Source organism: Schistocerca americana, chromosome X (genome assembly GCF_021461395.2).
Source record: "Schistocerca americana isolate TAMUIC-IGC-003095 chromosome X, iqSchAmer2.1, whole genome shotgun sequence".
In the NCBI taxonomy this organism is placed as follows: Eukaryota; Metazoa; Arthropoda; class Insecta; order Orthoptera; family Acrididae; genus Schistocerca; species Schistocerca americana.
Genome location: NC_060130.1, coordinates 859256074 through 859400252, shown reverse-complemented (window position 1 = coordinate 859400252; position 144179 = coordinate 859256074).

The window sequence follows — 144179 nt, the reverse complement described above, 5'->3', positions numbered from 1 at the left end:
TACCACACGGCAGTCACTGAGGGAATTCGAGCACTTATGTGAACATGGAAGCAATTGACATTGAATCATTACATAGATGAACCCACTGATCCAAGGATAAGATGAGTTTCGCATGACTATATCGAGGATTTACGAAACCCAGCACCGGGCAGAAAAACCAACGTCATTCCCGAAAATAATTCATTTGCTGTATGGAAATTCAAAACATCAAAATTTACAGTTATATAACCTTTGCTTTTGGGTATAAAAGAAAAATACTCTGATCTCTAATGCCAGTTCATCACTGTTGCTCACACCGTCATCACAGATGATGTTCCAAATGAAGAAGTTAATGTTACCTAATGCTAAATCTAATAAGAGTAAAGCAGTATACAGAAGTATTGATTCGAAAAGTAAGTGATGATAATGAGTGTATACTGTAACTTCTGAATACTGAGGGTTTTGCCTTTACTTTTAACTCACCCATTAAATCACGGCCAAAGGAGAAGGATGACTGCAAGACGATGGTATTTTCAAGAAATCGTCCTAGATATTGTGGAAGAAAGTATTTCTGAATGCCTTTCAGTGCTGAAATTGAAAGTCCGATGAGAAGGATGAGTGTATTAACGATTATTTCTTGTTCGAGTGGCTTAAATCTAAAAATATGTTTAAGCTGCTTTTTCAGATTTATAAGATCGTTACAGAAAAGTGTCGTACTTTGAATACGATTGCCTATTATTTGTTTCCTAAATAAGTGATGCCATTGTTATGTGGATTTCACACTGCTGTCACATGCTACCTCGTTTCAAAGTGATGCACTTATTTTTGAGTATGGGTATTGTTATAAGCACTATGATTTGAATGCATGACGTCAGATTGATAGACATCCTCCTAGTAAAGTACGCGGTGAAAAGAAACAAAAAATTATTTCCCAATGTCCATGTACGTTTTTCTTCAGAGATTCTTTCCACAAGGTCATAGTTATTGTAATTTGCCAATACAGAGGAAGATAGTAATGAGAATATTACTGTATGTATTTCTTCAGTAATCCTACTCACAGAGTTACAAGGACTGCATATCTCTATAAACTCTTAAATCACAATAAATGTCGTCATGAGGTGGGAAAATGCAGCAGTTTCTACATCTACATCTACATCCATACTCCACATGCCACCTGACGGTGTGTGGCGGAGGGTACCCTGGGTACCTCTATCGGTTTTCCCTTCTATTCCAGTCTCGTATTGTTCGTGGAAAGAAGGATTGTCGGTATGCTTCTGTGTGGGCTCTAATCTCTCTGATTTTATCCTCATGGTCTCTGCGCGAGATATACGTACGAGGGAGCAATATACTGCTTGACTCTTCGGTGAAGGTATGTTCTCGAAACTTTAACAAAAGCCCGTACCGAGCTACTGAGCGTCTCTCCTGCAGAGTCTTCCACTGGAGTTTACCTATCATCTCTGTAACGCTTTCGCGATTACTAAATGATCCAGTAACGAAGCGCACTGCTCTCCGTTGGATCTTCTCTATCTCTTCTATCAATCCTATCTGATACGGATCCTACACTGCTGAGCAGTAATCAACCAGTGGGCGAACAAGCGTACTGTAAACTACTATTTGTTTTCGGATTGCATTTCCTTAGGAGTCTTCCAATGAATTTTGTGAGAAATATTATGTTTTATTACATATATTTCCAAACATTGTCAATTGTAGCCGTAAAAACTATATTCATACCTGTTTTACTACATCAAACCCACTGCTATACATCCCAAACAAACGCGCCGTACATACCTTAAATTTAACAATTTATTACACCCAAAGCTATAGAAACTGTGATATGTCTTGGTATTACATCCATAAATTCCGCTTGTACAGGATTTAAAACTTTTGGGTGTGATAGCAGCAGATTTTGTTACTGCATTAATGTATGGATTTATACATTAGTCTCACTCATTCACAGCAACACTCACGCAGAATGCTTACAAAGTTATTCAGTAGTGGCTTGACATATGGCCACCAGCAACTCATCCTGTCATTTGCAGTCCATAATGTGCAATACAGTCCACATAAGTTCATAACATTACAGTAACGTAAATAAATGCAAGAGTCTCCAGATGTTACCTAGGGTGTTGCATCCCCATACATTTTGATGATGGACAACTTAATGCCAAAGAAGGGAATTCTGCAGGAAGAAGAGATCCATTATACCCCATCATTTTCTGAGCATGGATGTATTCCACCTTACCAAATAGCTCATCCCAGTCAATCAGAGAAAACTGCACTCTAGCACCATCTTCAACATTCTCAATTTATATCACCAAATGGTAGCTACTATCTGCTTTTATATGTACCTACATTTACACATTTCGATCCATTGGAAGGCAAAATATGTGTTGAAAGGGTCCTGTAGCCATCTTTCATTAGTCCGGTAGCCCATTTTCACTAGCATTTCTCTTTCTTTTCCTTGTTTCTCATTCCTCATAACACTCGTAGTGGTGTGATTGAATGCATGTCGTTGTGTGTCACGTTGCTAGACGATGGCGTAGTCTGCTGCAGAAAGTCTGCGATAGTCATACAGATTCAGCAGCAGTCGTACAGAATAGCAACCCTCGTAGTGGTCAAGTAGGCAAAGAGGTTTGCGCTACTTGTGAGAAATCTATCTGCGTTAGGTTGATGGTGGAATCGCATCTTTTGGTTTTCCGGGCCACGCGGAGCGTGGAAGAGGCTGGAGAAGAAAAAGAGAGACAGTCTGCCGCCGGTACGGGAAGCGTCCACAGCTGTGCTCCAGTCGAAGAAGGGTGAGTTAGACTGACCGCGTGGCGCGTTGTTACTTGGCGAGGGGAGAGCTGTTAGCGTTTGGTCTCGCTTTTCAACTCCGAAAGATTGCTTTGCCTTGCCGCAGCAAGGAATGCAAAACTTCGGCAGCTTTTTCTTTTAGTAAATTTCTATAGCAGACTTGGATCCACCGGAGGGGTCCACACAAAGGTGTCGATAAGAAGTGAGCACTCGCTTCTGTATGAATGTCTGTTTGCCTTCAGCTGTGCCTGTATAAGCTTTCATTTTCCTAAATATTAATAGCTATGCCTTCTCGTAAATTTTCCTTGCCTTATGTATCTTTCGTCCGTGGGAAGCCGACCACGTGTTGAACATTAAAGTTTGTTGGGCTACCGCCATCACTAACTGTCCGGTCTCATGTTTGTTTTAAAGAATGTTAACTGTTCTTGATTGTGTGATGTGATGTGATATTGTTGCAACTTGGCCACGATACCTAGAAATTGCGTCTCCACAAACCACGTGGGCACGCGGGTGTACTACGAAACGTGTACCGTTTCATTAGTTATTGCGATCAGTTATCAGGCAACAGCAGTTGTATGAATGGTTCACACCAATGATTTTAGGTGTAGATTATAACGGAGTATGTATCGATGCTTTTCTTTAATGTTTTAGGAATTAATGTTATCAGGAATTGTGTACATCCCTCACATCCATATCTTAGGAATAAATGATGTTATACACAATTTTCTCTTGCATTCCGAGGTTACGTTTTTGCACCTAATCCACTCACCTCGTAGCTTTCCTGTTAGCACATCCAACGCGTTTCCTTACGCACAGGTCCAGTGATTAGTTTCCCCTTTTATTTTAAAGCAAATGCTTTAGATTAAGTCTTATTTTCAGGTGTGTTGCTGGGAGCTGATCTTCTGCACAGTGTTCATGCATGTGCTATTTTATTTTAAATGGTTGATTATCGCGGACAGTGCACGGGAAATACTATTAATTACATCGCATCCCCTATGAGCGATATCATGACGTACGTATCTTTATGAGTTTTTGGTCTGTGATCAAATTAATTTATTTTCCGACTCGGCCAAACCTTTGAGTAGTTGTATGGTTAGAGTCGGTGGCGATCCTTATCTTCTCACGTTAATTTCACAATCAATAAGCATTTCCATTCCCACTCTTAACGTAATAACCCGTAGAAACAGGTTAGTTACAATGTAACCACAAACAGTAGTAAACTACTGTAGAATCATGTAGCTGTGGGTCAGTGAGTGTTGGTGGTGGCTGTGGTGCAGACAATGAAAACATGAACAGTTGTGTGTCCTGCTCCAAAATATCAGGTGTTGATTTGTGCTCGATGAGTGGTGGCAGTGCAGATAACGGAAACTTGAATAACTGCATGTACTGATTTGAGATAAAAGGCAGCATTGATTTGCGCTGCAGTTCTATGGAAAAAGACTGGTAATCATGCAGGTTGCACTCTTTTCCCCACCACTTTTGCCCCACTATTCGGCCTTTAACCGTGGGGGATGTGAGGAGGAGGTGTAACCTTTCACCTTGAACTTGGGGAGATCTGGCAACAATGCAGATTGTGCTGGCATTACTCAGACCATTACTAAGATAGCGTGAAGACGATGTCTGGCATCTTTAAAAAAAGGTATCCGTAATGCAGCTGTCTCTAATTAAGTGTACATGAAGAAATCAGCTTCTAAGAGATGCAAGTGGAGAGATACTAACCAATCGAAAGCTTGATGATCAAAGATAAGACGAAAAGCACCATGTTGCATTTCTGAGTTAGAGTCGGCAAAATCTGCTGTAGAAAACATTTAATTCCACGAGCACACATTGAAATTACCACGTCCCTAGACTTCTACACAAAATATCTTAACCACTTTTAGGATGGACTGATGTTCCACACACATACTTATAGATCTTACCTCTAATAGTGCATATAAGACTGACCAAGCCAAATATGGCCACATTCCTTGTATAACTGTAAATCTGACGTTGGAATATATTGTACGTATTATTACTAACGCGGTAAAGGACCTATCCCTACCAGCCTTACAAGACTGAGGAAGGCAAATACGGCTACAGTCTTTATCTAGCAGTCAATATGGCTTTGGAAAGCTCACAATAATGAATTTATTGTACATACCACTAATAAAGCCATACATCTATGAGACCAGTCTCATTATGACTGACAGGTACACTTTGCATATTCTCCCTTGGCCATCATACAGAGACTAAATTAAATCTTGTAGCTATTATCAGTGCTGTACACTGAACAGGCTTATAACGTCACCAGCTTTTATGTGGTGCCTTTGTAGGTTTTTCGGTTATTTGCTTAACATTATGATTATTCAATTAAAATAGACGCTCATATTTATTAACATTTTTATGCAGCGACAGCAACTGATATTGTTTATATCAGAATATACAGCCTACAGTTGCAGGTTAACTTTATCGTTTACCTAGGTTTCAACGTTAGTACTAACGTCTTCTTCAGAAACTGCAACAAGTTAATATTATAATGCGCTAGTAAATTATATTAGATATAGTCATCCTACAGGATGCAACGTGTAGTACGTACATAAAATATTATTTAAATGTTTTCCTAAAACAGGCCATGTCCTAAGTCAACTTTATAAAACTTGATGCATAACCATAAGGTTTTGTCACTTCTATTAAACAAGCTGTAGCAAATTCACTTTAAGCCCGTTGTATGGGCCTCGTCGTGTGACTAGAGACTGCGGACCGTGAGGGCTTCGCGGTCTGCCTCACAGAGGGCGGCGCGCATGCGCGAGACGTATAGAATCAAACTCTTATTACGCACGCGTCAGATAACCTTTTTGCTATGAATTAATTTTATATTATACTATTGTAAGTTAATTATAGTATCCAGCACGACTACGTTTTACATTCTACTATAGAGCCTTATAAACTGACCAACAAATCTCGTATGAACATCTGTAGTAAAGGATCTATTATTACAGAAATTGTGACGTCACATGCATTATGAATTATTGTAAACCTAGTATAGGCTGGAAGCCTTCGAAGTATGCCCTATATTTTAGATACAGTTGATCGTTCAGTAAATTGCCTCTATCTGTAATTAGGTGTGCATAAATTTGTAGTTCCTCAAGCGTGCCGAGTCTATATCTCTTCACTTCATGATGTAGTAGCTCTATGTCACGTAAAGGGGTATGAGCCATTTGCACCAGATGTTCCGCAAAGGCTGACCCCCGTGTTCCTACGCCCTTTATTGGAAGATGTTCTTTAAATCTTACTGCTATAGCTCTGCCTGTTTGACCAATGTAATAACATGGGCAATCATCACACATAATCTTATATACGCCTGATTTCGCTGACTTGTCACCGTCTTTCTCAAGGGAATGAACCAAATTTTGCTTTAAACTATTACTCGTCAAGCAGGAAATTATAAAACCTGAATTTTTCAACAGGCGCCCTATCTTGTAGGAGACATTACCTATATAAGGAACCGACAACCATTTCTTGGTCTGATCTTGGGTTTGAGTATTTGTGTTTACTAAAGTCGTTGTCCTTTTACGCGTTTTCTTAAGATATAACTGCCTCACTATCTTTAGATCATAGCCATTATTCTGTGCAATACTCTCGAGAATTTGTAATTCTTTTTCGAGGTTGACATCTGACAACGGAATAGAAATCGCCCGATGGATACTAGAATAGAAAAACGCCATTTTATGCGCTTGGGGGTGGGTTGAATCGGCCGGGATGATTTTGTCTGAATAAGTTGCCTTCCGGAATATGTTGAACTCTATTTAAGCATCATTAATAGTCAAAGTTAAATCAAGATAATTTAGTGATCTATCAGCTGATTCCAATTCTTGTGTGAATTTTATTTTTTCGTGTAGACTGTTAAACGTTGTGAAAATTTGCTCTAATCCTTCTGGAGAACTATTAACCAGTAGAAGAATGTCATCCACGTATCTCGCATAAAAGATGATTTTGTTTGCTAATTCCGGGTAATTTTGTAAAAAAAACCATTCCAGAGAAAATATAAAAATTTCAGACATGATACATGCAGGTGGACTACCCATAGCTAGACCACATGGCTGTGAATATAATTTTTTATTGAATGAAAAATAATTGTATTTAAGAGTCGTTCTAAGAAGTAACATTAGCTCATCAATTTCAATGGTGGATAATTTTTTGTGGTACCTTAAGTTTTGTTCTATAATGTTCAAGGTTTGACCCACTGGTACGTTTGTGTACAACCTAATGATGTCAAATGATACCAATTTGGTGTTTTCGGAACATTTTACGGTTTTAAGTCTGTTGGCTAGGTCCACTGAATTTTTAATCGAAATATTATTTTGAAACATGAAATATTCTTTAGTTTTATAATGCAAATGTCTCGCTAATTTATGATAAGCACTATTGGTGCTATCCACAATAGGACGGATCGGATGGGAAATTTTGTGGAGCTTAAATTGACTCCTTACCGTTCATGTTTATCAATGCCTTTTTCTAAATTCTCCGATCAACTTCATTGTATTGCTAAGACTCGCTCTAATATCCCTCTGTATGACGGGCGTGGGGTCTACCTCTAGTGGTACGATGCCATTCTCTTCAAAGAACATTTCCGTTTTATGAATTTATTCTTTTTTTGTAGAAACGATAAGCGTGTTCCCCTTATCGGCCTCAGTTATTAGGGCTTCATTATTTCTTAGTTTTTCGTTAAAGTTTTTAACATTGCACACATCTTTCGTGAACGTATTACTACCTAGACACTCTTTTTGTATTATTTTACAAGCATCGTAAGCAAGCCTCGTTTGGATACTTTAATCTACTTTACCGCTTTCAAGGTCAACCTTAAGATCCACTACCAACTTCCGAAGATTTTGAGGGGTCAAACTAGGTTCTATATTATATTTGAAGCCTTTACTTAACAATTTATTTTCGTCCTCTGTGAAAATGATATCTGTTTTATTTACAACGTGTTGATGAAACACAGACTGGGCAGCCTCCCTTTTGCGCGCATTTTGGGATACACCAGAATTAACTCGACTAATTAATTTCTTTAACTTTTTGTCATGTCGTTGAGCAATTTCCATTTTACGATTATCTAACCATAAGTTGACATGTAACCATGACTCATCTATCTGAAAATTGTAGTTATCTCTAAATTTTATGTAAGTACTACACGTTACATCCTGTAGGATGACCATATCTAATATAATTTACTAGCGCATTACAATGTTAACTTGTTGCAAGTTCTGAAGAAGACATTATTACTAACGTTGAAACCTAGGTAAACGATAAAGTTAACCTGCAACTGTAGGCCGTATATTCTGATATAAAATTGACGCTGTTCTCATTTAACTATATTAATCTAAGTAGAAATACACATCTAAAGACTGCGAGAACGATTTCTTATAAAATACTACAACTATACTTATTGTTTTTCAATTTGTTATTGTTAGTTAAATTATCTTTTTAATAATCAGAAATTACATTCCTGCTTCTTAAAGTGAGGGGGAGGTTGCACGTGGCGACCTGGTGACAGGACAATCTTCGGATTTGAGGTTATTCTGGACACGAATTTTGCATTGTGCAAATCTCGTAACAAAGTACTGGTTACGAAATGGTCGATACGTCAGCGAGAATATTAGTGTGAGGAATCCTAATTAGATTTGAGATTTGGCATTTATATTGAAAATTATTAAAATGAGTGAAGGCAACAATTACCAAAATTTGGTAGACTTGGATACGGAGCAATCGGTCGAACAGTGGGAAACGCGCACCGGGATACCCATTGTTCAGGGGCATAACTATGGGAATAATGCATACCGCAATCTTGGCAGCAATAACAATAGTGGTTCGGGCCGTAATGACAATCGGTACAATGCAAATAAGAACAGGAATGACGGAAACCAGTATCATACTAACGTGATATGGGCTTCACAGAATAGTAATAACGCCAGAGGGTATGACCAGCCACCTCAGCAGTATCTGGGGAGCGTATCTGCTGGGACGAGACAGGGAAACCATTAGCCGCGCCGGTGAGGGGCCGACCGGGCGTGGAGAAATTTTGGCGGCCCAATAACAGGAGAAAACCCAGGTGTCGTCGTTATGAAAATTCCGTGTGGAATAATCAACGGCGGGAGAGTGTGCCAGTGTTAGGAGAAAGGAGTGCGCCCACGAGTAGTAGATCAGCTGTAGACACGGCAGTAGGAAATACGTTCACTGTCAGTGAGAATAATTTAAGTAGTGCTCCGGAAAACGATTATAAAGTGGCAGCTGTAACACCCACAGCGGAAATGAAGATTGAGTTTAAGAATGATTCGCAGTTGTTGAGAGAAGATCAGATGTCGGATAACACGTCCGTCATCGAGAGAGGGGATGCAGAGAGGGATGAGGTCTGGTTAAGCCAGTTCGGTCGCTTATACGACGAACTAAGAGCTTATAGGGGCCTGTACGGGAGAAGTGTTTATGGGGAGCGCGGGCGGGATTTGCCGCGTCTCGCCTCGCTGGAAGATAGTGTTTGTGAAGAGATAGAAAGTTCTGGCCCTAACCCGCAGACTTTACCAGAAATAGTTGATGTTAATGGGGAGAACGAGCAAGATTCGTCGTGTTTCGTCCCGCAGGAGTTGGATGTTGAAGTAGTAACGGAAAGTTCTGGCCCTAGCCGGCAGACTTTACCGAAAGTTATAGTGGTAGAAGTAGCCGACCCATCCGACGCAAACCTCCAGTTTAAACATTGCGAGAGTATTAAGGAGAAAGATTACGAAAATTTTAGTGATAGCCGGACACGATTGGTAGAAAAGCACATAGATTACAGCGTGTATGAGGTTAGAGCTGACATTGTACGAACAGATGATAGCAGTGTGGGTTGCACAGATCTAGAGGACGTAATTGCAGATACTACTGGGCACATTCCTCAAGGTAGATTGGCAGATGAGATCAATCTGGCCAAAGAGGAACCAACGAAGGTGAAAATTAGTGAAGTGATAGCAAAGCAACAGTTACTAGTTGACGAGTTACAGGAAAAGGTTTCGGTATTGGAGGCGAAGCTACAGACTAAGCCTCAGGACAAACGTGTTGAAATTAAAACTGTATGTGAAAAGAGGCTGAAAAAGCCGCCAGATAAGCCGGTTTTAGGATCAAAGCCGGATGGTTTTTCCTGGAATGACCTGGATATAGACGGGGATTTATTGTGGGAAAATAAAGAAACAGTCGAAGACAAGTGTAGGCAGATAGTAGTGTCTGTTATTATGCACGAGCTACAAATAAACGTGTTGATCGACACCGGTGCAGAATTGAGTGCTGTATATGGGAAAATATTTGAGTTACTGAAAGACAGACCTGGCATCGTAGTTATGCCAGTAACAGAAGTGAAAATTATCGGTGCTACTGGGAAGGCCAGTGAACCGGTCACAAAACAGATTTTTGTCCACTTCGAGATATGTGGGGCACGATTTGAACAGGAGTTTGTCGTCGTGCCAGACTTAACTACGGAAGCAATTATCGGGCTAGATTGGCTATTAAAGTACCGTGCAGTGATTAATTGCGAAAGCAAAACTTTGACATGTACGTCCCAAGATAAAACAATAGTAGTTACTTTTGACGAGGCAGGAGACGGTGTGCATAGGCAATACCAGCCTATACACATTGTTAACTGGCCGGATGCCATTGACGTAGGTAGGAATTTGAACTACTGTAACGTGAGGAGTCTCGGCATTGACAGTAGTGTAGAAAGTGAGTTGGGAAGTATTGTAGACGGTGTGTCAAACGTAACACAAGGACAAAGACGAGGCCTGTATGAAGTAGTAACGAGGAACAATAGTGTGTTTTCAGACAAACCGGGACTTGTGGAAGAGATAATCAAATTCCCTTCATGGATTGACATTAATATTGGTGTGAAAAAAGATCGTTTGCGAGAAATAATGAAGCTAAAAGCCGATGCTCGCATACGTCGTCATGACGCTAAAGCGCGTTTTGCTAAGTATGCAATTGGAGACTTAGTACTTGTAAAAGCTCATGAGAAATCGAGCGCGATAGACAATGAAATCTCCAAATTTAAGTTTGTTTATAATGGACCATATAAAGTCATTGGTATACCTCATACAAATGCTTATTGCTTAGAGTATCCAAGCTCTGGAAAACTATTAGGTATACGGAATATTGTAGACTTGCAACTGTACCGACCTAGGATCGATTAATACCACACAATGGGTAATTTGTACAGTGTGTAAATATAGAATGTAAGATTTAAGGTTTGCTAGATTGCCATGCTTTTGCCTGACCAAGAAGACATTAAAGAAGTTGTAATTAATAAGTAATTAATTTTGACTTAATGATTTAAGAGGAATTGATTAATAATCAATTGAAAAATCCAAGCTGCTATTTTAAGTTTTCAGCTGAGTCACAGTAGATTAAGGAATGTAAATATGATTTTGTAACTAGCTGTAAGATTTCATGAATGTGTGTTTTACTAGTCACTGCCGATGTAATTAGACGCAGTTTTAAGTTTCAGGCTAGTACATGCGTGTGATGATGGACAGTGTTGAGTTATCCACTGTGATAGTATTAATGGACTCCTTGCGATTACTCGGGAGTGAGTTTTTCCGAACGAAATCAGTGAAACGGACGTTCTGGAAATGCCGTTACACAGGAGAGTGAGATCAAGCGTGCCGCACAGGCGGGTGCAACAGTACTGGCGAGGCGGAGTCGCTATCCGCTCTTGTGCCGCTGTCGGCATTCTTTGTACTTGCGGGTACGGAAGGCGGAGTTGGTTTTCTTCCGGGACAGCTGATGTGAAAGAATTCTGCTGTCAATATTTATGTTTTTGTCGATCTACTGTTTATTATTTTCTTGTTTAGCGTCAAGTAGACTCTCATGACAAGAATATTAATTATGAAAAGGATATATAAATTGTGTATTCTATGTAATTAAATATTAATTGGCGTATTTTGATATACCTGTTTTTTTTATGACCATGTACTCTGGTTAATTTTGTAAATAGTATTCCATTTCTTGATACTGTTAGGAATTTTGATTTTTTGAATAGCTAAACCATTTTCTATGTTTTCAATGAATTTTAATATGTTGTCAAACTGTTTTCTTTTGTGTAAGATGACAGAGTGGAATAAGATTAGGAGTGTCTCCACTCAATTATTATGGTCTAAAAATTGGTTTATGGTTAATTAGCCTAATGCTAAATTTTCTTGCTGTTTTGAGCATATGCATTTCCGCTGTTTTTTTTTTTTCCTTTTTGGGACATTTTCTGAGTCTGTTTAGGTTACACGAACATCCTCAGACAATGTGGGGCACGTGTAACGCCGGAAATGCATATCCCCCATATTTCCATCTATTGCACTGCAAATTTTTTTCCTTATTTTGTTACCTGAAGATATAACATTTCTGTGTCTTTATATATTGTAATTGTTTTGCTGTTTGCATATATATATATATATATATATATATATATATATATATATATGTGTGTGTGTGTGTGTGTGTGTGTGTGTGTATATGCATCTATGTTGGTTTGTTTTGTGAATATTATTTGTATTTATACGCTGGGTCTGGCCTAGGGAAAACTATGCTATCGAACGAATACATCGATAGGTCGTGTGGAGAACCAAAGTGTTTAGGAACTTTGGTAGTGTTAACTCTGTCGCGTGGAGCGCGGGCAGAGAGAGAGTCTGGCTGGGGTGATGCAGTGGAGCAGGTGTGTTGTGCGACGCTCCCGCGAGTTGCCGCGCTTTCGGGGTTGGGCAGCATGTAATTGCGCTCGACTCCCTATGATAGTTTCTGACACGGTGTCGCGGACGGGAAGCATTAGCTGGCGTACATCAAGAGCCCGTTTCGCCTGGTGACCGTGTCGAGAAGAAGGCGCGCCAACATCCAGCTTCTGCAACAGCGACGGCCGATAATGAGTGACTGTCGCCACCTCCTCGATCGACGGCTTCAAACCTTCGATCAACCAACAAGGAAGACTGGAAGCACGTAAAGTTTTAGAACTGTATGGCAGACCTCAGCTTTTCAAACTGTTCCATTTTCATAACTAAATTACAGCAACGTAGTATAAACCTTTGTTGCTCATTGTCCCAATTGCATTACCAAGCAGGGTCCCTTCCTTTTCCGGAATGAACCCGAGTGTCGTTGAAATTCAAACGCCAGCATCGTTCGATTTCACTGCTTTACTTTCAAAGTTCAGTTAAGGTATTCATAGCTGGCTACAATACTTAGATTACACAAGCACAAATTAAGAGTGCGAGTTTTACTACCGTATTTTAGCTTACCTGTGACTGCAGCTCAGCTTGGTACGTACTAAATTTTACTATTGTTAATAGTTCAGAATCATTTAATTCAAGTTCAAAGTTAAATCTCTTATATCTAAATTGCGTACATTCAAGTAGCTTTTGAAATGATTGTTGAGGTAGCCCAAGACTAACCGTATTTTACTGAATTTCGATGTGCATCAGAAAGAAAGCTCACTATTAACTTCAGTCACTAAATTAACTTTCGATTTTCCGGTTTTATTAATTCTTTTGCTAAATTAAGTCAGAGTGTAGCGAAATTTATTACTTCTGATAAACTTTCAGTTTTCACACTACACGTGTCAACCTTCAGCTGCCACGCTTCTAGTGCTAATTATATGTGTAATAACCTTTCCTTTTCAGTTACTATAGTAATTGCCCGTAGGACAGGCGACCGTAATTTCCCCCAAATCTCAAATATCTAATTACCGCTAGTTAATTGTTAACGTAACGGCCGCACATTTGCTTTCTTTATTAACTTTACCCCTTTTCAAAATTAATTTCCACCAGTTTCATTTGCATTTTTCCTTTCATTTAGATGTAACCCTGTCCTCCCTCTTTACCGACAGATTAACTTCGGTGACGATTGCTTTTCCCAAGTTTCCGTTAGGTACACGCGGTTTAATTTTTCACTGTCATGAAGGTCGATAAGTGAGGGGGAGGTTACACGTGGCAATATTTCAATAAGAAATTTCATACTGTTTTTTGATAGCACTGTTATAACGCTGCCGGTGGAGATTTTGTTTTTTATGATCACTCAAGGCATTTGGATGGTATTACTTTTCAATTGTCTCTATTTAATGTAGTATTCCACATACGGAGTGTGTCTGTAAAAGTGTTTCCTTGCCTTTTTCTTTCATGCAGTATTAGTGCCTATTAGATAATATTATTTGTACTGCAGAGGACGTGATATAGTTCGCGCTCCTTTCCATTTGCGCCGTGTCGGCCTTCCACGCCATATACTACCCTGAAACAACCGGAGAATTCCCCACTCAGTAACCTTTCAGATTTCCATTGTCCTCATGAGAGCCGTGACTTATTTTGTTTTTGGTATATCCCACCAATAGCCCAGAATCAGGTGTCGTGTACACTACATCTGACATGTGCATAACGTGATATCCTCCAGAACTACACTCGCCTCTCTCTGCACCCTCACTGCTACGCACCACGCCGTCTGACAAACCTGCCCACTTCACCGTAGCCACACCGCTCATATTATAACTATGTGCTTCCGTGCTCTCCCCTCACTTGTCAAATAATCAACATGTACATCTATGTCCACATACATATTTTGCAAGCTACCGTGCGGTGCATTACAAAGGGCACCATGTAACCCTACTAGGCATTTGCTTTCCTGTTCCACTCGCAAATGGAGAAAGAGAAAAACGAGTATCTGTATCTCTAGTTCCTCTTATCTTGTTTTCGCTGTCCTTAAACGACTTTTATGTTGGCGGCAGTAGAGTAGTTTCGGAATTAACCGCAAATGCCTGTCCTCTTAACTTGTTCCATATTATTTCGCGAGAAAACCCCCATCTTTCTTTCCCGGGTTTCCATTCGAGTTCACGGAACTATTCCGTGATACTCGTGTGTTGTATGAACCTACTGGTAAGAAATCTAGCATCACTTTCCGTGGATATGATAAGCGAGTTGGTATGACAATAATTCAAAGACGTTTTTCGTTACAGTGAGATCGTTTCACGTAATTTCGGTCACCAATTTTCGCCTCGGAATGTGAAAATATTTTACTACCGTCAATCTGCATATGGAGAAATGATCACAGTAATGAAATTAGAAAAATCAGAACTTGCACAAAAAGATTTAAATGTTCCATTTTCCTGCACGCTGCAGATAGTGGAAGGGTAGAGAAATAGCCACAAAGTGGTTCGAGGAACCCCAGGCACTAAAGTGTAAATCGCAGAGTAGCGATGTAGGTGTAGATGTAGCATGCATCTGAATTACTTCTATATTTTCCTTTAATGCGACCTCGTGGAGTCCCGATCACTCGAGTAGTACTCAACAATGGGCCACACTGGTTTATTGCATGCGGTCTCCTCTGTAGATGAGCTACACTTCCGTTGAATTCACCCAATAAACTGAAGAAGACCACACTCCTTCCGCACTACATGTAACATTTCATATCGCTTTGCAACGTTACGAGTGACTACATATATAAACGACGTGACTGGAACAAGCAACAAATCACAAAATTCTGTATTCGAACGTTACAGGATTGTTTTTCTTCTCATCTGTACTGTCTTACAGTTTTCTACATTCAGAGCAAGTTGCCACAATTCACACACAACAGAAACCATTAAATTGTCCGAAAACCTCATGAAATCTGTATCAAAAATGGTTCAAATGGCTCTGAGCACTATGCGACTTAACTTCTGAGGTCATCAGTCGCCTAGAACTTAGAACTAATTAAACCTAACTAACCTAAGGACATCACACACATCCATGCCCGAGGCAGGATTCGAACCTGCGACCGTAGCAGTCACGCGGTTCCAGACTGAAGCGCCATTAACCGCACGGCCACACCGGCCGGCAAATCTGTATCAGTCACGTTGTCACCAAATTGCCGAACTTCAGTGTCTGCTGTACGATTTTGCAATTTCATTAGCCGATCTACTAAAGCAGTTACCCCAATTTTTTGTGTCACCTCTGCTGGAATCCGAAGTCTCGGAGGCACTCGTCGGAGTAGGCGAAATTACACAATGGTAGTTAGATATACAGATGTATATCACGGGTAATCCATCCATTTGGTTTAATTTACCGAAGTCAAAAGTAGCAGTGCAGTGCAATTAATGATTTCTACTTCTACGGGGTAGTTGATCCGAAATACGTTTCCCAGATACTGGAAAAATACACTCCTGGAAATGGAAAAAAGAACACATTGACACCGGTGTGTCAGACCCACCATACTTGCTCAGGACACTGCGAGAGGGCTGTACAAGCAATGATCACACGCACGGCACAGCGGACACACCAGGAACCGCGGTGTTGGCCGTCGAATGGCGCTAGCTGCGCAGCATTTGTGCATCGCCGCCGTCAGTGTCAGCCAGTTTGCCGTGGCATACGGAGCTCCATCGCAGTCTTTAACACTGGTAGCATGCCACGACAGCGTGGACGTGAACCGTATGTGCAGTTGACGGACTTTGAGCGACGGCGCTTAGTGGGCATGCGGGAGGCCGGGTGGACGTACCGCCGAATTGCTCAACACGTGGGGCGTGAGGTCTCCACAGTACATCGATGTTGTCGCCAGTGGTCGGCGGAAGGTGCACGTGCCCGTCGACCTGGGACCGGACCGCAGCGACGCACAGATGCACGCCAAGACCGTAGGATCCAACGCAGTGCCGTAGGGGACCGCACCGCCACTTCCCAGCAAATTAGGGACACTGTTGCTCCTGGGGTATCGTCGAGGACCATTCGCAACCGTCTCCATGAAGCTGGGCTACGGTCCCGCACACCGTTAGGCCGTCTTCCGCTCACGCCCCAACATCGTGCAGCCCGCCTCCTGTGGTGTCGCGACAAGCGTGAATGGAGGGACGAATGGAGACGTGTCGTCTTCAGCGATGAGAGTCGCTTCTGCCTTGGTGCCAATGATGGTCGTATGTGTGTTTGGCCCCGTGCAGGTGAGGGCCACAATCAGGACTGCATACGACCGAGGCACACAGGGCCAACACCCGGCATCATGGTGTGGGGAGCGATCTCCTACACTGGCCGTACACCACTGGTGATCGTCGAGGGGACACTGAATAGTGCACGGTACATCCAAACCGTCATCGAACCCATCGTTCTACCATTGCTAGACCGGCAAGGGAACTTGCTGTTCCAACAGGACAATGCGCGTCCGCATGTATCCCGTGCCACCCAACGTGCTCTAGAAGGTGTAAGTCAACTACCCTGGCCAGCAAGATCTCCGGATCTGTCCCCCACTGAGCATGTTTGGGACTGGATGAAGCGTCGTCTCACGCGGTCTGCACGCCCAGCACGAACGCTGGTCCAACTGAGGTGCCAGGTGGAAATGGCATGGCAAGTCGTTCCACAGGACTGCATCCAGCATCTCTACGATCGTCTCCATGGGAGAATAGCAGCCTGCATTGCTGCGAAAGGTGGATATACACTGTACTAGTGCCGACATTGTGCATGCTCTGTTGCCTGTGTCTATGTGCCTGTGGTTCTGTCAGTGTGATCATGTGATGTATCTGACCCCAGGAATGTGTCAATAAAGTTTCCCCTTCCTGGGACAATGAATTCACGGTGTTCTTATTTCAATTTCCAGGAGTGTATTTCATTCGCTGATTTTAAATGAGTGTCGATCACATCTTCTCTGTCAAGTTGTCTGAGTATCATAGTTTTCGACAACCCTTATCACAAGGTTCTATTTCTGAAACAAGATACGTAGTTGGTGGTCAGATTGCTGAAGACTTAACGATTTGTCGGATATCAGGAAGACATCAGGAGAGAGGATCTAGAGAAACATTAGTTAGTGAATTTGGCGATTTGATCTAAAATGTGGGACCTCAAAGAAGCCTACGGCAATTCCAGTGTTCAACATAATATTGTTATTGCAATTCCTGAGCCCTTCGCTCATCACAGCTGCGAGGTACATTACGAAATGTGTAGGAACAATAACACATCTCTCCATGACGCCACTTGTAATGGAAAACTGCTCTCTGAGGCCGTTGTCATGCTGTTTGCGGGCAAACTTGATATCATGATACTGACGCACTTGATTAACGAGCTTCTCGGGCCTTCCGGACTTCGGAAAATTCCATAGCGCAACCCTCGACACCAGTTGGAGTGCTTTCTGTAAGTGGGCGATGCACACAGTGTTATTCAAAAGTCTTTTCTTGCAGTTGGTAACTAAAAAACTAGAGTCGCAAATTTTAGTACACTTCCGTTTTCCGGGTTATGTTAAGGTTAGATATCACTTCTAGCCTCGGTGTGGTATATGAACGACAATGAGAGAACATACTGTACTGGGCAAGACCGTTGCGTTGTACTTAATACAAGTAGCAGTTTCTTAAACCCACCATACAGTAACAGGAAAGTGGTACTCCCCGTGTGTCATCCGTGCGAAAAGGCTACAAAATCTGGAGAAAAGTTCACTGGTTCTTGTGGGACTTGATCGCATAATGTCAGAGTACATAATACCACCATACGCAGATCGAATATACTTGCTATCACTGAAATTTGCACTAACTCAAATTTCAGCTGGTGTATGGACTTTCTGGCACTTCGTCCATGATAATGAAAACCGTAATTATTCAAACAAGATATCAAAAATCCGAAGCATATATGTGAAAGATATGTTGGCTCAAATGGTTCAAATGGTTCTGAGCACTATGGGACTTAACAGCTGAGGTCATCAGTCCCCTAGAACTTAGAACTACTTAAACCTAACTAACCTAAGGACATCACACACATCCATGCCCGAGGCAGGATTCGAACCTGTGACCGTAGCGGTCGCGCGGTACCAGACTGAAACGCCTAGAACCGCTCGGCCACACTGGACTCGCATTCGGGAGGACGACGGTTCAATCCCGCGTCCGGCCATCCTTATATATGTTTTCCGTGATTTCCCTAAATCGCTCCAGGCAAATGCCGGGATGGTTCCCTTGAAAGGGCACGGCCGACATCCTTCCCCGTCCTTCCCTAATCCGATGAGACCGATAACCTCGCTGTTTGGTCTCTTCCCCCAAAAAACAACAACAACCGCTCGGCCACTATGGCCGGCTATATTGGCACAGGCACGTACTTCAGCTACTTCAGTATATGCGTGTGGGGATCTGGGATCAAAATGAGTGTTGTATCTTCTTTATTGGTGCAACAATATATAAGAGTTTCCGTAAGTACATGTACAACTACAACTACACGAACCGCAGTTGGTTCCATTTACGGTGATAACGTTTGGTAGGAAGCTTCCTTAGCACTGTAATTTGGATTACAGTTCCGTAATAATCCGCAATAAGAGTATTTCAGAACTATTGATTATAGAAAAAATAAGTCCGAAGGAAAGTCTTTCAGTATTTGAACGACATGATTTAGAAATTTATGACAAATCTTAAAAAAGCGATAAATTACATAATTTTAAAAACGGGAAGTTAGTGTACTTCCTGTTTTTTGAATTATGTAAACGTCGTACTGACACCATGGCCTTGGGAGACTAATGGCTGCCAGAATTGTTGAGAATTTTAATCCCGCTTCTACGGAGTACCAGGCATTGGAACTAGCTACTCTTGATTAGGACCTTCGTGTCTTAAACACTACATTCTCATTCAGGATGTATATAGACATGGTCCGCAGCTCGTGGTCGTGCGGTAGCGTTCTCGCTTCCCACGCCCGGGTTCCCGGGTCCGATTCCCGGCGGGGTCAGGGATTTTCTCTGCCTCGTGATGACTGGGTGTTGTGTGATGTCCTTAGGTTAGTTAGGTTTAAGTAGTTCTAAGTTCTAGGGGACTGATGACCATAGATGTTCAGTCCCATAGTGCTCAGAGCCATTTGAACCATTTTTTATATAGACATGTTATTTAATGCGTTTCTAAGAGCCAACTCTGGTAATATTATCACTGCCGTATTACCAGTTAGGCATATTAGGCATCGGCACGTGACCTCCTTCGTCATTAAGACCACTTCACACAGACAAATGTGTGTTGACAAATTCTTACAAAAGAAAATGTTGAGCTTCAGACTGTTTTAGAACTTTTTAATCGCCGCTCGATTATTATGAAACATAAAATAGATGCCTATGACGTGAAGGAAAAAGAAAGATTCGATACACAGAGTGCCGATGAATCCTGGTATGTCGACACGAGGTGAAAATATCTCGACGGCAGCAACAGAGAAGAAACAGTACTTTGTGGAAGATAAAATTTGAAAACCACAGCTCGCCTATTGTTTCTTTGTTATCAGCTTCACTCTACAAACGACAACGTTTTTAGATGCTTATTTACACAATGTAAAAATTTAAACGTTCAAAGTTCCACTGAGCATTGCGTGTGTGTGAGTGTGTTAAATGTGTGCGTGTATGTAGAGACGTGGGTGTAGAGACGTTGTTGTGCTAAGCTTTGAACCTTTAACGTGTTTACACAACGGCGGTCAATATCAAATGGTTCAAATGGCTCTAAGCACTATGGGACTTAACATCTGAGGTCATCAGCCCCCTAGAACTTAAAATAATTAAACATAACTAACCTAAGGACATCACACACACCCATCCCCGAGGCAGGATTCGAACCTGCGACCGTATCAGCAGCGCGGTTCCGTTCTGAAGCGCCTAGAACCGCTCGGCCACAGCGGCCCGCTGGCAGTCAATACGCCTATGTGAAGATGCTTTAATCTGCAGAGGGAAACTGGCAATAAAGCAAACGATACTCTTCATATGGTGGATAGCTGTACGATAATTTCTCAAGTGCGCTGTGCCTGTGCTGTAGGTGATGCCTACGTTTTCTGTCAAAGATCTAAGGTTAATCGTAACGAATCAGTGTTGAACAGATATTATAGGACATTTTCGACGCATAAGGTCCACTAATGATAAAGGCAGGCATATTAAAACTGTGAGACGGACCGGGCATCGAATCAGGGACCTTGGCCAGGTCACTGATTTGAGTCCCTATCCGGCTCACAGTTTAAATCTAGCAGGAAGTGTCAATTCAGCTCACACTCCGCTGCAGAGTGAAAATTCCTTCTGTAAAGTCCGCTAATTACTGCAAAAGTAATTGAGTAAGTTTGTCGCTTAAATCGGAGGATATACCCAAAGATTTACACAGACTTATTCTGAGAGCACTGAAGTGTGTTTTGTGATGAAAGTGACTCAGTTTAAATACTGCATTTTGCTGCTAGTCACAAAGTCTCGAAACTTCTTCAGCATCGCGATCTTATAAACGTATTTCTGAATATATGGTGAGACCAACGTCCCAAATACCGTAACAGAGCCCAGTATTAATTTCTCACTGTTATCAATAGAATTTTGAAATTAAAACTTCTGGAAAACCATCAATGCTCATTTGATGTAATCGTTGCTGAAAACGATGTCTTACAGGGAACAGACTCTACTGATGATTCTGGGTTACTCAATATACGTTTTTGCTTTTTCTTTTAAAGTGCCATGCAGTACACTCTGAATATTTGAGTGATTCAATAACAGTTTTTAGTTTTAATGTAAAATATCATGTAATACGGTTTGTATGAGCAGCAATAATGATTGGTGTTTTTGTACCATAAAATTTGTTTATTTATTTCATTTGTTAGAAAAATTAATATCTCATTGGGAAATAATTTTAGAAAGGAGCTCACAATAGCTATCGCCCAGGAGCATCCACAGCGTTTAATCCGGATGTGCTATGGTTTCTTTTTCGGATGGAAGAAAGAAAGCTGACAATAATGTTACGCTCGGACGATTTGATCAATTCAAGATGCGGAAGAACACTTCACGAACGTGTACGCCGCAGAACAAAATATTCGCACCTACGAGATCAACAGCTACAAGGGTATACGTGGGACTAGAAGGAAATGTTTTCCCGCGCACAAAAAAAGAGAGAAAGCGCACACGCACGCATACGCAATTTTGTTGAGGGGAAAGGTAAACAACACGAGGAATTGCCTCGGCCGCGTCCAGTCTGCGGGATTTGGGCGGTCAATATTGCCCGGCTTGGGAGACTACAGAACGCAAGGGGAATCTCAGGTTCCAGCAGGGTGGAATTCCGAACGGTTTCCAATGCGGCACAGGTCTTGCGCAGCTTATCGACTGCGGTCCCTTTCGGTGTGTGGGGAACCGCAGGGACGCTTCGTTTCCGCTGGCCGCGCCGGCCTCCGTATGAAAACTGGAGGTGTCCCTTTGTGACTTACGGGCAATGAGGCGACAGCGAGGCCCGTCTGGGCTAATGGGAGCCTGCAGGCGTGCCGCAACGCCACTGACTAATGGGCCACATTATCCACAAGCTCCCAGTGTCTCATCTACAGCGCACCTCGCCCAGAGCCAAGCAACTTGGGACGGCAAAGCATTCTTTGTCACTGTGCAACTTCACTTAACTGGCTCATGACCCGAATAAAATGCACGACGACGTGAATATTTTTTCTCGTTCCTACGAGCAGAATGCCTCACACATCACTATATCGAAAATATACATAACAGAGAACAGGTATCGAAGGTCTGTTAAGATTAACCGGGAATGTATCTACAAATAAATGATAAATACAGAACATATCCCGCCGATCATCTGAAGCAATAAGTAATGACCAATAATCTGAAATATTACTGTTAATAAATACGTAAGTGCTTCCTGAAACTTGAGTCACATTTTTCATATGGTGTGATACACAAAAGCGTCAAATCGGTCTTCTGGTCAAGTAAAATATAGGACGATCAAACACTAAGTTAGTCAATAAGTTTCTTTATTTTCTGACGGTGTTTCGTTTTTTCTGGGTCCATATCTTTCTTTTAATGTAATGGACGGTGGACAAATAATAACTATTTTCTGTGGCTGGATGTCACTCCTGCCACCATATCGTCAATGGCCCCACGATGGGAGGGAATGTCGTAAAAATCAGTTAGACACATGGTCTCGCAATTCAAATTATTTTGTGTTAGCGTTCCAAGTGAGAAATGGGAATTATTTCGGCATTTGTCAAGAATACAACAGGAAGCCACCTCAAGGCAAGCAAGGCTGGTGGATCACAGGGTAAAGGATCAACCATATGCGCACGTGTAAAGTCCGGGTCCGAGCACCAGTTTTTCTTCCAAGCTGGGACGCTACGCGATATCTAGACGAGTAGGTGCTAGTCAGTAAACCCACTGATTGATGCGTATACCCATGTAGATACTCCTGGTTGAGGACGAATGACAGGAGCTAGAAGTTTAGGATTCTTTACATTTTATTAGGCCAAATAACAATGATACACGTTATTTCTCGTGTGATAATAGTTGATGTACTTCACAGTTTCTTCTGAACGAGAATTTTCAGCAATGAACTTAATTTCGTTTAAACCACCAAATGATTCGTAGTAATGTTTATTGGAATTAACAAGGGACACCTTTGAACTCGAACGCTCGGGACCACACCAAACCATTCTTAGACTAACACTCCATCATACAACAGTGTCATTTCCATGCAAAATTCCGCAAATATCTGCTAGTACCATAAGACGGTAGCATATTGTAGCTCCAATAGCGAGTGATCGAGATGCGTGAAAGGTTTAGGTGCGGTACGAGTGTGTATCTTGGAGTGTTCGCATGTGGGTTATTACTTAAATTGTGTAGAGTGACATTATGAAGAGAATTAAGGCTGCGAATGTGGTCCAGATATTAGGGACAAAGTGGCGACGTGATGAATATGGACATAAATCGTGATCACGGACGCAGAACTCGGGGGAGAATATGGGAGAATCGTGTTTCAAATCTATGCTAACATTTCCCTTCGTTTACCTAAGTAATTTAGTGTCAATACTATATAATTTCATATTTTAAGGTCATCCGATACCAGTTGGACCTCGACTTCCGTTATTTGGTCGTCGATGCGACGTGAAGTCCTGCTCTTCTTTACCACCTTAATAAATCCAAATCAGTCGCACAATGAAGTCAAGAACTTCCCTGCTTTTGTTTTATGCGAGTTAAGGAAACCATAAGGAGCCTAAATCTAGATTGCGGGACGAGGAATTGAACTGCAGTCGTCTCGAATGTGAATGCAGTTTTTATGACTACGTTATCTAGCTCTGATGCGATGAGATGAAAAGTCATCGATAAGCGACTAGTCAATTTAATGAGCATCTCTTTCTAACGAGAAATATCAGCACTCTAATCCTACGCTTCACTTTGTCAATCTCTTCACGTAATAGACAACATGGGTCCTGTTCACGTCGTCTGCGGACAGCATGATTTGAGATAATTCTGTCCATCGTTTAAAAATGGAGTTCTCAGTTTATCACGGACTACATGTTGTTGATCACTGACTTGAATGTGCGCCACGGGGAGACTGCGAAACTGAGGGTCTAATGTCCCATACACGAGATTATTTAGAGACTGAGCAATAGCCCGCTTTATCGAAGGCTTTAAGCCCGTCCCCGTTTCAAAGGAAACTTCTCAGGTGTTGCCTTGTGGCATGTGTAAAAGAATTTATTCCTTAAAGCAAAGTGATACACTGCGTGTTAACTAATCGTCTTCAAAAGTAGTCAGTGGAAACATAATTCTACCACAGATGGTTATTTAGTAACGAATCTTGAAATTGCATGTATGCTGAGGCATATGTTGTTGACATAAGTTACCTATTCGTTTGGTGAGTATTACTGAAGTACAACCTACATATCTGTGTCATTCAGATGTTTCTGACAACAGGACCACTTGAATCTGTGTGTAATTGATGCTCTGGTTTCTTCAGTTAAATGATACAAATTCTGCCGTGAATAAACATATGTTGTACACATATGAGACGTAACTTACATTTTCTGGTTTCTTAATGGTCAGAATAGTCACACCAGAGTCTATGATAACATACTTGCTTGCTGTTATATCTCATTATTAAAGGCGTTCTATGTCAATTTTTGCAGGATTTTTTGGCAATCACCTTCTTCGGCTTACACTTGCGCCAGGAGTCTAACTGAAGCAGATTAATATATGTACTTAATAGCACACTTAAAGTATCGTTCGACAAAGTACCACTTTTTGTACACAACAGGCTCTGTTTGCAACATGACGCAGATCCAGCATATTTCAGCGTTCATACGCGAAAATAGCCAAGTTGCGAATGCGGGTAACATTAGAGAGGTCAATCAGGACCTGTTGCGTGTGCTAGCGTGCTCGCTTGATTTAACGGCCTTTGATTCCCCTCTCTGCCAACATGTCTAGAGTGTGGTGGACATTACTGTTACTGACACCAGGGATGAGCTGATTTCCCGAATCCGTGATGCATTTGATGACTTGAAGGACAATTCTATTATGTTTGACAGAATGGAACAGTCATAGATGTGAAGGTAAATAGCTTGTAATAGTGGTTTGTGGCACAGCTTCTAAACACCTGCTATAAACGTTTTCATATATGCCTTTACTAAAACGTACTTTCTAACAGTTAATGTTATTTACTCTCACAATCTTAAATACGCTCATAAATACTAGCTTTAAAAAGAGTTTGTTACTTTACGAAAAGTAATACATTTGACTTTTTCCATACACTTGAATACTCTTTTCCTGCGAGCTATAAATAACTAACACGCAATGTTGGAGAGTACAACAACTATTGCGGTGAATACATCAATCGTGTATAAAATGTTGCAATTAAGTGTTGGTTTCAGTGTAAATCGAAACCTAGGTCCCCAAAACCATATTAATTGTGACATATGGTCTCTGTGGATCTTGCTCCACTGTCATTCAATTCTCCATCTCACTACTAACGAAAAGCACATCCATACTTGACTCTTGACCGTTAGACGCTTACTGAAACCGACCAATGAGCGCGCTAGCGTTACCTTCATTCACGGCTGTAGTGTACGTGGATTCTTAGGAACCAGGAAAAGTGTTATTGCTGTCATTCTTTTTCGAATTTCATTCTTTATTTATTCCTGTCGGAGTTTTCGTTTCCTTGCTGCATGTTGCCCTTATTTATCACCTAATTTTCAGCCTCGCATCTTAATTGCGGATTCGAGATACACTCCCGGAACCAAGTATAAGTTGCAACATATATACCCGTTTACTAGTTGTATTTATTTTACTTAAGTCGGATAATTAGTCTCCCAGATATGATTCAAGATTGCGGCGTCCGGTCTCCACGGAAGTTGGAGCAGTACTGGCACGAACTTCCACCCTTCCAGTTTATCACGAAATCGTTATGTCGACGCTTTCTTCCTGGTGTGTTTTGGTTTCTAGAAGATGGTTAGTTGAACTTTACGATACAGATGAAACCACAGTTAACTTCACTAAGGGATTACGACAGTTTGAAAGTAACAATTATACACACAACAAAAAATGTTTTGCATCACCTCGGTTTCAAGAATTCCGGAACCTGTACAGAAAATTGGAATAGAGATCAACATAAACATCGTTTCTGCCTTTTTTGTTCCTCATAAAAACCACACATTGCTTGTTGTACCACCATACAGCGAGACCTTCAGAGGTGATGGTCCAGATTGCTATACACACCGGTACCTCTAAAACCCAGTAGCACGTCCTCTTGCATTGATGCATGCCAGCATTAGTTGTGGAATACTATCCACAAGTTCATCAAGGCACTGTTGCTCCAGATTTTCCCAGTCCTCATCGGCGATTCGGTGTAGATCACTCAGAGTGGTTGGTGGGTCACGTAGTCCATAGCCCTTTTCAATCTATACCAGGCATGTTCGATAGGATTCATGTTTGGAGAACATGCTGGCCACTCTGGTCGAGCGATGCCGTTATCCTGAAGGAAGTCATTCACAAGATGTGTATGATGGGGGCGCGAATTGTCGTCCATGAAGACGAATGCCTCGCCAATATGCTGCCGATATGGTTGCACGATCGGTCGGAGGATGGCATTCACGTATCGTACAGCCATTACGATGCCTTCCATGACCACCAGCGGCGTACGTCTGCCCCACATAATACCACCCAAAAATATTAGGGAATCTCCATTTTGGTGCACTTGCTGGACAGTGTGTCTAAGGTGTTCAGTCTGACCAGGTTGCCTCCAAACACTTCTCCGACGATTGTCTGGTTGGAGGCATATGCGACACTCATCGGTGAAGAGAACGTGATGCCAATCCTGAGAGGTCCATTCGGCGTGTTGTTGGGCCCATCTGTGCCGCGCTGCATAGTGTTCCGGTTGCAAAGATGGACTTCGCCTTGGGCGTGGAGAGTGAAGTTGCGCATCATGCAGCCTATTGCGCACAATTTGTGTCGTAGTGCGATGTCCTGTGGTAGCAAGAAAAGCATTATTCAGCAATGTGACGTGTCTGTCAGGGTTCCTCTGAGCCGTAATTCGTAGGTAGCGGTCATCCACTGCAGTAGTAGCCCCTGGCCGACCTGAGGGAGGCATGTCATCGATAGTTCCTGTCTCTGTGTATCTCCACCATGTCCGAACAACATCCCTTTGGTTCTCTCCGAGACGCCTGGACACTTCCCTTGTTGAGAGCTCTTCATGGCAGAATCTAACATTGCGGACGCGACCGAACCGCGGTGTTTACCGTCTAGGTATGGTTGTGTACCACCTTCCTGGTGCAATGACGGCAACTGATGGGATGTCGGACCCCCTCCGCCTAATAGGCGCTGCTCATGCATGGTTGTTTACATCTTTGGGCGGGTTTAGTGACATCTCTGAATAGTCAAAGGGACTATATCCGCAGTCAACGTCTATCTTCATGAGTTCTTGGAATCAGGGTGATGCAAAACTTTTTTTGATTTTTGTATTTACACACAGCCACTGCAGATCGGCGAAGAGCAATCGTGATTTCAGTAATTCATGAAGAATACTTTATTATTCCAAAACAACGCCTTACACTAGCACCAGAGCAACAGCTGTAGAGCTCTGTGCCGTTACAAATGTAGCTAATGAATGCGGCTCACATACTTGACATTTGCCAAAGATGCACGTCTTGAAACTGTAAGTTTATTCAAGGCAAAAGCTCTTTTGCACCTAAGTGTTACGGCAGCAGCAGTATGTCAACAAAGTGAACTACCCTACTTGACTGTCTTTATAGATGAAGCTAGTTCCGCTGGAAATGGTGTATTTAACATCCAGAACTTTCACCAGTGGCCTTAAGAATATCCCGGTTATGTTCTAGGTCACCATTCAGGTTATCTGGTACGTGGTAAAAGTATGGGCAGGATACACTGGCGACGACGTTATGCACTTTCTTTCTAACTCCCTAAATTTTTAAGAAGAATCGTAACTACATGTTACCCGGTCCTGTCTCTGTCCAAATATGCCTTCTTCGGATAGTGTTGTTCACGGCCCACCGTAGCAGAGCTGATTTTACCCTATATTTGATGGCGCCTCTGTTTTGTGTTTTCTATACAGGGTGTTACAAGAAGGTACGGCCAAACTTTCAGGAAACATTCCTCACACACAAAGAAAGAAGATATGTTATGCTTACTTTCCATGTTAGAGCTCATTTCATTACTTCTCTTCAAATCACATTAATCATGGAATGGAAACACACAGCTACAGAACGCACCAGCGTGACTGCAAACACTTTGTTACAGGAAATGTTCAAAATGTCCTCCGTTAGCGAGGATACATGCACCCACCCTCCGTCGCATGGAATCCCTGATCCGCTGATGGAGCCCTGGAAAATGGCGTACTGTATCACAGCCGTCCACAATACGAGCACGAAGAGTCTCTACATTTGGTACCGGGGTTGCGTAGACAAGAGCTTTCAAATGCCCCCATAAATGAAAATCAAGAGGGTTGAGGTCAGGAGAGCGTGGAGGCCATGGAATTGGTCCGCCTCTACCAATCCATCGGTCACCGAATCTATTGTTGAGAAGCGTACGAACACTTCGACTGAAATGTGCAGGAGCTCCATCGTGCATGAACCACACGTTGTGTCGTGCTTGTAAAGGCACATGTTCTAGCAGCACAGGTAGAGTATCCCGTATGAAATCATGATAACGTGCTCCATTGAGCGTAGGTGGAAGAACGTGGGGCCCAATCAAGACTTCACCAACAATGCCTGCCCAAACGTTCACAGAAAATCTGTGTTGAGGACGTGATTGCAAAATTGCGTGCGGATTCTCGTCAACCCACACATGTTGATTGTGAAAATTTACAATTTGATCGCGTTGGAATGAAGCCTCATCCGTAAAGAGAACATTTGCACTGAAACGAGGATTGACACATTGTTGGATGAACCATTCGCAGAAGTGTACCCGTGGAGGCCAATCAGCTTCTGATAGTGCTTGCACACGCTGTACATGGTACGGAAACAACTGGTTCTCCCGTAGCACTCTCCATACAGTGACGTGGTCAACGCTACCTTGTACAGCAGCAACTTCTCTGACGCTGACATTAGGGTTATCGTCAACTGCACGAACAATTGCCTCGTCCATTGCAGGTGTCGTCGTCGTTCTAGGTCTTCCCCAGTCGCGAGTCATAGGCTAGAATGTTCCGTGCTCCGTAAGACGCCGATCAATTGCTTCAAAGGTCTTCCTGTCGGGACACCTTCTTTCTGGAAATCTGTCTCGATACAAACGTACCGCGCCACGGCTATTGCCCCGTGCTAATCCATACATCAAATGGGCATCTGCCAACTCCGCATTTGTGAACATTGCACTGACTGCAAAACCACGTTCGTGTTGAACACTAACCTGTTGATGCTACGTACTGATGCGCTTGATGCTAGTACTGTAGAGTAATAAGTCGCATGTCAACACAAGCACCGAAGTCAACATTACCTTCCTTGAATTTGGCGAACTGGCGGTGAATCGAGGAAGTACGGTACATACTGACGAAACTAAAATGAGCTCTGACATGGAAATTAATTTGTGTGTGAGGAATGTTTCCTGAAAGTTTGTCCGTACCTTTTTGTAACACCCTGTATATGCCGGAACTACATATTTGTGTTTGAGTGACGTGAAGACCTCAAGTTTAGAATGGAGGTGTTGCACAAGTGGGTTATTTGGCTAACGCATGTAACGTCACCGATAGCAGGCGTCATTGTCTCAGACCTGGATGGAAAGTTGTGTAACATATGTGCAACTGACTGAGGTCAGCAGCTCGTGGTCGTGCGGTAGCGTTCTCGCTTCTCGCGCCCGGGTTCCCGGTTCGATTCCCGGCGGGATCAGGGATTTTCTCTGCCTCGTGATGACTGGGTGTTGTGTGCTGTCTTTAGGTTTAAGTAGTTCTAAGTTCTAGGGGATTGATGACCATAGATGTTAAGTCTCATAGTGCTCAGAGCGATTTGAACCATTTTTTGCAACTGACTGACTTTAATTCTGGTTGTGAACCTCAAGACGCATCCGATTGTAATCTGAACAACGTTGAGCTCTAAGCCGCAAATCAGCAGGCAATGTCTTAGGAATACTCAATGCGATCTAGGCATTTTTAGAGTGCAAAACTACGAAGAGGAAGGTAGCGTTCGCATAGCATGTCATTGGGACGATGTCTCTGTCGTGCAAGAACCTCTCCCGTCGATTGACCCAGTACCGCACTAACGCTTTTCCTTTATTTGGGGTGCGACTATCCGTATTTCCGGATACTGTATTTGTGATGTGGCTATCCGCATTTGTGCATTAAGTACCCGCGCATATACCTATTAGCGTTATGGCACTTGGTAGGTCCGCAATGCTGTGGCATTGTAGGTTTCGCTTGGCTATAAGGACGGTGATCTCTCCAGTAAAAGCCTCTGGTAATGGTTTACCATTAAAAACTTTATTAAATATCTACGAGAGGTGTGGTCCCAGTAAGAGCCAAATCCTTTTGTAAAAGCTCGTAGAGACATCGTCTGCCGTAGGCGCCTCATTAACCACAGCCTGGTGTAAGATTCGCGCTAGTTCCTCGAGGTCACAGGGATGAGAAAGTACGGTGTTAACGTCCTCCATCTTCTGCACATGGTCAGGGGCTCGGTAGTAATGGGACAATCGACTGTTTTTAACAATCGATTGTTCAGTAGGTTGTTTTTTCGTCCAGTCGGACTTTTCTGTCGAATGAAACAGCCAAATGGAACTAGTCTCTGCCGTCATGTCAACTATATGAACGTTTTCACTCGCTCACCGCGTTTGAGTGGGTTTACTCTGTGTTAAGACAACCAACTGAAACTAGTGTCCGTCGGTTGCAGCTGTTGATTGAATGTTTTCAATCGCTCACCGTGTTTGAATGAGATTACTTACAAATTTTCCAGTTTTTGCGCTTGTACGTGGACTAGGGACCAGGACTAGGGTTCACAACACTTTTAAAGACAAATAAAGTATGTCACTTCAAACAGATGTGAATTAAAAACATCAAAAATATAAAGTATATTCAAAATGAATGTACTTACTTAGTGAAACACAAATTTTCATACTTGTGGCATTTAATATAAATTTCTGGTTGGTTTTAAAAGTTTAATATCTGGTGCTACAATGTAGATTTGTATATATACAGGGCGAGTCACCAACTATTGCCACCAAGAGTAACTCTGAAAGTAGGATAGGAACTGAAAAGCTTGTGGGACAAAATTTGCATGGGACAACAGGAGTCATAATATGATGTTGGGTTTTTGTTGCTAGGTGGCGTCGCTTCAGGGATATGAAGGTCAACATTATTTTTTTAAATGGGATGCTATAGTTTGGTACTTACTTTCTGATTCCGGCTATCGAGACGAATCCAAAGACGTGCAACAGTAAGGTTTTTGAAGGTCAACGAAGGTAAAAAATGTGGCATGAATGTCCATTTACAGAAGGTGTTAGTAATGACGATTGGTATCACTGCAGTGCTACAATCTTCTTATCAGGGACTGAGTGGTATTCCTTATCACTTCGGCACTTATCGAAGCACATGCTCTGACAATTCTCTCTCGCATATCTTCAGGTGTAGTTGGAACGTCTTTATAAACAATTCCTTTTACGAACGCCCACAAAAAAAATCCAGAAGTGTCAGGTCTGGCGAACGAGCCGGCAACGGTACATCTCCTCTGTGTCCAATCCAACGATTTGTGAATTGTCTGTGCAACTTATTTCTAGCCATCAGTGAAAAATTTGTTGGGCACCCATCGTGTTGATACTCCATACTGTTCCTAGTTCCTAAATGGAATTTCTTCCAATAACAGACCTAATGTTTCTTGCAGGAATGTGGTATGCTTCCTAACATTAAGATTTCCTTCGATAAAATAGGGGCCTATAATTCTGTCCTCCAGAATCCTACACCATGCATTCACCGATCACGGTTTTTGGAGTGAAACTTGCCGCAGCCAATAATGCATGTTATGCAAATTAATATTTCCATGGTTCGTGAATGTAGCCTCTTCAGTAAATAAAAGCAAATTAATAAATGTGACATCTCTCTGAATCTGAAGTTGAGCCAATCGGCAGAATTGAGTGCGACGCATACAATCTGTACCAGTTAATTCTTGGTGGAGACAGATATGGTAAGGATTATATTTATGGCGATGCAGAACACCAACAATACTACTCTGGTTCATGCCAGATTCTCTTGCAATCTGACGCTAACCCTACACAATGATCACGAACCACAGTGGCAATAGTACCAATTTCCGTTTGCTCGTTAGTAACTTTCCTTTGCTGGATATTGTTACGATGCGATAAAGATCCAGTTGTTCTCAATTTATCATGTTATTGTTGTGGTCTTCAGTCCAGAGACTGTTTTGATGCAGCTCTCCATGCTACTCTATCTCGTGCAAGATTCTTTATTACCCAGTATCTACTGTAACCTACATCCTTCCGAATCTGGTTAGTGTATTCATCTCTTGGTCTCCCTCTACGATTTTTACCTTCCACACTGCCCTCCAATACCAAATTGGTGATCCCTTGATGCCTCAGAAAATACCTTACCAACTGATCCCTCCTTCTAGTCAAGTTGTGCCACAAATTTTTCTTCTCTACAATCCTATTCAATACCTCCACATATTATACCTCAATTTATCACACACATATCTAAATGTACGACGTTTAGGGTGAATACGTTGATGATATCTTTTAACGTATAAGTCTTTAGCTCTCACTGAATTTCGTTAGCATTCTCCGCAAATGAGAAGCATATCGACTTGTTCTTCGACGGAATACATCACTCACATTCTCTTGATTCGACGATACTAAACTTAGGGCTATCGCTCCTATTTGTGTTGTATAGCGAAACCGTCCAGTGGTGTTTACAAGTCAATGGCACGTTGGATGGATACGCCGTATTCGGCGAATATTTACTATTTGCACCATATACAAGAGAGCATTCTCAGTGACTGTGCTTCGATAAATGCCAAAGTGATAAGGAATACCACTCAATCCATGATAAGAAGATTGCAGCACTGCATTGATACCAATGGTCATCACTTCGATCATCTTCTGTAAATGCGCGTTCATGCCACCTTTTTCACCATCGTTGACCTTCAAAGACCTTACTGTTGTACATCACTGGATTCGTCTAGATTGCAGCTATCAGAAAGTGAGTACCGAACTATAGCATCCCATTTAAAAAAAAAAAAAGTTGACCGCCCTATCTCTGATGCGATCCCACCTGGAAACAAAAAACCAACGTCATGTTATGACCCCCGTTGTCCCATGCAACGTTTGTGCCATAGACTTTTCAGCTACTATCATACTTTTGGAGTTGTTTTTCGTGTGAATAGTTAGTGACTCACCCTATATAAATGAACAATCGCTCTTAAACGCGTCTTTATTAGGTCGGTTTCTTGTCTGCTTTTTTCGGTACAAATTTTGCAATCTTCTTAAACTAGCTTCCCGAAAAACTAGAGTCTTGAAACTTTTGACATTGATTAGAACTGGACGATACTGTAATATTAACTCCCTGTCGAGTCTGGTGTGTGGCTGTGGATACTTTGTTTTTCGGTCTGTGTGTCTGTCAGTCTGTCTGTCAGTCAGTCTGTTCGATAAAAATTTTGCAGCTGATTTTAAACTAACTAACCAATAATCTCAAGATTTGAAACTTTCGACTTAACCCAGAACTGGATGACAGTGAAATATTAACTCTCCTCCTCTTGTGTGTGGCGCAGGCTAGGTACTTGGTGTACCACGGCCATCTCCCTGTTTTCCTGTTCCAGTTTCGAATGTTTCGCAGTTAAGAACGATTCGTGCTAAACCTCTCTGCGAGCTCGATTCTCTCTCATTTTTGCATTCGTGCTCTTTTCGCAACATATGTCTATGAGGAAGTAATATATTGGTTGACCCAGTTCAAGGAAACCTGAAATAAACCTGTAGTTTACCACATGTCTGTGTTGTAACCTCTCAAAATGTTTTAAAACAACTGAAAAATTTCACGCACACAAGACTAAAAATCAGAAAATAACTATTTAAATACAGAGAATTTTTAATATAAAACGGTTTTGAAACAGACTAATGAATATCCTGGAATACAGTGGGGTTTCACGTTAGTCTTCCTATCCTCCCGGTGGAATTCGCCTCATCGTGGTGTAGGGTCATTCTCAATCTGATCCCGACCAAAGTACACCTCCATCGCGTTGGTCTTCGACAGACTGGTCGTTGCGACACAAGTCATCAACCTTATACATTATCATACAGGTATGTCTCTTGTGGACGAGAACACTTGCACTGGATTCGCGGACAACTGGCTTTTCTTATTCGAATAGCTGAAGCTGCTTTCTCGGTTGAACTATTTCTGTGCCCAGACTTTCCCGTTTTCCCTCGGTCCTAGACTAATTCGATCTTATGGCTCCTCGTACACTACGCCCAGTATGTAATCGGGTGTGACAACGATTCCGACCCCCATGTTTCTCGAGAGCATATGGTGAATGCTCATTGCAAGTGACAGAGGATTCCACGCTATCGTCCTTTATTTGCAAATACGTTGCACCTTGTCTTTAATCGTCAAGGAATGGGTAGTTTTTTCTTCTTTTCTTTTCTCTGGAGTCTTCTCTCACTGTATTTTTCCTAGAGAAAAATATTGTTTCCTTTTGTGTCCAAGATTTGTGGACTTTTTGTCTCACTAGTTTTCTTTTCATAAAACAAATAAAAAAGTAAAGGGAAAATTAAGAAGACATAAAAACAAGCAATATAAAAATAAGAAACCTGAAATTAAAAGAAAAACACCCTTTTACCATGTCCATAGAGGGACACGTACAGTTAGAGGGGGGGGGGGGGGGCGGGGCATTGCGGCTACGCCTCGGGTTTTTACCCCTGCCCACCTTGTCTGCACCCGGCCTGAAGTTGACTGTGTCCGTTCATTCCTGTGGGGAAAAAAAAGTGGCCAGTGCAGCTGACTGCTGTGCGGGCAACTCGGGTTCGATTCTTAATACTGTGAGGTATTTTTTCCTTGCTGAGGGTACTGGTATGGGGTGCACTTAGTTTCGTAAGGCCGACTTAGGAAATCATCTATCGATTAGTAAAGGTTCCAAGGCAGGAAACCCGGCAACGGCCGGGAGAGCGTTATGTTGACCACATGCCCATAAATACGTCATCCGATAACTCTATTGGCCTACGGTCGCAGGTTCGAATCCTGCCTCGGGCATGGATGTGTGTGATGTCCTTAGGTTAGTTAGGTTTAAGTAATTCTAAGTTCTAGGGGACTGATGACCACAGATGTTAAGTCCCATAGTGCTCAGAGCAATTTTTGAACTCCATTGGCAGAGGATAACACGACTGCCTTCGGCCCCAGTTGGTCTGGCAGCGCCAGAACGCTGAACTTCATTTCAGCTGTATATTCTTTCACTCTAATACTGTACTGTTAATTCGTTTTAGTGACATTAACGACATTAATAATCACTATTTCATAAAAATCTATCGTTAAATGGTTCTCCAGAGATGTCTACCAGCGCATTCATCATTTTGACACCTGATAAATGGCGGAATGTAAAAAGATGTGTTTGATTTCCGTCACGGTTAGGTGATTTTGCGACACGAGACAAAGTGGGTAGATGGAGGAATGTCAGCTTTCCTACGCACGCACTTTATTACCTTTTTCTCAAGTGCATTGATGTAACGGAATATTCCTCGACTATTGGCGAAATACCCAGTTCCTAATGTATTTCTCCTTCTTTATCCTGTAATATAGATATTTGTTAACATTCATGAAATTATTTCTATCTAATTATCAGTGGAGGAAAACAGTGTATAACTTCTGAAATTGCGAACGTCACCATTATTAACACGAACTCGTGCCCCGCATATATTTAGCTTTTCCTGTTACGGCTACTTATGAGAAACACGCCACATACGTAATCTGGATTTGGTCCCTTCTACAGTGTGTTTCCGTAAGAGCGTGCAAAAATTTAACAAGACATAGAGAATACGCTACTGAAGAAGTTTAGGTACGGAACCTGGGGTCGGAGAAGCCAGCTTAAGGAGATATGGAAGTGAACTTGTCTATCGCTTTGTCTAGCACCACTGTTCTCCGTCTTATTACACACTAACATGCGTACAAGATTACACTTACTGTGCTGTTTATTTACACTACATTCCTTATTTCCTGTAGGGAAACAAGGTCAAAGAGCTTGATTACTTGGAAGTCATGATGCAGGTTTTGTTTACTCTACTTGCCCATGAGATTGCTCTGTTGTATCGTATTAACAGAGTGACAGTTACTGAACTATGTGGAGTACGATCGCCATAGCTTCTGAACCGTTTGAGTTTGGTCTTTCAAATTGCACGGTTGGCCACGGGACATGATGGGAATTAATATCCGAAGTATGGTTTGGTTTAGCGAGAAAGCCCTCTCTCATTTGGATGAGTTCGTCAATAAGCAAAACTGGCGCATTAGGGGGACTGAGAATCCGCAGTTCGCGATCGAGAAGTCTCTTTTATCCTCAACTGGTGACTGCGTGGTGTCCAGTGTCCAGTCATGGAATAATCGGTGCGATATTCCTTGTTGGCACGGTGACTACCAAAAGATAATTGAAGATTTTCGAAGATGATTTCATCCCCATTATCAAGACCGCGGTCGCTCTGTCCCAGACTGTAGCGCCTAGAACCGCACGGCCACTCCGGCCGGCCCTTTGTCAACATTCGAGTATTCGACGCAGTTATTATACCTTGGGCAAAGCGTGTCGAAGCCCACACCACTCTGGGGATGATTATCGACAAAGGCCCACTAAAATTGAATGCAAAAAATTGGAAGCAGGTCACCATTAAATTGCAAGGTGCCATCTATGAAAACAATTGGCGGTCCGTTAACATTCTCCAACGCATACGACTCCTCAGCAGTTATATATTCAGTAAAGCGCACTATATGGCTCAACTATTTCCAGTCCCCAAGATGCAGGCCAAACACGTGATGAAACTCTCTAACAGATTTATCTGGCAAGGGCATCTGTTCAAAGTGAAATACAGCACGCTGGCGTCTTCCAGACAGGCCGGCGGACTCAACATGCCTGACATTAACCGAGAGTGTACTGCGTTATACTTGTATATTAAACGAATCACCCATTTGTTGGACAAGGAACCTCTCAGCGTAACCAGTTGGCTCTTCCCAACCTTACAACCCACCGATATGGACCCACCCATTGATGTAGGTAAAATACATTACAAACTACGACATGTGAAGCAGTTTTTTCTTGAAGTAAGCTATATTGATGGACATTATTTCACGCAGGATTTACCGACGACGCACCTGTTATTAAAAAGATGGACATCTCCAATAGTCCGGAATCCCATTGATCTTACATACCTGAGTGTTCATTGGAAGGCAGTTTGGGACAACATAAGTTTAACTGTCCACACTGCTGAAGTGGCGTCCACATGGTATAAAGTGGTAAACGATGTTATACCCACTAATGAAAGGTTGCATAGAATCGGTTTAAGTGACAGTGATAAATGGGTCCGCTGTGGTCTGGTCGACACCTTACGCCATCGCTTCACTTGTGGCGGTCATCACATTAACTGGAAATGGGTGCAGCAGAGGCTGGGCCTGATTACCCGCAGCAGCCCAGCTAGCCACCGCACCGACATCCTGCTATGGCCGGACACGAAACATTTTCCCGCTACCAAGAACAACACCATAATGTGGATGTTAGGACAGTTTTTGACATACATCATCATCCACAATAGAGAAGATAATCTCATTAGTTTCGAGACTTACATGAGAACGGCACGTTGGAAGATGAACGTTAACAAAATTTCAGGAAGATGTTTGCTAACCTGTTAGACATAATTTTTGAAAAACAAGGCGTAGGGTAATTCTCGATGCCGGTAAGGGCACAAATCACATGCAAGACTATTTTGTTGTTGTTGTTGTTGTGGTCTTCAGTCCTGAGACTGGTTTGATGCAGCTCTCCATGCTACTCTATCCTGTGCAAGCTTCTTCATCTCCCAGTACCTAAGCGAACAAAATACACAACAAATAAGGGGTTACACCTGTTCCTAGAACTGCTACCGACTTCTCAATGGTGTTATTAACTTCATTATGACGTTTTCATAAATTTATGTTTCCTGTGCATCTCTTGTTATCAGTTTGTATGCTCCAATGACTCTGAGTTTGGACGGTTATGAATCAAATGACAGAACTGCCATTCTAGTTAAGACAGTCAATTATATATATGTGTGCGTTTTGTTTCTATGTCTCTGTCTGGACTGAAGAGGCTATTGTCAGTTAACTATTTTTGTTCTATTTTGTAAGCTTACAAATGGCACTATATTGAAATGTGTTCTTCAGTCTGTTGTAGGATACAATTCGTGTTGAAACAGTTCCAGCACTTCATTATTTTGTTTTTGTGCTTATGTACATATATGGTTGTTTTAATAAAGGAAAAAAAAATTATCAAAAGTGACCCTGATTCCGACAATATGTGGTTCGCAAGACGGAGCTCGACCCCATCGAAGCAGCAGAGTGTTTGATGTCCTGGGGAAGCACTTTGGCGACCACATTCTGGCTCTGGGGTACCCAGAGGCCACTGTCATGGGCCTCGATTGGCCGCCATATTCTCCAGATCTGAAGGCATACGACTCCTTTTTGTGGGGCTGTGTTAAAGACCAGGTCTACAGCAATAACCCCAAAACCGTTGCTGAGCTGAAAACAGCAATTCAGGAGGTCATCGACGGCATCGATGTTTCGACACTTCAGCAGGTCATGTAGAAATTTCGTTATTCGCTTGCGCCACATCATCACCAATGATGGGAGGCATATCGAACATGTCTTAACCTATATCCGAATAGCTATAGTGACGTTTAAATGTTGAATAAAGTGTGTGCACGCCGTAGTTTGTAACTAGTTTACGTTTTCTTTCATATAGTTCAATAACTGTCGCCCTGTACATTGTTCCATGGCAGAACGTGCTATGAATCAACGACAGACCCATTCATTACGAAATGCTACTCAGAGACGTGTAGTACAATACGATAGAGCAGTAGCGGCACAGTATTTCATGGTCGCTGGATTGGAAGGGGAGGTCCTATTCCATGGCCTGTGAAGTCACCTGATCTGAATCCCCTTTATCTATTCTTATGGGGATATCCAAAGTGACTTGTGTATGAGACCCCTGTGAATTCGGGGATGGAATTAGCAGACAGAATTGTAGCTACCTGTTATGTGATTCGAAACACGCCATTGATAATTGTCAGGGTGCGTAGGAATCCTGTTCGCCGATGTCATGCTTGCAGTGAAGTTGATAGCCGTCAGTTTCAGCAAATTTTGTCAAATACAGTAGTAATGTTACGTTAATTGTGTCACTGATGATATTTGCCCTTAACAGTAACCAATGTAAATAAAAAAGTACGTGATAATTTGATTTTATTCCTATTATCCCCTTAAGCTGGCTTCTCCAATCCCATGTTCCTTGGCCCAAATTAATCAGTGAAGCATCCTCAGTGTCCTGTGAAACTTTTGCACGCTCTTACGGAAACACCCTGTGTGTTCCTAATTCCTGTGTGCTTGTATTTGTGGAATATTTTTGGTAGTCAGTTATCCTCCAGCCGACGACATGCTCTTTCTATTTCCCTCTGCATTGTTCAATTTCTTTCAATTGGAGCGCTAATCCTAACTGGGCTCTTATTTTTTATGTCGCTTTCGATCTGATCCTGTTATAGCATGATTGTATCCGAAAAGCCTCTGTTACGTGTTCATGAATCTTACTGGGTCCAATTATATTTTTATCATAGTTCCGCTTTCGTATGTTATATCTGGAAGTGACAATTTTTTCAGAACTTCAGAAATTTCTGTTTCCTTACTTCACTATGTAAGGTTGCTTAAGTTCATTAAGACAAATTTCTGTATCACATGCTGAAAATCAGTTCCGTCTACACATGATATATTGCAAACTCAATACTTAAAATATTTACTTGTTCTGGAACGAGATTTTCACTCTGCAGCGGAGTGTGCGCTGATATGAAACTTCCTGGCAGATTAAAACTGTGTGCCCGACCGAGACTCGAACTCGAGACCTTTGCCTTTCGCGGGCAAGTGCTCTACCAACTGAACTACCGAAGCACGACTCACGCCCGGTACTCACAGCTTTACTTCTGCCAGTACCTCGTCTCCTACCTTCCAAGCTTTACAGAAGCTCTCCTGAGAACCTTGCAGAACTAGCACTCCTGAAAGAAAGGATATTGCGGTAACATGGCTTAGCCACAGCCTGGGGGATGTTTCCAGAATGAGATTTTCACTCTGCAGCGTTTCATATCAGCGCACACTCCGCAATATCCTTTCTTTCAGGAGTGCTAGTTCTGCAAGGTTCGCAGGAGAGCTTCTGTAAAGTTTGGAAGGTAGGAGACGAGGTACTGGCAGAAGTAAAGCTGTGAGTAGCAGGCGTGAGTCGTGCTTCGGTAGCTCAGTTGGTAGAGCACTTGCCCGCGAAAGGCAAAGGTCCCGAGTTCGAGTCTCGGTCGGGCACACAGTTTTAATCTGCCAGGAAGTTTCATTTACTTGCTCTACCATTTTCCCATTTATGGCAGTTAGGACCTCATTTTGTTCACCCGATAAAACCTCAGCACCCTTTTTTGTTATTGGGCTGCGTGACCGTAAAAATAAGAAAGAAAAAGCATTGAGAAGGGGAGGAGAAGATGAAATGGAACATAACGGGATTAGAGAGTATCTGATGTCATTTCAGTGATTAAAAAGTCGAATCTAATTTGTATGGAACCCGCCACTATCAGCATACTAACTAGTGTGACGTTGCGCCTCCTCTCGCCCGGATGCACGCATTAATTCGGTAGCGATGAGTGTCATAAAGCGCTTCTATCCCCTCCTGAGGCAAGTTGGCACAAAAATCATGTAACTAGTCCTTGACATCGTGGATACTGGCAATGGCAGCAAGATGATATCTGAGCTAGTGCCACACACGTTATGTCGGGGGCAGGTCTGGGGACCTTGCAGGCCACGATCAGGCAAACATTTCACAGAAACACGTGCCATGTATGTATGAGGATTGCCCTGTTGAAAACTGGCATGATGCTACCGTCGCATGAGACGCATCACATGGTGACACAGCATCCACACCACGTACCATTGTGTCCCCATAGTAGCGCAGTCTATGCCGGCCGTTTCCTGAAAGCATACCTGGCGTGTCCCCACACCATGAGGCCTGGAGTAACTCTGTTCTGCCTCTCACAACGTACTTGCCGACGATAGACATCACGGATAGTGCAGAATCTTAAGTCGTCGCTGAAGACAATGCGTCGCTATCCATCAGCAGTCCGTGCTACTCGGTCTCGGCACCACTCCAAACGCGGCCTTACATCTGAAATTATCTGTGACTCATTGCCATACGAGCTCTACATCTACATCTACATGGATACCCTGTAAATCACATTTAAGTGCCTGGCAGAGGGCTCATCGAGCCATCCTTCACATTTCTCTATTTTTCCAATTTCGTATAGCACGCGGAAAGAATGATCACCTATATCTTTCCGTACGAGCTCTGATTTCCCTTGTTTTATCTTCGTGATCGTTCCTCCCTATGTAGGTCGGTGTCAACAAAATATTGGTGATTGGAATTTCTTGAGAAGATTCCGTCGCAATGAAAAACGCCTTTCTTTTAATAATGCTCAGCCCAAATCCTGTATCATTTCTGTGACACTCTCTCCCTATTTCGCGGTAATACAAAACGTGCTGCCTTTCTTTGAACTTTTTCGATGTAAACCATCAGTCCTATCTGGTAAGGATCCCACATCGCGCAGCAGTATTCTAAAAGAAGACGGACAAGCGTAGTGTAGGCAGTCTCCTTAGAAGGTCTGTTACATTTTCTAAGTGTCGTACCCATAAAACGCAGTCTTTGGTTAGCCTTCCCCACAACATTTTCCATGTGTTTCTTCCAGTTTAAGTTGTTCGTAATTGTAATTCCTAGGTATTTAGTTGAATTTACGGCTTTTAGATTGGACTGATTTATCATGTAACCGAAGTATAGCGGGATCCTTTTAGGGCCCGCATCTCGTGGTCGTGCGGTAGCGTTCTCGTTTCCCACGCCCAGGTTCCCGGGTTCGATTCCCGGCGGGGTCAGGGATTTCCTTGCCTCGTGATGGCTGGGTGTTGTGTGCTGTTCTTAGGTTAGTTAGGTTTAAGTAGTTCTAAGTTCTAGGGGGCTGATTACCATAGATGTTAAGTCCCATAGTGCTCAGAGCCATTTTCACCATTTTGATCCTTTTAGGACTCATGTAGATGACTTCACACTTTTCGTTATTTAGGGTCAACTGCCACTTTCAGCACCATTCAGATATCTTTTCTAAATAGTTTTGCAGCTTATTTTGATCATATGATGACTTTATTAGTCGATAAACGTTAGCGTCATCTGCAAACAACCGAAGACGGCTGCTCAGATTGTCTCCCTAATCGTTTATATAGATAAGGAACAGCAAAATGCCTATAACACTAACTTGGGGAACGCAAGTAATCGCTTTTGTTTTAGTCAATGACCTTCCGTCAATTACTACGAACTGTGACCTCTCTGACAGGAAATCCCATAAAAAAAAGGTTCTGAGCACTATGTGACTTAACATCTGAGGTCATCAGTCCCCTAGAACTCAGAACTACTTAAACCTAACTAACCTAAGGACATCACACACATCCATGCCCGAGGCAGGATTTGAACCTGCGACCGTAGCAGTCGCGCGGTTCCGGACTAAAGATCCTAGAACCGGTCGGCCACCGCCAGGAAATCACAAATTCAGTCACATAACTGAGACGATATTCCATAAGCACGCAATTTCACTACGAGCCGCTTGTGTAGTATCGTATCAAAAGCCTTCCGGAAATCCAGAAATATGGAATCGATTTGAATTCCCTTCATGTGAGTAAAGAGCTAGTTGTGTTTCACAGGAACGATGTTTTCTAAACCCATGATGACTGTGTGTCAATAGACCGTTTTCTTCGAGGTAATCCATAATGGTCGAACACAATATATGTTCCAAAATCCTGCTGCATAACGACGTTAACGATATGGGCCTGTAATTTAGTGGATTACTCCTACTACCCTTCTTGAATATTGGCATGACCCGTGCAACTTTCCAGTCTTTGGATAAGGATCTTGCGTCGAGCGAAAGGTTGTATATGATTGTTAAGTATGGAGCTAATGGATCAGCATACTCCGAAAGGAACCCAATTGGTATACAATTTGGACCAGAAGACTTGCTTTTATTAAGTGATTTAAGTTGCTTCACTACTCCGAGGATATTTACTTCTACGTTATTCACGTTGGCAGCTGTTCTCAATTCAAATTCTGGAATATTTACTTCGTCTTCCTTTGTGAAGTCATTTCGGAAGGCTGTGTTTAGTAACTCTGCTTTCGCAGCAATGTCTTCAATGGTATCTCCGCTGCACATCTGCCAGCTTGGAGGAAGGCCGATCAGAACGTCATCGGCAAGGAGCAGACGTGAACGGATGAAATGACGCTATTATGATAGATGTTGTATTGTTGCTTCCTGCCGCCTGAGTTGTGTGCACGATATATTATTCATAATTTTAGGGGGTCAGAATTACTGTAAACATTCTAATACGTAATTAATTGCTTGAACTAGACTGCCCCGTTGCCTGAGCAATTAGGGAAACAAAAGTGGCATAGTACTGGTAGATAATGACACAATGCTGGCCATTAAAACAGCAGCACCGTGAAGACAAGAAGCTACGAACTTCAGATTTGTATGCCTGTGTTACAATTCATTGGCATTTCATTGCAACCGCATAAATTAAGTAGCCGTGTCTTTATCTACATTTTATACATAAGGAAAGATTACGGAGCGGATTTGTCTCTCAGAAATCGCATTTGAATGTCGTTAGATTGTTAAATGATCGTGTTACGCCTCGTATAAAAGGAGTAATGTCTATGAGAACATGTCGGAATTCGATAGTGGCAGGGTCGTTGTGAGTCGAGAGTGGAGCTCATCGTTTTGCGTTATTGCCGCTCAAGATGGTCACGATCTCAGGACTGTTACACGAATATGATATCGATGGATACAGGAGGGCCATACTCAAACCACACAAGATCTCAGCGGCGCTTTCGTGACGCGCGCCCACGAGGACAGGAAGTTTTCCGCTCAGGCCTACAGAATCTTAGAGCCATTTATCCGATAATTTGGATAGCAGCTGCTATACTTACGACTTGTTAAGTCTAGAAGATATGCCCTGTTTTCGAATTCTTCGTGGAATTAAATTTCAAGAAGATAAAGAAAGACAGCGTGTTGCCCGCGCTGCCAGAATCTATCTCGACACAGAGCGTGTTCGAGTGTGGCCCTGGCCATCACATTCTCCTGATCTCTTACCCACTGAAAACATCTGGTCACAGGCTTATTGTAGAGGAAGATGCTACCATACGCCAACCACTACGATGCCTTAGGTCGATTCCATGCCCAACCGGTTTTAAACTGTTGTTGCGACCATCAGTGGCAGCTATGTGTAACAAATCTAGAAATACGGAATTAACTTGAGATCCCCTGTCGATAGCGGCCATTACTTCTTTATGGCCGCTATCGACAGGGGATCTCAAGTTGATTCCGTATTTCTAGATTTCCGGAAAGCTTTTGACACCGTTCCTCACTAGCGACATCTAATCGAGCTGCAGGCCTATGGGGTATCGTCTCAGTTGTGCGACTGGATTCGTGATTCCCTGTCAGGAAGGTCGCAGTTCGTAGTAATAGACGGCAAATCATCGAGTAAAGCTGAAGTGATGTGTTCCCCAGGGAAGCGTCCTGGGACCTCTGCTGTTCCTGATCTATATAAATGACCTGGCTGACAATCTGAGCAGTTCTCTTAGGTTGTTGGCAGATGATGCTGTAATTTACCGCCTAGTAAGGTCATCTGAAGACCAGTATCAGTTGCAAAGCGATTTAGAAAAGATTGCTGTATGGTGTGGCAGGTGGCAGTTGACGCTAAATAACGAAAAGTGTGAGGTGATCCACATGAGTTCCAAAAGAAATACGTTGGAATTCGATTACTCGACAAAAAGTACTATTCTCAAGGCTGTCAATTCAAATAATTACCTGTGTGTTAAAATTACGAACAACTTCAGTTGGAAAAACCGCATAGATAATATTGTGGGGAAGGCGAGCCAAAGGTTCCGTTTCATTGGCAAGACACTTAGAAGGTGCAACAAGTCCACTAAAGAGACAGCTTACACTACACTCGTTCGTCCTCTGTTAGAATATTGCTGCGCAGTGTGGGATCCTTACCAGGTGGGATTGACGGAGGACGTCGAAAGGGTGCAAAAAATCGGCAGCTCGTTTTGTATTATCACGTAATAGGGGAGAGAGTTTGGCAAATATGATACGCGAGTTGGGATGGAAGTAATTAAAGCAAAGACGTTTTTCGTCGCGGCGAGATCTATTTACGAAATTTCAGTCACCAACTTTCTCTTCCGAATCCAAAAATATTTTTTTGAGCCCAACCTACATAGGTAGGAATGATCATCAAAATAAAATAAGAGAAATCAGAGCTCGAACAGAAAGGTTTAGGTGTTCGTTTTTCCCGCGCGCTGTTCGGGAGTGGAATGGTAGAGAGACAGTATGTGGTTCGATGAACCCTCTGCCAAGCACTTAAATGTGAATTGCAGAGTAATCATGTAGATGTAGATGTAGATTTTGTGCTACTTGTACCCCTAAATCACCAACTAATAGAAGAGTGTTTGTGTCTTGTAATACTAAATAGGCACAGCAAGTAACATTTTCTTATTCTCGGTTCCAGTAGTGAACATCACCCTATGTACTGCTTTACGCGTCGTCGCTTATATTATTCACTTGTAGCACAGCTGTATATACGATATTAGCGTATAAACTAATGCTACTCCCTTTTACTTTTATGTCACACATTACTTTGAATACATTTTTTGTGTTTAAGATTTCACAGATTGCACACTGCCGAGTACAATAACATGAATGTATCTTCCCTGTCATATCGTTACTGCAGTAGAGCTGCACAAGAAAGAAACTTTTTTAGGAGAGACTTTCCTTTCGTGATGTTGTTGTACGACATTACGTACTGTACGACTCAAGATCTACTCTGTCTGCATGCTTCAACAATAACGCGTGCTCCCTACGGATTGCGCAGACTGTTCTTCGTCCCACAGCAGGGCGTGAGCCGGCGGTCTGAGTGAAGGGGTTGCGGGAGGACGGTGCGGGTAGAGCGCCGCGGGGCGCCGGCTGGAGGGCCTCTCGGGAAGCCGGGCCGGAGGCCCGCGGCGTCGCCGCCTTCCTCGACAGCCCGCTCCCCTTACATTCGCAAACCAGCCTGCGGCCATCCGGGATCGCCAAGGGCCTCTCAGCGACAGGCTCCCAGTTCGCGCGGCGCCACCCTGGGTGCGTATGAGGGTCTGCTGGTCGGCACTCGGTGTTGTTAGCTTGTTTGCGCGTCGTATCTGCCTGACAGTTCAGCAGTTGGTTGTCGTTATACAGACCACAGAGAAGGACTCGACAAAACACGTGGAACTGTTTTTTACCCTTTTTACTAATGTTATTCAAAATGCAACCCTCAGGTTATATGAAGCGTGAACCTGAACTCCTCCCACTAAATTTCTGAGGCTGTTCTGAAATACTTTCTTAATATTTTGGTGTAAGGCACCCGAGAGCTCTGGTGACTCGTTGCAGAGAGACTGCGTTCGATTTGATTTCTTACCTGCATTTATCCTCGTATGTTTGTTGCACTGAAAATATCTGCACAACTGTGCAATCTCGATAGTATGCCCTGAGCGTTTCGACTGGCAACATACCTTTTTCATTAACCCTTAATTAAATTTTCGAGTATTGGTGTGTAAATTAGTTTCCTGCTTTCGCAATGGATGCTGAGTCAGAGCCTGTTAGGAGTGTGTGGTGGCACGAATCCACTCGGCGGACTTGCGCCGAGGTCCGGGGAGCAGGCCTGTCTGTGTACGGTTTTTAGGCGGTTTTCTATCTGCCTCGGCGAATGCGGGCTGGTTCTCCTTATTCCAACTCAGCTACACTATGACGGCGATTGCTGCGCAAACACGTTCTCCACATACGCGTACACCACCATTACTCTACCATGACAAACATAGGGGTCACACTCGTCTGGTGTGAAACGTTCCCTGGGGGGGTCCACCGCACAATAACCCTGAAAGAGTGGTTCGGTTTGGGGTGGCGGAGGGGTGAAGAGGACTGCGGTAGTCGTCGTGGGGTTGTGGACCACTGCGGCTGCGCCGGGGACGGAGCCTCTCCGTCGTTTCTAGGCCCGCGGATAACATATAAAACATTAAAATACAGAGCCTGTTTCTTAATTTTGATTGCTGTTTATAGTTCTATAATAATTTAAGTGGGACGTATATCTTCCGCTGGACTCAAAGAGGAATAAATAGTTCACTAAAATTATTCCTCCTTGAGTCCAGTGGGACACATACATAGCACTTAAAATAAATTGTTACTCGGGATTCGGATCTGCAGAAAGAAGAAGGAGAGTGCCATTATTATGCCAAACAAATTTAAATATTCGCAGCTTTATATTTCTGTGATATTTGTCAAAACCTGGGTGAAAACACACTGGTACTTTACAGGAGCTATATCTGGAATATGTCGTTATCTGTTGCTTCCGTGTTCTCCATTACCGCTGTCGTTTCCTTATGCTAGTAGGCGGAAAATATCTTCGAACTGCACGTAAGCGTGCATCATCACCCGTACAGAAGGGTGTGCATCTGTAGTAAAACACAAAAAAATACGAAGCCATTTACAGTATTGCCAGCTGCTCACCACACGAAACATATAAGATTCGCCACAAGAAAAAGACGGAGGTGGGTCAACAAGAACTTCATCCTGCGTCCATAGCAGAGTACACAGCTGTAAACGGAGCTGTAGTCTGGTTCGATCAGCGGTAGGTCACTCAAATGGTTGCTTCAAAATGGTTCAAATGGCTCTGAGCACTATGGGACTTAACTTATGAGGTCATCAGTCCCCTAGAACTTAGAACTACTTAAACCTAGCTAACCAAAGAACATCACACACATCCATGCCCGAGGCAGGATTCGAACCTGCGACCGTAGCGGTCGCACGGTTGCAGACTTTAGCGCGTAGAAGCGGTCGGCCACTCCGGCCGTCTAATGGTTGCCTTATTTCTTTTGAACGTTGCTACAGTAAACAGTTTTATCAAGTGGAATCGCAATAAAGGAGGAAAAAGTGACCACCTGTCATTTTATCTTGATCTTATAAGGCAGCTTCCAAGTGAGAGGAACATAAAAAAAAGGGGGAGGTAAGCATTCACCACAAAAAACGAACCAAGAGTTTGTGGGATTTTCCGTTTCATATCAAGGCGAGGGAAATATAATAAGATTACAGAATCGGAAAAGTTAATGTGAAAATTTAGAAACAATAATGAAGAAAAGGCACAAATAGACGATTACTCTACACACACACACACGCACACACACACACACACACACACACACACACACACACACACACACACACACCTAAAGACAAAAGCATGAGACACCTTTAAAAGTACTTTATCACTAAATACATACACACTAATTTGTTTAAGTTTAGCAAATATTTTTAAAAAAGGTAATAAATGCCTTTACTGAGCTTATCTACTGTAATAATGAAAAAACATAAAACCACCTAAATACAAGTCATACACTGCTCAATGAAACAAATACGCGATATCTCGCAAATTAAGTGTCAAACAATCAGCATGTTGATCGAAACATTTGATACACTCATCGCTGGTACGCAGCATCACACAGATGTGGAACTTTTATATTCCTGTGGACTCAGGGAAATATACACTGAAGAGCTAATGAAACTGGTCGTAGTTGTTGTTTTGGTCTTCAGTCCAGAGACTGGTTTGATGTAGCTGTCCATCCACTCTATCCTGTGCAAACTTCTTCATCTCCCAGTACCTACTGAGACCTACATCCTTCTGAATCTGCTTTGTGTATTCATCTGTAGGTCTACCTCTACGATTTTTATCCTCCACGCTGCCTCTAATACTAAACTGGTGATCCATTCATGCCTCAGAACATGTCCTGCCAACCGATCCCTTCTTCTAGTCAAGTTGTGCCACAAATTTCTCTTCTCCCCAGTTCTATTTAGTACCTCCTCATTAGTTATGTGATGTACCCATCTAATCTTCAGCATTCCTCTGTAGCACCACATTTCGAAAGCTTCTATTCTCTTCTCGTCCAAACTATTTATCGTCCACGTTTCACTTCCGTACATGGCCACACACCATACAAATGCTTTCAGAAACGACTTCCTGACGCTTAAATCTATACTTGATGTTAACAAATTACTCTTCTTCAGAAACGCTTTCCTTGCCATTGCCAGTCTACATTCAACATCCTCTCTACTTCGACCATCATCAGTTATTTTGCTCCCCAAATAGCAAAACTCATTTACTACTTTAAGTGTTTACTACTTAGTTTTGATTTTCTTGATGTTCATCTTATATCCACCTTTCAAGGCACTCTCCATTCCGTTCAACTGCTCTTCTAGGTCCTTTGCTGCCTCTGATAGAAATACAATGTCATCAGCAAACCTCAAAGTTTTTATTTAGTCTCCATGGATTTTAATTTGTACTCCGAATTCTTCTTTTGTTTCCCTTACTGCTTGCTCAATATACAGATGGAGTAACATCACGAATAGGCTACTACTCTGTCTCATTCTCTTGGCAACCATTGCTTCCCTTTCATGCCCCTCAACTCTTATAGCTGCCATCTGGTTTCGGTACAAATTGTAAAGTGCCTTTCGCTCCCTGTATTTTACCGCTGCCCCCTTCAGAATTCCAAAGAGAGTATTCCAGTCAACATTGTCAAGAGCTTTCTCTGAGTCTACAAATCCTAGAAACGTAGGTTTGCCTTTCCTTAATCTATCTTCTAAGATAAGTCGTAGGGGTCATTATTGGGGTTGGGTTGTTTTGGGGAGGAGACGGGACAGCGAGGTCATCGGTCTCAACGGATTAGCGAAGGACGCGGAAGGAAGTCGGCCGTGTCCTTTCAAAGGAACCATCCCAGCATTTGCCTGGAGCGATTTAGGGAAATCACGGAGAACCTAAATCAGGATGGCCGGACGCGGGAGGTCATTATTGCCTCACGTGTTCCAACATTTCTACGGAATCCAAACTGAACATCCCCAAGGTCGGCTTCTATCAGTTTTCCCATTCGTCTGTAAAGAATTCGTGTTAGTATTTTGCAGCCGTGACTTATTAAACTGATAGTTCGGTAATTTTCACATGTGTCAACACCTGCTTTCTTTGGGATTGGTATTATTATAGTCTTCTTGAAGTCGGAGGGTGTTTGACCTGTCTCATACTTCTTGCTCACCTGATGGTAGAGTTTCGTCAGGGCTGGCTCTCCCAACGCTGTCAGTAGTTCTAATGGAATGTTGTCTACTCCCGGGACCTTGTTTCGACTTATGTCTTTCAGTGCTTTGAAACTAGTACACCTGCCCAACATCGTGTTGGGAAGCTGCGAGCACGCAAAAGTGCCGCAACATGTCGTGGCGTTGACTCGGCTAATGTCTGAAGTAGTGCTGGAGGGAACTGACTCCACGAATCCTGCACGGCTGTCCATACATCCGTAAGAGTACGAAGGGGTGGAGATCCCCTCTGAAGAGCAAGTTGCAAGGCATCCCAGATATGCTCAATAACGTTCGTGTCTGGGGACGTTGGTGGCTAGCACATGTGGTTTAACTTGTTCCTGGAGCCTCTCTGTAGCAATTCAGGACTTGTGGGGTGTCACAATGTCCTGTTGGAATTGCCCAAGTCCGTCAGAATGCACAATGGACATGAGTCGATGCAGGTGGTCAGACAGGATGTTTACTTAGGTGTCGCCTGTGAGAGTCGTATCGTGACGTATTAGCGGTCCCATATAACTCCAACTGCACACGCCCCACACCATTAAAGAGCCTCCACCACCTTGAACAGTCCCTTGCTGACATGAAGGGTCCATGAAATCATGAGATTGTCTCCATACCCGTAGCAGTCCATCCGCTCGACGCAATTTGAAACAAGACTTGTCCGACCAAACAATATATTTCCAGTCATCTACAGTGGAATGCTGGTGTTGATGGGCCCAGCCGAGGCGTGAAACTTTGTGTCGTGCAGTCATCAAGGGTACACGAGTGGGCCTTTGGCTCCGAAAACCCATATCGATGAAGTCCCGTTGAATGGTTCGCACGCTGACACTTGCTGATGGCCCAGCATTGAAATCTGCAGCAATTTGCGTAAGGGTAGCACTTTTGCCATGTTGAACGATTCGCTTCAGTCATCGTTGGACCCGTTCTTGCAGGATTTTTTTCCTGCTGGAACGGCGTCGGAGATTTTATGTTTTTACCGGATTCGTGATATTGACGGCACACTTGTGAATTGGTCGTACGTGAAAATCCCCACTTCATCGCTATCCCGTATATGCTGTGTCCCATCGCTCGTGTGCCAACATTACAACCACGTCCAAACTCACTATAACCTTGATAACCTACCATTGTAGCAGCAGTAACCGATCTAACAACAATTGTGCCAGACACTTGTCGTCTTATATAGGCATTGCGAATGGTAGCGCCGTATTCTTCCCGTTTACATATCTCTGTATTTGCATACGCATGAAGAACCATTTACTTTGGCGCTTCATTGTATTTGTATGTGTGCCACGTACGACCCGCTGGTCACGAAGGGGCTAACCAGCAGTGGGGGAGACCAGGGAAAAACGATCCCATAAAAGAGTCCGTCCATTTATTGTGGGTAATATTCAAAAATACATTGGTTATATGTTTTGCACATGTTTTACTTGTTATTTAACTTACTTATAAAATTTGAAAATTAAATGAAGTTTAGAATAAATGCACAGATAGTTTTAATGTAAAGGATCATACTGCCCCTGGTCCTTGGGATAAAATGATCCCCTGGCTTATAATTTTCAGTTTACTGCCATTCTTCGTAATTTTCGTTTTTGTAGTAAATTAAATACTTATGTTATTCAACTTTTACTGTGCACTGCATTTAGATAACATATTATTTTACATAAATGCAATTAGTTAGGCGGAAATGAAACTTTGATTTACCGTCACGAAGCTTTAAAGTAAAATATTCAAGGCTATCATTTAAAATAGAAACTGAACAAAAGGAATACGAAACTGTTTACGTATTCAACTTCCTTTTACTTCCCAAAATATTTCTGTTTCCACAAAAACCACAAATGAAGTCATTATCATCATCGTCAACTCCAGCACATTCCCATGACTCGAGTTTTTACAGTCCTGACGCATAATCCAACCATCACCACTTAATGAACATAGAAAAGTTTCTTTGCAGTAAATACACTCTGGATTACCATCGTCATCGACGTCCTCAGTATTGTCACTCTCAACTCTCTAGGATGCGTGACCGTTTGTTTTCTTCTCTGAAAAGAGCCATTTGATGTTTTTACACGAACTTGTTTAAGTTTAGGTCTTGGTCGGCATATCTTTTTCTGTAAATCATCCTTTTTTTCTTTTTTCCGCCTCTAAGGCATTTTCATATGGACTGCTAGACAGTATTGTTGCGCCACCCCTCTGCCTCTTCATAACACACCTTGGTCCTATCATTTTGGGAACTGGAATGATTTGGGTTGGCGATGTACTAAATGATGTTTTCCAAATAAAGGTGCGCCCACTCCATTTGGTCTTGGATGGGAAATATCTAAAGTTGGGAGGTCAGATTCAACAAAAGTTGTGATTGCTGAGTGATTTTCATGTGTTGTAGGCTCTGCAGACCCTGATTCTTGATTGACAGAAACAGTGCATGTGGTGTGCATTCTTCATTTATGACTTTAGAACAGCTTTCAGCTTCCATTGCTTCACAGTTTCACTGATCTTCTGGCTGGTCGGTAGTTTCTGGAGCTATAAAGTCTGCATCTTAAAGATTTCTGGGTAATAAGGATATATCCCACATTTTTTAAATCCATTTATAGCATTCGTGGGTATGCATGCATTGAGGTAAGCTTCCACAAAAGTCTGACTTATCTGGAAAAGTATCGCTACCCTCCCTGGATGGTTGTTAAGCCATTTCTCCAGAGCCTTGTCATAATATGTGCTTAAAGGAAACATTAATGACACATCTAGTGGCTGGAGCTTGTGTGTGCAGTGGGGAGGTAAACATATGATGGTAACAAAGTTTTTTCTCGCAGCTTCAATCACATTCAAAATTTTCGTGTGGATGAGGTGTCCATCCATTACTAGCAGTGCTGGATCATCCTTTGATGGTTTTGCATGTTGCACAAAATGCACAAACCAGTCCTCGAACACCATGAGTCTCAGCTATCTACTAGAGTTGCAGGCAAAAATAGTTGCAGGCGGAGCTCCGTCAGTTAGCTGTGCTTTCATCTTCTTTCGGTGAAATATGAACATCGGCGGTATGAATGTTCCTCCAGCATACATGCGTAAAACAGCTGTAGTCGACACACCACGCTCGCCAGACACAATTTTCCCAACTTTTAGTCGTTCCTTCATCGCCAAAGCTCGTGAATTCCTAGATGAACTGTTCCAGTAGAAGTTTCATCGACGTTAAAAATTCTGTGAAGAGGATGTGGCCTATCACAATTTACTTCCCCAAGAATTTTTAAAAATTTCGTCACTGTAGGACGATTGAATTTACGAGCTCTTGCAGCTGATGTTGATTCTGGAACTCTGAGGAAGAGTTCTGGATATCGTGGTCGAAAACCAGCTAACCAGTCTTCTCCAGCCATACCCAGTTCTGTGTTAAAAGGACGTGATATACCATAACCACTGCTAATTGGAATGCTAAGTGGCCCACATCCTTTGTTGTCAGACCACAAAATCTTGTTTCCATATCCATGATATGGTTAACCAGTTCCTCCTCTTGGCATTGAGTGAAAACGGGTTTATAATTTCCTAAGAATTTCTTATCTTCTATAGAAGATGTATTTTATCCTGTTACTCTTCTTTATACTGTCATTCAAGGGACAATAAAATTCCTACATGCTGTTTTTTACAGGCATTCCATTTTGAACTGTCTCGATGGCATTGTTCATAGGCGGACGGTGTGGCCGAGTGGTTCTAGGCGTTTCAGTCCGGAACCGCGCTGTGGGGCGGCGAATAAGATTGATGTACTGTTGTATAAATGTTTGTTTGAATGTAGAAACACTTCCCGGCCGATGCACCATATGTGGGGCGGCGAATAGTTTGTAAAAAATAAATCTAATTGCTGTATAAATGCTTGCATGTTGAATCAGTTTCTGGCTTTTAGAATGTTGTTAATGCTGTCTTTCGCCGTTCTCAACACTGGCTCTCTATTTACTTTTTAGCACCCAGAAAGTGATTCAACAAAACGTGGAGCCAGTAATTAGAGATCCTAGTGCCCACTTCATCTGAGAATACCATTATAGCTGCAGCTTATAGCTCTGAGGAATTAGGAGATTCTCCGGGATTCCTAATCAAAAACGGTTTTCCAAAATAGTTGAGTATATTCTGAAATTCACTGATAAAAAACACAAGTATCCCTACAACCTAACTAACAGAGCAGTTCAGAGTCTAATGCGCTGATGCAGCTATAAATGTCCGAATTAAATGTTAAAAAGAATGCTCGCCATAATTTGATGAAAATATTTCATCAAACGTCACGCTAAATATTTGGTAGAATGTCTGTCCCGCGACGGCACGTGAAAATACGACAATACGCAAACTGAAGCTAGATAATGAAAATCATCCCAGAATTAACACTTCACTTGAAATGTTTTCATGGTTCCGCGTATCTCTAGTAACTTAATGCGGCACCCGAGGCTGTTTGTAGCAGTGACACTGATGCGACGCGACTCCCGACACAGATGGCGTGTCATTCAGTGTCTGGAGAGAACTGGGGCCTTTCTTCCTCGCGCAGCGTTCTTATATATAAAGCCATGGTGCGGAATGCTAAGGGAACGCCTGATCAAATCGGCTCTCCCGACTAGCCGCTGGGCTAGTAACGCACCACTTCAAGTTACATAATAATTTATAGCTTCTTTTGCTGATGCCCGATGAAGCTCTTAATTTAAACGTGCATTCAGCACGCAGGTAAGTATTGATAATAAAATTTTGACGTGGCTAAGTTAAATATTTTGGGCGAGAGAATTAATTTAATTACACTGCACGCAGTAGATGAGCTCTGAACTGGCCCTTTTGAGATCCGCTATCGCTATAATTTTATAGGTATTCAAAAGAAACTTTTCACATCTTCATAGTCATAGCGGACCTCCAACCTATTTAAATCTAAACATCCTAGCCTTATTTACTAGCCTACTTAATCTATCTTGCTTCCTTCAGTTTTGAGACGAAAACCACAAAATCATGAATTTCCACTAAAATCTTAATTTGTGAAATCCAAAGTACTGTTTTTATTAAATCATTATGAAAGATGAATCTAAATATAAATTTTGAAGTCTCTAGCTCTTTTCTGTTGCGCCAATGATTTTTTTAGAAAAATGTCCAAATTTCGAAAATGACTTAAGTTATCGAACTGATATTCAACACACATTAATTTAGTATTATTCCTGACATGCTAGAAAAGTTTTAGGTCATTTGCTTGATTTTTAAAGTATTGCGCAACATTTATGATGTCAGAGCTAGTTACAGCAGACTGGCTGGCACACAATGGAAACTGATGTGAATTTACTACAACGTGAGTAGGCTGCTTCCCTACATCACCCTCTAATTACATTTTTTTTGTTTATGAATGTTAATGAATGAAAAAAAAATTTAATTACAAAAAAGGAAGCAAGATTACAGTTTAACTCCCTATGAAAAATCAAAATTGAGATATAAACCTGTAGAAACATTAAAGAAAACTGATTACCTGCATTAATTATTTAAATTATGGGCATGTTCACTGCCTTTTAAACAATGTCATTACTCAAAATTTTAAGCAAAGTCAATGAAATATTTTGGTATACATATTACCTTAGACAAACAAACACATACAAATTGAAAAATTATGAAAATCTTAGATCCATTAAATACATTAAATACATTTTTACATACACAAATTCAAAGAAAATAACATGATACATAAACAGATGATTATCTCTTAGCAGTCTTTTCTAAACCTGAAAGAAAGTTCACAAATAATTTTTACACACGTGGTTGTAGCCGCTTTGGCTGGCGTCCTACACTTCCATTCACAAGGGTAGAGGAGGGGAAGTTGCTATGGTGTGCGTCCTTCACGTTCTCTCTAAATTACATGGGGGAAAGGGGAGGGGTCACTGTGAGTTGTGTCCAAGTCACTCCACACTTTCACGCAGCTACCAGGGTGCCATTATCTGGTTTGTCCTGTAGAACAAACAAAAAGAGTGCCTCAGATTCTGTTCACTTAATATCTATGGGTGGGTCACAATGAAATGGGGATATGTACATTTTATCCTTCAGTATTTTGCTGGAACAAAGTTAACAGAGCTTTTTCAGTATTACTCTCGCGGTTACTTAACTGTCATAAAATCGTTAAACAAATGGCTCAAAACGCCTTTAGTCATGTATTAGAGAAAATTTATGCTCCTAAGGCATACAATCATAAATCATATTTAATCTGAATTTATTATTTCTGGGCCGGAACACTGAACCAATGCTCGGTACATTCCTGATACATTTGTATTTTAAGCACTTAACTGTCTCATCTTTGATTACCTTATTCTTAGAGATAGTATGAGTATGATTAGTGGTTGTTTTCTCAGCTTCTTTGTACATGTGAGTAACGTTTGGTAATAGTACAGTTGTGAGTGTTCAAAACACACTACGTTTAGTTGACTACTAAATCCACTTATTGGTCCTCTGCTGTTGTCAGTTCCACATCTGCAATTAGGTACTTACTTACTTTGAAGTGTATTTATGCTGAGCTAAAATAATGTTTCACGTCTGTCAGTATGTTATTTATTTATTTTGCTAGTGTATGTACTTATTTAACACTCACTCTATTAATATTTAAAGCATAGGATAGCACATTTATTTCATATTCATAGTGTATTGCAGCTGATTAGTTTGCTCACGTGGCAATCCATTTCCACTCGATCGGACGCTGAAACCTCAGGTAGTCTCTCTCAGGTCTACCACTAAAGTGCATCAAGTAATTATGGTCGAGCGTAATGCTAAATTCCTTAAACCTATAGGACACCATGAGCTGCTCTGTCTCATCTAACATAAGGGTACCTATGGTCGCATTCACGCCTCCAACTCATAACCTCAATACGTGTAGGTGTATCCTGTCACACACTACACTAAAATAATGGCCAGCTCCAACCTTATAAATACTTCAGGGACGTGTCCTTCACGTCTCAACCACAAACACTGCTCAATTCTATTACAATGCCTTTCCTTGCTACACCAGGTGAGTTTAATCTTACAACTTATCTGCATATTTTTCCTAATACTAAGCAATCTCTTTTACTATTTCTTAGTTAGCTCTTAATGCATACACTAGGTTTCACTACCACTTTAGATCCTGCTTGTACATGAATTCATATTTCTTTTTAAATTACTGTTGGTGGACCATTTCCAATAAAACAACACTTTGTAGTTACTATATTACCTGGGTTCTATACATACTTGTTACTCAAATACATTTTATATCTTAATTACGTCATACTTCTCTATTGTTTGTCACTATTAGGTTTGTCACATTAGGTATCTTTCTTCACTAATCGGTAGATAGAATGGTTACATAACTCATGGCTTGATAGCCATGACAGAAAATTTTCATGTCTGGAAAGAAGAGGTCGAAATTTTTGTGGATAGGAAAGATGAAGAATGAGTAAGACCTGAAATGGAAAGAAGATCTCACACAGCTGGAACTGCACAGCTGCCACACTGTGTAGAGGTTACAGAACAACCTCCTCCCTACAGCATTCATTCATAACTTTTGACCACGCCACGTCGATCTGAAAATACCTTATGATGCCTTTTTAAAACCTGTCTCAGTTCTTCCTTTTGATTGTCTGAAATCTTATAGATTTCCTGCAATTTAGCTTTTATTTTGTCTAAAATAATTACTTCTTCTTCTGTGTTCAGCTCACTGTTACTAAGATTAACACCTTCGTCCCAATACCTCCTATTTTTCAGAACTCGTATAGGCAGCTCCCAAGTTTCATCATCAGTTACTACATGTTTATCACTAAAAGGTACTATAATTACTCCGGTTATTGGCAAGACCATTTTTAACTGGCTTCTTTCAAAGTCAACAACACTCTGATATTTTGACAAGAAATCTATGCCAATTAAAACCTCAATACTGAGATTGTTTACAATTAAACATGGATGATCAATTAAATTACCATTAATGTTAAAGGGTAGTAAAGCTTCTTGCTTTACCGTTTTTGAAACCTTGCCAGTAGCACCAACTATTCTTAGTCCTGATACCCTCATTACTGTAAGCTTGTCTTTACCAGGTAATGCATCAAAAAAGGACTGAGATATCGCACTCACTTCACTTCCACTGTCTAAGAGACAACGTACATTGATACCCAACATATTCACTATTATTATAGGGTGGCTTATTCTAGGTGGTACAGGTGGTTCCTCAAATTCATCTAATAGTTCCTTTTGGATTTGTCTCCAACTAAAGTGATCGACATCTGTCTTCATTATATTTAGGTCACAGTGTGTAGGGGTTTCCTGAATTACATTTTCAGCTGCCTTTTCCAGTCGATCTATTAATTTCAAATCGAAACACCGCACGACTTCATTACATTTAGTTTGCTGAACATGACCCAAATTACTGTAGTCTGAGCGATTCTGCGCCTCCAGACCGGGCATGACTAGTTACAGCTAAACCACTTTCACCATTATCGTCGGTTTCCTTCTCAAGTGACAACTGGTCACAGCTACTGGGTTCATCGACCCCCAACAGGCTACCCTCTACATTCTCACTTATCTCCTGTCCTAAATCTATTAGTACATTATCAACATCCTGCACAGGCACTTTAGATAAGAGCACATCATCTTCATCGTAAATATAAGCATGAATTTCTTCTGCTTCTTCACCTGACAATTCAGTATTTTGTAGCTCCTCCCTATCGTTACACTGCTGCGCCTTCTCTTTCTCTTCCCACTTAGAAAGCGTCTCTAACACGGTATCTATCAAATATTGTGAGTGATCTAATATTTCTACTGTATTCTTAGATGCTACCGACTCTTCATCCACATGTTCAGTCTGAGTATTCTGATCTGTCTTACCAATTCCCGTAACTACTGGCTTAGGAAAAGCAACCGCCTGGTGAGCGCCAGTGTCCTCATAGACGGGAACTAGTTTTCCTGCCTCGGCCTACTACTGTTTCCTTTATTTTCATTATAGTTAACTGACATAGCATTGCTTTCCGTACTGTTGTTTACATGCATAATTTTGTTTGGAACAAAATTATTATCCCTTGGACGCCATTGTTGGTTCTGATAATTATTTCCCCAATTCCTACCTCTCTTAGGATGGCGAACACCTACTGTTCTGATGTTTACATTGCCATTTTTCTCGTTCCTAAAATTACTACTATTATTATTAGAATTTCTGTTATTACGTGATTGCTCCTCATTGGACGCAACACGTTCTACACGTTCCAGATACTCAATGAAACGATCCAGATTGTCTCTAGGGGCTGATATAATTCTAGTTTGCCAGTACCATGGCAGTTTGGCTTCAAGACCTAGTATTATCATTTCAGGTTTCAGCTTTTCGTCCAAATGTGACAAACGTGAAATCCATGACCTAGCAAACTCTCTAATGGACTCCTTGCCTGCATTGAAGCGTTTTCCACTCCAAAATTCTCTCAACACTTCATTTTGCTTATTGCTAGACCAATACTCATTAATGAAAGCTGTTTTAAACTCCGCTAATGTTTTACACTTCAACATAACATCAGCTGACCAACGCATGGCGTCACCTGCTAAATGGCTTTTAACAAATGAGATTTTCTCTCGCTCAGACCATGTTGGTGGAATCACATCTTCAAAATCGTTCCAGAAATCTAGCGGGTGGATATTTTTATCTGGATCAAACCGCAAGAACTGCTGACACCCGATAAAAGCGGCATTTGCAGCTACAACTTGTTGTATACTACCATTACCAGAAGTTACTGAAGCTACTTTACTCTCAATGTTAGCAATGTTAGTACTGATATTTTCTACTTTCATTTCAACATTTTCAACTCTTTGTACAATATGAGTGGTATCAGTTTTGATTGCATCTACATCTGCTTGACATATGTTTACTTTTATATTAACATCTTTAAACCTATGTGAGCACAGTTCAGACTCCGCCTCGATCTTTTCTGTTAACTTGTGCTCCAGCTTCGCATCTTCCATTTGGAAGTCTTTGCGAACCTCAGCAACTTCGGATTTAACTGTTTTATACATTTCAGAAAACTGTTGAGCAACCTTTTTCTTAATATCTTCATGGTTGTAATCAATTTTATAATTCAAACTGTCTAGATCCTCTTTCAACTTATTGCAACCAGCCTTGAAGGTATCGCCCATTACCTCCAATCGTTTATTAAAATTAGTTTGACTGGCCACAATCCTGTATTTACCACAATTATATTAGATTTTAATTCAGCATTATTGGATTCTAGTTTATTGTCCATTGCCTCAAACCGCATATTAAAATTTGTTTGACTGGCAGCTATTGCTTGTAATATAACATTTAGATCAACAGCCCCAGCATCTTTGGGTTGCTCACTAGCTGGCTTTTTATCACACTCAGGTGACAAAAAACTAGCTCCAATACCAGAATCATCAAAACTAAATGAAACTTCTGATTGATTTGTCATATCTAACTTCTCCTTCTTAAACTCTACCATCTCTGAAGACTGTTTCATTTTTAATTCATCAGAGAAACTATCATCCAATAAATTTACAATTTCTACTTTCTGCTTTACTACAGGGGTCTCTATTATTGAATCATTACCCTTTCGCACACTACTGTCAGGAGACAATACTTCCTATTTCACTTTAACATTACCACTTTCATGCATGTTTATACTTGAAACGTTGTCTGAATTTACAGTTCCCTCAACAGACATAGGTTCTAATTTAAGTTTAAACTCAGTTTCTTTTGGCGGTTCCATCGCCGACAGTCTTTTAGTGCAGGTTAGTAAAATTTTTAACAGCTTTTCACTTAACTTAGTTCCTTCTGCACGCCGTTGTCGGCGCGGCGTACCAGGATTACTGATGCGACGTGGCACGTTGAACTGCAGACGGCACTCCGACTGCTGCGACGGACGACTGCGGTGCGGCGAGACTGGCTTATCGCGATGCCGGCAGCACCGCTAGACTCAGTGCCAGCTCCGTCAATCCAGATGTGTTGTTAATCCAATAGCGTCGTCCACATGCACACGTAACACATTCACTGTTCTATACTCAGTTGCGTGTCGCATTTCACTCGCGAATCCGAATAGTTAAAAAAATCACTTTCACTTAGTTGAATTCCCGGCCGATGCACCATATGTGGGGCGGCGAATAAGATTGATGTACTGTTGTATAAATGTTTGTTTGAATGTAGAAACACTTCCCGGCCGATGCACCATATGTGGGGCGGTGAATAGTTTGTAAAAAATAAATCTAATTGCTGTATAAATGCTTGCATGTTGAATCAGTTTCTGGCTTTTAGAATGTTGTTAATGCTGTCTTTCGCCGTTCTCAACACTGGCTCTCTATTTACTTTTTAGCACCCAGAAAGTGATTCAACAAAACGTGGAGCCAGTAATTAGAGATCCTAGTGCCCACTTCATCTGAGAACACCATTACAGCTGCAGCTTATAGCTCTGAGGAATTAGGAGATTGTCCGGGATTTCTATTCAAAAACGGTTATCCAAAATAGTTGAATATATTCTGAAATTCACTGATAAAAAACACAAGTATCCCTACAACCCAACTAACAGAGCAGTTCAGAGTCTAATGCGCTGATGCAACTATAAATGTCCGAATTAAATGTTAAAAAGAATGCTCGCCATAATTTGATGAAAATATTTCATCAAACGTCACGCTAAATATTTGGTAGAATGTCTGTCCCGCGACGGCACGTGAAAATACGACAATACGCAAACTGAAGCTAGATAATGAAAATCATCCCAGAATTAACACTTCACTTGAAATGTTTTCATGGTTCCGCGTATCTCTAGTAACTTAATGCGGCACCCGAGGCTGTTTGTAGCAGTGACACTGATGCGACGCGACTCCCGACACAGATGGCGTGTCATTCAGTGTCTGGAGAGAACTGGGGCCTTTCTTCCTCGCGCAGCGTTCTTATATATAAAGCCATGGTGCGGAATGCTAAGGGAACGCCTGATCAAATCGGCTCTCCCGACTAGCCGCTGGGCTAGTAACGCACCACTTCAAGTTACATAATAATTTATAGCTTCTTTTGCTGATGCCCGATGAAGCTCTTAATTTAAACGTGCATTCAGCACGCAGGTAAGTATTGATAATAAAATTTTGACGTGGCTAAGTTAAATATTTTGGGCGAGAGAATTAATTTAATTACACTGCACGCAGTAGATGAGCTCTGAACTGGCCCTTTTGAGATCCGCTATCGCTATAATTTTATAGGTATTCAAAAGAAACTTTTCACATCTTCATAGTCATAGCGGACCTCCAACCTATTTAAATCTAAACATCCTAGCCTTATTTACTAGCCTACTTAATCTATCTTGCTTCCTTCAGTTTTGAGACGAAAACCACAAAATCATGAATTTCCACTAAAATCTTAATTTGTGAAATCCAAAGTACTGTTTTTATTAAATCATTATGAAAGATGAATCTAAATATAAATTTTGAAGTCTCTAGCTCTTTTCTGTTGCGCCAATGATTTTTTTAGAAAAATGTCCAAATTTCGAAAATGACTTAAGTTATCGAACTGATATTCAACACACATTAATTTAGTATTATTCCTGACATGCTAGAAAAGTTTTAGGTCATTTGCTTGATTTTTAAAGTATTGCGCAACATTTATGATGTCAGAGCTAGTTACAGCAGACTGGCTGGCACACAATGGAAACTGATGTGAATTTACTACAACGTGAGTAGGCTGCTTCCCTACAGCGCGACCGGTATGGTCGCAGGTTCGAATCCTGCCTCGGGCATGGATGTGTCTGATGTCCTTAGGTTAATTAGGTTTAAATAGATCTAAGTTCTAGGGGATTGATGACATCAGATATTGAGTCCCATAGTGATCAGAGCCATTTGAACCATTGTTCATGTTGTCAGCGCACCAGCTTTGACGATCAGCTTTCTGAACTTAAGTCCGCACCATTGTTGAATCTGAAAATTGAAACGCACACTTAAATAAATAATCGCATCAAACTGAACAATTCAGTATGTCGTTAAGTAAAAGCATGCTTAAAAATACGTAAGTTGGCTCTGAGCACTATGGGAGTTAACTTCTGAGGTCATCAGTCCCCTAAAACTTACAACTACTTAAACCTCACTAACCTAAGGACATCACACACATCCATACCCGAGGCAGGATTCGAACCTGCGACCGTAGAGGTGGGCCAGTTCAGACTGTAGCGCCTACAACTGCTCGGCCACCTCAAAAATATATAAACAGGCTTATTTATATGTAATAGTTTATTAATGGGGTAATATGATCCCTACGGGGTATAATGATCCCCCCCCCCCTACATGATTATTTTGCCACAAAACCTCGTTCTGCACCAACAACAACGTTGTGGGAGAACGCCACCTTGTATGCTAACAACAACGCGAATATCACTTCCTTATAAACTGCCTTAAAAGCCGAAATATTTGTGACTCGCTTTAGAGGTACACAGTGTGACATAAAAACTTACAGATTTAGAACATACCTTAGATAAACAGGGCATAAAACGAAGTTTTCTTCTGTATATCTTGTTGCAGAACACACGGCTGAACTATATCACTGGAGTAACCTTAGATTCACGTGAGCTCTTAATTCACGAATTGTTCGTTGGATGGCAGCACTAACTGTGAAGACAGAGAGCGTGACCATTATGCCCCAAGGGATCGTTTTGCCCTGGTCTACTCTACTTACAGTTGGCAACAGTAAAACCCACATTACTCTACATCGGTCATCTTGTTTGTAGTATTGCTCGGTTTCGCATCGGGTTTGTGTATCTGACAGTATGACCTGGACGTTAGCGGTGATGCGTAGACGAGTAGGCAGATTCCCACCTCATGTATGGGTTGAAATTATTCTATGGCCTTACTGGCTGAGCGACGCCGTCAGGGGTCGTTGGCCCTCCTAGTGCAAGTCCTTTTCTTTACAGCCATTTTGGCAGCTTGTGCGTAGATGTTGATGATGATGATGATGCGGAGGAGGAGGAGGACGACTACACAGAACCTAGTCTCCGAACGGACAGATTTACGATCATGAGCAGAGCCCGAGCCCCCCGCGTGGCAGTCAGCCACGCTGACAACTCAGCTAGGGATGAGACGTAGAATCTTAGTGAATTTACATCTATACATTCACAAATGTGTACGAGGTAGAGGACCTTACGGTGTTGCAGTGGAAAATACACTGAATTGACAGAAGTCAGGATAGCGGTGTGCACATTTACGGATGGCCGTAGTATCGCGTACCCAAGGTATGAAAGGGCAGTGCACTGGCCGAGCCGTCATATGCACTCAGGTGACTCACGTAAAAAGCTCTCCGACGTGATTGTGGCTACACAACTGGAATTAACAGACTTTGAACGCGGAATGGCAGTTGGAGCTAAGCGCATGGGACACTCCATTTCGGAACTCGTTAGGAAATTAAGTATTCCAAGAGCCAATGTATCAACACAGTGTCGAGGATACCAAACTTCAGGCATTACCTCTCACCATAGACAAAGCTGTGACCGACGATCTTCACTTAACGGCCGATAGCAGCGGAGATTGCGTAGTTGTCAATGCTAACAGAAAAGCAAGATGGCATGAAATAATCGCAGATATCAATGTAAGACATATGACCAACGTATCCATTAGGACAGTGGGGCAGAATGTGCCGTTAATGTGCTGTGGTAGCAGACGACCGACGCGAGTGCCTTTTCTAACAGCACGACATCATCTGCAGCGCCTCCAGGATTCGTAAAAATATAGGTTGGGCCCTAGAAGACAGAGAAACCGTGGTCTGGTCAGGAAAGCCACGATTTCAGTTGGTAAGAGCTGGTGGTAGGGTTCGAGTGTGGCACAGACCCCTTGAAGCCATGGACCCAACTTGTCAAAAAGGCAGTGTGCAAGCTGGTGGCAGCTCCATAATGGTGTGGGCTCTCTCCTCCAACGGAACTGATCATTGACTGGAAACGGTTATGTTCGACTGCTTGGAGATCATCTGCAGTCATTTACGGACTTCATGTTCCAAAACAACAATGGAATTTTTATGACTGACCATGCGCCATGTTACTGTGCCACAATAGTTTGCGATTGGTTGTGGACAATTTGAGAACATGATTTGGCCATGCAAATCGGCCAACATGAATTCCATCAAGCATCTGTCTGACATAATCGAGAGGTCAGTTCGTGGATAAAATCCTACACGGGCAACTCTCTCGGTATAATGGACGGCTAAACGGAAACATAGCTCACTCAGTATTTCTCCACGGATTTGAAACTACTTAGTTGAGCCCATGCCGCGCCAAGCTGCTGCTCCAAGCCTGAAAACCGAAAGTCGGACACGATAATACGAGGTATCCCATGACTTTTGTCACCTCAGCGTACTGCCCCTCTGAGGTATGCCTGAACATTCGATGTCGGAAAGAACGCGTTACATGCGATTAGTGTCAATCGTACCGTCAGCGGTGGAAGTGTGGTACGAGCTCTTAAAATAAGCTGTTAAGATTTTATGTGACTTTCCCACGAAAAACAGTTCCACTCCTATCAACCGCAGAAGGTGTAGCCATTACAGTCAGCCGACCTCTCATGTTTAACGGAATTTAGAAACTTGTTCCTACAGCATCCTGTAGAAAACTGCAATTTTCCTGTTATTGTTTTGCTTGCAGTCGAGGTCATGTGTAATGTAAAGAGCATGTTCACGTATAGGAATAGTCATGTATAGGATAGCGGAAACGCATCCGCACTGTTTGCGAGTTTGCTCGTGTGAAGGGGTATTGTTACAGGACATGTGATTCGATGTAACGTTCGTCGCGATGCACTGAACGGAGTCGTGAACGAAGTATTACTTCAGTTTGTCTAGCCACAGTTTCCAGAAGAGAGACTTCTGAGAATTCATGGTTACTACACGACGGACCATCGGCAGACTTTTTAATCGTGTTGGACAAATTCCTTTGGTCCCATATGTCATGTTCTGTGGTTAGCTCGGTCACCGGAAATGAAACCAAAATAATTCTTCTGGGAGCATGTGAAGAGTGTAGTTTCTGGGACTCGTTTCCGTTCTCACGTGGAGCCGATTGTTGTGATGAACGAAGCAGTGGAAGTAGTGCTCCATAGGTTTCGGGTTCTTCAACGTGTAAAACAGTCGATGGTGCGTCGCTGTACACTCTGGTGTGTGAACTTTCGAACTATACCAGCAACGACACGGTCCTACGTCTGTTACACAGCAATATACACCGACACAACAGAATGAACAGACTATCGTGAAAGAGAACTTGTTTCGTCTGAGGGTTGTTTCATTCATTACTCAATGTTTCGTGTCTCACTTTTTGATGGTTGCTTACTACAGGGCTTCTCGCTGTTATGAACATACACTGACGGAAAAAAATAGCAACAACAAGAACGAGATGTACGACACAAATTAAAGTTGGTAGGGGTGTTTCTATATGTGAAAGATGATGTCTCTTCAAATGTCGCCCCAGCCGCATAGTAGTGGCGCTAGTAGCACCACTAAGGTTTGCTTTAAATTCGTGCTGTAGCGTCTGTGACTGCTAGTTAACTTCGAGACTGGACGAGGTGAGTTGATGTTAGTCAAGTACGCCTTTAAGGCGACAAAGACGGCATTATCATCACCTCACCCGGTTTAACACTATCGTGTAATAGGGCTACGAGAAACTGAATGTTCCTTCTGCGATACTACAAAAACACTTGGCAGGAATATAGCCACCATGCGTGACTACTGGTAGCGGTGTCTACGGGAATGTACGGTCGCAAGAAGACCGGGCTCCAGACGCACACGTGGCACTACCGAGAGGGAATACCATGTTCGGTGTATAGGCCTGGCGCGTCGTATTGTATCTGCAGCAGCAGTTTGAGCAGCAGTTGATACCACACTGATACAACTAACTGTTACAGATCGGTTAATTCAAGGACACCTCCGAGACAGACGCCCTCCAGCGCTCAATCAAATGGTTCAAATGGCTCTGAACACTATGGGACTTAACATCTGTGGTCACCAGTCCCCTGTAACTTAGAACTACTTAAACCTAACTAACCTAAGGACATCACACACATCCATGCCCGAGGCAGGATTCGAACCTGCGACCGTAGCGGTCGCGCGGTTCCATACTGCAGCGCCTAGAACCGCTCGGCCACTACGGCCGGCAGCGCTCAATCCACTGGCCCCAAACCACCGCCATTTACAGCTTCAGTGGTGTCAAGCGAGAGCTCATTGGATCGCAGGCTGGAGTTTTGTTGTGTTTTCTGATGAAAACTGGTTGTGCCTCGGTGCCAGTGCCGACCGTGTGTTAGGAGGAGCACAATTGAGGGCCTGAAGCCAACCTATCAGCGTGCTAGACACACTGGACCTACACCTGGAGTTATGGTATGGGTTGCGATTTCGTATGACAGCAGGAGCACTCTCGTGATTATTCCATGCACTCAGACTCCAAATATGTACATCAGCCTGGTGATTCGACCTGCTAAGCTGCCGTTCATGCTCAGCATTCCAGGGTGTTTTCCAAGAGTATAACGCTCGCCAACATAGCGATTTTGTAACCCAACATACTCTTAAGAATGTTCACATCTTGTGTTGGCCTGCTCGATCATCTGATCAGTCTCCAATCGAGACCACATGGGACATTACCAGGCGACCACTCCATTGTCGTCCACAAACAGCATCAACCATCCCTGTATTGACCGACTAAGTGCAACAGGCGTGAAACTCCATCCCACAAATTGACGTCCGCCATCTGCGCAACACAATCCATGCACGTCTGGATGCTTGCATTCAACATTCTGGTGGTTACACCGGTTATTAATGTGCCAGCATACCACATTTGCAATGGCTTATTTCGCACTTACCTGTGATGTAGCAAAGTTAATCACTTAAATATGTTAGCTAGACAAATGTATTTCCGAAATTTCATTACTCCATATAAACTACTTTTTGATGTTAAGATTCTTTATCCGTCAGTTCATATCCACAGAAGCAAATTAGTTGGGGTACGCAAACGAAAACATCGTACGTACATTATTACGCGGTAAAGAGCCACTGGACACCACGAGTCCTTATTACAAAATGCCCTGAAAATATCTCTTAATTACTTTAGATGTTTTCTCAGTTTGTTCTGGATAACACTGTAAAATTGTTATGAGGCGTACCTATCTATGAACGTTCCTTCTTTCGTCACCTTCCGGACGTGCATGAGCGACAGCATTATTTCTTCTTCCAATATTTGGTCTGATAGCCGACCACTACAGCCAAGTATTGTATAAAGTGTTTTAATTCCGTCACCGACTCAATCTGAAGCTAACTGTATGTTTGTCAGCCAAAATACCGGAAGAATAAATAATGTTGTCCTCGATGCCCATCTGAGAGATGCTGGCACACTCTATACGCCAAAAACCTTCACGAACCAACTACACCTATGTTTGCAAAATGTAATAGTTATATTTATACACACTTATCAACGTAGTCACACAAATTAGTCATCAGTACAGAATATTACTGATTACCGCACCTTAAAAGTTTTTGGCCTTCTCTCAACTACTTCACAAAGCCATACGAATGTTAGTATTGAACGCAACAGATTTTATATGTAAAATCTTTTAATAGTGTATTGTACTGACACTCATTGATTACTAGTTTCGGCTAAAGTATCAGCCTTCTTCATATTTGAAATGTCACAGGAAATTGCCCACAAAAAGGAAAACCGTGTAAAGTACACTGTCAAAATTACCTCTTTATTTGGCTTACGAAGAAAGACTGTGAAGAAAAAGTATTAAGTTACTCCAATTAGACACATAAAGTCGTGAGGAAAATTTTACAGACACTGTTTCAGAATATAGTATGTTACCTGTAAGTATCATTGTCCATAAAATGTGCATATGTACTACAATAAAAGTACAACAATGTTTTACCTGTCGCTGCATATGTTTTGCACTATTGTACGTGAAATATCATACTAAAATTCTGTTTTGCTACAAAGCACAGAACAGTTAAATATTTTCTGCCATTTACAGTCGGCTGTCCCTGACGTAAATTATATGCCTTTGCTTTTCACCAATACTCTGGGCATTGGCCTAACTGTCATATCACATATCATTCACTGGTACAGGAGCTGCTCCGTACTTCTTTTGGTCTTGTTGTCCATCGAATATTTTAAGCTAGACTTTCTCTTCCAAGGAAACATAAACCTATTAGCAATGTCCCGGGTAAGAATTCGCTACACATCTGTGCAACAACTCACTCCCAAAACTTCCTCTTTCCCTTTATATGCACTTTCCGTTGCACAGAAAAAACCGAACCATAAAATCGAATGAAAGTGCTTCACCATGGAATGATGGTCACATAACATTGCAAAATGTCTGCTAAAGATGCACACTACTCACAAACTTTTCACCAGTCACAACAGAATACCGCTTTATACAAGAGCCTGGATGTTGCTTGCAAGCAACACTATCCATTAAAGGACAAAACTTCAAACCTATTGCAGAAAACAGTGTGTCATTTCGGTGTTGATTGAGAGAAGAATGGCAAATGGTGGATTAACAAGAGGTTTATGACGGTAAATACATACCAGTTAATTTAATGAGTCCAGTGTCTGATCACAAGATTGACTGAAGATACGCTGTCATCAATTTAACACGTGCTTGTGAACGAAATTGACCACAGAAGAATTTTTGCATCTCACAAATCGCTGAAACATTACGTAAGCAATGCACAAAAACTATAACCAAGTAATAAGAAAAGTGTCAAAATGTGTCATTACACCAGTGTAAGGTGGAGGCGACAAACATTTCATATTCAGACACGTAAGAACGCCACACTCCTGTTTGTAAGTGTTTTATGTGTATGCTTACACGTCTTCAGCGTCTTTCGTTCCCTTCTCCTTAGCGTTAGAACTTAAAACACAGTAACCGGCCGGAGTGGCCGTGCAGTTCTAGGCGCTACAATCAGGAACTGAGCGACCGCTACGGTCGCAGGTCCGAGTCCTGCCTCGGGCATGGATGTGTGTGATGTCCTTAGGTTAGTTATATTTAATTAGTTCTACGTTCTAGGCCACTGATGACCTCAGAGGTTAAGTCGCATAGTGTTCAGAGCCATTTGAACCATTTTAAAAACAGTATTAAACATAGTGTATGTGAGGGGCGGTGGGGGACGAGGTATTCTGGACTGGAACAAGTAAATTCTGTAGAAATTGGTTATAGTAGCACACATTTATTCTTGTTAACGAAGAAACTGGCAATGGCCTTACCGCAGTGGCTACACCGGTTACCGTTGAGATCACCGAAGTTTAGCGCTGTCGGGCATGGTCGGCACTTGGATGGGTGACCATCGAGGCCGCCTTGCGCTGTTACCATTTTTCGGGGTGCACTCAGCCGCGTGATGCTAATTGAGGAGCTACTCGACCGAATAGTAGCGGCTTCGGTCAAGAATACCATCATAACGATCGGGAGAGCGGTGTGCTGACCACACGCCCCTCCTATCTGCATCCTCAACTGTGGATGACCCGGAGGTCGGATGGTCCTGATGGGCCACTTGTGGCCTGAAGACGGAGTGCAAATAACGAAGAAACTACGATGTTTGAAGATGTTGTAACCAAAATTCACCTGTTACGTATCGTAACCCTGCGTCTATGTTACGTATATGAGCTAGTGCGTCACAAGCTGATGCTGCGTATTTTGGACGACTGAAAATTAGTGACACCATATAGATAGCATCCGCATGTTAATGAGAAAACTTTGTTTGTTATATCAAATCATCAAAAATTCCAAAAAATAACCCTCATTAAACTCGTGCTGATTACTGTGTATAAGACCAGGTACTTTTTATTGCGACTGTAGATTTCCAACTCCACCAAAATGTCCAATTTCCATCCTTTAGGCGCATTATATAACATTTCCATGTTGTGTCTCACAATATCGTGAATGCTGTGCTAAATTATCCATATGCTACCATAAGGCCGTTCTGTTCTGGGAATGCACATGTTTTCGAAATATAGTTTCAAACGAAAGGTCCATCTGACCAACATAAAATTCTTCAGGCTTTCCCGGCGATCTAATGACATCTTGGGTTGTCGGGTGTTCTGCCGGATATCAGCGTCGTACTTGCACGATATTTCGGTCACGTAGCTCGAGACCTTCATCAGGTGCGACCTGAGACTGCTCCTCGAGTGGACCTGGTCCAGTATTTATGCCTATGGACTTCCCCCTCCACCAACGGCTGCAGGCGCTTCCTCTGTGGTCCGCGCTCATTCCCTGTGACCTGCTGAAGCGTTGCTGCTCCGTTTTCCGTCCGCTGCGGTTCTAGGTGTTCCCTCTGCGGTCCGCGCCCACCAAACCCGCTCCTGGGGGTTTCATCTACGGTCTGGGGTACCAGGCGTTCCCCCTGCGGTCCGCGCCCGCTCACCACGACCTGTTGGAGCGTTGCCGCTCCGTTTTTCATCTGCTGCGGCTCTGGATGTTCCCTCTGCGGTCCGCGCCCACCAGTCCCACTTCTGGGTGTTCCATCTTCGGTCTGGTGCTCCTGGCTGTCCGTCAGGGGCTCGTTTACCATCTCCATGTCTCTGGTTCTTCTGTTTGTGTAGTGTTGCAGCTGGCCCCGTTGCTCCTTTAACAATTCCAGAGCCGGATCCCAGGCTCTGCTTAACTGGTACCCTGTGTCACGATTCATAAGATCGTCAGCCATTTTAATCTCAATCGATTCTCATATGACACTGTCCCAAAATCTGGGTGTTTGTGCTAGAATCTTGGTGTCCTCATACTTCATGGCATGATCTAGCTCTAGACAGTGTTCAGCAATGGCTGACTTAGTCACCTGTCTTAATCTAGTGTGCCTCTGATGTTCTTTGCACCTGATCTCCACAGTTCTTGTCGTCTGGCCAATGTAGGACATGCCACATTGACAAGGTATATTGTAAATCCCTGGTTTTCGTAACCCCAGGTCGTCTTTGACACTCCCCAGCAGTCCCCCGATCTTGTTGGATGGACAGAAAACACACTTGATATTGTGTTTACGCAGGATCCTACTGATTCTGGCAGAAATAGAGCCAGCATAGGGCAGATATGCCACCTTCCTTGCTTCATCTTGGTCTTCTTGAGGAACTTGTAGTATAGTGGCTGGTCGGAGTGCCCTCTCAATCTGTCTGTCCATGTATCCATTCTTGGAGAAAACTGTTTTGAGACGTTCTATCTCTATGGGTAGATTCTCTTGGTCTGATAGGGCACGTGCTCTGTGGACCAAAGTCTTCAGAACCCCATTCCTCTGTGCAGGGTGGTGACAACTGCTGGCCTGCAGATATAAATCAGTGTGTGTAGGTTTTCGGTACACACTGTGGCCAATTGATCCATCTGCTTTCCTCTGGACTAGTACATCCAGAAATGACAGCTGGCCATTCTTCTCCAGTTCCATGGTGAACTTGATATTAGGGTGGCATGAGTTAAGATGTTCAAGAAACTCATTGAGCCTGTCCATCCCATGTGGCCAGATCACGAAGTTGTCATCCACATACCTAAAGAAGCATGTGGGTTTAAATGTGGCTGTCTCCAATGCCCTCTCCTCAAAACTCTCCATAAACATGTTGGCAACCACAGGGGACAGTGGGCTGCCCATAGCTACACCTTCAGTTTGCTCGTAATATTGGTTTCTGTACAGGAAATACGTGGATGTCAGTGTATGACTGAACAGGTCCAACAGAGCACCATCAAATTTCTCTGCAATCAGTTCTAGTGAGTCCTTCAGTGGGACCCTGGTGAACAGCGATACCACATCAAAACTAACCATGATGTCCGAATCTGTGATGTGCAGTTGCTTGAGGCGTTGCAGGAAATCTTCTGAGTTGCGGATGTGGTGAATACATTTCCCCACATATGGAGCCAGGAGACCTTTCAGGTACTTGGCTGTTGTGTACGTAGGTGCCCCAATATTACTGACAATAGGACGTAGGGGCACACCCTCCTTGTGTATTTTAGGCAGACCATACAGTCTGGGTGGCACTGGCGCTTTTTCCCGTAGTTGTCTGATGATCTTATCGGGCATCCCTGTTTCCTTCAAGAGAGCACTAGTCTTCTTGGCCACCTTGTCCGTGGGGTCACACTCCAGAATTCTGTATGCAGGGTCCTCCAGAAGTTGGCGTACTTTCTCATCATAATCCACTCGCTGCAAGATGACAGTGGAGTTCCCTTTGTCTGCTGGCAGTACCACAATGCTGTTGTCTTCCCGTAGTTTCTTGAGTGCAAGCCTCTCCTCGGTTGTGATGTTCGATTTCGGCGGCCTGGCCTTGGTGAGGGCCCTGCAGGTCTCTCGGCGGACTTCCTCTGCCACATTAGGTGGAAGTGTGGCTGCAACTTGCTCTACTGCACTGACGAAACCTGAAATGGGTACGTTTCTAGGGGTCGTAGCAAAGTTGAGACCCCTGCTGAGTACCTTTAAGGTTGTGTCATCAAACTGTATGCCACTCAGATTCGTCACCGTGCGTGTCTCTTCCATCTGCTGTGCTTTCTTGCTCATGCGGTCAAACTTTGCAGATTGGCAAGATGAGGCATTCCTTCTAGCACACTCAGCTAAAGACCAGGAGGCACGGTCTACCCAATCCCAATCTCCTCTTGTTAAGGAAGCTGCCATGTACAGATGAATGTGTAACAGCTCCCTGGCCACAACATCTAACCTGTGGCGCATATCTCGAATCCTCTCTCTCACCAGTGCCATGCTAGCTCTGCGTTTTATCTTGTTCGCCGCTCTGGAGTTGATGTGATGTTTAATTCTGGCAAATACTGGTACCACTTCTCCATCTCGACACCTCAGCAAAAAACTGAGAGAACTCAGCATCTTCCCTTTCTTCTGCCGTAGATTGTCCAGCTTCTTGATATTCTGTTACATCTCCTCCCCGTAGAGAGGAAACAGGGATGCCCGATAAGATCATCAGACAACTACGGGAAAAAGCGCCAGTGCCACCCAGACTGTATGGTCTGCCTAAAATACACAAGGAGGGTGTGCCCCTACGTCCTATTGTCAGTAATATTGGGGCACCTACGTACACAACAGCCAAGTACCTGAAAGGTCTCCTGGCTCCATATGTGGGGAAATGTATTCACCACATCCGCAACTCAGAAGATTTCCTGCAACGCCTCAAGCAACTGCACATCACAGATTCGGACATCATGGTTAGTTTTGATGTGGTATCGCTGTTCACCAGGGTCCCACTGAAGGACTCACTAGAACTGATTGCAGAGAAATTTGATGGTGCTCTGTTGGACCTGTTCAGTCATACACTGACATCCACGTATTTCCTGTACAGAAACCAATATTACGAGCAAACTGAAGGTGTAGCTATGGGCAGCCCACTGTCCCCTGTGGTTGCCAACACGTTTATGGAGAGTTTTGAGGAGAGGGCATTGGAGACAGCCACATTTAAACCCACATGCTTCTTTAGGTATGTGGATGACACCTTCGTGATCTGGCCACATGGGATGGACAGGCTCAATGAGTTTCTTGAACATCTTAACTCATGCCACCCTAATATCAAGTTCACCATGGAACTGGAGAAGAATGGCCAGCTGTCATTTCTGGATGTACTAGTCCAGAGGAAAGCAGATGGATCAATTGGCCACAGTGTGTACCGAAAACCTACACACACTGATTTATATCTGCAGGCCAGCAGTTGTCACCACCCTGCACAGAAGAATGGGGTTCTGAAGACTTTGGTCCACAGAGCACGTGCCCCATCAGACCAAGAGAATCTACCCATAGAGATAGAACGTCTCAAAACAGTTTTCTCCAAGAATGGATACATGGACAGACAGATTGAGAGGGCACTCCGACCAGCCACTATACCACAAGTTCCTCAAGAAGACCAAGATGAAGCAAGGAAGGTGGCATATCTGCCCTATGCTGGCTCTATTTCTGCCAGAATCAGTAGGATCCTGCGTAAACACAATATCAAGTGTGTTTTCTGTCCATCCAACAAGATCGGGGGACTGCTGGGGAGTGTCAAAGACGACCTGGGGTTACGAAAACCAGGGATTTACAATATACCTTGTCAATGTGGCATGTCCTACATTGGCCAGACGATAAGAACTGTGGAGATCAGGTGCAAAGAACATCAGAGGCACACTAGATTAAGACAGGTGACTAAGTCAGCCATTGCTGAACACTGTCTAGAGCTAGATCATGCCATGAAGTATGAGGACACCAAGATTCTAGCACAAACACCCAGATTTTGGGACAGTGTCATATGAGAATCGATTGAGATTAAAATGGCTGACGATCTTATGAATCGTGACACAGGGTACCAGTTAAGCAGAGCCTGGGATCCGGCTCTGGAATTGTTAAAGGAGCAACGGGGCCAGCTGCAACACTACACAAACAGAAGAACCAGAGACATGGAGATGGTAAACGAGCCCCTGACGGACAGCCAGGAGCACCAGACCGAAGATGGAACACCCAGAAGTGGGACTGGTGGGCGCGGACCGCAGAGGGAACATCCAGAGCCGCAGCAGATGAAAAACGGAGCGGCAACGCTCCAACAGGTCGTGGTGAGCGGGCGCGGACCGCAGGGGGAACGCCTGGTACCCCAGACCGTAGATGAAACCCCCAGGAGCGGGTTTGGTGGGCGCGGACCGCAGAGGGAACACCTAGAACCGCAGCGGACGGAAAACGGAGCAGCAACGCTTCAGCAGGTCACAGGGAATGGGCGCGGACCACAGAGGAAGCGCCTGCAGCCGTTGGTGGAGGGGGAAGTCCATAGGCATAAATACTGGACCAGGTCCACTCGAGGAGCAGTCTCAGGTCGCACCTGATGAAGGTCTCGAGCTACGTGACCGAAATATCGTGCAAGTACGACGCTGATAGCCGGCAGAACACCCGACAACCCAAGATGTCAACATAAAATTACTCACAGTTGGCGCAGTTCAGCTTCTACACACCAGAACCGATGAATGTATCCCGGTTTTTTCCTGTGTGTGTACTTTTATGACGTTCTTACTTGTTTGGACACGAAAGGTTTGTCTTCTTAAACTTACACTGGTGCCATGACGCATTGTATCACGTTTGTACATTTTTAGGTACTGCTTACGTAATGTTCCATTGATTTGTGATTTGAAAAACTTTTCCACCAGTGACTTATGTGCACAAGCATGCGCTGTGTTGACGACAATGTGTTTTCATTCAATCTTGTGATTAGACACTGCCCTCACTTTATTAACTGTTATGCATTTGCCATCATTTACCTCTTTTTAAATCTGTTAGTGGGCTTTACAATACTTTTCCCATGATGTGCAACATTCTGTAACATACCAGATCTGAAGATCGTTGAGTGCTCAGCAGAACCTAGTAATAAATGATTCTCAACGTATTGCTACCTGGACATTAAAGGATGTCATATAAAAAAGTCTTAAACGATTAACAATTTCAAATATCGCTTTTCTCCACACTGATCTTGTAAGGAAGTAATTGATGTCAGCAGTTGGTAAAATTATGTCGACTGAGCTATATCTGAATCTTTAAAACTGGCAATAGAGAAAACTTTGCAGCAGTAAATCACATTTTTTGTAGTATTCAGTTACAATTTTCAGCATTAATGATCGCATTGTTTATGATTACTCAACCTATACCTAAATGATTCCCATGACTTCTGTACTTTCGTAATGTAGTTCTTTCATAGTAAATGCCAATAGAGTTCGATATTTCCTTACTCATTTAGATGGGAAATCTGTGACTGTAGAAACTTTTCATCTCATATTTTCCCCATGAGCGATGCTAGTTGCTTCTTGAAATCCACGCAGTCTGTTGCAGCGTTTTGTATCCGTAAATATAATGGCTAGTTAGAGTAACATTCGGAGTTCATCAGTAATAGAGCATAACGGTAAACTGTTTCTTGCACGAAACACCCCGAACAATTACATGGAGATATCGCATAAATTGATAAAGAAAATTGTGGGTCGTTAGAACAGCTCTCCCCACTTGCAACTGGCAGCCTATGCAAACATCTAAGAAAAGGTCATAGTCTGTGGTACTACGGTTGCAGATGCACACTACCTGAAGAAAGGGTTTGCGAGCTAACATCCCAAAAATATTCGGGTTCACATGCGGTTCCTCTTCGTCGAAATCTCTTGGCTCAAACTCGTCTAGGAGTTGAGTCGCACGTGTCACATTACACGCCCTAAATTAGACACTTGTGACGTTTTGGTTAAATTGTCTGACTGATGGAAAGTTTGCGAAATTGTATGAAACATACAAGTATGATATTACTTATAACGACAGTAATAATAATATCGGGAGCTAAATTAACGACGCACAAATGATGTAGGCCACACAGTTGCGATTTGGTTAGAATAATGTTTATTCAGAAAGCAAACTAATAGCCAAAGTGGTCGTATTTAGAATTACTATTACACTCGAGCGCATATCCATTTGACACGATCATTGACAATCTCATGGCGAAGTACAAGTCCAATACTCCACCTCGTTATTTTCGCGAAAAGTTAAGAGTTCACACCAGGCGCACGGCTGCTCACCGCTCAGAGACTAAGTCCCACGATACCACACAACGAGAAATTTTCTAAGTCGTTTCACTTCCTAGCTACCTAAAGACTGACCGTCCGCTTTCGTGTCTCCAGCAGCACTGTACTCCTTGGTGTCTAGACCAGAACTGTCCTTCTGCCGGTCTCCGGCCACGTCGTCCGCGTGCCAAACATCGTCGCTCAACTGGCTAGAGCGGTTCCCTGTCCTGAAGCCGTCCATCTGATCGGCTACAGCTTATTCTACATAATTTTACATTTTAACATATTTAAATTAACAAAGCTTGACCCCTTTGACGTTCTAAATAAAGTAACAACAATATCCATTAGATAATAAACGTTAAATTCTTTTATATAGAACCAGTACAATTTCTTTGTTAACTATTAATGTCACAGCCAGTAGCCTTGCACCAGTGTGATTACTGATTAATAAATGAAAAACAAAAGTAACTATTAGGCACTAAATCTTACAACAAATTTTCTATTACCTAATGATTCAATAAAATTCATGGATTGTGTTCGTTCAATTTGTTTTGTGTGGAGGAGATGAAGATCTGATGCTTAACGGAAAATACTGATAATTTAAATGTACTATATCTTTTAAACAAATAAAGTTACAGAGTTGATATTTACAACATTTGTCATTTTAATGATGTCGACCGTTAAGGTCGACTAAAGCGTTCAGATTTTAGCATTCAGGTCTTTGTCACAAATCCTGTTAATTTCACTTTAACAGTAAATCCTAAACTATTGCAGATATGATCAATAACCAAATTTTATTGGGATCGCCATGAAAATTTATGAAGGATGGTAGATTCAAACTACTGTGGCTTCATTCCCTGAATTACTACAGAATTAAATAGTTTTCCTAAATGTTCCCCTTTATGGCCGATCTTAGGTCCGCCATATTGAACGTTGCTATGTCTCCCTGGCCACAAACAGCTCCTGCGGGGTTTCCCTATGACGTAGGTTCTCGTCTGTCTCACTCGCACACTATAGTGCGTAGAGCTCATTCAGCACATTAGACGCCTGTGAATTTCGCCACCTCGTGATGAAGCTGCGCTCTTTGTGACACACGGTCCTGGACGACAGGGTTCGTTTCTCAATTCCTGAAGCCTGACTCTTAAATGAGAGCGAAATGCTTGTTAACTCACAGGGTGAATCATCCAGATGGGGAGGAGAAATGAAACTTTACTGGTTCACATAGCATATGATGTTATTTTAGTGATTGCAAATTCGAGTCAAATTTACGAATTACTTGGCACTGTGAGTCAACTTATCAGTATGGTGTTGCACCCACTCTTACATGTTTATATGCACTGAATCGGTTGGGAAGTGTGTCATCAAGCCTTTCTAACCTCTCGTGAGACAACCTCAACAACAGGTCCTTGATATCCTGGATACTGACACTGGGACGGGATTGACGTTCGAGTTCGATCCTCGCATGCTCTGTTAAAGACAGATTTCGGTATCTTGATGTCCACTGGAGCACTTCAACATCACGCAGAAAGTTTATAGCGACAAGTACCGTCTGTGAAGCAGCATTGTCTGATGATGATGATGATGATGTTTGGTTTGTGGGGCGCTCAACTGCGTGGTTATCAGCGCCCGTACAATTATCCAATCTTTGCTCAGTCCAATTTCGCCACTTTCCTGGATGATGATGAAATGATGAGGACAACACAAACACCCAGTCATCTCGAGGCAGGTGAAAATCCCTGGCCCCGCCGGGAATCGAACCCGGGACCCCGTGCTCGGGAAGCGAGAACGCGACCGCGAGACCACGAGCGGCGGACAGCAGCATTGTCCTGTTGATGATTGGACCACGATATAGCGGAGCGCAAGGCAACGTATGAGGTCGCAGGATGTCCGTTATATTTGCAGAGATCCCTCAATCACAACCAGCTGAGACCTGAAGCTACCCCATGATGCCAGCAGCATCATCGTTGTGTGCCCTTTTGAAGTCCAGAAATACCTTAATAAGAACGGTGAACTGCTTGTTTTATTAATTATTTGATTTCTACTGATAAACAAATCAAATGAGAAACGTGAAAAAATGGCGCTAAGTCTGTTACCAGCCTAACATTTTCACCAGGTAGTTGCCTACTGCACCGCCGAATATTCCACCGAACTACGAATGCATTATGCTGCAGCTATGAACATTTTGGTACATCTGACCCCTCTTGACTCCACATCACGAAATGACGTTTACTAGAACTGCAGTGCTACGAATGCGCAGTGTTCATTACTGTTCTTAGAAGGTGTGTACTTATAATAAGTATAAGAATTATGTTTATCCTTCCACTACACTCACAATCACAAATTTTATTAGCAGCTCTGTACACGCCGTTATGTGACTGTCTCGTGTGTAACATGGCAAGTAAATCATATTTCAGCCACAGCCACTTTTGTGCTGTCGACCACTAGATCATAGGGTCTGAAAACTCCAGTTGTAGTGTTAAAACGTCTAGTAAGGAATATGCTATCAAAAGTCTATAATATTCTTCTGTACCTGCGAACATTGTAACAGTTTAACCTCTAATATTGTGTAATTTAGTTATTAATTACGCTTAATATTTTCCATTGGATAAGATGTAACTTCAAAGTTGACAAACAATTCAGATGCACAACAGGCCATGGAGGTGGATTGTATCTTTGATTATAATGTTTCGTTATCTAAGAACTAGTGTCCCATCCACATACTATTCAGATGTTTAATTAAGATGGCCCAATAAGTCGAAAACTAGACTGAAGTGAACAGAAATCAGTAGAACAAAAACAGTGTACTTGTTATCCTACCTCTAAAAAAATCAGCAATGAAATGAGACCACCAACGACTCTATCCACACCTAACCGAAAATGTGGGACAGTTGAAGGAAGCAGCAAAGATTCAGGTCCACTGTCAAAGGAAACACTGCTACCACGACTCTCACAGCGACGTTACACTTTAGAAGTCCAGTAACTTAGCCTTATTTTTTGCGTGTGCACTTTTAGCGAATTAAGAAATATCTCACTTTCTCGAGATCAAACACTGCTATTATTATCTGAATATCTTAGTATTTTCAGACATCCGTAACACATTATTAATTTCCTAGCACTAGCAGAAACGACTTCGGATGTATTTTCTGGCACCGCCCGTATTTCGGAAATTCGAAGTTCAGTGTACTCGCGTGGACCTGGCATCACATAAAATTTTTATCTTACCTTTAAAATCGCTTGTATGTTACCTTTTTGATGTTTTGTTACAAATTTTCAGGCCCAACAAATAATAACATCTAAGAGTTGTCTATCTAAAGCTAGACATCAGGCATACTCGAAGGAAGTAATCGATATCGGAGTTTAACGTCCCATCGACTTCGAGGTCATTAGAGACGGAGTCCAAGCTCGAGATGTTACACGGATGGGGAAGGAAATCGGCTGTGCCATTTCGAAGGAACCATCCCGGCATTTGCCTGGAGCGATTTAGGGAAGTCACGCAAACCGTAAATGTGCATGGCCGAAAGCGGATTTGAACAGTCGTCCTCCCTTTTGCGAGTCCACTGCGTTAACCATTACGCCACCTCGATCGGTAGGCACACTACGGGTCTCAAAGTTGTATTAATATGCTGTACTGCCGTTGCGTTTGAGGTACCTTGCACGATTTAGATTCCAAATCTTCTCTAACCTGTTTTGCTTTTATAAATCTACCACACTGACAGCAAGGAAACAGACTTGTTACTAGGCTCGACGTAGCTTGCCGAAAGAATTACGCTTCTGCGTACAGCTAAGGTGGCAGGATATAGCAGCCAGACACAGTGAACAAATGTCACGTATCATCACCCATTTTATGCTACTTTCATATACACGGTATTAGAGCGTTTACTGCCTTGTATTCTTTATACAAATAGATTTGAAACAATACGTAAAGGCTACTGGTGTCATGCAGTGACATTAAGAATAAAGAAAATGAAGCTACCAGTACAGAGGTGAAAATAAATGCAATTGAAAAATAATTATACCAGTTCTGAAGGTCTAACGTTTAATCAAAATAAACTGAACCCTATTTTAAATAAACGCTATTCAACAACAAAGAACAGATCCCCTATGGATGCCGAAATTGATGTGGCAGCCGCTAGGAGTAGAATTATTTATGCTAGGCAAGGAGAGAGATCATTTCACGCTATAGCGCTAAAATTAACATAAATAAAGAAAACGGACCACCCCAATAAGCTGACCGAAGAAATTTACAGGTATTTCAAATCACTAGTTTCGGCGCAATACTTACGCCATCTTCAAGACTTGTTTACCACAGAACAGTTTATATGGCTACAATAACTAAGTCTGATAAGCGAATTAATGTAATAATAAAGTACCACAAAATCACATAAACTATAAATGGACTAACAACAAATAAACCGAGAGTGTGTACGTCAATTACATTTTTAGCCGTAACTAGTGTAGTTATTTTCGTATGTGAGAAAAGATGAAAGATTCAAAAGACAGCAGTTGGCTCACTTTAAAATTTAACAGTAAAATATAACACAGTCTACAGCTGTATTAGATTTAACAAATGGGCAAAATATCAGACATGACTAAACTGAAAACATAACATTAATGTACAAAAACGTATGTAGAAGGTCATAAGAGTGATGTAAAGAATTGAGAGTGTGCTGGCGTATATGCGACTAATCATTCATGCAATACGTGCCAAGCATGGTAAGAGTGAAAGTGGCACCGGATTCACTTCTATACTCTGGTCCCCAATACCGATGTACCGTTGTTATGGACAGCTTGGTATATTGGTACTACACTGTCCATGTACTGTTCCTGGTACGTTGACCGTCGCATTGTTTAACTAATTTTGCCTACGTTATTTTTATTAAATGAGGACGAGGTACATAAAGATGCAGTGGCGGTTCGTGAGTATACATTTTGGGTTTCACAAATTTTTAGCTTCAGATACATATGAGAGTGTGAAATAAACATCATACGCTGTATAACAGTTATGCTTATCAACATATTTATACCATTAGAGCCACTACCAATAATAATAATAATAATAATAATAATAATGCCACAACTCGTCTGAAAAAAGAAAGAGTAATTTTTGCGGAATCTTGTTGCTTTTTACATAATTAAGTACAGTTTAGGAAAAGAACGAAATAACGTTTAAGCTTTAGCTACTCTCTGTTTCGCATTTTTCTGTAAGTGGGAGTTTTCGTGATCTTTTATTTTTTCGGACAAACGTACAAGTTCCCTAACACGTATATTAGTTAACGTATTAACTTCCAGGCTGAAAATCAGACATTATTTCGTTTCACCATACAACAACTTACTCTTATCATACACTTCTTTGTTAAATGTTCGCTTATAGTCACGCTTATTTGATTTCGTCATTTTCTCAGTCAACGGATCTGGTCTGGTATGCCCTTGTTCCTGTGCGGCTAACTTTTCCTGGTAATTTTCTTTACATTTAGAGCTTAAAACAGATTCAACAGAGTTCATATCGTCACTGCACACGAAAGCCGTTTCGTGTACATTAAACAACCAGCTCTAAACACGAACTGCTAATTGTTGAAATGATAAAATTCTAATAATACTGTCTACCAACAAGGTCAACTGACATGAATACAATGAGGCGCTGAGAACCATGAGGGCCAAAAGCACACCGTCGTCGATCCCACATCTAAGTGAATATCAAAGAAACCAGTCAGACAGCTTTTCGTGGAAGTTCTTCATATATACAATGTCGGCCTACATCACAGATAAACCTGACCCATCATAAGACCAACATATATCAGAAGCATGAATAAATGCTACCGTCTCATAATCGATGATGATGTGTTTTATTTGTAATGTTTCCATAAGATGAGGTTCAACAGCTGAAAAGTATTTTGTAAAATGCATTTTAACTGTCAGCTATTTATTTGTCTCATTAGTCATCTGTTGATTTTGGTTGTTAACCACCATCCAGGATGTAGGGTGCAACAGATTAGTTAATAGCATCCCATATTCCTTTGAAGCTGAACAATATCTAAATTATTCCGTAAATGTACAAACAATTTGTCTTAGAACATTGACAGTAATATCTCATTCCAAACAGACAGACATCACAAGAGGAACTCTACTTTATGGTTCTCAGCGCCACAAATGGAGTACCGTATAGTAAAATCCAAAGCTTAACACACTATATCTCATTCAGAATCCACCAAAATAGGTTTTTCTGTCAGTAAAACTGTATCATATAGTGGTGTCTGATCTAATGTTACTATATGGTGAGTGAACTGGCATATCTGAGGACTGTGCTATCGTCTAGCTCGATTTGTGCCAGGTGCACAAAAGTCTACTGCAGCGTGCTACCAGCTGGGGGCACTGACGTGAACTTGTAGTTGAGTGGCAGGGGTATCTGTGAACGCCATGAACCGTGCATATTGTTTATCAAATCAGTATGTATTTAGTCCGTAAGGCAATTACGTCACGCCAGTTGTGCATACGCAAAAGCTCTTTAAAGCGTTTGCAACTGAAGATGTGCTCATGACCCTGATGCCAAGCTTCACGAAGTCTAAAAGTGTAGCAATGTAGCATAGCGCGGAAGATTTAGTGCCATGTGCTTTAGATTACCGCATTTACATTACGTTTAACAGCGTTCAAAGAAAAATAACCAATAAAAACGAGAGGTGTCAAAAGTTAGGAAGTTCATGTGTTCTTGTGCTCTTACACAGCAGCCGCCACTGTGAAGATTTTTAGTTTTCTCACCTTTCCGAATTTGTGTTTATGACTTAGTGACAAAATAGTGCATATGACACTCGTTATTCCAGCATTCAGAATAATCCATGGGTTTTAGTTTTACCAGAGGTTTTTCATCAAGTTGTTACTTTTGTTTCAGCATCGTATTTACGTATGCTGATTTGCATTTGTACATGGCTTGCACTTAGTCTGTATCGTTTTGGTTCCTTGCTGCTGCCTTTGGTATTTTACATCACTTTTATGACCTACATGCACTTTTTATGCATTAATGTATATGTTTTCAGTTGGATAATGTCTGATATTTTGCCCCTTCACTAAATCTAAAATTGCTGTAGACTGAATTTAATTTTACTGGTACAGTTTTAAAGTAAGCCAAATTCTATGTTTTGAATGTTTCACCTTTCTTCTCACACGACAGTTGCTGGTAGTCCGGAATAATTTTCTTTGATAGTACGGCTGTGGTGGTTCATCTCCTTTATTTATTTCACAAGCCGCTGTTCTACGTCCGCAAAAACGATGGGCTTCCACAAAATTAACATGGGATCAGTGAAAGAAAAGAGCAGTACGCCTCTTAGTGCTCGTGCCGTTGTTATCGAAAATCTACGTGGCTTAAGAGGAACATTGTGAACTGAAGGGTTAATCAGAATTAATTTCATGTAGAGCAGCTGCAGGCAGGTGCGCGTGCAGCAGTGCGTGTCTTATACCTGCTGCTTAGTGGAGGTAACGGCGACGGCAGTGAAGCCCGGCAGATAATGTGCTGGCCCTTTGTATCGCGTGGCTGGTGCCTGCCTCAGCGCCCGGGGGCTCAGGTCCCATCAGCAGCGCTAATCTCACTGACACTGCCCCACACTGGATTCCCGGCGGGTCTGCGGTGACTCGCCACAGTGAGGCTGGTCCTATCAACGTGCCTCGTCCTCTTCGTTCGCTGGCACCGGTGGACTTAAGCCCACAACGCGCCTTGTCACTGTCCCTAGCCCTGCAAAGTCACTGGTGCTCACCGCATCGGGCAACTTCCATCAGTTACAAGAGCAATAGGCTTCCGAATAAGAGAATAAAACAATCAGTACGAAACAAAAAGGGCCTGTCTTTAATTTCCATAGCAGTTTTTTTCTTTTTGCATTACCAATCCAGTGCTCATATTCGTAGCCAGAATCCACCGTTTTTCACCATTCATCGATAGAAAGTTGTCTCACTTCCGATAGCTGAAGTTATTGCAAAATGTTCAGTTCTTTGTCTACTCCTTCACGTTTCGTCTTGGTTGTATTTCACGGTAGGCAACTTCTGTTGTGGCTGAAAGAGTGACTCGCAATTCCTGTTACTGGGCACTGTAAAGCTTTAAACATATCCACTGGTGTCACATCTTCGTAATGAAAACTCAGTGAAAGCTTAATCCTGCTTCTAACGCCTAATCTTGGCTACCTACATATGAGAGACGTCAGAATAAAATTCACCATAAATCTAAAGGAGCTGGCGATGATTTCTTTGGCGGTTTCTCCTTTTATGTGCACAGAACAAAACATCTAAAACTCTCCATTCACTAGGTGGAATTAATCTACGTCTTCATTGTTAACTCATTTTGTAAGCACAACAGTACAATACTCCACAGATGTCTGGTTAATTATGGCACCTCACGTAGACTGCAGAAGAAATAGCAGTAGTACCACAACGAAAAGTTAATCAGATATTATTAAAGGAATGTTAATTCACTTCCTATTGTAGTACGTTCTTAATAATTCAGTCATACACATTTCTCTGCTTCTATTTTTGAAACACTCGCAGTGGCGGTTTTTAGTGACCATACTCCACATTTGCGAAGAATGTACTGTACATGTGTACTTAATTATCCTGTTCAGCCTAGGATATCCTTATGGCTGGTTGCTTTTAAATTTCCCTATATCAACCTTAACGTTTCATTGGGCAAAGGATTAAGCTTTCAAAATTTAGCTCCACTTCTGATAAATAAAATATAGTTACTCCGAAGAGAAGTTGTACGAGCAAAACACATACAATATAAAAAGCACAGCCATAAAAAATATAGCTAAGAAACGAACAATAACTACTTCCTTACATCAGTAATATCTATATTTAGAAGTAAAATGCAATGTGGGTTCCCGTGTACGGTAGCCTAATGTGTGAACAGATCCACATTATTTAAAATCATGCTCCAGTTCATGTCAAACAAATATTCGTCTAGTGAACACAATCCCTGGTATGGTGTCACACTGTCACACACTCCTCTACCTTTCCTTAAGCAGTTGTGTTTCATCCACCATGGTGGATTGTTCACTCAAAGTCTTTGCGTGACGTTTATGTAATGTAGGCCGTAAATGTCACGAAACCACGAAAGAAGACGGAGATAACGGCATCAGATTGCTTCTAAAAGGAATGCCTTTTCCAGAAATCGGAGAAATACTTGGCAGACTAGACCTACCAGTACAATTAAGGTTGTTATGTGCAAATTTAATCAGAACAACACTTACGAAAACGAATCACAAAGTGGTCGTTCTGAAGTAGTGCATGAACTGCTGTGCGCATTACAGGTTTTTCGTAAGCTCTAAACCGAGAATAGTCTGTTAAGAACACGTTGACCACTAGGTTATACGAATGTATGTGAGCTATGTTTACTCCTTAGTGAGTGGCCAATTCAGTCGTTTCCAAGCTTACAAACGAGTGTAACGAATGATCTAACGAAAGAAACAGAGCGACACCGAAAACTACATCAGTTTAAAATGACTTCTTCTGTCAAAGAACCGTATTAAAAGTTCAGTTTTCACCATTACACACAAGTAGAACCGTCGTAGTGAGTGAATATAAAAGTTATTCTAACATTAAGTTATTCATACATAATTACTGTCTTAAATAAACATGTTATACAATTACTCAAGTAAAACCTGAGTTCAATATTTATATTTATTTCAGCGGCAGGGCAATTTACTCATGATGGTCGTGATGGTGTTGGATGTACTCCTCTGTCTCCAAGCTAACAGATAACCAGTTGTGAACCGTTTTACAGTTTGATGTGCAACACGAGACAAACAAACAATTTTTGTATCTCCATATCAACTAATGGTACATATGCAATTAGTACGGAAATACAGTACATATTCTGTAACGTATATAAGCTGACAACAGTCGTTCCTACATTGTCAGAACTAATTAATTCACTGTGACATACAAGTAACGGATCTCGCAGCAGAAAATGAATGGACCCATTGCCTGATGGCTAATTGCAAGCTAGAAAATATATAATGAGATAATGGAAGCGGTATCGGTGAGGTATGGAATCTAATCACTCCACGTATTAAATTATGGTACATATAACACGGAGAAGGAATGAAATATAGAATGAGTACTGAAAGGGGATGGTTTTGCTCAGCATATTACCTTGTTCGCTCGACAGTAAAGAATGTCTCAAGAGTAAATAGTGGAGACAGGCATGTGAGAAGCATTTTTTCACCATGTTCCATACGTATTGCAATCATACGTCGTAAGGTTGTAGAACCTTACATATTGTTCTTTACATTCCATGACAGATGGCTTTTGCTTAAAATGCCTCTGACCACTATGGGACTTAACTTCTGAGGTCATCAGTCCCCTAGAACTTAGAACTACTTAAACCTGACTAACCTAAGGACATCACACACATCCATGCCCGAGGCAGGATTCGAACCTGCGACCGTAGCGGTCGCGCGGTTCCAGACTGTAGCGCCTAGAACCGCTCGGTCACCCACAGATGGCTCTCTTGGTGCTGCATACGTATCCGAGATGGAGAGGAACGTTCTGATTGTAACTTATTACGAGTCATGTAAATTTGTTCTCCTGTGTTCACTATTATTGGTTATTTTCTGTGGAAATGACGAACCTGTTTAAGTGCTTCTAGGACAGGTGAAGAAACTTTCCCTACGGCCGTTAATCTGGATTGTAGATTGCAGCAATGAGTTATACACCTGCCTGCCTCGCATATCAATTGGCAACACACCACGCTATGCGGTCTTGAGTTTCTGAGATGAAAGGAAGGAAGGTTAGAGCTTAACCTCTCGTCGACAACGAAATCATTAGTGGCGGGCGCAAGATCGGATTATGAAATCATAAGAAAGAACTTCAGCTGTGCCCTTTTGAAAGGAACAACTCCGGTATTGCACTGGAATGATTTTAGGAAATCACGGAAAATCCAAATCTTTAAGGCTGTAAGGGGATTTGAAGCGTCATCCTCCGAAATGTGAGTCCAGTTTGATAACCACTATACAGCCTTGCTCGGTAGCGGTTTTAAAATGTGTAGTAATATTTAATCAGTGCATTATAAGCAGAATGTGCGTTCTTTTTTATATAATTAAATAATTTAAAGTCAGTGTGATTTCGATAAGTACGACTCGTACCACACTGATAAAGTTCGGGGATGGACTCTTCATTATCAACGATTTTTTTTTAGATGCTTAATAGGTACTTTCATCTTGGGCAACACTGAAGTGTGAGAAATTTCATGTTGCTACGAGATTTGGATTCCAACATAAACCGCAAGCGCTCCTACAAATGTCGGTTCCCAGGTCACAGCAGTCTATGGCCTACAGTCTCTGCGACAACGTGTACAATAAAGCGCTTTAATAAAGATAAAGAATTGTGAAGTGAGAATTAATTTACTAACACGTGCATCGTAGCAATGTTATACGATGGAGAAACTGTGACGCCGCCCAACGAGAACTGGGCGCAAAATGTCGGGTACTTTTGCACTGACGGTGGGGAAATCCGCCAATACGGCTGTTAAGGGGAGACAGGCGGCAGTAAAATTGGTCGTCTGAACGAGAGTCGTCAAATATTGGGCACGGTCCGGCCGAGGGGAAATATCTGCTGACCGCGCCGGGGTCGGACATGCTGCTGATACAGGCACTGCACCCTTCGAGGCGTCCCCTACCCTATCTCCGCGTTCTCCCTTTTCTTAACAAACTGTAAGTACCGCACTATATTTTATCAGGGAAGCGAACCCCACATAGACTCTTTATTAGCAGCAGCAGGACGTTCCAACTTAACTGACTTGCACTTAACCACTAACGACGGCTCAGAATCGTTTAGCCATCGCTGTTGTTAAGTTATAAATTAACTACAGGAATTCACGTCGGATTATCATAATGCGCTGTACTACGTAGCTTTTGACTGAGATAATATCTTAGGAATCCTACAAGTGTTCTACACTGAAATAATTACAACATTTAAAAAAATTAACGTGGTTGTAAAGCGAATATCTATACATTAACGAGTCATAGAAACTAGACTGATCAGTCGGATCCTTGCCAAAGAAAAATTCCAACCAGTTCTTCGTGACCTATATTTAATACACTCCTTACACCCAAACCTCCAGATGTTAGACACTCAGATCGGTACCAAACATTGTGTGTCGATAGAATATGAACCAAAACACTGATTCAGTTCGTACTGTGTGCTGTCGTCCAGTAGAAGATGCGTAAACGGTAATTAAAAGTAACACCAAAAGTACGGAGTATTGGCAAATCATATCTGTCAGGTTGGAATGTGAAGCTGTCTAGTACGTGCGTTGGTAGAACACTGATCGTCCTACCAAAGGTCACTAGTTTGAAAGCCACTGATGGCGATTTTTTCCTGACAGATTACGCATGAAATTGTTGTATTGGAGAACACTTTTCCGCCACGGAAAAGGACGCTTCAGAGTTTGTAGCAGTGCTCTTTTGGCAGTCTGCTTTCGCTTCGTTAGCTGAAAGTGGCGGACGTATAGAGTACGTTTGTATAGATAACTGTGATGTCATACATTCAAATGTACGCTCTAGGTTTCCTACTTTCAACTAACGAAGCGAAAGCAGACTGCCAAAAGAACACTGCTACAACCTACAAAACATCCTTTTACATGGTAGAAAAATGTCCTCTCATACAATAAATCGGAGGAAGGCCACGGCAAACTGCCTTCATTAAGACATTGCCTAGTATGGTGGTGCGGGTCTTCGACATCGTTCCCCTACGCTCTGTCAAGAAGCATGCGACTTCATTTCCATGTCCATATAACAATTTCACGCGTAATCTGTTAAAAATAATATCACCATCAATGAGTTTCGACCTCGGGACTTTTAGTACGGTATTGCGACACTACACTCTACCAACTCACCTACCAGTGATATTCATATTATTTCCTCACAGACTTGAATTGACTGTACTCCATAGTTCTGATGTTACTGTTAATTACCGTTGACGCATCTTCTACTGGACGACAGCACACAGCACGACGAAAATCGGTGCTTTGGTTGATACTCTATCGACACACAACTTTTGGCAGCCGTCTGAGTGTTTGACATGTGGAGGTTTGGGTGTTAGGCGCAGGAGACACTACTCTGCGATATCTGCTAAAGGTTTTGGTTTGAAATCCTAAATGTAACTATGTTTGAACCAAGGCACGGGAAATTAGAGTGTTTGGTAGCAGCAGTATAAGAATCGTAAATAAGACGGTGTCTGTGATGAACCCTTTCTGATCTCTTATCTCGAGAAACGTCGACTGATTTTTTACGATAGCCCTTTGGTTGTGGGAATAACAGCGGAAACGTTTTTCTCTTATTCTTTTGGTATTTATTTTGACATGATTTTAAATGTATTAGTCGTAAATTCGTTAATGTTTCGCCAGCAAGATCAGCTTCCGTATACTTCATCAGATAGACATTCATTTCTAATTTCCTGTAGGAAAAAGCAGTCCAGATTGGAGAGACAGCAGACGCATTACAGACGCGTTTCGCCTTTTTGAGTTATGCTCAAAATCTGTTTAGGACCTGTGAGTAACGCATTAGTCATAAGTAGCGAAAAATTTTGTTGTGCACCTTCGGTGAAGCTGTGCTATGATAGGGCCACACATCTGATATCAGGTTTGATGCACCATGGCCACAGAATGGAAGAATTTATCCAATTTTCAATTGGACCTTCGCAACACGCACTCCGATAAAATAGTTCCGACTAATATTTATCGAGCTTTGCTGATCATGGTCAGTCTGGTTATAAATCAATAGAGGACCGTAGTAGTTGTAAGTGTTCGAGCCGGCCGGCCGCGGTGGGCGTGCGGTTCTAGGCGCGTCAGTTCGGAACCGCGAGACTGCTACGGTCGCAGGTTCGAATCCTGCCTCGGGCATTGATGTGTGTGATGTCCTTAGGTTAGTTAGGTTTACGTAGTTTTAAGTTCTAGGGGACTGATGACCTCTGGTGTTAAGTCCCATAGTGCTCAGAGCCATTTGAACCATTTGTTCGAGCCGGTACTGTTTTGTCTCCACTCGCTGCTAATGTTTCAAATGTAAACCTTCTTCAGCGTTTCAGAGGCCGCTGAAGTACCTAGGGAAATCTTGCTGCAATGTCGGGCTTGTTCTTATCAAACTATGTGAAGAAGTACTTCTGATCATATCGGGGAAGTAATCGAGAGCTCGTCGAGGAAAGTTTTTTGAAAGTAGAGTGCAGTGAGGTGCATAACGAACAAAGACGACGAAAGCATTTTCCGGGAACTGATTTGTATCAATAAGTAACATTATTAAAAACTAACATATACAAATGTGTGGGTGGCTCATTTCTTCACAGACATTACGCAAACCGAAAATATACCACGTGAATTTAAACGCACAAAGGTAATCATTACAGCAAAACCTGGCAAACCAGCTCAAAGCCCTAATAGCTACTGAGCAATAGCTCTTCTATCTGTGGCCTGCAAGCCACTGGAAAAGCTTATCCATAACAGAACCAGTGCAGGATTATTGCAATCCCGGTCACACAACCAGGTTTCATGCCGTAACGATGTTGCACAGATCAAGTTCTGTCACTCAAAACCTGCTTCGAGGCAGGGTTTCTAAGAAAACTTAAAACCATAGCGGCATTCATTGGCTTATCATCGGCCTATGTTACAATGTGGGCAGAAGGAGTGATATACAAACTTCTTTACACAATTTCTTCCTAACCACTCTCTAGCCTAATCGGCAAATGCTAAACGACCGACTGTTGAAAGTAGTCACGAGATCCAAACTTCAGATTCCAACGCCAAAAAAAATGGTTTCCCGCCGAAAGAAAAGTTACCCAATATTAGGAAAATTCTACACCTACTCACAATAAACCACCTGGAAATAACCTTTGATAAAACTCTACCTTTCTGTGAGTACTTCACAAAAACAGCAGAATAGCGGGAAACAAGAAACTGCACCACACAGAAGGTATGTAGTAGCATCAGCATCAGCTCTTGTGCTCTGGGTCTTGTCTTCTCAACCGCTTTTTTTTATGCCCCATTTTGGCTTTACGGCTTATATGCACTAAATATAGCTGTGCAACTAAATAACTGCGTGAGAAGGATGGCTGGAGTTATAAAATCAACAGCTACGGAATGTCTGCCAGTATTTAACCTAATTTCAGCCCTTCAACTATGGTGCATAAATGCTCTCATGGGCTAGTACTAAAATATCACAGATGATAAAATCTAGCAATCCATCAAGATATCGATCACGCAAACCGTAAGCAAATCCACTCTACATGACCATCAACAATGTCATGTGAGGTCGCTGTGAAAGACGAGCTCAACCCTACTAATGAATGGACTCAAGAATGAATTGAACAACAAGATAATAATCTGGTGTATAATGATGATTATCTCACATTATCAGCTGTAGGCGATCTCCGAATTTATACACGGCTGTTCTTCTTATTGCAGAAGTTTTTTCGCCCAGAGCGCACAAAAATACACAACGATTACTAGTTTTGGCGAAATTATATCGCCATCGTCAGATCATTTGTATAGAAAAATTTTTATAGGGCGAATCCATTTCGGCGACTGTCTAATTAATGTGAACAGTCTATGAAGTGGACTGGTCCTGTAAAAAGCTTTTTCCATGCAAGTGATCTGAAGAAGGCGACTTAATATCGTCGCAATCATTACTACTTGTGTACTGTTTTGCGATCTGGGTCAATAAACCTTTGTAATAAGAAGAACAACCGCGTTTTAGTATGCTGCGTATCGCCCAAAAACCACCCTGACTTCACCTGCCACGTAAAACATGGTCAGTGTTAAACAAAAGTGGAGCCCAACGTGGCAGATTCAAATTTTTTACATAAATGCGGACTGAAATCTTCGCCATTTTGTGACTGTGGAGAACCACAAATGGTTCAAATGGCTCTGAGCACTATGGGACTCAACTGCTGAGGTTATTAGTCCCCTAGAACTTAGAACTAGTTAAACCTAACTAACCTAAGGACATCACAAGCATCCATGCCCGAGGCAGGATTCGAACCTGCGACCGCAGCGGTCTTGCGGTTCCAGACTGCAGCGCCTTTAACCGCACGGCCACTTCGGCCGGCGGAGAACCACAGACCATCAGACACTTCGCAGAAAAATGACTGACAAGACCGTACGATAGTAGACTGTAAGACTTCCTGCTGCGACTCCAACGACGATAGATTGCTTAGGAGATGACGGTTTATAAGAATTTATGTTGCAAATATTGTGCTCTACACGGAATGTATTTCTTTTCCAATGTGTCGAAAAGCCATACGATAAATAAATGAATAGTTGTTTGTTTTCTGCATACACCTTTGAATAGTATTTATAATGTTTTTTTTTTCACCTGCTGTATTTCGTTAGTACATCGTAGTTCCTCTGCGTAAACCAGAGCTTGTATCGATCTTCTACTTGAAAAGCTAGAATTTAGTTCTCATTGTAGACCTAACAAATGGTAATCTCTCTCCTTTAGTATTGTGTTCCTAACTAAATGAACTTTGTCCGAACAGTCCTCGGAAGGTCAAACCGTACCAAACGATTGTCGTGTCATCCTCAGCTCATAGGCTGTCACTGGAGGAAAATTTGGTCAGCACACCGCTCCTCCGGCCGTTGTCAGTTTAAGAAACGGGAGCCGCTACTTCTCAGTCAAGGAGCTCCTCAATTTGCCACACAAGGGCTGAGTGCGCCCCACTTGCCAAAAGCACTCGACAGACCCAGACATTCATCCGTCTAAGAGTTCGTAGTTAACTGAAACTTGTAGCATAACGCGGTAGTTCTGCAGACTTGAGATGGTGATTGGAGAAAGCTGAGAGGTTTGTCTTCATTCATACAGTACACCAAAAAGAGCTTTTGTGCTCCTAAGTGCTTCTTTGCTAACCCCCATTACCTTCGCTCCCCAGGCGCTCTGATGCGGCCACATGTGACGACACTTTAACTGCAGCAGTGAGTTGAAAGATTTGTGAACATACCGTGTAGTTACTCTATTCAGGTATCAGAATGTCTCGTTTCTATACAATCATTATCCTAAATATTTTTCTTTCAGGTATATAATGTTAGAGAATTTTTTTTTCTTTTTAATGCTTAAAGGACCAAACTGCTGAAGTCATCGGTTCCTAGACTTACACTACTTAAACTAACTTATGCTACGAACAACTCGCACACCCATGCCCGAGGGAGAACTCGAACCTCCGGCGAGAGGGGTCGCGCAATCCGTGACATGGCGCCTCAAACTGTGAGGCCACTCCGCGCCGCTGCTGTTAGGGAGTGTCTTTTTAAATATCCGGGAGTATATATAACGATATCTCTGTAAGAACACTTTGTTCTGATACGAATTGCCGCCACGTTAGCTACTGGAACAGTGCGGTCATGCTTTTGTAAATTGATCTCCGGAGTAAATGCATTGTAACTTTCAGTCGTCTCTGTAATGTTAGTTCCCTTTGTCACTCTAAGATTTCATTCGAGTTGTGTCATGTTAAAGACCTGATCCGTTGTTCAGTGGCTTTCCATGTCGTATTCAATGGGCTGTAAGCCATATGCGTGTCCAGCAAATTTCGGCTAATCAGCTCGTCATGCACGACACTCAGATCAGATACTTCCTATAAAACCAAGGCTGGAAAACATGTTATTATTTACAGTCACAGTACTATGTCTGTCAAAAGCACCGTTTTCCTGAAGCTTTTGCCAATATGGAAAAAAATCTAGTTGCATTCATTGTCTCCATGATGACCCCACATACAACGAAAAACATTAATAAATTTGTATATACCGGTAAATTAGAACAGTTTCGAAAAAGGCAATCAGGACCGATAATTCGTTATAAAACTATGCGCTATATGCCTTCAGTTGCAATTAAAGTTAACACACACTGTATTCTGATGCGTTGTTGATTATCTGGCCAGTGACCTTGTTCTCCGCCTTGGTTTGTGTCTCGTGATCGGAAGTTACTTCATGCTGATTGCTTATGGGCGAGAAAGTGTCACTGAGATATTGTACGTCCCATGTGTGCTCTTGTTGGCGCTGCCGGCAGTTGGCTCTCAGTAGCTAAGTTGGGAAGATATGCAGAGGCTATATGATACATGCATTTACTTTTTTAATGAAGTGCGTTTCTCTCCCATTTCCTAATATCTAAGATGTGTTGGGAGAAATTATTTACAGTGTTCTTCCTAGCAATGCATAGAGAAATTAAGCTTCATGAGTGTTGCCATGGTGCATTATTTAATCTTGCAAACACCCTTTTTAATACAGTGTGGAACTGGTTATCGTTAAAATGGACTGACTGCCTGCGACAATCTGTAGCACTAATGTTAATACGCAGCTGTAAAATACTCATGATTACCTATCATGTTCGTTCTAATCTATAATTATTATTTATCAGGTCCATAACGTGTTGCAGATTTTTGTGGTGTGCTATGTACTAAATATCGGATTTGTTTGAAAGCCTGAGACACCTAGCAGGTTGGATTAATAGATGTGGTGCATAATTAACGCGAGAACTATGTTGCAGCTCTTCCATAGATGCCAATTTTACTGCGTAGATGGGAAAACAGTCCGGTGGTTACATATACATATTTCCTGACCGAATCGTGAAACTGATAGATGCTTGCTAATACCACACATATGTCACAGATTCTTGTGTTATTTTATGTTGGCTTCAACTCCACGTCGCTGTTTCCGTTTGAGTTCCTCACGTGATTATGACGTCTCTCTGTCTCTGTCTCTCTCTCTCTCTCTCTCTCTCTCTAACTCGTTAGGAAGAATACATATTCCGCAAGCCAACATATGGTGCTTTGTGCCATTCACAACAATGGAGCACTGAACGAAAACGACTATCTGTACGCTTCTATGCGAGTCAAAATTTCTCTTATTTTGTGCGAAATGTATGTTGACTACGATTGTAAGTTCTGATTTCTGTTTTCCCGAAAGGTTGATCAAACGTACTGGTAATAAATCTAGAATTACGTTATTGGTTTTTGAAGATCGTCTACAAAGTTAGTGCTCTACGTGCCGCAATCAGAGATTTACAGGCAGGGACGCGGAGGGGTAGGGGAAACTGCCTGTTACTTCAAACGAAAGCGGGCAAGGTTTTTTCATTGGTCAAGCATGTTAGGACGTTTTGCAACCATTGCTGGGACCCAATAAATGTGTTTCGTCCAAAGGATAAATCCTGTAGGTTGCATATAGAGGAGTGTCGTTACTACCAACAGCTAAACTTTAAACATCTAACCGAGACACAGACAAGCTGAGTATCTCAGAGAGATGGGAGCATCTCAAATAGCGCTCCGTCACGGCAACTGGAATGTTTTACCGAGAACGTCAGAAGCACTAGTGGTTATGTGGCGACTAGTTCTATGTGCATATTTTCGAATGTTGAGGGAGAGTCAGTAAAATTGTTGTTACTAACAGAGTGATGAGATCTTCGTCACCGTACGCTCACATAGTGTACATGCACGAGTGTTATTTCTTAAACAATGGATCGTGGAAATCGCAGTATTTTATTAAACTATTGAGCCACCGTATTTTATACACCTATCTGTTGTAAGTGCACATACTCGGTTTTTAACGTCAGATACCTCATATGCTGCTTAGGCTGTACTTGAACAGTGTCGTCTGAGTCGTCTGGGCTTATCGACAGATGGCAGAGGTGCTGGGATCTTGGAGAGTCAACGACTTCGCATATACAAATAGTTCCATTCTGGTCCACTGTGGCTATTACTCGGTCTCATTTCGGTGACAGTTGTGTTGTGTTGATTGTCTTCTTACTCTTTTTTATTCCGCCTGGGAGCACAAGCTGACTGATGTAGCCACGCAGTTTCTCTAATAGTAAAAGCAGAATGGCTGGCAGAGCCTGTTTCTCATTGATACAAAGACAAAGGGGCTATGTGAGGGGAGTGCTTGGTGCTTATGTGCAAAGCTACCCACATATTTTAGCAGGTTTATCAGGACCCGTCTGCTGATATTCACGTATGTGGAGTAGCCCTCCCTGAGTACTTGCTTTTGTACCAATGACTTTTCAATAACCATCCAGGTCAGTGGCATCGGAGACGATTACACATAAATTGTTAATATACAGAAAATGTCCCTGCAACTCCTGGGCGGTTGGCCAGCGTAGCGTTGGCTGTCCTGTGTTGGTCGCAGCCAGACTTGTAGTTCTATGCACTTTTGCACTCGAAGTGCTGCATATTCTACAGGGAGCTCCCTTACTTTGTTCGACCGGTAGCAGCTCTTGCGGCTGGCACATATCGCATTTGCATGCATCCTGGAAACAGGTAAACCTCAGAATATTGCTCGACTAAATTTCGGGCGTGCAGCTGCATAAATTCCACTTCTTCTTCTGATATATCGGCTGTGTATCGCTCAGCCATCTTCACAGTGAGCCGAATGACTGACGCTCCAGCATTCGCTCCGTCCTTTTAAACTAGCAGACAACGCCACTGCGCATGCGGCCACAGATACACAAGGCGCCTGAGACGTTGACAGTGACAAAAAGTTTCAATATATACACGAATTAGATTTGTGGCTGTGCAGTCGATCCACGCTGGGATATCGATGTATCACTGGCAGAGGTACTATGGCGAAGTGCTTGTAAATATGTTACAGTAAGTGCCAGATTCCATGATTTATCCAGGCTGAAGCTGCTGTCTCTATTAATTAGATTCATCGTTAACTGAATTTCTGTTGCTTCTATCACTACTGAGACCAAGAAACACGAAGTCGAGGGTAAAACTTGGAAATTTTCGTACACTATAGAGTCCCCTGTGACAATACAGTGCTCCGCCGCCATCGATATATTAGGTTGTATGAGCCAGGTGTACCTGCTGTGTTTTGTGCAACTTTTATGGACTGTACGTGTCGTCTGCCGCATGAAATACCACACTCACAGGAGATTTTCTAAACCTCAGGCTTCTGAACCGCCAAATAAACTTTAATGGAACCCAGGAGTGATGCTGTCTTTGGCGGAGGGCGAAAAATCACTTTTACTTCATATTTGCTAAGGATCTGTCCTATTTTTTACAATAGGCTTCCCACATGAGGAAGGAAAGCCGTGGATTTGAAAACTTTTCATACCCTCTTCTGCATTTCTTCTGCCTACCATCCGTTTAATTCGTTCTGCCTTAGGTATCTAGAGTGGAGGATAACCATTGGCTTCAGAAACTGTATTCAAATGTAGATGCTTGGCCTCCAGATCGCTCTCGACAGAAAGGATGTGCTGTGTATATGAGAGTTCTGAGAACACTCTTGGTCTGGGAAGGATAATGGTAGCTATTTGCACGTAAATATAAGTCCGTATGCATTGGTTTCCAATACGTTGTATGTCCTAAAGTGTCATCATCTTTGCCTCATACCAAAACAACCAGAATTCATGCATGTGTTGTACCTCTTCACCATCGATTAAAGCCTTTGGCGCCTTGTGTATCTGTGGCCGCATGCGGAGCGACGTGGTCCACGAGTTAGAAAGTACGGAGAGCGTGCTGCAGCGCCACCAACAGTCGCCGGCCACAGCGGGGTGACTTTCACCTGTTTCTCCACGACGAGGCGATTGACATCTGCTTCGTCTGCTGAACTGACCTCGAGATACGAGTCTACATGTGTGTGATCATCTTTAGCTGCTACCGTAGACACAGGCTGACTGCAGGTGGCAGGCAGGTCCGCCGTTTGTGTTAGGACGTCACTACGCCACAACCAGGTCATCATGTCACAGCTGGACTTCCTAGAGGCGACAGGCGGGGTGGTCAACATATCGGCCGGTAAGATCACCTTCATTGCTGCTTACTGGCTGCCCAGAAAGCTACTGCAGGAGGCTGACTTCGATGCACTGCTGGCCATAGAGGAGACGGGGGTCTTTTCATTGTCGGCCACTTCATTGCGAAGAGCACACAGTGAATTTCTCGCCTCGCTAACATGAGCGGGTGTCGGCACCTCCACACGGTGCAGAGGCATGGCTCCATCATTTTGCGGCCATTTAACCTCACTATCTACCCCACCAGGGGCCAGCTGGATGTGCTCCAAAATGGGCATCAAGCTATACACATCAGTCTCCATTGCCACTGCCATGCCCTCCGACCACCTCCCGGTGATCTTTGATGTGGACGTGGTTAGCGCAGCAGTGCCTCCTGGGCGCCCATCCTACTGGTAGTTGGACGTCGAATGTTATTGGGTGGAAATTCTCGGCCTGGTCACTGACACACCAGCCCCAGACGTGGAGGGAGTTGACGTTGCTCTCGCCTCCATCACCAGAGGCTACTTCAAGCCCAACTGCCACGGCACTGCTCCTGCTGATTGTCTCCTTATCTCCTGGTGGAAATCCGGGGGAAAAACGGACTGTTCCGAGAGTGGCAGCTCACTTACCAGCCAGCTTCCAAGAACCGACTCAACAGGATGCGCAGGGAGACCAAGTTTGCAGTCGAGGAACATCACAACAGGGCAAGGGCTCACCGAGTCTCTTCTCTTGATCCTGAGGACAAGAGCGCTTGGAACATCGTCCGAAGCCTACTGAGACTCTAGTAGCGCATTCCGCCGCTGCAGGACGACAAGAATGTCGTCTGTGACCCAGACGAGAAGGCCAGTGTAGTTGCTGACGCTACTGCGACCAATTTTACCCCGGTAGCCGATGTTGTCCATGACGACCACATTTGGCTTGTCAGCGAACTGCTGCCTACCATCCTGGCCATCCGCAATGAGGGAAATGTCATCCCTCTAGTCTCCAAAGAGGAAGTTGCAGTGCAGCTTCAAAAAAATGGCTCTGAGCACTATGGGACTTAACATCTATGGTCATCAGTCCCCTAGAACTTAGAACTACTTAAACCTAACCAACCTAAGGACAGCACAGAACACCCAGTCATCACGAGGCAGAGAAAATCCCTAACCCCGCCGGGAATCGAACCCGGGACCCCGTGCTCCGGAAGCGAGAACGCCACCGCGAGACCACGAGCTGCGGACAGTGCACCTTCAAGCCCTGGACACCAGACAGGCAGGGGGCGGTGATGGGATCACCAGCCTTCTCCTTAACAACCAGCTACCGGGGGCCATTGATATGTGTCCCACATCTGTAACCAGATTCTTCGTTTGGGATCCTACACTTCCACATGGAAAAATGCGAAAGTGGTCAACATCCCGAAGGCCAGCAAGAGCTCTCACGTGGCACTGAATTGCCTTTCCATTAGTCTCCTCCTGTCCCTCTCGAAGGTCTTTGAAAGGCTCTACCTGTGGTTCATAGAGGCACATGTCCAGGAGTAATGCTTCTTGCCTTACGAGCCGTTTGGCTGCAGAAGTGGCCATGCCACCTCTCGCTAACTGCTACGCCTGGTAGAACCTGCTAGGAGGGCAATGTAGCCGTAGAAGTGCTTTGGGGTGGTGATCCTGGAAATGTCTAGGACCTTTGTATGGCATGATTGCCTCATGTACAAGCTCTTTGTGCATGGAATTCTTGCTTGACATAAAGTCCTTCCGCAGTCCTACCTTTCTGGCAGGATGCTCCATGTACTGCTGGTAAAGCTATTTCTTCAGGACGCAGAGCTACACTGCCACAATATCGCCGACAGAAACATCTGTGGAGACGCCTCATGCAAATAAATTATCTGAAGAATATGATCAAGATATCTGAAGAAACAGGTGAATTAGTCGGTGCAATAGGGACAAGGAGGCAGCCCACTCCCATTAGAGTTATTGAAGAAGTTGCTCTACCTATAGTCAGCCGTGCAGCACATCCCTCAAATTCTGCAACCAGTGCTCGAGATGTATCATGGGAACTGTATTGCCCTTACTCAACATTTAAAAAGACTTTTCGGTGCATTTTACACTTGCGTCCCTACAAGATTCAGAATAAGCACCAAATGAAACCACAAGATAGGCTAAAACGACTTGACTTTGGCTTTCGTCTTTTGATACGTATGGAAATGGATGATACATGGCTGGGGAATATTCTTTGGATGGTTGAGGCACATTTTACTCTTCACAGGGCAGTGAATGCAAAGAACTTTGTCAAATGGGTTTCTGTTCCTCCACTTGTTGAGCAGTAACATCAGCTGCTCTCAGCCCCTGTGACTGGATAGTGTGGTTTCTCAAGCTCCTTCATTCTCGGTCCGTTTTTCTTCTAGGAGATGACACTTCGCTAGCCTCTTTGATGTACAGTGACAGCTGCACGTTATTAAGAACTTGTGCAACAACTAATTCCTGATTTGCAAGAACGCAACTGTCTCCTCACCAATATTTTCAGTCAGTATGAGGTGACACCACAGGGCCGGCCGAAGTGGCCGTGCGGTTAAAGGCACTGCAGTCTGGAACCGCAAGACCGCTACGGTCGCAGGTTCGAATCCTGCCTCGGGCATGGATGTTTGTGATGTCCTTAGGTTAGTTAGGTTTAACTAGTAGCATGTTGCTGAGTCAGGAAACCATACTGAACATATGTTGTAACTTGTAAACATATACTAATAATCGTGCCAGAACGACCGTTGTCATGTGTTTGATCGTTACCCCACTTCTTCTGCATCCTCACCACAATCTGACTGTTTACAGCGCCGTATCTTCCCCTGGTGGCAGGAAGTGGAACTACACTAACACTAAAAAGTCGCAACACCAAAAAGGAGTTGTGCGACATAAACGAGAGTTGGTAGGCGTCTTTTTACATCTGAAAGATAACGTCTATTCACATTTTGTGCCAGTTGCATTATGAGAATGCAAATAATGTTGGCTTCAAATACACGCTGTAGCTGACGTGAGCGTTAGATACGTTTGAGACTGGACATTGTGAGTTAATGTTAGTCTAGAGTATAGACTGTCTTTAAGTCGACGAAGACGCCATTACTGACACCTCAGTGAGGAGGAGCAAAATAGTGTTTGACGTCGTGCCGATAACGAGGTCATTAAAGACGGAGCACAAGGAAGAATGAAGAAGGAAAGAGCGGTTCTAGGCGCTTCAGGCCGGAACCGCGCTTCTGCTACGGTCGCAGGTTCGAATCCTGCCTCGGGCATGGATGTGTGTGATGTCCTTAGGTTAGTTAGGTTTAAGTAGTTCTAAGTCTAGGGGACTGATGGCCTGATATGTTAAGTCCCATAGTGCTTAGAGCCATTTTGGGAAGGAAATTAGCTGTGCCCTTTCAAAGGTACCATCATGGCCTTGAGTGATGTAGGGAAATCACGGTAAATAAAAAAACACGTGTTTGAACCGTCGTTTTCCCAAGTGCGAGTCCAGTGTGCTAACCACTGCGCCACCTCGGTCGGTACCTGACTGAGTTTGAAGAAGGTCGCTATAAGATCTAGGAGAAGCTGGATGTTCGTTCTCCTATACTGCAGAAAGACTTTGCAGCAATGTAGCGACTGCTGGCAACGATGGTCAGAGGAACGTATGGTTCCAAGAAGACTGAGCCCCGGGCGGCCACATGGCGTCGTTCTCTGTAGCGTCGTACTACATCAGCAAATCTGCAGCAGCAGTTTGAGCAGAAGTTCGCACCACAGTGACACAACGAACTGTTATGAATCGGTTACTTCACTAAGAGCTTCGAGGCAGACGCCCTGTAGCGTGCATTGGGTTGAAACTGAACCACCACCGTTCTCGAGTTCAGTGGTGTCAAGCGCAAACTCAGTAGAGAGCAGGCTGAAGGTCTGCTGTGTCTTCTGATGAAAGTTGGTTCTGCCGCCGTGTCACTGACGGCCTTGTGTTGACTAGCAGGTGGTCAGTTCAGGGCCTGCACCTAACCTGTCTGAGAGTTAGACATCCTGACCTACAGCTCATGTTATGGCCAGGGATGCGATTTCTGCACTCTCATGGTTATCTCACGCACCGTGACTGCAAGTCTGTAGGTCAGTCTAATTGTTCGATCTGTCGTGCTGCCGTTCATGAACACTACACTAGGGAGAGTTTTCCAACAGGATAAAGCTCTCCCACGTATCGATGTTGTAGCCCAATAAGCTTACAGAGTGTCGACATATTGTCTTGGCCTGTTCGATCACCAGGTCTGTCTCCAATGGATCACATATGGGACTTTATCAGACAACAACTCCATCGTCGTCCACAAACATCATTAACCGTCCCTGTATTGACCGAGGAAGTGCAACAGTCATGGAACTCCGTCCAACAAACTGACATCTAGCAACTGCATTTGCGTGGTTGAATTCAACACCCTTGTGGCTGCACCGATTAATAATGTACAAGCATTAGACGTCTGTAATGGCTTATCTCGTATTTACATTAATCTGTGATCCTGAAATGTTAATCACTTAAATATGATACCTACACAAATGTATTCCGGATATTTCATTACTCTACATTAATTTTCTTTTGGTGTGGCGATTTTTTGCAGTCATTGTATTTTTTTCCACGCCGGTGGAGCTTTTCCTTGGCCGACGCCACCGCACGTTGCTCCAGCTGCTGCACCCACAGCAGCGCACGTCGCGCCCCACGCTCCGCACGTATCGCTTTGCTCCTAATGATTCTATACTTTTCATACTTTTTGTTCGTACCAAGCGCTGGGAGAGAGGAAGGATTCTTCGAAATTTGAGCGCTTGCATTTATTTAATTCTAAGTCCTGCTGGGTTGCTGCGCTGCCATCATATCCACATTCGTGCTTGTCGATTACGAGATTCTTCCACAGATTATCTGTCCCCGGCGTCGCATCCTACCGGGATCCTGCGGCCAGCGAGCCCGGCCCCGGGTGCCTCTTCGGCACCCGTCGCCTTCGCCGTCGTAGCAGCTGAACTTCCCGGCGCTCGTCGCGATGGTTGCCTTGGACCCGGCGCTGCAACAGTCGTCGTCGCCGTCATTGCCGCCGCCGTCGTCACCGGCGCCCTCTTCGTTTTTCGTTGGACCGGCTCAGGAAGAGTGTGGGTGCCCTTTTTGGGGTTTTCCGACCGACGTTCCCTTCGGAGCGCAGGACATGTCGAGGCTCGGCCATCGGCTCGGCGCGCTCTCAGTTGTGACTCCCGGCTCCCCACGCCACCCTGTTGCCTGCCTTCCTCCCGTTTCTGGAAGTTGAAGCAGGGGAGGGGGGGGGGAGGAATGTGCAATCCTAAAGCATCGACTGCACCCCGACCGGCGCAGTGCCCCGAAAAGGCATCAAGAAGCCGCTGACCCGCGCACCTATGGAAAGAGCGGGCAATGGCACACGTCCAAAAAGACAGAGTTTAGCCCCCCCTGTCAACACTGATTTAACCAGCTGCCCATGGCTGGTAGGCCCCATTTCTGTCGCAGACATCGAGAGCATCAGTACTGTGTAATACAATGACGATATTTAGCATGCCCTCTGCGAGTAGTTTCGTGTCTGAAGTAATTGTAAGTAGGAGGCATATGAAGCCACTTTATAAAAAGAAGTTATGTTTCTTATCTTTTTAGAAATAAAGTGTTCTATTAATATACAACTCTTATGTACAGATCAATTTGGATTTCAGCCACCAGCCATCGCATCTTCTCTCCTTCCTTTTTCGTCTCGATGCTGACTCCCACAGCAGCCGACATGACAACTTCATCTCTACAGGAATATGTGGTCCATGCAGACACTATTGTCGATTCATATGATGTGGTTGTGGATATTTTGCAATTCTGGTAACGTTGTGCAGATCTCCAAATTTGTAGAACAAATTATATAAATGGTTCATCATCTGGCTCTCACAAGTTACTGAGGGACTATCACTACCGTCACAACAGAAATCCTTTAGTGATGAAACTCTGAAAGATACGGAAGGAACATGTAATAGCAATGTATAAAGAATAAGTTACACTATTTGCTTCCGTAGCTGAGTGCTCAGTACTGTTGATTACCAAGTGATGGACCAGGGCTTGTTTCCAACTACTGCCAGACATTTTTCCTGGATGGGATAGCAGTGTGCTAACCACAGACCATGGGATGGGAATGTTCATAGTAGTTGACAAAAATATTGTCCCTATTGAGCTCGAGCTTGATTATAACAGTTAGCATATCTGGTCACACATAACAGGTCTAGGTGGAACCAAGTCTATTTTTAGATGTTTTTACTGGCGACCTGTTTTCGATATGACAGTTCTAGGCTCAGTCAAAGAAGTGTTCTAATAATTTACAACTCTTGTGTAAAGAGTAAATACTGTGTAAATACCCAGGTCATCCAGTAATCATTGGAAGCGAATTTGACCAAACATGTATAGACTGGAATATATGTAGATTCATTGCAGGTGTACAGACAAACAATCATGTGAAGTACTTTTGAACACATTTCCGAAACCAGTCTTGAGCAAATAGTTCGCTAGGCCACACACAATGGAAATATCTTTGACCTTGTAGCAGCAAACTGGCCGGTCATTGTATATAACTTTCTGATAAAAAAAATGTTGAACTTAATTTTCTTAGGTTTTCAGAAAGTAATCTTGTTGATTCATTTCGAAATGTTGGTGATGCTTAGCAAAAAAATATTCAGAAAAAAAGTTGGATATATTAGGATGAATGATGTTAGTCAGTTAATTGATAGGTTAATAGTAATTCATGCACAAGAATTACCTGGGCAAAACAGTTATTATTATGAAAAAGTTGGAACAATACAAATGTTCACAGATAAATTTTTGAACTGCATTGTCAACAATCCAAAAAGTATAATGTATTTCATAAGATTTTTGAATAATTTAACATATAAGTTATGGAAATTTGTAAAACTTGTTCATGACTTATCTGATAGATTAACAGTTATTCATGTAGTGTAAATGGCTAGCAAAAAAAAAAACAGTTCAATGAAAAAGTGGGAATAACAAAAATGATGACAAATAAATTGAGGGACATTATTATCAATAAACCAAAAGATGTACCACATTTTATTAGAATTTGGAATGATTCACCATGTGCATTTTGAAAGTGAAAAATATTGAAAAGGCTCTGTTAATGATGTAATTAATTATTTACCATTTGAAATGCATTTGCTTGTTTAGAATTGCTGTGATCCTGGGATGAAAGTAAGTAAAATATTATCATGTGGAGATCGAGGAACAAATAAATTAGTCAAAACATGCAAACAACGTGATAGTACCTATCATAATCACAAAGATTGAGAATGTAGACATCGAGCTTATAAAGAACTTCAGTTAGCTGCAAAAGAAAGAATGTGTGATACAGATTCTTTGACTGACGAAAAATTAGCTGCAGATAGAGGAATAATATATGAAAAACGATAATTATGACTTGGATTATATACTGACAAAAATGAATGGGAATTATATAAAAATCTTTATTAATTTTTAATCTATATAAATGGATACCGTTAGTATTGATTATACTAAACTTCCAAGTGGCAAAATGAAACAAAAATCAATTAAAGTTGCATTGAATAATGAAGAATTAAAAAGTTCTGGTCAGTTTTTAACTGGTGCACAAAAAAGAAAAAGAGATATGACATTGATGGAAATTTAATTATTATGTTAAGTATTCCTGTCATGAAAAAAAATTTTCATTATATAATGAACAAAAAAGAAGCAAGACATGAAGTTGGATTTTTCCCATTCTTTTTAGTGGCTTCACCATACACAGCAACTATTGTTTCACATGCTGGTGAATCTGCAGCAATTTCAAATGCGGTTATATCTAAGAAGAAGCTGATAAACAATTTGAAGAACACAAAAGACGTAATTAGCAATGGAATGGATAGGAATTGGAAGTAGAAAAATTTAAAAGATACAATTAAAAAATTTAATAATCCTTTATCTCATTTTGACATAGAAGAATTAGTTACACAACAAAAAATTAAATGTTTTTATCATTGATGAATTACCTAAATCAACAAATAATTTGGGAACATGGAATGGTGAATTTGGATTCATCTGATCATTTTTCTACTCTCTTCAATTTTTATTATAAGAATAAAAATATGAACTTTATTTTTCGTTTGTTTGGAGGAAATATAATAAAACAACTAGTAAATTACTTACATAAAAATTATTTATATTATAACAGCGAAATGATATAAAATTTTCATGAAGTAATATGTGGTCATTTATGTTTATTTATTTTAAAACTATTATGTGTAAATTATAAATTAAATAATATTTAAAATTTAATAAATGGGCAATTTTAGAAATAAGTTACATGCTAAACACATTAATGATAAAAAATATTAAAGATCTCCTGTCATTAGAACAAAAAGTATCAATGAATTAATTTCTAAATTGGAATATTTTCAGTCAAAGATTAAAACTATTCAATCAACAAAAGATTCAATAGTTTATGAAGAATTGACATCATAAATAAAAAACCATCATTATAGGCATTAGAAATAAAATTTAATTAGATTCAATGATCAGTTGACTCAAAAATAGATAATGCAATTAAACAAGTTAAGAAAGAATTATATGTCATTCCAAAAGTAACTGGAGGGTATGTTAGTTTTAAATGTAGAAGAACTGTGTGTATGAATGATCCAACTGGTGTAAAACATTCAGTGAATAAACAATATTGAGTTAATGAATTGAAGAATTATGTAACTGTAGCTGAATATACAATTATTATCTGCAGTTGAATAATTACAGCAGTAAAACGGATTTTAATCAGATTAATAGAGCAAATATAACTAACCACTTTTTAAAAAAATTAAATAGAAAAGGGTTTTACAGACTATTTCTCCAAAACAGATATAATTCCATATTTAAAGGGGATAAGTATTCTCAAAAATAAAGTATAATATGAACAAATAACTAAATTTCCTTTTCCGATGAGTAAAAAATGATTGGGTCTGTGCAAGTTATTTTACTCTTAAAAAATTAATGATTTTGGTCTTTGGATGAGTGTTTTTGATAAACTTTAGCAAATAACTCCTGACATCCAAATAATAAAAATTAACCAATTAAAAATTTAAAGATAAAAATGCAATTTCTGGGAAATTGAAAGGAACATCAAAAATAAATAACAGCTATAAATAGTTCTTAACTGTTAATGATGTTTACTCGAAATTTGCTTGGGCTATTCCAGTTAAAGATAAAACAGGCAAAATATAGTTAATTCGTTTTGAACAACATTTGAGTTTAAAAATCAAAAAATTTACAAGCACATAATGGTAAGGAAGATTTTAATAAGAAATTACTAGACTTAAGGAAATGTTTAAAATTAACTATTATTCACTCTTTAGTCAGTAAAAATCACCTGTTGTTGAAGGATTTAATGGAACATAAAAGGAACAAAGTGGAAAAACTATAGCTAACAAGAACATTATAATTGAGTTGAACTACTTTCAAAATTAAATTATAAATGTAGTGACACAAATTTTCAACAATTAAAATGAAATCACAGTAAGTAACCAAATAAAATGAAAAAAATTGGAAATTATATACATCAAATTGTTAGGAACTAATGCTAAATATAAAATATGTGGTAAAGCAAGAATAAGTAAATCAAAAGGAAGTTTCAAAAAAGGATATATAGCAAATTGGTAGATAGAAATTTTTGAAATTGAAGATATTGCTCCTTCTGATCCAATCACATATAAGTTGAAAGATATAAATGGTGAAGAAATAGAAGGAAATTTTTATGGACAAGAAGTATTGAAAACTAATTTTCCAGATGTTCATCACCAAAAAAGTTATAAACAAGAGAGGTAATAAAGTGTACCCCACATAGTCAGGTTTTGATCACTCACACAATAAATGGTTAAATAAAAGAAGTATACCTATTTAACATGTAGTTAAAATTTTACACATAAATATAGTTGGATATGGAAAGTGTAAACATATTTTATTAATAGTGTAATACTCATTATCCCTATTGTTTTATTAAATAAAATAGTGTATGTTTTGATATTCATATGAAGGTTATCAAAAATAAGGTAATCTCCAAATTATTTGAAAATTTTAAATTTGAATTTATGGTATCAGATGGTTTTAGTGAATTTTACTTCTTAGTGGCACTATAAATGGTTATGAATGTTATTTAAAATTCAATCAAGGTAAGAGTAGTTGGAAAGTTAGTTTTATTTTCTAATAAAAATTGATACGATCAATTACATTATCATGCAATTTTTCATATGAATCATTATCTAAAATACTGAAATAATTTCGAAGACAACCAATATTTAACATTCTTTAAAGTCTCTGTTGTAAATATATTGCATTTGGTTCATAATTAATTCTTCAAAATTCCTCAGAATTTCGATGTCAATTTCTAATTTTATTTTTTTATATTCCTACACTCTTAAATTAAGCTCAAATAACTTATTAATCATAATTAAAATCGTGGTCACATAGTTAAAAAAACAAAAACATAACATTAATTTTCATCATTTGCTGAAGGAGCAACAGTTATTTGTACATTTCTTTCGTGTAATTCTTATATAGGTCTTTAAATTATTTCATCGAATTTTTATACAATTATACTTAACATAATCTGTGTCTTTTAAATGATTCATTTGCCCACCGTAGAGCTGTTTCATATTAATCATTAATTTATACTTACCATATTTTCGAATTGATAGTAAAATTTCCTCATAAACCCAATCTTGAAAATATTCTGCAAATGGCATTTGCCAATTCATAGTTAAAGAGTATATACCAGACTAATTAATCAATTTTGTGTAGGGATAAATTTTTCTACATAGCTATATTTCATTGGTATAGAAATTTTCAATTGTTTTACTAATTTTTCTTTAACATCTAGTATTACAGGATCTCAATAACATTTATACCCTAAGATATCACCAACTTGATTAGCAGAAAGCCATGTATTACACTTTCATTAATAATTTTTAAAATTAGTTGGTTGATAGATTCTATTTCTTAATTTTTTGATCTTAAGTGGAACTACATTTATACATATAATATGATTTGCCCACTGTACAAGCAAGGAAAAGGAAATTCATAAAGAATCAAAAACAGCTTAAAAAGCTGTTTGATTATATAAAAAAGTAACAAGTAAAATAGAGAGGACACAAATATGAACATGTTAATGAACATATTAATACCTGGAACAAAAAATCTTTTATATGTTCTTAAGAGTGGTGATAGTCAAACATAAAAAGAGAAACAAACTATCAAGGTATTATCAAAAAGTTAAATACTTTTGTGGAAAATTTGTTTGCAGAGTACATCTGTAAACACCAAAAAATATTCATGAGAAAAAATTAGAAACTGATTAATTATTTATCTTTTATTTGTTTCTGTTTTTTTTAATCTGCTAAGTAACTATTGAAATAATGTAAGAAAACATCGTTATCTTTCATTATTTTATTTGAGTTTAATTTATAATGGTCATATGGTAGTGTATTAATTTCATCTTGTAACATCATATGTTTGTCATTATCACATCTTAAAACAATTTTATTACATTCAGTTGTATACTGTTTGGGTGTAAATGACATAATTAAGTTCATCTTTCTATATCGTTTTATTTTGCTACCTAAACTGTTTTATAATCCTAAATCTAATTTAACTTTTCATAACAGATTCCTTATATCCTTTAAATTTTTTCCCTTTATCAGCAACTTTATTAGCTTACATTTTCGATCTTAAAGTAATGAGCTCTACTGAAATTTTTCCACCATTTTCATATTCATTTATATTTATACATCTTTATTTACTCATGGTTTTCCATTAATACTCTCTTTTGAATAATAACCTGTGTAAAATTCGATTATCAAAATTTCCTGTCTTTATAAAACTCTTCAGTTCTTGTTTCATAAGTAACAGAATCCATATAACATAAATCAATATTTTCACCATATTTTATCTTCATAACATTATAATGAAAACCATTCTTTTTATTTTTGATATATAGAATACTTCTTCCAATATAAGTTCGTTTATTGAATTTTAGTATTGTTAGTTTTTCATGTGAACTGTAACTAGATACTCCAAAATGTAGACTGTCCATGTTTTGTTTTTGAAATATATTTTTAATACTTTCTGAAACTGCAATTATTTTAATATTTTGTGTAATTCTAATATTTTCCATCGTCTTTCAAATACTGAATTAATCATAAATTTACAGGAATCTTTTTCAAAATTTGAGTACTAAAATCAGTATATTTTTCCCACCAATCTGATTATTCAACTGAAAAAATTCTATGAATTTTCGTTAATTTTAATAGAAAGTTTCAAATATTGCTTTCAATTTCAATGATGGAAGACATATTTTTCTTTACTGTTTAATGTTGTTAGTAATTTATTCCCTTCTTCTGACTCTAATGTTAAATCCTAGTCTAAATCATGTTATTTTTTGGATATTCTAAATCGATGTCAAAAATATAACCATATTTATTATTGTCTGGTGTTTAGTCAATTTTTTTAGAATTAAAACATTTTGGATTTACCCAAGTCAAATTTCTACATGGTAAAATTGTGTTATAGTCCAAGCATGTAAATTACTTCTTTTAAATATGCAATACAATTAGATCGTTTTGGAGCTTTAAAATTTTTCATATATTTATTATGTGATTTAGCACACCTTTTAATACTTTGAGAACTACTGCCCCATATACCTTTTTCAAGAAATATAATCATAACATAATCGTTTAATAAATGTAATTCACATTTTGTCATTTTAACATACAATCCCAGGCTAAGCCAGCTATGTAAAATAACAAAAGGATGAAGTTTATAAGATTTAATACACCGGTCTGTAAAATTTTGAAGAATATCTGTTAAAACAAAACAATAGATCTATTATATAATCTCGTATATTCACAAAAAAATTTTAACATACATTTTTTTCGAAACCAGTTTTGCACATTGGTAATATTCATCACATATGTTTCCTTTATTAAGGCTCGTATAAGACCACTCTTTTTATAGTAATTTTATTTCTTGCTATTTTTTCATAATTTAGACATTTTTAATGATAAATTTCTTTTTAATTTTTAAATTTAGTTGTCCACCTTTAAACCAATTTGCTGTTTCTCTAAATTGTTCTTTTGAAAGGTTAGAAAATAATTTATCAACACCATAGCCACAAATTTAAATGTATCCAAAAATCTTAATGTTACCATCTTCAAAATCTTTACAAAAAGCAATATATTTCTGTTCATTTTCTGGAATACCTCAGTTATCTATTGCTGATTATTTGATAAAACTATGAACATCATAATTTGTTAAATTATGAATAGAAACTAAAAAAAGGGTTTTTATAATTAAGATTATGATCTTCATGTGCAACACCTCGATATTTTCCTAATAAATGGCAATTATTTACTTTTTCCTTCTTAAGTAAATATCTGTTCACAAATAAAGGAAGATTCTATTTGAAAATTATTTAAACTTCATTTGTCTTTATCATTGGAACATTTCGATCTTTACCAGTATGCAAAACAGAATTTTTATCATCACCATTAGAATATTTAGCCTAATAACTGAATGAAATCTGTAAATGGTTTTTTATATTTATTAATACAATCTTTTTCAGGATTAGGTTGACAAGTTTTAACACCTTTCAAAATAAATTCAGAATCTGCATAAATTACGAAAGGTATTTGTAATGAATTATTATTATTTTCATATGAATTTTGTTCATGTTTATTAGCATATTCAGTTTTACTTCTTTATGGTTTTTGTTGTAGTTTTTGTGATTGTCTAATTTTTCATGAGAATAAAAATATGTTAAATATTTATCACAAGCAATGGTTTTAAATCCATTTTTAGTTACTTGCTAACTAACTAATATAGATAGATTTTTTATCCTACAATTATGTGAATAATTTTTATCTCGAATTATAAGATTAACATGTTCTTCTTGTTTATTTTCCGAATGATAATCAGGATTTAGAATAAATTTTCAATCATAAGCATCAATATTAATTGAAATAAAAATATGATTTCAAAAGTATCTGGACACTTGAATGTAAATGAGTTTGTAGTGTCCTCCATCGGTAATGCTGGAATTCATTATGGTGATGGCCCATCTTAGCCTTGATGACAGCTTCCACTCAACTGGCAAATGTTCAATCTAGTGCTGGAAGGTATCTTGGGGAATAGCATACCTTTCTTGATGGAGTAGTGTCGGTCTGTGAGGCCAGGCCCAAAGTTGGCATTCTAAACCATCCCAAAGGTGTTCTATGCGCTTCAGGTCAGGACTCTTTGCAGGCCAGTCCGTTACAGGGATGTATTGCCGTGTAATCGCTCCGACACAGGCCATGCATTATGAACAGGTGCTAGATCATGTTGAAAGATGCAGTCGCTATCTTCAAATTGCTCTTCAACAGGAAGATGGTTCTTAAAATATCAATGTAGGCCTGTGCAGTGTTAGTGCCATGCACAACAACAAGGAGTTGAAGTCCCACTCCATGAAAAGCATGACCACACTATAACACCACCACCTCAGAATTTTACTGTTGGCACCACACATGCTGCCAGATAACATTCACCGGGCATTCTCCATTCACCATACTGACACCCTGCCATCGTATCGCCATATTGTGTACTGTGATTCGTCACCCCTCACAACTATTTTCCCTGTTCAATTGTCCAATGTTTACCCTCCTTACCCCAAGCAAAGAGTCGTTTGACATTTACCAGTGTGACGTGTGTCTTACGGGCAGCTGCTCGACCAGGAAATCCAAGTGACACCCAATCACCCGACCACGTTCGAAATCCGTGAGTTCCATGAAGCGCTCAAATCTGCTGTCTCGCGATGTCTAATGACTAATGAGGTCGCTCATATCAACCTAATAGGCAAAATGAATGTTTTTTGGTGTGCCCAGATACTTTTCATTACATAATGTATTTCCGCAGAGAGCCACATTTTGCTGTCTCACAGTGTCTAATGACTACTGAGGTTGCGGAAAAGGAGTACCTGAAATCGATTTCATTATTATTAATATTGCCCTAAGAATTTTTGATGATCTCGATTAATTGTATTTTATTTTGTTTGGAATACGTTTTTAAATTGTTTGTTGTACAGATCTCTTGATGTTCCTTTAAAAATATTTTTTATTCAATTTGTTATCATTATTATTAGGTTTTTCAACATGATTTAGAATAAGGGCATTTAAATTTTCTTTATTAAGTTTAGAATAAATTTTTATTTTTCCCATTTTAGAAATTGTTCAAAATTCTTCTATGCATTGACATATTCATTCTCTCTTCTTCTTTTCTTTTGTATTAAAGTAATCAAGAAATTCCTCTACGTCTTGGTCAGTTACATTTGAATATCGTTTATCTTTACAATACTTTTATAAGTCAGCATAACTTAATCCATGTTTTTCTTTAGAATAATTTTCTAAGTTTTGAGATAACTCAGCTTAGGAGTATATTTTTGTTTTGACTTATTTATATAGAAAGAAATACCGCTTTTTAAATATAAAACATTTATCTTTAAATTATATATAGATAGACAAGGTTTGACACACATTATTTATAAAGAGGAAACGTTAATAGAATTTATTTTTTTGAATAAATGATATTTGATTCATGGCTATAGATTAACACAATACTGGGGAGCTTATTTATAAAGAGAGTGTTTTATTAGATTTTAATATTTTATGTAATGAAAATTTAGTTTGAGGATATAGTTAAACACAATCTCAGAGAACCTATTTATAAAGAAAATAATTTATTACATTTATATTAATAAATAACTGAAATTTTCCTTAGCAAATATAGATACATTTTTAATAGGGAAACAGTGAAATTTAAATCTCGGTTGTAAATCCAAGAATTTTTATAATAATGTGCTCTTTGCATCACAATCAGCATACATATACTACTGACTTCTCTTGTGATGTTGGGTCTTATGGCCAGAGCAACAGATTCTATTTTTACTATGGCTAGGATTGTTTTCTCATGAAAGCCTCATGTTTTGGGCAGGAAAGTGCCAGCTCAGGGGCACAAATGTGCTATTGATTAGGACATTTTGGAAAAATGGTCGTTAATATGCACGGAATAGCTGACAGAATGGCGCCACATGTAGCACCCCAGTTATTGTATTCTGTTGGCGTCTGTCCCCAGAAAGCTGCCTGCGCAAAGTCCGCGTGGATGCTGTGATGGACTGCTCAACTGTTAGATTAGCTCACGTTTGCTGTCAGTGTCGGGAATTGGTGGGAAGGAATGGAATTCGCACCTATGCAGACGGAATACAGCAGTGGGAGTCTATACTAATTTATTGTAAGGTCATAATTGCTGGAAGCTTTATTTTTCAGCGACGACTGGCCGAATTATGGCATGGCGGAGCGATCGATTTCTGAGTGTGGGCAGAAGACAATTTTGAGGTTGTTGGTTCCTGGCCGTCGCCGTAGTCGGTGAGACACTTTTTCCTCCTTGCTGCAGAGCAATTTCGTTTGCAGTTTCACTTGTCCGGCCACCCAGAAAAATACTTAGATTTTTTGAAGGCACACTTCGATCGGTCTCCTAGGCAGAGCCCATCTCCATTAACGAGAGCCAACCATGAGTAGCAGCTGTGATCAGAACGCCACCTTTCTTTGTACTGTAAGTAATATAAGCAACTCCTTGTGTAGGATTTCAGTAGCTTTCTCAGCGGCCCAAAATTTCAGTTGAGGTTTCTCACTGATGACATCCGTAGAACCATTTAGCCTCCTTAGGTGATATTGTCGTGCTGCATCTAATTACCCACTTCTTCATCGATGTTATACATTTTATCTGATCTCTTTACTCCCCAATATCATTGTAGACAAGCACACTACATTCTATGCAGCATCGTTTGTACTAGGTTCTTAGCAACACTGCTGTCACATAAGGACTATTTACATGCTTGACTTACGTTAATATACATGATTGTTCCTTGTGCAAATTAATGATCAGTTTTCTGTTTCATCTCAAGAAAATAAATGTAACTGTAAATATTTAGGAAGGTGTTTATATGTTGCAGTCACACTCACCAGAACCCTTTCCCATCATAATTTTCGGAGTGGAACTTTGGTCAGTTAATTTAATGAATAAATTATACGAGAGGCTAGCCACTCCACACAGAATTTATATCAGAGCCATTATAAGGTTACAATATATACATTGTGCAGATTCAAGTTCAATTTATTTGTGTGTGATTCGCATAGATTCGTCATTCTACCCCCTACAATGTGTGTCAGTTAAGGATCCCATGATAGCAAAGAAGCCTCTTTCTCTCTCTTCCCAATTTTGTTATAAACTGTGAAAAGTAGTTCACATTTGCTTTCACTTGAACAAGACGTATGCAGAATTGCAATCTTCAGCATTTCTCTTCTTTTCATTTGCATTTCTTGAATCTGTAGTCATCCAACTGTCACAGGGAAAGTTAGTTTCAGTACGTTGAAGACAGCCTGGCAAAACAGCTTTTATGGAAAGATCTCTATAGTGCATTCGATGTTATCAGTAATTTAATTCAAGAGTTTGAAGCTTGAAAAGCTCTTAAGATTTCAGAAATTGTGATTTGCATTCATTTCCCTCACTTAAGTTAACAATTAACACCTTCACTGGGCGTTTGTGAGAAATATCAGAAACTATTACACTTGTAATAAAACTGCGATCAATGTGATCCTGTTACATGCAGCGATCGTTGAATATAGACAATGGGGAAGAAGGGCAACCATCGATCGCGATATCCGTTGTTTTATTACAGCAGATATAGATTTCATCTATTACATAGCCACCATATAACAAGAAGTGACATTAGTACAATGTGTACTGTAGTAAACTATATTGATATAGAGCTTACAGAGGCTAACATGGACTCTACTAGTCACATGTTGGTCTCTGTTACCTGTTGTTATATGATAACTACATAGTAACTGAAATCTAGATCTGTTATAAAACGACGAATCGATTGTTGTTCTTTTCTCCATTGTCTAAAACAGCTGTATTCATCGTTTTCACACAAGTCAGCAACATCAATAAATTTCTCTTGATTAATACATGTCTTCCCATTTTATTGCTAAGCTTTTTCTCTAAGCCAGCGAGTCTGTACTTTTGTAGTTTCCATGCATTTCATATATCGCCAGCTCAACAGAAACGTTTGAGTATCAGCAAGAAAAGACTTACCAGAACAGGCAAAACGCTCAGTCAGTGAGTTCAGAAATGCCGATGCCTGTTTACCTGGAGGAATCAGCATGATTGGCGTATTATGCCAAGGAGAGTCAAAGAACTTGGCAATCATCTTGAACCTCCCAAAATGGTTTATAGAAAACATTAAATATTATTGTGGCAAGTATAATTTATATATTGGCTAAAACCAATAGTATTATCTTTCATTGTTCTCATCTTAAAGCCGCAGCCAGGCTCGACCTTTGTACAGTCTTCCACATGTACTTCAATGTACGTATATTAAAAAAATCTCAAGAGCATCTTACAGAATTGAGTTCCAACTTTTGAGTCCTTAGTGAAAGAAACTGCATTGCAGATACGTAAACTCTTGCACATCTCGCTTGTTGGTGACTAGTGTCATAGTTCAGATGTGTGTGTGTGTGTGTGTGTGTGTGTGTGTATATACATATATATATATTAGAGTGGTGCACTACACTTTGTTGTACTGACCAATCTTCATGTCAATAAATTCTGATATGGTGACATAGCGAAATGACTACTAAGTATGTCAGAGTCTAAGTGCTGTCTAAAATGCATTAATTACTGTGATGTGCAGCAGATTTGCGATAAATCACCTTCTGAAATATTTTTCTTAGATGAAAGATTTCTATGTTTTTTATTTTCTGGTACAATCTTTTTTAACCTTCGTTCATAGGAAGAATAAATGTATGATTCGTAACCATTCTCTCCATAATAGTTACTAGTAGTACAGTATCATATTGTAACAAGTTTAAAGTACGCTTTATGGTTTGGGAATTTGTATAAGCTGGAGGAAATGACTCATATTAGATATAAATCTTATTTTCAGATGAAAATGTATCTATGTACAACGAACTGACTTAGAATTTTATTTAGGTAGCACTTGTTTAGCAAATATAGGGCCACACAGTCGTATACATAAGACCTATAGTATTAACACTTCGTGCTGACGATTGTCTACACATAAAGACGCTGAATTAGTGGCACTCATGTATGGAAAGTAAGTTTTTCTCCATGGACGTATTTCGGTTTTTGTAGTTGTTATTACTAGTAAGAAAAGTGTTGAAATAAATCCCTGTAATTTAACAATTTAGCTCTGAGCACCAAATGGAAACAGAGAGCGTTATAAAAAGGTGAAATAACTATCCTAGTTCAACATTGGTGGAATGTACAATATAATACTTGTTTATGACTTAAATACCATAGCCCTTCTGACAGTACATCATTACATAACCTAACGAACTCTTCATCTGATGACAAACTTAATCAGCCTTATAGGCTCAAGATCCAGAAATTAGCACCCACTGTATAAACACACTGTCAGGTTCTATTGTTACAATATTATTTAAATATCAGTAGCAGATATCCACTGCATATGCACATTGTCCGTTTCTGGTGTAGAAATACTATATAAGATCAAATAGCTCACACATACTATCAGGTTTAGACACATGCTGTTTCATTTGCCATTCATAATTTGCCACTTATCATTTAACCATTTAACCAATTATGGTTTACTGTTCTCCGTTTACTGTTTAAAAATACTGCAAGCAGTGATATAAAAGGCAACGGTTGGTTGCACTCAGTTCAAATGTTGATTCAGCATTACAGTCTATATGCTTCTAAGTTCCAATGCACAAAATATTAGATTACTCATTAAAGTTGGGAATTGAAATCCTGGTGAACTCTCTGCAGGCAACTGCATTGTTGCAAAAAATCAAGCTGAATCTAATTCTGTACTGGAAAATGTATTTGAACCCGTTTCTGAACCTATGCAGAGGTTGTGTCAGCTATTCCCAAAGCAGAAGACAAACCAGAATGAAGAAGATGAATCAAAAGGAAATAGTGTACTTAGAAAGCAGAAGGTGGAAATATTGGAGGAGGAGGTGGAGGAGGAGGAGGAGGAGGTGGAGAAGGAGGAGGAGGAGCTGGAAAAGAAGAAGAATACGATGTAGAAGATGTTGGTGATGATGATAATGAGATTGTTGTCGGAGATGAAAAAGAGGTACAAAACTAAGTTATCGCGTAGACAGGCAGTAAACGGCTATCATTTTTATTGAAACAACATTCACAACACATTATATGGCATCAGATTTGAACTGATATGAGAAGCATATTTGTTTGGTAATTCATCAGTAGATGTCTACAGTGATGATTTAACAGTACATAATGTAAGAAACCTGGGAACAATAGGATTATATAACCCACTGTATAAAATTAATCCTCCCAAAACACAAAATGAGATTGCGTTATTGCAAAATTCCGAAGGTTACCATTGCTCATGACGGGAGGTATATCTCTGACAGAAAATTAAATTACAACGGAAGCTATTGATATATGGGTATGATCAAGCCTACAACAGATAAAACTGGCGGACCATTATGGGGAGCTGATGACATACGCATATCAGCACGGGATAGAACATAGTTTCAGTTCCTTATCCAGCTGTGCATAACGTTTTGTCAGATGAGAAGATACAAATCAAGTAGCATGCACCTGAGCTTTCCTTCAGACCGTCTCCCAGACACTCACTGGAGAAGGCCAACTGTATTGACAGAAGAAGAATACACACAAAGTCCAAGAAGACGAAGATGTTAAAGCATAAGGAAAAAATGTATTTATGAAAGCACATGGTTTAGATATCAGAGACGAAAGAACAGATGAGTGTGATTACAGTGAGGAAGATGGTGAAGAAGAGGATCGTTACAGGGATAGTGATGATGATGATGATGATGACGATGAAGATAAGGATTATTGTGATGAGGAATATGACATACATGACTGTAAGTCACTGTCCAACAAATCGACAGATGATATTAAATATGTCCATTGGAACGACTTGAATGAATTTGTGGAGCGATTAGTTTACTTGCCACATCTACAAACAATATGTTATAATTCACATGAGAATGAAATACACTCCTGGAAATTGAAATAAGAACACCGTGAATTCATTGTCCCAGGAAGGGGAAACTTTATTGACACATTCCTGGGGTCAGATACATCACATGATCACACTGACAGAACCACAGGCACATAGACACAGGCAACAGAGCATGCACAATGTCGGCACTAGTACAGTGTATATCCACCTTTCGCAGCAATGCAGGCTGCTATTCTCCCATGGAGACGATCGTAGAGATGCTGGATGTAGTCCTGTGGAACGGCTTGCCATGCCATTTCCACCTGGCGCCTCAGCTGGACCAGCGTTCGTGCTGGACGTGCAGACCGCGTGAGACGACGCTTCATCCAGTCCCAAACATGCTCAATGGGGGACAGATCCGGAGATCTTGCTGGCCAGGGTAGTTGACTTACACCTTCTAGAGCACGTTGGGTGGCACGGGATACATGCGGACGTGCATTGTCCTGTTGGAACAGCAAGTTCCCTTGCCGGTCTAGGAATGGTAGAACGATGGGTTCGATGACGGTTTGGATGTACCGTGCACTATTCAGTGTCCCCTCGACGATCACCAGTGGTGTACGGCCAGTGTAGGAGATCGCTCCCCACACCATGATGCCGGGTGTTGGCCCTGTGTGCCTCGGTCGTATGCAGTCCTGATTGTGGCGCTCACCTGCACGGCGCCAAACACGCATACGACCATCATTGGCACCAAGGCAGAAGCGACTCTCATCGCTGAAGACGACACGTCTCCATTCGTCCCTCCATTCACGCCTGTCGCGACACCACTGGAGGCGGACTGCACGATGTTGGGGCGTGAGTGGAAGACGGCCTAACAGTGTGCGGGACCGTAGCCCAGCTTCATGGAGACGGTTGCGAATGGTCCTTGCCGATACCCCAGGAGCAACAGTGTCCCTAATTTGCTGGGAAGTGGCGGTGCGGTCCCCTACGGCACTGCGTAGGATCCTATGCTCTTGGCATGCATCCGTGCGTCGCTGCGGTCCGGTCCCAGGTCGACGGGCACGTGCACCTTCCGCCGACCACTGGCGACAACATCGATGTACTGTGGAGACCTCACGCCCCACGTGTTGAGCAATTCGGCGGTACGTCCACCCGGCCTCCCTCATGCCCACTATACGCCCTCGCTCAAAGTCCGTCAACTGCACATACGGTTCACGTCCACGCTGTCGCGGCATGCTACCAGTGTTAAAGACTGCGATGGAGCTCCGTATGCCACGGCAAACTGGCTGACACTGACGGCGGCGGTGCACAAATGCTGCGCAGCTAGCGCCATTCGACGGCCAACACCGCGGTTCCTGGTGTGTCCGCTGTGCCGTGCGTGTGATCATTGCTTGTACAGCCCTCTCGCAGTGTCCGGAGCAAGTATGGTGTGTCTGACACACTGGTGTCAATGTGTTCTTTTTTCCATTTCCAGGAGTGTATAATATATAGAAGAGCAAACTTGAGAGGTTTCGATTATTACTTGACGTTTACAATAACAGTCACAAACAATAAAGTGAAGGATCTGCTTTCTGAATGGGAGGTTGCGAAGGAGAACATTCTGTCAGTTGAAAGACATCCAGTATTTTCTGGAACATAGTTCTAGGAAAACAGTGCTCCCAGATATTTCAACTAAATTTGCTAAAAACAATCTTGATCACATAAATATTTTATTTAAACTAGTGACACATCTACAGACCCTGTATTCTACAAAGAGAGTAGGAAATCAGCTTAGAGGCAGCAAATCATCACAATAATAGAACGAAATAGTTATAAAATTTAATTACTACGAATCTTGACATCTTGGGTTGTCGGGTGTTCTGCCGGATATCAGCGTCGTACTTGCACGATATTTCGGTCACGTAGCTCGAGACCTTCATCAGGTGCGACCTGAGACTGCTCCTCGAGTGGACCTGGTCCAGTATTTATGCCTATGGACTTCCCCCTCCACCAACGGCTGCAGGCGCTTCCTCTGTGGTCCGCGCCCATTCCCTGTGACCTGCTGGAGGGTTGCTGCTCCGTTTTCCGTCCGCTGCGGTTCTAGGTGTTCCCTCTGCGGTCCGCGCCCACCAAACGCGCTCCTGGGGGTTTCATCTACGGTCTGGGGTACCAGGCGTTCCCCCTGCGGTCCGCGCCCGCTCACCACGACCTGTTGGAGCGTTGCCGCTCCGTTTTTCATCTGCTGCGGCTCTGGATGTTCCCTCTGCGGTCCGCGCCCACCAGTCCCACTTCTGGGTGTTCCATCTTCGGTCTGGTGCTCCTGGCAGTCCGTCAGGGACTCGTTTACCATCTCCATGTCTCTGGTTCTTCTGTTTGTGTAGTGTTGCAGCTGGCCCCGTTGCTCCTTTAACAATTCCAGAGCCGGATCCCAGGCTCTGCTTAGCTGGTACCCTGTGTCACGATTCATAAGATCGTCAGCCATTTTAATCTCAATCGATTCTCTTATGACACTGTCCCAAAATCTGGGTGTTTGTGCTAGAATCTTGGTATCCTCATACTTCATGGCATGATCTAGCTCTAGACAGTGTTCAGCAATGGCTGACTTAGTCACCTGTCTTAATCTAGTGTGCCTCTGATGTTCTTTGCACCTGATCTCCACAGTTCTTGTCGTCTGGCCAATGTCGGACATGCCACATTGACAAGGTATATTGTAAATCCCTGGTTTTCGTAACCCCAGGTCGTCTTTGACACTCCCCAGCAGTCCCCCGATCTTGTTGGATGGACAGAAAACACACTTGACATTGTGTTTACGCAGGATCCTACTGATTCTGGCAGAAATAGAGCCAGCATAGGGCAGATATGAAACCTTCCTTGCTTCTTCTTGGTCTTCTTCAGGAACCTGTGGTATAGTGGCTGGTCGGAGTGCCCTCTCAATTTGTCTGTCCATGTATCCATTCTTGGAGAAAACTGTTTTGAGACGTTCTATCTCTATGGGTAGATTCTCTTGGTCTGATAGGGCACGTGCTCTGTGGACCAAAGTCTTCAGAACCCCATTCTTCTGTGCAGGGTGGTGACAACTGCTGGCCTGCAGATATAAATCAGTGTGTGTAGGTTTTCGGTACACACTGTGGCCAATTGATCCATCTGCTTTCCTCTGGACTAGTACATCCAGAAATGACAGCTGGCCATTCTTCTCCAGTTCCATGGTGAACTTGATATTAGGGTGGCATGAGTTAAGATGTTCAAGAAACTCATTGAGCCTGTCCATCCCATGTGGCCAGATCACGAAGGTGTCGTCCACATACCTAAAGAAGCATGTGGGTTTAAATGTGGCTGTCTCCAATGCCCTCTCCTCAAAACTCTCCATAAACATGTTGGCAACCACAGGGGACAGTGGGCTGCCCATAGCTACACCTTCAGTTTGCTCGTAATATTGGTTTCTGTACAGGAAATAAGTGGATGTCAGTGTATGACTGAACAGGTCCAACAGAGCACCAGAACTGATTTATATCTGCAGGCCAGCAGTTGTCACCACCCTGCTCAGAAGAATGGGGTTCTGAAGACTTTGGTCCACAGAGCACGTGCCCTATCAGACCAAGAGAATCTACCCATAGAGATAGAACGTCTCAAAACAGTTTTCTCCAAGAATGGATACATGGACAGACAAATTGAGAGGGCACTCCGACCAGCCACTATACCACAGGTTCCTGAAGAAGACCAAGATTAAGCAAGGAAGGTGGCATATCTGCCCTATGCTGGCTCTATTTCTGCCAGAATCAGTAGGATCCTGCGTAAACACAATATCAAGTGTGTTTTCTGTCCATCCAACAAGATCGGGGGACTGCTGGGGAGTGTCAAAGACGACCTGGGGTTACGAAAACCAGGGATTTACAATATACCTTGTCAATGTGGCATGTCCGACATTGGCCAGACAACAAGAACTGTGGAGATCAGGTGCAAAGAACATCAGAGGCACACTAGATTAAGACAGGTGACTAAGTCAGCCATTGCTGAACACTGTCTAGAGCTAGATCATGCCATGAAGTACGAGGATACCAAGATTCTAGCACAAACACCCAGATTTTGGGACAGTGTCATAAGAGAATCGATTGAGATTAAAATGGCTGACGATCTTATGAATCGTGACACAGGGTACCAGCTAAGCAGAGCCTGGGATCCGGCTCTGGAATTGTTAAAGGAGCAACGGGGCCAGCTGCAACACTACACAAACAGAAGAACCAGAGACATGGAGATGGTAAACGAGTCCCTGACGGACTGCCAGGAGCACCAGACCGAAGATGGAACACCCAGAAGTGGGACTGGTGGGCGCGGACCGCAGAGGGAACATCCACAGCCGCAGCAGATGAAAAACGGAGCGGCAACGCTCCAACAGGTCGTGGTGAGCGGGCGCGGACCGCAGGGGGAACGCCTGGTACCCCAGACCGTAGATGAAACCCCCAGGAGCGCGTTTGGTGGGCGCGGACCGCAGAGGGAACACCTAGAACCGCAGCGGACGGAAAACGGAGCAGCAACGCTCCAGCAGGTCACAGGGAATGGGCGCGGACCACAGAGGAAGCGCCTGCAGCCGTTGGTGGAGGGGGAAGTCCATAGGCATAAATACTGGACCAGGTCCACTCGAAGAGCAGTCTCAGGTCGCACCTGATGAAGGTCTCGAGCTACGTGACCGAAATATCGTGCAAGTACGACGCTGATATCCGGCAGAACACCCGACAACCCAAGATGTCATTAGATCGCCGGGAAAGCCTGAAGAGTTACACTATGAATCTTATATCCATGATGGTGAAAGGAGCTGGGCTGGCTAAGCAGGCTGCTCTAGAGAGAGGCAATTGACTGATGACTGTGGCTCAGCTGCTCATGCTTAAATATTGATAGCCCTACCTCCTGCCTCCAGTATGGCGTTATTACTGGCTAATAGCCATGAATCGTCAGTACAAGTAATAACAGCTACATCTAAAATACGACGATTTGTCAATTAAAGTAAGGAACGAGAGCAGTTATTAATTTTAACCTAAAACTTAATATATATCTCACAGATAAAATATTGATAAAAACTTCGTTAGCCGGCCGAGGTGGCCGAGCGGTTCTAGGCGCATCAGTCTGGAACCGCGCGACCGCTACGGTCGCAGGTTCGAATCCTGCCTCAGGCATGGACGTGTGTAATGTCCTTAGGTTAGTTAGATTTAAGTAGTTCTAAGTTCTAGGGGACTGATGACCTCAAGAGTTAAGTCCCATAGTGCTCAGAGCCATTTGAACCATTTGAAACTTCTTTAACTACGATACTGGTCGTGTGAGCGTAGGCTGTCCTTTCCAGGTGACAGGCATCTGGCGGGACACCAGCTTGGTAACCATGGATTCGATATGTCACTCGTACATCAATTCCTCTGAAGGCCAAAGATGCTGTGAAGCTGGCTGGCACAAAGACGCCATCCAGTAACTATGGAGGCGATGTAAGAGTCAACCGTACATCTACCATTCCTGAAACTGAAAGATAACAATCAAATATGCAGCAGAAATTCACTTATGCACAGCAAACTGTATACGGCCTTGGTCATGAAATGTGCATAATTAAATCGTTAAAACGAAATAAAGTTCAAATACAGGTCACATTGCCAGTGACGGAGATGCGTGTACAAACAACATATACTAACGTTGGCTGCCCTGTATAGGTGACAGACAAATGGTGAGATGCCAGGTTGGTAACTATGGAAACGACAATTTATATCAACTTCTCTATCGACCAAAGATGTTTTGAAGGCTGCCTAGTGCGAAGAACTCCATGCAATAATCATGGAGACTACTGGAAAATCGAACATACATCTCTCATACGTGAAATTAAAAGATAACACCGTAATATGTAGCCAGAGTGAATTTATTCGCATGAAATTATGAGCTGGCTCTATCAAAAAATGTACATCGTTAAAATCAAACAAAATTAAAATACAGGGTACATGGACAGTAAATGAGATGCGTTTAAAATCAACATAATAACGTCAGTTATTACATAAACGACCAGTATCATTGTTAACGAAGTTTTCATCAATATTTTAATTGTTATACATGTAGTCTTAGGTTAACATGAGTAACTGTTCTTGTTTTTTACATTGGTGGCCGTTATAAATGACCTAACTTGTATGAAATGCTTACAGTTCTAGTAATAACCCACCAGAGCACATCTGGGGGATTATTACTACAATGATATGTATTTTATAAAACGCTTGGGGCTGAATAACAGCATACACAAGAAATAACCAATAGTCTAACTGTTTTCCAGTTTACTTATTATGTTTATGACTTGCTTCTCTTACAAATCTTGGAATGGTATGTGTTCATGTACTACGATCATAATACCTGTTTGATTACTTTTAACTTCACAAAAAGTGTTGCATTGCAGTTCAAAGTCACTTCATTCTCAAAAATATCTGGAAACTTTCGGTAGAGATTAAATAGCAAGTAGGTTAGTTATCATGTAAATTACCTTTGTACAACTATTATATACACTTAAGATGGTACAGTTCACTCCTATGTGTGTTACAGGTGACCCACACCTGGGTTCAAATGTAAGACACCAAAAGTTTATGTTTAGGTTTCAGTACATCATAAAATAACATAGAAGTGGTAAAAATAAAAATATGTTCATAATTGAAAGAAAACGAGGGCTTCATTGAATAAATTTCGTAAATTTTCTATCACAAGTGTATTTTTAATTACCAAAAATTAAATCTTGTTGCAACTGACCAGGGGCTTTCCTAAATGTTTCTCTTCCTGCCGAGCAAGGACATTATTTTATCCGCTATGTACATTTACTGTAGTGGCAGCCAAGATGTCGAAGACAGTTGATATTGACCATCTGTGCAGGCAGTTAGTGATGACACATGACAGAATTTTATATGATTTCAGGTTAGACTGGCCCCATAGCTGCGTGCCCACAAGGTCCCCGCAGCATTCATTTACAATCAGACTGCACCCCAAACGTAATGGAACTGAGATAAATGATTAAAATCGAACAGATAACTGCGATGCGCAGCATCACGATGATACAAGACTCGAGAAAGTGTTAGAAGAGTGCGAGTCACCGTCTGAAACTTAAAATTCAGCAACCACATTGCCAACTGGAACGTCTGTGATGGACTAACAACGAGTGACCATAGACTCACCATTACACAATTACAAACGCATTTAATGACTCATACGCTACCATCCCGCGCGAGCTGCTATATAACCTACACAAGGCGAATTTGACACCCTTAAAGACAGAATTAAAGATACAACCACTGCAAGGAACTGGGATTGATGTTGATACCTAAGGGGACGAATTGGTGCAAGCGTCGCAGACGGTGCTACAAAAGGAGATCCAAATATATTTAGAAGTAAAAAGGGTTTGAAGTTCCTGGGAGTTCCATCCTGTAGCCCTTAAGACGCAAACCAAGGCCGGTGACGATGTACTACCAAAGATCCTTCATCGGAACGCAACTACAAAGATGGCTGAGTTCCTATCAAACGATCAAACAACAATATAAAGAATTATTGCAACGAAACAAGAGCAGAAAAATGGGATGTGTACATTAAGGAGCAAATGGTAACAAATGTTAAGGGTTTTCCATAAAAAATTTGCAACAAAGAAGGTTCGATCACGCAATATATTATCAACCCCCAGATGATCCGACGCCACGATGACGACGGACTGGGAGACATAAGCGCAGTACCTTCTAAGAACTTTCTTGCTGGACGATACAACGATGGAAGACACAAAGTACCATCAGCATCTACACTATGAGTTAGTAGAACAGCATGTGTTTAACAGGGTTGTGATTCCATTTGTACAGAAAGATGGGGGACTGCTAATTATGAAGTTATAGAAGAAGGAAATAACAGGATAATCCTGTAGTCCTAGTCTTTTCCTGGTTGTAAGTTTGAGAGCTACTTTCGAAGTCACACACCACTTTGATGGAAATCACCTTGGTTTGATGAAGATTCTTGTTGTCAGTCAAACATTAAAAAGAACAAGACATCTGGTAAGATCAGGCTTATTTATATTCAGTGCAGAGGTATAATTTGCATGTAAGGATAGCTGGTTAGCATCATTCTGCACTTAGGTACTCCATCGCATGTTTATGTACAGTGGAACAGGTGCAAGTAGGTGGGGAATTGATAATTGGACAGAAGCTACTAACTGCATCATTGATATCCTTATTCAATTCAGTGCAGTCACAAATTCATTGCTGTTAACTGTTAACGGAGTGTAAGAGTACTATTTGCGCTGATTATCGTGGATTAGGTATCCCAAAGAGATTGTCTTGGTTTTTAAGGATAAGTGTAGTTTGGACTACTGGTAAGAGGCTATAACAAGGTTTAGATGCCTTTAAAGGTCAATATATTCCTTGTTACAATCACGACTTGTGAACTCATTTCTCAGAAACGCATTAACGTTTATACCTACCTTATTTAAATGTGCCCAGCCAGTTTTGTTTATTCTGTAATTCCCAAATGTGCTGCCATTAGGAGCTGTGGTTCACAGTACCTTTCAAGCAGTAGCTTCTGAGCTGTAGACAGAAGTGGCTGTTGTTCAGTAAGTGATTTATGAGTTTTATTCAATTAGTGGGGCGTGGGGTCCGTGTGACCCCACAATACTGTTAGTGAAACTTTTTTATTAAAAATAATTGATATTGTCTCACACAAAAATGGCATGTTCACAGTGACAGTCGAGGTATTTTAATGATCCCAGTTTTCTCGAATGGCTGGAAGGTGCTATCAGCGTTGTGGAGGTGACCAGGACTTTGATCCAGATTTGGGAAGTGATCATGATTTGAATTTGGAGTTAGATTATGGGACTGATGACAATCAGGAATATGAAGCGGATTCAGGAATTTCTTTGGAAAATTTGGAACAAGCATGCGATGTGCAGGAAAATGTTTCATCTAAGCTCATGACAGCTCAGAATTATTTTGGAAAAAATAGGTTCAAGTGGTGTTCCACTCCATCTGCCATAAATATACGAACCTGTTCCTACAGTACAATTGTCCATTTACCAGGAGTTATAGGCCCTGCTAAACACGTTGGAGAAAGTTGGTCTGAGCTAGCTGCCCGGTCTTGTAATTTTGTAAATGGCTTTTTAGATGAAATATTATTATGCTCAAATAAAAAAATGAAAGCCATAAGAAATAAATTTACAGATAACAGTTATTAGGTAGTAGATATTAATATTGTGGAGTTGAAAGCATTCATTGGCCTTCTCTTTTTCACGGCTATTTTCAAATAAGATGACGAAGATTTGAACTCAATACTTGCAAGTGATGGGACTGGCTGAGAAATTTATAGATGCAGTATGTCAGAGAAAAGATTTGCAATAATTTTAGCTGCCCTCCGTTTCGACGATTCAATTACTGGACAAAAGTGTACAAAAACAGACCCCACCGCAGCAATTTCTCATATATTTAATCTATTTCTAAAAAAATTGTAAGGAAAATTAATCTATTAGTGACGAAACATGCATCGATGAAATGCTTATTGGCTTTCGAGGCAGGTGTAAATTTAGAATGCATATTCCAAATAAGCCATGAAAATATGGTACAAAAATTCTTCCAATCAATGGTGCAAAAATTTATTATTTTTGGGATGTATACATTTATGCTGATAAAGGAAGTGATAGTAACACTTTGTCAGAAGAAGAGAAGAAATCGCCAAAACCAATGCAGGCTGTCCTTAGATTGACAAAATCAATCGAAGGAACCAACCACAATATCACGGCTGACAACTGGTTCCCATCCATTGAAGTTGTGAGGGACTTGAGGAAAAGGGGCCTTACTTATATTGGGACATTGAAGAAAAGCAAAATAAGAAATCCCAAAGAATTTTCTTCGCTCAAAAAGAAGGAAATGAGGAAAATCAGTTTTAGACTTTGGGGAAAATTTTACTTTAGTATCCTATGTCCCCAAACCAAGAGAGGCAGTGGTTTTAGTTTCCTCGATGCATCGCAGTACTGTAGTTAATGACGAAACTGGAAATCCTGAAATAACACATTATTATAATGCCACGAAAGGAGGAATCGATGCTCTTGACGAAAAATGCGCGGTATACTCCACAAACAGAAGAAGCAGAAGGTAGCCCTTACTGCTTTTTACTCAATGTCGAATTTTTTTTCTGTAAATTCAAATGTGATTTATTCATCATTGCCGGAAAATAGACAATTACGAAGGCCTGACTTAATTATAAATTTCTCGTGACACCTGGTTGAACGGCAACTTCAGAGGAGGGTCCTCAATTTGCACATTCCTCTTGATCTGAGGCTAGGTTAGTAAATTACCAAATCCCAATGCCCTCAGCTGTACCTGGTAAAAGAATAAGGTGTGGGAAGTGCCCAAGGAGCAGGCGTAAGAAAACAAAGGTTTACTGTGCTCATTGCAGTACATCAGTAAGCGTGAATGGTGCCAAGAGTGTCTGTGAAGACTAGCTGAAATATTGTTTGCGATTTGTATAATATTTTTGTCCAGTTTTTTAATGTTCCTCATATAGTAAGTAGCAGAAATCAGTCACTATTTTTTATGATTTGTCATGTGCTGGTGTCTTAATTTTAATATTTAATATTCTGTAATTTTCATTTTTTCAGTTTTGCCGGACGATACTACGATGGAAGACACAGAGTACCATCAGCATCTTCGTTATGAGTTAGTTAAACAGCATATGATTAACAGTGTTGTGATTCCATTTGTACAGATGATGACTGGTAATAATGAAGTTAAAGAAGGAGGAAATACCAGGGCCTGATAGAATGCCGGGAGAAATGTTGAATCAACTAGTGGACCGAATTGTGTCATATATAACATTGTTACTAAACGAATGTTTTTTGCAGTGTCGTGTGCCCAGAATATGAATAATCTTGGCTACCATTACACTAAAAAATGGGGATGACAAAGACCCGATACAACTGAAATCTTACAGGCCAATTTGTTTGGTAAATACTCCAACCAAAGCAGAGGACCAACATCTGTGCCACCACTTGAGGTACCATAAGCAGGCAGTAGGCATGAGCACCCTGAACTACTCTTTCAAGAAGGGGATATCCACTGGGGATGCGATTAATCACGCAATGAATATTGTTAACACTTAAGACGACAAGTATAATATAAGCGCAGTACTTGATGTAGGTGGATCGTCTTGTAATTTGTGGTGGTCTGTCCCTGTCCCGGGTGGCTAACATTCTAAGGGAATTACTGCAAAGAATGAGGTGCAGTTAGAATGCCCTAGAAAGACAACTGTGAAATACGTCACCAAAGAATGCCTCTGTTTGAGGACCAGATTTCTGGAATGTGGCATAGAGCCATTACCGAACCAGCGTCAGAGTATAGCAAACAATACATGGTGCATCGCCCACGTCGAAGATCTACTAATTGTAGTACCTACTAACAAAAGGGCTAAATTAGAGAAAAACAATACGGTAGTTCTTGAAAGACTAAGAAACTAGTGCGTAGAAAACAAACTAACGATAGCGAGGCAAAAAAACGGTTTATATGTTACTAAAAGGAACAGTATCAAGAAAGAGAAATCCCACAAGGAGAGTAAATGACGAACGTGTGAAAAGAAGAAGTATATAAGTACCCTGAAATTACCGTAGACGAAATGCAAAACTGTCAAGCACACATAGAAATCGCCTGCCAGACATTCATTAAATTTCTAAATAAAATTGCTACAACTGCGCAAACAAGTTTTCAGCAGCCATTAAGTGCAGTAAGAACGGACCGAAAATCAGTCTTCCTCACTATTGTTGGCTGCGGGTCGTGTGTTTGGGCTCATAGAGCCAAAAAGGTAAGGACAGCACAGGCTCTACGGCGAGCAGAGAGAAGTGCACTCCTACACCTGACTGGCACATATAGAACAACACCGACTGAGGATCTGCTGGTTGTATTAGACTTGCTGCCTCTAAACCTAAACAGTAAGAAAGAGAGATGCACAATACGGGCTCAAAAAGCAGGAATATGATAAGGTAAAAAAGATGATGGGCACAAAATCCACATCAAAAAAGTGAATAATGCAACCAGTGATAGAGAAAGGGAAGAAATCTATGACAGGGCAGAAACAGGGAGAAGAACCTCCCGGTTTCTTCCTGATATAAAAGAAAGAACAAGAGTAACACACTTCCTTCCGACCAAGGGATTTATACACTACCTGTCGGGACATGGTCCGTGTACCAGCCACATACTAAAAATACTACAGTGCACTATAGACACTTACAAACGTGGAGAATCGGCGCCCAGGATCACATCGTCTGAGAATGTGCCATCAGAGAAGATGTTACAGACCAGAGCACGAACGCTTTTCGAAATGCAACAATTTTTGATATAATAAGGAATGGAGAACTGTAGTGGAAGATGAACGGGCTGACAGCTAAAATATCAGCTTACGAACTGCAGGCCTACATGGCTGACAGTGAGAGATCACCAACAAAAGGCCATACATCATGGTAAGAACACGCGTCGCAGTAGAACACCCGGCTACAATAACCTTCTGGAATGTTGTAAATGAAGATTTTAAGGATAAATCTAGAGTTAAATATTTCTTAATACTTGCCAACTTTAAAATAATTCTGAGCCTGTTTGCGAACCAAGAGAAAGATCTGCTCCAACCATGGTGTAGAGCTATAAAACAAGCCACGTGCGTCTCTAAAAGCTTGTGGGAGTACAAGCTGTAGGGGGAGATTAGAGCGGCAGTTTCCCGCCGTAGAGCACGTAACTGGCGGTTGCTATGGGACATGGGACAATGGTGAGCGGCTAGCGTTACGCGGCCTTAGAAAAACCCGACGCTAGGCAGGGGCGCGTATGGCCGTGATTTGGCGCTTGGAGAAGTTTATATGCCACAGACAAATTGATAAAATCAGAACTAAGAATGGCACGGAGGTGTGAGTTGGCACACGGATAGAAAAATATGTAAAGCTAAATTATCTAGACGTGCCACAAAAATATATAATAGTTGAAAAGCTACTGTTGTCTTAAAAACTGTAAAAGTTCAAAAGCTAATATCTCGGCAATGCTTTGGCCGATTGATATGAACAAAGTGTCTAAGGATGCGGTTAGTAGAGCGGCATCGAGCAATCATAACCGATTTAGACGAATATGTACCATTTTAAATGAAAGGTCGGAAATAGGGATTCGTCTGAGAGAAACTGTGTTTGGGGCAATAAATAAATTTAAAGAGACGAAACTAGCGTCAGCATTCTAAAGTTTAGAGAGGTAGATGAGTAATTAAGTATCTATTTTTATTTGTTTATTTATGTTTAGTATTAAAAATCCGAGAAAATCAAAATCACGCCACAGGAACATTATTTGTAAAAAAAAAAAAAAAAAAAAACGGTGGCATATACGGTAAATTGGACTTTACGTTGTTATTGCTCGGAAAAATTCCATATTTTTCAATATATCATATGCATTTTTATGTCTGGTTTTAGAATATTCGTAATTTTTGTCAAACATTGATTTGCGTTAGGCAGCTGTTTCGAGGGTTGGATAGGGCGGGCATCTTTGGTCTATGAGGACTGTTGAGTTTCAGCGAGGCTAAGAGCCGGAAGTGCCGCGCATCTGGGTGCATTAGTGGGTTGCTAGCCACTTTCGGGGACAAGCATGTATGTAGCGACGTTCGAAAGCGATCAAGTGGAGGGCAATATAGTGGTTTAGGACAGCAGACAAGAGTGTATTTTGTGAATTGTGAACAGACTGTCGAGTGCCGTGATCGCGACATATGAATTTTATAGTGGAGCGTTGTGGCATCAGTTGTTAAAGGCCGCCCTTACGTAAAAGCCCCTCAGAGTTCATTTTGAGTGTTTAGTGAATATATTGAAGAAAAATAAACTACTTGTTCAAATTGTAAATCAAAGTGAGTGACTCAACATTTTAAATTTCACTGCAATACGTGCCTGCATTGTTTTGTTTTATTTTATTTCAGCTTCAAAAATTGAGTTTACGTCAGGTGTGAGCTGGCACCCTATGACGAAAACGTAACCAAACATTGAGACCGGCCACATTTCTGGGCCACTGAATTAACCTGAGTGTTCCATAGCAAGTGGGGGCTCGAGCCAAACTATTCAAACCTCAGTGTGTAGTGCCCAGTACCGTCGTAAGGTAGTCTTTCGTAGAAATTCCATTGGGCTTCACTGCTCGCCGTTGACTATTAAAAAGGATTTCCACAAGGACCGCCAACTTACAATTCTCAGCAAGGTAAGCTCTTACTAGTGATGCAAACCGTGTATCTGTGAGAGTACAAGCGCCATTTTCAAGGTCACGATGTAACCAGATACGCCTCCCACACCTCTAAAGTAAACGGGTGTGGTAAAGTCAGGGTCATAGTGTAATCTGTTATCCGGCGCACGCCTTAAGGGCTGTTGCGTGCGGTATATTCAAAGTCACGATGTTACCTGAGATTCTAAGACTCTATTATGTTTAAAGATAACCCCCTCCACGAACGCCTCTAGGGCATTTGAATGACAACGAAATGGTGCAAAAAGACGTTCACCCAATCACTGTGTAAACAGGAGCACCAAACTCAAGTTCAGCCTCGACCATTACTGTAGGCCACTTGTATGGTCTTCGATTCTCCCCTTCGCTTTCTTTTCCTCCCTCTTCTCTCACTAATCCAGGTGTGTAAGTGTCATAGTTCGAGCTATGTACACCGTACTGAATAGCCAGTAGCAGAGATCAGCTGCAGCCGAACTGGAAATATAATTTGATTTCGTGCAATCACCGTTTTTTTGGTCTATTATAATATATAATAATGTATGAAAATTCCCTCAAACCATGTTAAAATTTTAATGGGTGATTTTAATGCTCAATTTGGTAAAGAGAAAAAAATGTAATAAAACGGTGGGTGGATTTCTTGCGTATAAATGGACAAACCAAAATGGCCAAACAATTGTTGAAACACGCGAAAATTTTAACCTTAAAATCATGTCAACACTTTATAAAAAGAACCCTTCTATACAAAAATCTTGGTGGGCACCAATACATTTATTGTGGAATTTCAAATCGATCGCGTAGCAATTTCATACCCTACCTACAAAGAAATTTCAAATGTCCTAGTTAGGAAAGGGGCTAATATTGATTCTGACCATTATTTAACACGAATAAAAGTAAAATTTCAGCCTAAAAAACTCTTCAAAACAAAAAATGTTATCCCCAAATTTGACACTGGTAAAGTAACTCCAAGTCTAACAAGTGAACTTGACAAAAAACAATCCAACAGTTGCAAAGCCTAAAAGGAAAGTTCATCAGAACTGCACAACATTTCATTCCGCTTCGAAAGAAACAAAAACACCCTTGGTGGAACGCGGATTGTCAAACAGCAGTTAAGTCCAGGCATGAGGCATTCAAAAATTGGAATAGTAACAAAACTGAAAAAAGTACAACTGTGAGAAAAGAAACATCTAAATTAATCCGACAGATTAAAAGAAACTATGGAAATCGGAAATGATTTTAAAAAATACAATACAAGAAACTTTCATAAAACATTCAAAACAAAACTAACAGGTTACCAACCTGAAAGTCATTGCTTCAAAAATGAAAATAGCAGTGTGGCTCTTAACAAACAAAAAGGAAAATTTTAAGGTAATTGCTGATTATTTTGAAAAACTATTGAACTGTCCAGAACCAGCGAATAAATTCCAACCACAGAAAACTAATAACACCAACACTAACTCTAAAGCACTTGCCGAAATCGAAATAAGTAAACAAATTAAGAGACGTGAAAACAATAAAGCATCCGAATAAGACGGTATAATCGCAGCAGTACTAAAATCAGCTGGCCCTACCACTATAAAGGAGATCACTCAACTAATAAGACATATATGCCAAACTGGGAAAATATCTGAGGACTGGAAAACTGCCCTAATTCATCCATTGCATAAAAAAGGGGATATAGCCGGCCGCGGTGGTCTAGCGGTTCTAGGCGCTCAGTCCGGAACCGCGTGACTGCTACGGTCACAGGTTAGAATCCTGCCTCGGGCATGGATGTGTGTGATGTCCTTAGGTTAGTTAGTTTTAAGTAGCTCTAACCTCTAGGGGACTGATGACCACAGCTGTTCAGTCCCATAGTGCTCAGAGCTATTTGAATTTGAAAAAGGGGACAGAACTGATGTAAATAATTACTGAGGAATCTCTCTTCTCCCAGTCACATACAAAATTCTCTCGCAGTGTTTACTTGATTGAGCCCAAGAACAGCTAGAACCTAAAATCGGAGAATACCAAGCGGGCTTTAAACCAAACAGATCCTGTCCGGAACAAATTCTTCCCTTAAAACTAATCCTCAGACATCAAAGGATTTCTAGTAACAATATTACATGTAGATTTGTGGTTTTTAAACAGGCTTACGACTCAGTTGATCATGAATCTTCTGTTATCCAAACTTTAAAGGAGCAAGGGCTAGGTTATAAAAGTCTAACACTGATTAAAGAAAAATTTAACGGACGCTAGACCTAAAGTGAAATTCATGGGAGAGATTTCTGAATCATTTGAAATAAAGACTGGAGTTAGACAGGGACATGGACTGTCTCCCTTCACTGTTTAAATGTATTTCGGAAAAGGTAATTACAGAATGGCGACTGCGAAAGTAGATTCAAAATACAGGCCAATCAATCAAGTTAGGTACAAGTGATTTAGAGTAGATCGCCTCGCCTTAGCAGATGATCTTGCAATTTTAACTAGGACTATCACCACAGCTCAAAAACACATTGAAATTCCTAAAGAATTGTCGGAAAAGGTAAGACTACAAATATCTTTCGAAAACACGGAATACATGACATGCAACAAACAAGCATCAAAGTTTTTGAACACGAAATATGGAAAAATAAAAAGGGTATCTCTGTTTAAATACTTGGGGAAAGTCATACAAGAAAACGGTCTGGAAAAAGCTGCAAATGAAGTTAGACATCAAAAGATAGCAACTGCATTCAGATTAACACAAAATCTTTGTAGTAAAAAATCACTTTCTAAATTCAGTAAACTTAGACATGACAGCACTGTAATGAAACCTGAATGTCTTTATGGAGCAGAAACTTTAATTTTAAATAGGAAGAGGGATACTGAAGAAATTCAAAAGAAAGAAAGTAAGATTATTAAGAAAATATTAGGCCCCAAAATTACTGATAGAGAAAGTTATAGGCTGAGAAGGAATAAGGAAATAGAACACTACACAGACATACACGGTGACATGAGAAAATGAAGACTTAAATTTTATAGGCACATTACAAGAATGGCACCAACTAGGCTTACAAGATAAATACTAGAATTCTACGAAAACAGAAGTATGGCAAAAACTGAGCCAAAGAAACGGATTGCTGCGATTGAGGTGGATCTTAAAGCAGCCGGTATAACTCAGGAAGACCTTACAGATAGGAAACCTTCAGACAAAAGATATTTGATTGGAAAGTTGGTCAGAGGGAAATTAGAAAACGGACTGGAACACCGTGGTCATATGAAATAAAGAGACTTCATTCTGGAAGGATGAAACAAATTTGGGTACAAAGGAAGTCCAACCATCATATGTGACATTGATGGTTTCTACTGGACCCATACGTGAATAATAATAATAGTATGATAGCAAATTAATTTCTGGATTATTCGCAATCCTTACATGTAATATTTTCTTTGCTAACAAAGTCTTTTTGTAGTACATATTTACTTGGTAATAATATTCTGTAGTTTAATAATGAATGGAACGGTATACATATGTAGACAGACACATTTTTTATACTACCAACTAGTAATTTCTTGCACAGAAATATCTTAAATATGAGTACGAAGATGTTGTACATTATTAATAGAATGTGAAAAATACCATCATCCAAAAATAATTACACTTTACACTAATTTAAGAATTAAGGAGTGTTTCTCTCTTAGGGTAGTTTTTAGTTCCATGAATAGATCCATTGCATTCATCTTTGCAAAAGAGAACTATAAAATTTGAGGAGATCTTTACTGTTTCATTACGTATGTATGTATGATAACTTAGTTTAATGATAAAAGTACGTGGCCCTTATAGTGATAGCGCAATCACACTGATGTACTCTGTTGACTCCTGATCTAGTTTAATCATGCAATACATTTTGTAATGAAATCAGATCAGTCTTCTGTTTATATCATTATGTCCCATTACTTAATCAGGTGTTAGGGGTTCTGCCCGAAAGGAAATCAAACAAAACGGTTTTTTTTAAGCATTTTACACTGAATCTGTAACTTCATTAGGACCTTTCGTTGGTCACATCATTTAAAAACTCCCAGTTTCATGTTAGATAGCAGTTTTCAAGGGTAAACGTATAATAACTACATGCACGTCGTAAATAACAGGGTAACAAATTAATTTGGGACGGCGTGCTAGTTTATGTAGATTTACTCTAGAAAGCAACTGTATGAGCTGAAACTAGCTGTGTTTTATGGTGTGACCAACAAGAATCCTACTAAATTACACGTTAGGTGGAAGAATGTCACCTGCAGTTAACAAATGAATGGCTGTAGTGCGTTATACATAGATGTATTAATTAATTAATTGCATATTCTGATTTGTTTCAGTACTTATTGCTGTTTATGTTAAGAATTGACATACAATACAGCTGGTGGTTGTCCATATTCGCACCTGCGAATACATTTCATATCTTTCATGGCGGCTGTTGCCGCCGCATTGCCTATTCTATAGGACATGTATGCATATCAGAAGGAACATTGGATCGTAATTCGAAATAACACAGGCACTGCATTATCGTATTTCTTCCCTTGCCTGAGACATTGAACAATCGTGTGTGAGACCAACTAATGTCCGTAAGTCTCTACGTGAATGCCCTTTTCTCCTTCTTCCTCGTTGATACCACTTTGAAAGACGTAAATAGGAGGAAGTGACACGTTCTCCGACTCCCCTTGGAATACAGCCTCTCAAAATTTTAACAGTATACCTCTACATGGTACAAAATGCATCTCTGGTGCCGTCTATGGATATATAAACATCAACAAGAGTTTTGCATCACCCCAGTTCCCAGAACTCTTGAAGATAGACGTTGACTGTGGATATTTTATCACAGACACAGTCCCTTTGACTAATCAAAGATGCCACTAAACCCGCCCAAAGATGTAAACAACCATGCAATGAGCAGCGCCTATTAGACGGAAGGGGTCCGACAGCCGATCAACTCCAGTCATTCCACCAGGAAGGAGGTACACGGCTCGTGGTATCTATAGTTCAACCATGCCTAGACGCTCCACCCCGCTGTTCGATGGTGTCCGCATTGCTACTTTGTGCCAGGAAGGGATCTCAACAAGGGAAGTGTCCAGGCGTCTCGGAGTGGACCAAGTCACATTGTTCGGACATGGAGGAGATAAAGAGAGACAGGAATTGTCGATGACGTGCCTCGCTCAGGCCGCCCAAGGACTGCGACTGCAGTGGGTGACCGCTACCTACGGATTATAGCTCGGAGGAACCCTGACAGCAATGCCACCATGTTGAATAATGCTTTTCGTCCAGCTATAGGACGTCGTGTTACGACTCAAACTGTGCACATTAGGCTGCATGATGCGCCAACTCACTCCTGACGTCCATGGCGAGGTCTATCTTTGCAACCATGACACCATGCAGCGCGGTACAGATGCGACCAACAATATGCCAAACGGACCACTCAGAATTGGCGTCACGTTCTCTTCACCCATGAGAGTCGCATATGCCTTCAACCTGACAATCATCAGAGACCTGTTTGGAGGCAACCTGGTCAGACTGAACGCCTTAGACACGCTGTCTAACGAGTGCAGCAAGGTGGAGGTTCGCTGCTGTTTTGGGGGTGGCACTATGTGGGGCCGATGTACGCCACTGGTGGTCATGGAAGCCGTTGTAACGGCTGTACGATACTTGAATACCATCCTCCGACCGATAGTGTAACCATATCGGCAGCATATTTGCGAGACATTCATCTTCATGGACGACAATTCGCGCCCCCATTGTGCACATCTTGTGAACGACTTTCATCAGGAATACGACATAGCGCGACTAGAATGGCCATCACGTTCTCCACACATGAACCCTATCGTACATGCCTGTAATAGATTGGAAAGGGCTGTTTATGGACTACGTGACCCACCAACCACTTTGAGGGATCTACGCCGAATCGCCGTTGAAGAGTGGGACAATCTGGACTAACAGTGCCTTGCAGAACTTGTAGATAGTATGCCACAACAAAGACAGGAATGCATCAGTGCAAGAGGACGTGCTACTGGGTATTAGTGGTACAGGTTTGTACAGCAATCTGAAGGTCTCGCTGTAAGGTGGTACGACATGCAGTGAGCAGTAAAAAGGACGGCAATGATGTTTATGTTGATCTCTATTCCAGTTTTCTGTACAGGTTCTGGAACTCTCATAACCGAGGTGATGGAAAACTTTTTTTTATGTGTGTAGTTTGTTGAACATTTCTGTAACGATCTCGGGCTTAGTAAACGAAACCCTGACGAAGTGCGTTGCTCTTCGTCGGATCTTTCCCACCTCTCCTACTATTCCAATCTAGGAAGAGTTCCAGACTGACGACAAAACTCAAAAATCTGTAGAAAGATTGTCTGCAATTCACTTTTGACTTCGTTCCAGGAGATAGCATAAAGATATTTCAAATGGTTCAAATGGCTCTGAGCACTATGGGAATTAACTTATGAGATCATCACTCCCCTTGAACCTAGAACTACTTAAACCTAACTAACCTAAGGACATCGCACACATCCATGCCCGAGGTATGATTCGAACCCTCAACCGTAGCGGTCCCGCGGTTCCAGACTGAAGCGCCTAGAACCGCTCGGCCACTCCGGCCGGCCCTAAAGTTAGTGCCAAGGCTTTCCCGACAACCAGTTATATATGATCATTCCTCTTTCAATTACTTCGGCGGTTATCTCTAGCCCGTAGCTCGTGGTCGTGTGGTAGCGTTCTTGCTTCCTACACCCGGGTTCCGTGGTTCGATTCCCGAAGGGTTTAGGGATTTTTTTCTGCCTCGTGATGTCTGGGTGTTGTGTGGTGTCCTTAGGTTAATTAGGTTTAAGTAGTTCTAAGTTCTAGGGGACTGATGACCATAGATGTTAAGTCCCATAGTGCTCAGAGCCATTCTTTTTGTTAATTCTAGGTATATTACGATTGTTACTGTTACCAGCGATTCATCATCAATCAGTGTAACGCAACAGTAATGGATTTTATTTACCATTTATGTCTGATCCCAGTCTCTGAACCAAGCAAAGAGTCTTTTCTGATTTCCTGCATTTCGAAACAGTAATGATATGCACAACAGCATGATGGGCGAAGAGCTTCAGAAACCTTCTCAGGTTACCTTCTGGAACATTTCCGTATATTATAAACAGTGATGATCCTATAAAACTCCTTTTGGATATTACCGTAGTTACTTTTATATCTACCGATTGCTTCCTTTTAAGAACAACATACTCAGATCTATCTGTTAGTAAGTCCGGAATTCAGTCATACATCTGTACGATACTCAGTAAGATTATTTTATGTTCATTTCTCGGCTCTACCGTACTGTATGGAATGCCTTCTGGAAGGGAAGAAAACGGTAGCGACCTGAGCACTCTGGATATCAGAGTACAGCTTCGATTCAAATAGCAGCAGCAGTTTCATTTCAATTTCGACTATCACGACCGGTGTCGGCCACCAGGTTCATTTTCAAGTGGTTACGTATCTAGCGTTATCGGAATACGCAGAGTACACCTAATAAATATTCAGAAGCGATAAGTTGTACTTATGTTTACAGCAGCGCTGCCCTTCAAGTATAGCGTAAAGATTGAGACAGCCTGACTTGTAGCATCATCACCGAAATTTTTCAGGATTCCGGAAGATACTGGCGAAGCTTAAGGCGCAAACATCCGTTAGTAAATCAGCAGCTCGTGTTACCGTGATTATCATTGCTGTCTCTTAATTACGGAGCTACGGCTTCGGTTCCCGGTCGAGTCGGGGAATTTCGCCTCCCCAGATTGTGTGTGTTGTTCTTATCATCAGCATCATATCATCATTGACGCCCAAGGTACCGAAGTGGGGTCAAATAAAATAAATCTCATGCACCAGGCAGCTCAACTCACCAAAACCGGACTCTAGGCCAAATATGTCATACGTCGTTCATTTCTTTCGTGAGAATCATCTTGTGGCAGTTAAACGGGTTGGTGGGCTGAGCGCAGTGTTAAGTGTGCACGTTCGACGCCTCTTGTTGTATCTTAGTTAATATGTATTTGTCGACCTGCCAGTTTAGATGGTCTTCAACTTCGGAACCAGTGTTACTCTCCTTTGCCGGTCGGCGGCTTCATTCACCTGACGGAGAAACAGCAGGAAGCGCGAGTAGGATAGTATTTATTTCGGTGAAGGCCACGTATGAAGTTAGAAATTATTCAGCGCCAGTCTGTTGGTGGAACTTTAATCTGTTTACAGGGCATTTGGGAGTTTCCGTTACGAATTTCTAGTACTTGTAGAGGGGCGTGAATAAATAATGTTGTGGATAGGAACCCATGTCCATAAAGGTAGCGTTCTGCTCTACAACTCCCGAATTTGGAGAAGATGTACTGCGATGAAGAGAACCATTCAACGAGTACTCGAACGTGTCTAATGGGTGTTAGCGACTGTATCGTCTAGAACGTTCTGTGCGACCAACAGCTACATCCGTACGACGTGCAGCCGCGCGGGATTAGCCGAGCAGTCTTGGGGCGCTGCAGTCATGGACTGTGCGGCTGGTCCCGGCGGAGGTTCGAGTCCTCCCTCGGGCATGGATGTGTGTGTTTGTCCTTGGAATAATGTAGGTTAAGTAGTGTGTAAGCTTAGGGACTGATGACCTTAGCAGTTAAGTCCCATAAGATTTCACACACATTTGAACATTTTCGTACGACGTACAAAAGGTACATGTTATGGGTGCAGCCTATATTCCACAACGTGTTGGCAACTGAGAGTGGTTCCGGCACCTTTGCATCGATAGACCCCTATGTCCACGTCAAGTGCCGTTCACAGATGAATGTAAGTTCACCAGGGACTGTGTTCTGAATTCGCGAAACAGCCAGGCCTGGGCAGGCGTCATCAAGGCTAATGCTGGGTCAACATCGTACTGAATTCCTTTATTACCGATAGAGGACGGCACGAATTTGCAAGTCATTTTCAGCCAGGTATTCGGATACTTTTAATCACATAGTGTACGACACTTTGTCAGTATTTTTAAAAAGCTATCTTGCCTGTTAGTAGGCCAAAGAAATGTTATCTATCGCCACAAAAGTCATAACTGTGCATGACTCAATTTTTGAAAAACTTCTAAGAGTATCCACAATGAGAAAAATTAGATCCATTCTGCAGGCATTGCTATGACGATGTAGACGGGAAAATTGGTAGGCCATACACTACACGACGCCATATTATGTTTCATACCAGGCAGTACAATAAAAAAACACCAAAGGAAAACGTAGCGAATTTTAATTTGCGACATCTTAAAAATGACTATCACGGATTTGAAAATAAAATATTTTTATCGGATGAGCCAAAACCTAAACGACTCTGATTCTTTTAGATTTATTACTTGCGAGTCATGATGAATAGTAAGTGAGAAGATCGAAGAGGAGGACGAGGGAGGGTGAGAGCAGCTGTCGCGTCGCGGC